Source organism: Carcharodon carcharias, chromosome 2 (assembly GCF_017639515.1).
Source record: "Carcharodon carcharias isolate sCarCar2 chromosome 2, sCarCar2.pri, whole genome shotgun sequence".
NCBI lineage: Eukaryota > Metazoa > Chordata > Chondrichthyes > Lamniformes > Lamnidae > Carcharodon > Carcharodon carcharias.
In genome coordinates, this window is record NC_054468.1 from 6,289,372 (window position 1) to 6,433,550 (window position 144,179).

Consider the following 144,179-nt stretch of genomic DNA (forward strand, 5'->3'; position numbering starts at 1 on the left):
CCAATAATCTCCCAATGACAATTCCACTACTCCATCATCTCCCAGTTACAATACCACGGCCCAACCATCTCCCAGTGACAAAACCACAACTCCATCATCTCCCAGTAACAATACCACTACTCGATCATCTCCCAGTGACAACACCAATACTGCATCATCTCCCTTTGACAATACCACTACTTCATTATCTCCAAGTGACAATACCACTACTCCATCATCTCCCAGTGCCAATACCACTACTCCAACAACTCCCAGTGACAATACCGCTACTCCATCATCTCCCAGAGAAAATCGCTCTACCCAATCATCTCCCAATAACAATACTACTACTCCATAATCTCCCAGTGACAATACCACTATTCCATCATCTCCCAGTGAAAATACCACTACCCAATCATCTCCTAGTGAAAATAACACTACTCCATCATCTCCCAGTGACAATACCATTACCCAATAATCACGCAGTGACAATACCAATAATCCATCATCTCCAAGTGCCAATACCACTACTCAATCATCTCCCATTGACAATACCACTACTCCATCACCTCCCAGTGAAAATACCACTACTCCATCATTTCCAAGTGCCAATACCACTACTCAATAAACTCCCATTGACAATACCACTACTTCATCATCTCCCAGTGACAATAGCACTACCCAATCATCTCCCAGTGACAATACCACTACTCCATCATCTCCCAGTGACAATACCACTATTCCATCATCTCCCAGTGAAAATACCACTACCCAATCATCTCCCAGTGACAATACCACTACTCCACCATCTCCCAGTGACAATACCACTACCCAATAATCTCCCAGTGACAACTGAACTGCTCTATCATCTCCCCGTGACAATTTCACTGCTCCATCATCTCCCAATGGCAATATCACTACTGCATCATTTCCCAGTGACAATACCACTGCTCCATCATTTCCCAGTGACAATACCACTACTCCATCATCTCCCAGTGAAAATACCACTACCCAGTCATCTCTCAGTGACAATAACACTACTCCATCATCTCCTAGTGAAAATAACAAACCCAATCATCTCCCAGTGCCAATACCACTACTCCGTCATCACCCAGTGGCAATACCACTACTCCATCATCTCCCAGTGACAAAAGCACTACCCAATCATCTCCCAGTGACAATACCACTACTCCATCATCTCCCAGTGACAATACCACTACTCCATCATCTCCCAATGACAATACCACTACTGCATCATCTCCCTGTGACAATAACACTACCCAATAATCTCCCAGTGACAATAACACTACTCAATCATCTCCCAGTGACAATACCACTACTCCATCATCTCCCAGTGACAATACCACTACTCGATCAACTTCCAGTGACAATACCACTATCCAATCATCTCCCAGGGAAAACAACTTTACTCAATCATCACCCACTGACAGTACCACAACTCCATCATCTCCCTGTGACAATACCACAACTCCAACATCTCCCAGTGACAATAACATAACCCAATCATCTCCCATTTGCAATACCACTAATCCATCATCTCCCAGTGCCAATACCACTACTCAATTATCTCCCATTGACAATACCACTTCTCCATCATCTCCCAGTGACAATACCACTACTCTATCATCTCCAAGTGACAATAGGACTACCCAATCATCTCCTAGTGACAATACCACTACTGCACCATCTCCCAGTGACAATACCAATACCCAATAATCTCCCAGTGAAAATAAAACTGCACCATCATCTCCCAGTGACAATTTCACTACTTCATCATCTCCCAGTGACAATAGGACTACTCCGTCACCTCCCAGTAACAATACAACTACTCCATCTTCTCCCAGGGACAATACCACTATTCTATCATCCCCCAGTGACAATACCACTACTCCATGATCTCTCAGTGATAATACCAGTACTCAATCATCTCCCAGTGACAATACCACTACTCCATCATCTCCCAGTGCCAATACCGCTACTCAATCATCTCCCAGTGACAATACCAATACTCAATCATCTCCCAGTGACAATACCACTACACCATCATCTCCCAGTGTCAATGCCACTAAACCATTAACTCCCAGTAACAATAGCACTACCCAATCATCTCCCAGTGACAATACCAAAACTGCATCATCTCCCAGTGACAATACCACTACTTCATCATCTACCAGTGACAATACCACTACTCCATCATCTCCCAGTGACAATAGCACTATTCCATCATCTCCCAGTGAAAATACCACTACCCAATCATCTCCTAGTGACAATACCACTACCCAGTAATCTCCCAGTGACAATAGACCTGCTCCATCATCTCCCCGTGACAAATTCCCTGCTCCATCATCTCCCAGTGACAATATCAGTACTGCATCATTTCCCAGTGACAATACCACTACTGCATCATCTCCCAGTGACAATACCACTATTCCATGATTTCCCAGTGTGAATACCACTTCTCCATCATTTCCCAGTGACAATACCAATATTCCTTCATCTCCCAGTGACAATACCCCTAACCAATCATCTCCCAGTGACAATGCCACTACTCCAGCATCTCCCAGTGAAAATACCACTACCCAATCATCTCCCAGTGACAATGCCACTACTCCATCATTTCCCAGTGAGAATAGCACTACTCCATCATCTCTGAGTGACAATAGCTTTACCCAATCATCTCCCAGTGACAATACCACTACTCCATCATCTCCCAGTGACAATACCTCTACCCAATCATCTCCCAGTGACAATACCACTACTGCATCATCTCCCAGTGACAATACCACTACCCAATAATCTCCCAGTGACAATACCACTACTCCATCTCCTCCCAGTTACAATACCACGGCCCAACCATCTCCCAGTGACAATACCACTACTCCATCATCTCCCAGTGACAATACCACTACTCCATCATCTCCCAATGACAATACCACTACTGCATCATCTCCCTGTGACAATACCACTATTTCATCAGCTCCCAGTGACAATACCACTACCCAATAATCTCCCAGTGACAATACCACTACTCCATCATCTCCCAGTGACAATACCACTAACCAATCATCTCCCAGTGACAATACTACTACTCCATCATCTCCCAGTTACAATACCACTGCCCAACCATTTCCCAGTGACAATACCACTACTCCATCATCTCCCAGTGACAATACCACTACTTCATCATCTCCAAGTGACAATATCACTACCCAATCACCTCCCAGTGACAATACCACTACTCCATCATCTCCCAGTGACAATACCACTACTTCATCATCTCCAAGTGACAATATCACTACCCAATCACCTCCCAGTGACAATACCACTACTCCATCATCTCCCAGTGACAATACCACTACTTCATCATCTCCAAGTGACAATATCACTACCCAATCACCTCCCAGTGACAATACCACTACTCCATCATCTCCCAGTGCCAATACCACTACACCAACACCTCCCAGTGACAATACCACTAGTCCGTCAACTCCCAGTGACAATACCACTTCCCAATCATCTCCCAGTGACAATACCATTACTCAATCATCTCCCATTGACAATACCACAACTCCATCATCTCCCAGTGACAATACCAGTACTCCATCATCTCCCAGTGAAAATACCACTACCCAATCATCTCCCAGTGACAATACCAGTACTCCATCATCTCTGAGTGACAATAGCTCTACCCAATCACCTCCCAGTGACAATACCACTTCTCGATCATCTCCCAGTGACAATACCACTACTCCATCATCTCCCATTGACAATACCTCTACCCAATCATCTCCCAGTGAAAATACCACTACTCCATTTTCTCCCAGTGACAATACCACTACCCAATAATCTCCCAGTGACAATACCACTACTCCATCATCTCCCAGTTACAATACCACGGCCCAACGATCTCCCAGTGACAATACCACTACTCCATCATCTCCCAGTGATAATACCACTACTCCATCATCTCCCAATGACAATACCACTACTGCATCATCTCCCTGTGACAATACCACTACTTCATCATCTCCAAGTGACAATACCACTACTCCAACATCTCCCAGTGACAATACAACTACTCCATCATCTCCCAGTGCCAATACCAATACTCCAACAACTCCCAGTGACAATACGACTATTCCATCAGCTCCCAGTGACAATACCACTACCCAATAATCTCCCAGTGACAATACCTCTGCTCCATCATCTCCCAGTGACAATAGCACTACCCAATCATCTCCCAGAGACAATACCACTACTCCATCATCTCCCAGTGACAATACCTCTACCCAATCATCTCCCAGTGACAATACCACTACTCCACCATCTCCCAGTGAGAATACCACTACCCAATAATCTCCCAGAGAGAATAAAACTGCTCCATCATCTCCCAGTGACAATTTCACTACTCCACCATCTCCCTGTGACAATACGACTACTCCGTCACGTCCCAGTGACAATACAACTACTCCATCATCTCCCAGTGACAATACCACTATTCCATCATCTCCCAGTGACAATACCACTACTCCATGATCTCTCAGTGGTAATACCAGTAATCAATCATCTCCCAGTGACAAGACCACTACTCCATCATCTCCCAGTGCCAATACCGCTACTCCATCATCTCCCAGTCACAATACCAGTGCTCAATCATCTCCCAGTGACAATACCACTACACCATCATCTCCCAGTGAAAATGCCACTAATCCATCATTTCCCAGTGACAATAACACTACCCAATCATCTCCCAGTGACAATACCACTACTCCATCATCTCCCAGTGACAATTTCCACTACTTCATCATCTACCAGTGACAATACTTCTACTCCATCATCTCCCAGTGACAATACCACTATTCCATCATCTCCCAGTGAAAATACCACTACCCAATCATCTCCCAGTGACAATACCATTACTCCACCATCTCCCAGTGACAATACCACTACCCAATAATCTCCCAGTGACAATAGAACTGCTCTATCATCTCCCAGTGACAATACCACTACTCCTTCATCTCCCAGTGACAATACCACTATTCCATCATCTCCCAGTGACAATACCACTACTCCATCATCTCCCAGTGACAATACCCCTATTTCATGATCTCCCAGTGTGAGTACCACTACTCCATCATCTCCCAGTGATAATACCAATATTCCATCATCTCCCAATGACAATACCACTACTGCATCATCTCCCTGTGACAATACCACTACTTCATCATCTCCAAGTGACAATACCACTACTCCAACAACTCCCAGTGACAATACCATTATTCCATCAGCTCCCAGTGACAATACCACTACCCAATAATCTCCCAGTGACAATACCACTACTCCATCATCTCCCAGTGACAATACCACTAACCAATCATCTCCCAGTGACAATACCACTACTCCATCATCTCCCAGTTACAATACCACTGCCCAACCATTTCCCAGTGACAATACCACTACTCCATCATCTCTCAGTGACAATACCACTATTCCATCATCTCCCAGTGAAAATACCACTACCCAATCATCTCCCAGTGACAATACCATTACTCCACCATCTCCCAGTGACAATACCACTACCCAATAATCTCCCAGTGACAATAGAACTGCTCTATCATCTCCCAGTGACAATACCACTACTCCTTCATCTCCCAGTGACAATACCACTATTCCATCATCTCCCAGTGACAATACCACTACTGCATCATCTCCCAGTGACAATACCCCTATTTCATGATCTCCCAGTGTGAGTACCACTACTCCATCATCTCCCAGTGATAATACCAATATTCCATCATCTCCCAATGACAATACCACTACTGCATCATCTCCCTGTGACAATACCACTACTTCATCATCTCCAAGTGACAATACCACTACTCCAACAACTCCCAGTGACAATACCATTATTCCATCAGCTCCCAGTGACAATACCACTACCCAATAATCTCCCAGTGACAATACCACTACTCCATCATCTCCCAGTGACAATACCACTAACCAATCATCTCCCAGTGACAATACCACCACTCCATCATCTCCCAGTTACAATACCACTGCCCAACCATTTCCCAGTGACAATACCACTACTCCATCATCTCCCAGTGACAATACCACTACACCAACACCTCCCAGTAACAATACCACTAGTCCATCAACTCCCAGTGACAATACCACTTCCCAATCATCTCCCAGTGACAATACCATTACTCAATCATCTCCCATTGACAATACCACAACTCCATCATCTCCCAGTGACAATACCAGTACTCCATCATCTCCCAGTGAAAATACCACTACCCAATCATCTCCCAGTGACAATACCACTACTCCATCATCTCTGAGTGACAATAGCTCTACCCAATCATCTCCCAGTGACAATACCACTACTCCATCATCTCCCAGTGATAATACCACTACTCCATCATCTCCCATTGACAATACCTGTACCCAATCATCTCCCAGTGACAATACCACTACTCCATTTTCTCCCAGTGACAATACCACTACCCAATAGTCTCCCAGTTACAATACCACGGCCCAACCATCTCCCAGTGACAATACCACTACTCCATCAACTCCCAGTGATAATACCACTACTCCATCATCTCCCAGTGCCAATACCAATACTCCAACAACTCCCAGTGACAATACGACTATTCCATCGGCTCCCAGTGACAATACCACTACCCAATAATCTCCCAGTGACAATACCGCTACTCCATCATCTCCCAGTGACAATACCACTACTCCATGATCTCTCAGTGATAATACCAGTAATCAATCATCTCCCAGTGACAAGACCACTACTCCATCATCTCCCAGTGCCAATACCGGTACTCCATCATCTCCCAGTCACAATAACAATGCTCAATCATCTCCCAGTGACAATACCACTACACCATCATCTCCCAGTGAAATTGCCACTAATCCATCATCTCCCAGTGACAATAGCACTACCCAATCATCTCCCAGTGACAATACCACTACTCCATCATCTCCCAGTGACAATTTCCACTACTTCATCATCTACCAGTGACAATACCACTACTCCATCATCTCCCAGTGACAATACCACTATTCCATCATCTCCCAGTGAAAATACCACTACCCAATCATCTCCCAGTGACAATACCACTTCTCCACCATCTCCCAGTGACAATACCAGTACCCAATAATCTCCCAGTGACAATAGAACTGCTCCATCATCTCCCCGTGACAATTTCACTGCTCTATCATCTCCCAGTGACAATATCACTACTGCATCATTTCCCAGTGACAATACCACTACTGCATCATTTCCCAGTGACAATACCACTACTCCATCATCTCCCAGTGACAATACCACTATTCCATCATCTCCCAGTGACAATACCACTATTCCTTGATCTCCCAGTGTGAGTACCACTACTCCATCATCTCCCAGTGATAATACCAATATTCCATCATCTCCCAGTGACAATACCAATACTCCATCATCGCCCAATGACAATACCACTAGTCCGTCAACTCCCAGTGACAATACCACTTCCCAATCATCTCCCAGTGACAATAACATTACTCAATCATCTCCCATTGACAATACCACAACTCCATCATCTCCCAGTGACAATACCACTACTCCATCATCTCCCAGTGTAAATACCACTAATCCATCAACTCCCAGTGCCAATAACATTACTCAATAATCTCCCAGTGACAATACCACAAGTCCATCATCTCCCAGTGACAATACCATTACTCCAACATCTCCCAGTGACAATACCATTACTCCATCATCTCCCAGTGACAATACCACTACTACATCATCTCCCAGTGACAATACCACTACTCCAACATCTCCCAGTGACAATACCATTACCCACTCATCTCCCAGTGACAATACGACTAATCCATCATCTCCCAGTGCCAGTACCACTGCTCAATCATCTCCCATTGACAATACCACTACTCCATCATCTCCCAGTGACAATACCACTACTCCATCATCTCCCTATGACAATACCACTACTTCATCATCTCCAAGTGACAATATCACTACCCAATCATCTCCCAGTGAAATACCACTACTCCATCATCTCCCAGTGCCAATACCACTACTCTAACACCTCCCAGTGACAATACCACTACTCCATCAACTCCCAGTGACATTACCACTTCCCAATCATCTCCCAGTGACAATACCACTAATCCATCATCTCCCAGTGCCAATAACGCTGCTCAATCAGCTCCCATTGACAATACCACTACGCCATCATCTCCCAGTAACAGTACCACTACTCCATCATCTCCCAGTGCCAATAACACTACTCAATCATCTCCCAGTGACAATACCACTACTCCATCTTCTCCCAGTGACAATAACTCTACCCTATCATCTCCCAGTGACAATACCACTACTCCATCATCTCCCAGTGACAATAGCACTACCCAATCATCTCCCAATGACAATACCCCTACTCCATCATCTCCCAGTGACAATACCACTACTTCATCATCTCCCAGTGACAATACCACTACTCCAAAATCTCCCAGCGACAATACCACTACTCCATCATCTCCCAGTGCCAATACCACTACTCCAACAACTCCCAGTTTCAATACCACTATTCTTTCAACTCCCAGTGACAATACCACTACCCAATCATCTCCCAGTGACAATACCACTACTCCATCATCTCCCAGTGCCAATACCACTACTCCATTAGTTCCCAGTGACAATACCACTACTCCATCAACTCCCAGCGACAATCCCACTACCCAATCATCTCCCAGTGAAAATACCACTACTCAATCATCTCCCATTGACAATACCACAACTCTGTCATCTTCCAGTGACAATACCACAACTCCAACATCTCCCAGTGAAAATAACACTACCCAACCATCTCCCAGTCACAATACCTCTACTCCATCATCTCCCAGTGACAATACCACTACTGCATCATCTCCCAGTGACAATACCACTATTCCATGATCTCCCAGTGTTAGTACCACTACTCCATCATCTCCCAGTGACAATACCAATATTCCATCATCTCCCAGTGACAATACCACTACTCTATCATCTCCCAGTGATAATACCACTACCCAATCATCTCCCAGTGACAATACCACTACTCCATTATCTCCCAGTTACAATACCACTGCCCAACCATCTCCGAGTGACAATACCACCACTCCATCATCTCCCAGGGACAATACCACTACTGCATCATCTCCCTGTGACAATACCACTACTCCATCATCTCCCAGTGACAATAGCACTACCCAATCATCTCCCAATGACAATACCCCTACTCCATCATCTCCCAGTGACAATACCACTACTTCATCATCTCCAAGTGACAATACCACTACTCCAACATCTCCCAGCGACAATACCACTACTCCATCATCTCCCAGTGCCAATACCACTACTCCAACAACTCCCAGTTTCAATACCACTATTCTATCAACTCCCAGTGACAATACCACTACCCAATCATCTCCCAGGGACAATACCACTACTGCATCATCTCCCTGTGACAATACCACTACTTCATCATCTCTAAGTGACAATACCACTACCCAATCATCTCCCAATGACAATAACACTACTCCATCATCTCCCAGTGACAATTCCACTACTCCATCATCTCCCAGTGAAAATACCACTACTCCATCAACTCCCAGTGACAATACCACTACCCAATGATCTCCCATTGAAAATACCACCACTCAATCATCTCCCATTCACAATACCACAACTCCATCATCCTCCAGTGACAATACCACAACTCCAACATCTCCCAGTGATAATACCACTACCCAATCATGTCCCAGTCACAATACCACTACTCCATCATCTCCCAGTGCCAATAACACTAGTCAATCATCTCCCAGTGACAATACCACTACTCCATCAACTCCCAGTGACAATAGCACTACCCAATCATCTCCCATTGACAATACCACTACTCCATCATCTCCCAGTGAAAATACCACTACTCCATCAACTCCCAGTGACAATACCACTACCCAATCATCTCCCAGTGAAAATACCACTACTCAATCATCTCCCATTGACAATACCACAACTCCATCATCTTCCAGTGACAATACCACAACTCCAACATCTCCCAATGATAATACAATTACCCAATCATCTCCCATTGACAATACCACTAATCCATCATCTCCCAGTGACAATACCACTACTCCATCGTCTCCCAGTGACAATACCGCTACTCCATTATCTCCCCTTTTGCACCTTTCACTCAAAGCTTCCTCCATGTTTACCTAAAAACATCTCAACGTAGTTCACCTTCTAATCCATTAAAGTGTTCGGACCAGCTGCCTTTAATCCAATGAAGTCTCCCTGTCACACAATCAGGTACCTATAGATATAGGTAGCACTAATTTACAAGAAATTCCACTAACATCATATCTCCCTGACATAATTCTACCTCTCTCTCACTCCTCACTGTCCCTCTTGCACACTCTCCCTCTCTCACACTCTCCCTCTCTTACATTCTTCACTTCTCTCTCCGAACCATGTTCCAGCTAATTTTTGATTGAGGTGTTTTGCTCATTATCTGCTCTCTCCTGGGAATGTGTTGGGACCTGTCACTGTGCTGAAGGTGATTTGCTGTAAAGTCTGAACAGTGTCACCAGTTTTGTTTGAGAAAAGATTTCTGTAGTGTTGGATTGTAGCCACTAGAGAGTGCCCTGCGTTTTATACCATACGGCTCACCCAGTGACACAGCATCAGTTCCAACATTGAAATCCAGCTGCTGACTTCTGGCTTGTATTCTTCTTCCCTGAATTCGGGTCAAATATTGGACCAAATCACTTCCAAACAAATCGCCGCTTTTTGGATCAAAAATGTGATTATTTCATTATCAGAAAACTTAAAGCTGAAACAGTGAAATAAGTTATAAATGGCCAGAGTTGTCTTAACAAAGTGGAACACAAAGGCTGAGAAGATACAGCTCTTGGTGCAAAGGGAGTTTTTTTGACAAATTGGGAATTGAGGTGCCCTGTTGCAGAATATTGATGGAGTTGTGGGATTTGATTTGTGGGTTTCTATGTGTGGGATATTGCTGGACGCACATTGATTAGTACTTTTCCCACATTACAACAACAAATATACTTTGAAGAACATTTAAATAAAGACTCAGCAAGTCAGGCAGCATCTGTGGGGCAAGAAACTGAGGTAACATTACATGTTCGGAACATTTCAGCAGAACTAAAGAGCAAGTTGTCTTCACTGGGACTGCAGCAGCCAGTTTGTCACAGCTGGTTTCACAAATAGTGATGAGCCTTGGGGTCCCACCCACGCCCTCCCCCCCATTCCACACCACCCCCCCAACACCACAACCACCCCCCCACCCCACAATACCCCCTGCCCCCCCACTCTGCACCCCCCACTCTGGTCCCATCATCACCCCCATCACTCCACACCCCCCCCCCTTCCCCCCCACCCCCCCCACCCACCCCCCCACCCCGTTAACCCTGGTTCCGCCGCCCTGATCCTGCAGCTCTTCTCCGACAGCAACAGGACTCAGAAGCTAGAGATGTGGGGGTTGGAGAGGGGTGAAGGGGATAGGGTGGGTAAACAGAGCTAGGGGGTCACATGGGATGAGGGTTTGGTTAGGGTTTGGGGGTGAGCAGGGCTGTGGGTGATGCACGTGTGGGTAAGCAGCGCCAAATGCTGGTGCCAAGCATTTTGGTGGGGGTGGGGGGGGGGGGGTGGTGTTCTTGGTGTGTTGGGGCTTTCTGGAGGTGTTGGGGGTTTCTGGGGGTGTTGGGGGTTTCTGGGGGTGTTGGGGGTTTCTGGGGAAGTTGGGGGAGTTTCTGCGGGTGTTGATGAGGGGTTGCTGCGGCTGTCGGTGTTGCTGGGCGTGTTGGGAGGATGCTGGGGGTGTTGGGAGGATGCTGGGGGTGTTGGGAGGATACTGGGGGTGTTGGGGGGTCTGCTGGGTCTGCAAGGGGTTTCTCGGGATGTTGGGGGTTGCTGGGGGTGTTGGGGGGTTTTCTGGGGGTGTTGGGGGTTGCTGGGGGTGTTGGGGGGTTTTCTGGGGGTGTTGGGGGTTTCTGGGTGTGTTGGGGGTTTCTGGGGTTGTTGGGGGGTTTTCTGGGTGTGTTGGGGGTTTCTGGGGTTGTTGGGGGTTTCTGGGGGTGTTGGGGGTTTCTGGGGGTGTTGGGGGGGTTTTCTGGAGGTATTGGGGTTTGCTGGGGCTATTGGGGGTGGGGGGTGGATTGGGCAGATCTGGGATGAGGGAGCGTTTTGACACTCCTCCTGACTTAAAGGGCAATGCTGTACTCCTGCTAGGAGCAGCCTTGCATATATCAATGTAAGTACCAGTGTAGGTCGAGGGAAGTCAGTCCAAGATTCCAAAGAGATCGTTCCCAGCAGGATCATCAGCCTAGGCTGTCCCGGAGATTTCTCAGACAAACTCCCAGATTCGGGAGTAACTCAGCTCCTGGGAGCTGCAGTTCAGTTATGAATCTCAATATGAGTAAACCTCAGCCTTCGTTCCATTAGAAACGCAAGTTCCTGGCCATTAACTCCATTTCTCTCTCCATAGATGCTGCCTGACCTGTTGAGTACTTCCAGCACTTTTAGTTTTTATTTCAGATTTCCAGCATCTGCAGTACTTTGCTCTTACTTCAAACTGGTTGTAAATCCATTGGGAAAGTGTGGTGGGTAAAAGGCACTCTAGCAGTATCATTCCCTCTGTAATCCTTCAATCTCGAGAAGTGTCATTCTCGATTCAAGCTTTGATTTTGAAGCCTTGGCCCCTGATTTCTCATTCCTACTCCCTTCCACCCTGGCCTGTTCTCTCGTTTTCCAATTCCATACCCTATCCTTGTTCCATCTCCAATCTCCCCATTTTTCCCCTCTCCCATTCTCCACTGCTGTCACACTCCCGTTTCCTGATGCATGGAGTTTCTCGGTCTGTGTAGGGGGCACTAAACTAATACTATCAAAGCAAGAGAAACATCCACAAAGACCAAAGTAAGAACTCTAATGTGTTTCTACTGAGAGAGGGATCCATTCCTTGGACATAATGCTTACCAAAATAATCTTTCCCCACCTGGACTAACAACAATAACAATGTGGGCGTTGACTGCAAGGATTATCAGAATCTAAATCTCTCTTAAGCCAGGATTGTACAAGATGTAACATGCACAGCACACTGTATTATTGCACCCTAGCTGCCTAGCCCCTGAGTTGTGTGTTGGTTGCAAACTCTCTTTCCTAGTCAACCACTCCACCCCTCTCCCGGGAGAGAATAAAGCTGAACCACACTGTTCCTAAGGTTGGTGTCACATTTGTGACCCTGATGACCCTCCCTTCACGTATCTGTGCCAAGACTAAAACCAGCTATTTCCACTTCCAGAACATCACCAGCTTCAGCCCTGCCCCAGCTCATCTGCTGCTGAAACCCTCATCCGCCCCGGGCAAGATTTTTACGCAGAGGGTAGTGAGTGTCTGGAATTCGCTGCCAGAGGAGGTGGTGGAAGCAGGTACGATAGTGGTGTTTAACAGGCAGCTTGACAAGTACATGAATAGGATGGGAATAGAGGGATACGGACCCTGGAAGTGCAAAATGTTTTAGTTGACGGGCAATATGATCGGCGCGGGCTTGGAGGGCCGAAGGGCCTGTTCCTGTGCTGTACTTTTCTTTGTTCTTTGTTACCACTTCACCTGACTCTGCTGGCCGGTCTCCCAAGACCTACTTCTGAGTAAACCTGATGTCATTCAAAATGTTACTGCCTTTGTCCTACCTCCTCACAAATCCCATTCACCCATTACCCATGTGCTCACTGATTTACTCTGGCTCCTCGTCTGATGTTAAAATTTGCATCCTTGATTTCAAATTCCTCCATGGCCTCTCTCTGCTCCTTGTTCTCGAATTTTCCAGTGGGTTTTCCACTTGGACCAGGTCCTTCTTCACAACATTGGTTTGCAGGTTTACAAGTCGGGAAACTGCCTTGACAGGGCAGCCATGTGAAAGTAACTCACCCGAGTGACAAAGTCCCAGGTCATGGGACATGTTGGTACCAATGAAATAGGTAGAAAGAGGGATGAGGTCTTGCATCAAGAATTCAGGGAGTTAGGCAGTAGACTAAAAAGCAAGACCTCCTGGGTTGTAATCTCTGGGTTACTCCCAGTGCCATGTGCTAGCAAGCTCAGAAATAGGAGAATAGCGCAAATGAATATGTGGCTTAAGTGTTGGTGCAGGAGGGAGGGTTTTAGATTCCTGGATCACTGGGACCGTTTCTGGGGATGGTGCGACCTGTACAAGCAGGACAGTCTACATCTGAACCAGAGCGGGACTAACATCCTTGCCGGCAGGTTTGCTAGTGCTGTTGGGAGGAGTTTAAACTAACTCGGCAGGGGAGGGAACACAGAATGTTAGCAGAATAGGGACATGTCATAACACAGTAAAACAATCAAGTCAGAGGGAGTACAGCTGAATTAAGTTTCAAGGGAGTAAGGCAAGGTTGGATGGTCCCTACTTTAACGCCAGGAGTATTACAGGTAAAACGGATGAGTTAAGGGTGAGGGTTGACGTGTAGAATTGTGATATAGTAGCCATCACTGAGATGTGGTTGAGGGAAGGGCAGGATTGGCAGCTCAACCTTCCAGGATAGAGAATCTTCAGGTGAGACAGGGGAGGAGGTAAAAGAGGAGGAGGCATTGCATTATTAGTTAAGGAGTCAGTTACTGAAGTAAGGAGAGATGATATCTTAGAGGCGGCATCGAATGAAGCTTTGTGGGTAGAGCTTAGGAATAAAAAAGGAGCAATCACATTGTTAGATGTTTATTATAGACCCCCAGATAGTCAGCGGGAGATTGAGGAGCAAATATGTGCACTATTTGCGGAGGTGTGTAAAAACAATAACAATAGGATAATTATATTAGGTGATTTCAACTTTCCTAACATTAATTGGGATAGACATAGTGTTAAGGGCTTGGATGGAGTGCATTTCTTGAAATGTGTACAGGAGAACTTTTTAGGTCAATATGTAGAGGGTCCAACAAGGGACAGTGCATTGCTGGACCTAATTCTGGGGAATGAAGCTGGACAGGTGGCTGAGGTGGTGGTGGGGGAGCATTTTAGTGATAGCGATCACAACATGGCACAGTTTAAGTTTGTTATGGACAAAGAAATCAACAAGTTGCAAAAAAATGTTTCGGGTTGGGGGAGAGTGGATTTTAGTAAAATAAGGCAGGATCTGGCCAACGTAGACTGGGAACAGTTACTTGTAGGAAAACTACAGAGGAGCAGTGGGGGGGCTGTTCAAAAAGGAAATGGGGAGGGTACAGGCTCAACATGTTCCCTCTTGGGTGATAGGAAAGAGTAACAAGCCCAGAGAACCATGGATGACCAGAGATATTCAGGTTACGATGAAAAGGAAAAGAGAGATTTTTAGCAGGTACAAGGGAAGCAAATCAGAGGAAGCATTAGTGGAGTACAGACAGTGCAGGGTGGAGCTTAAGAAAGCAATTAGGAGAGCAAAGTGGGGATATGAGAAAGCTCTGGCTGGTAAAAGTAGGGAAAATCCCAAGATATTCTATAAGTATATCAATAGGAAGAGGATAACCAGGGAAAGAGCGGAGCCCATTAGGGACCAAGGGGGCAATCTATGGGTGGAGCCAGAGGACATCAGTAGAGTGTTGAACGAATACTTCACATCTGTCTTCACCCAAGAGAATGAGGATGAAGGTATCGAACTCGGGGAGAGAGACTGCAACGTTCTTAAGCAAATTGATATAGGGAGTGACAAGGTATTGGAGGAGTTGGCAGGCTTAAAAGTGGACAAATCTCCAGGTCTGGATGATTTGTGTCCCAGACTGCTGAGGGAGGCAAGGGAGGAGATCACAGGGGCTCTGACCCAAATTTCTAATTCCTCTCTGGCAACGGGGGAGGTGCCAGAGGTTTGGAGAACAGCTAATGTGGTTCCGCTATTTAAGTAGGGTTGTAGAGATAAGCCAAGGAACTACAGGCCAGTGAGTCTCACGTCAGTGGTAGGGAAACTATTGGAGAAAATTCTGAAGGAGAAAATCTATCTCCACTTGGAGAGGCAAGGTTTGATCAGGGATAGTTAGCATGGCTTTGGCAGAGGGAGGTCATGCCTAACAAATTTGATTGAATGTGTTGAGGAGGTGACCAGGTGTGTAGATGAGGGGAGTGCAGTTGATGTAGTTTATATGGATTTCAGCAAAGCCTTTGACAAGGTCCCACATGGGAGACTTATAAAGAAGGCAAAGGCACATGGGATACAGGGTAATTTGATCAGGTGGATTCAAAATTGGCTTAGCTGTAGGAGGCAGAAGGTGATGACAGAAGGATGCTTTAGTGACTGGAAGCCAGTGTCCAGTGGCGTACCACAGGGATCTGTGCTGGGTCCCCTATTATTTGTCATTTATATAAACGACATAGATGACTATGTGGGGGGTAGGATTAGTAAGTTTGCGGATGACACAAAGATTGGCTGGGTGGTTAACAGTGAGGTTGAGTGTCTTGGGCTACAGGAAGATATAGACGGGATGGTCAAATGGGCAGATAGTGGCAGATGGAATTTAACCCTGAAAAGTGTGAGGTGATACGCTTCGGAAGCAGTAATTTGACAAGGAAGTATTCAATGAACGGTATGGCACTAGGAAGTTCTGAGGAACAAAGGGACCTTGGCGTGTGTGTCCATAGATCTCTGAAGGCAGAGGTGCATGTTAGTGGGGTGGTGAAAAAGGCATATGGGACACTTGCCTTTATCAATTGAGGCATAGATTACAAAATTGGGAGGTCATGTTGGAGTTGTATAGAACCTTGGTGAGGCCACAGCTGGAGTACTGTGTGCAGTTCTGGTCACCACATTATAGGAAGGATGTGATTGCACTGGAGGGTGTGCAGAGGAGATTCACCAGGATGTTGCCTGGGATGAAACATTTAAGTTATGAAGAGAGGTTGGATAGACTTGGGTTGTTTTCGTTGGAGCAGAGAAGACTGAGGGGTGACCTGATCGAGGTGTACAAGATTATGAGGGGCATGGACAGGGTGGATAGGGAGCAGCTGTTCCTCTTAGTTGAAGGGTCAGTCACGAGGGGACATAAGTTCAAGGTGAGGGGCAGGAGGTTTAGGGGGGATGTGAGGAAAAACTTTTCTCCCCAGAGGGTGGTGACGGTCTGGAATGTGCTGCCTGGGAGGGTGGTGGAGGCGGGTTGCCTCATATCCTTTAAAAAGTACCTGGATGAGCACTTGGCACATCATAACATTCAAGGCCATGGGCCAAGTGCTGGTAAATGGGATTAGGTAGGTAGGTCAGGTGTTTCTCACGTGTCAGTGCAGAATCGATGGGCCGAAGGGCCTCTTCTGCGCTGTGTGATTCTGTGATTCTGTGATTCAACCTTCCACAGAAATTCTGGACAGATCTCCACCATGAAGACGGGTCAGGGAAGACCTGGTAATTTCACCAGATGTGGGCATGAGGAACAGCTCAGAATGTGACCATGGTCACCCAAGTGAGATGGTGGCAAAGTGGTAATATCACCAAGCTAATGAGTCGAAAAGCCCAGCCTAATCCCTTGGGGACATAAGTTCAAATCCCAACAGGACAGCTGGTGGAATTTAAATTCTGTTAATAAAATCTGGAATTTAAAAAAAAATTCATCCGTGGGATATGGGCCTCGCTGGCTGGGCCAACATTTATTGCCCATCCCTAATTGCCCTCAAGAAGGTGGTGGTGAGCTGCCTTCTTGAACTGCTGCTGTCCATGTGGTGTAGGTACACCCACAGTGCTGTTAGGGAGGGAGTTCCAGGATTTTGACCCAGTGACAGTGAAGGAACGGCGATATATTTCCAAGTCAGGATGATACGTGGCTTGGAGGGGAACTTCCAGGTGGTGGTGTTCCCATCTGTCTGCTGCCCTTGTCCTTCTAGATGGTAGTGGTCGTGGGTTTGGAAGGTGCTGTCGAAGGAGCCATGGTGAATTCCTGCAAAGCATCTTGTAGATGGTGCACACTCTTCCCAGTGTGCACCTGTGGTGCAGGGAGTGAGTGTTTGTGGAAGGGATGCCATTCAAGTGGGCTGCTTTGTCCTGGATGGTGTCAACTTTCTTGAGTGTTGTGGGAGCTGCACTCATCCAGGCAAGTGGGGAGTATTCCATCACACCCCTGACTTGTGCCTTGTAGATGGTGGACCGGCTTTGGAGAGTCAGGTGGTGGGTTACTCATCACAGGATTCCCAGCCTCTGACATGCCCTTGTAGTCACAGTATTTATATAGCTAGTCCAGTTCAGTGTCTGGTCAATGGTAACCCCCAGGATGTTGACATTGGGGGATTCAATGATGGTAATGCCATTGAATGTCAAGGGGCGATGGTTGGATTCTCTCTTGTTGGAGATGGTCATTGCCTGACACTTGTGTGGTGTGAATGTTACTTGCCACTTGTCAGCCCAAGCCTGGATATTGTCCAGGTCTTGCTGCATTTGGACATGGACTGATTCAGTATCTGAGGAGTTGCAAATGGTGCTGAACATTGTGGAATCATCAGCGAACATCCCCACTTCTGACAGGGGAAGGTAATTGATGAAGCTGCTGAAGATGGTTGGGCCGAGGACACTACCCTGAGGAACTCCTGCAGTGATGTCCTGGAGCGGAGATGACTGACCTCCAACAACCACAACCATCTTCCTTTGTGCTGGGTATGACACCAACCAGCAGAGTTTTCTCCCTGATTCCAGTTTTGTTCGGGCTCCTTGATGTCACACTCGGTCAAATGCTGCCTTGATGTCAAGGGCAGTCACTCTCACCTCACCTCGGGAGTTCAGCTCTTTTGTCCATGTTTGAACCAAGGCTGTAATGAGGTCAGGAGCTGAGTGGCCCTGGCGGAACCCAAACTGGGCATCAGTGAGCAGGTTATTGCTAAGCAAGTGCCACTTGATAGCACTGTTGATGACCTCTTTCATTACTTTACTGGTCCACTCAGCATTTCTGGCTGAAGATTGTAGCAAATGCTTCAACTTTATCTTTGGCTTTGCTGTGCTGGGCTCCTCTTTCATTGAGGATGGGGATATTTGTGGTGATGGGACATAATACGTCAGATATGATTCCATGAGGATGACTATTGTTGCTTGACTAGCAAGTGAGACAGCTCTGTTGGCATTATCCCCCAGATCTCAGTGAGGAGGACTTTGCAGGGTCAACATGGCTGAGTTTGCCATTGTCATTTCCGTTACCCTTGGACTGAATGGTTTGCTCGGCCCTTTCGGAGGCAGCCACATTGCTGTGGGTCTGGAGTAGGTCAATGCCATTTGATCCATCTGGTTTCATTCCTTTTTTTGAGGCTTCATAGCAGTTTTGTTACAACTAGGTGCCTTGCTTGGCCATTTCAGAGGCAGCCTCGTTCCTGTGGAGCTGGAGTATTGATTTCATTCCAGATTTTTATTGGATTCAAATTCCACCTGCTGGGATTGGAACCCTGGTCTCCAGGGCATTACCGTGGGCCTCCGGATCACTCATCCAGCGACAATACCACTACACCATCACCTCCCCCGGGAGAGGGAAACTAATCTCAGTAATTATCATCAATTATTGTAAAAACCCATTTTGGGGAAGGAAATCTGTTGCCTTACCTGGTCTGGCCTACATGTGACTCCAGACCCACAGCCAGTGTGGTTGCCTCTGAAATGGCCGAGCAAACCATTCAGTCCAAGGGCAATTAGGGACGCACAACAAATGCCAATATTGCCAGCGGTGCCCATATGCAATGAAAGAATAAAAAGGAAAATGGTCAGACCATCACCCACAGACTGATCTCCTGCCCCGAGACATCCATTCCTGGTGGCATCACAACCATTCACACTGTGCCAGCTGAAGCAGCTGAATGGATTGTTAACCTCGGCATCAAACTATAACCGCTTCCTCAAACAAATGAATTCTATTTGGAACCTTCTACAGCCCTCCAAGGTATATGCCATCCTCCAGTTCTGGACTCACGAGCATCTCTGATTTTAATCTCCCCACCACTGGTGGCTATCCCTTCAGATGTCTGGGCCCTACGTTCAGGAATACCCTGCCAACACCTTTCTGCCTCATTCCTCCTTGAAGATGCTCCTTGAAACCTATCTCTTTCACCAAGCACTTAGTCATCTGCCCCACTATCTCACACAGAATCACAGAATCACACAGTGCAGAAGAGGCCCTTCGGCACATCAAGTCTGCACTGACACATGAGAAACACCTTATCTACCTACCTAGTCCCATTTACCAGCGCTTGGCCCATAGCCTTGAATGTTATGATGTGCCAAGTGCTCATCCAGGTACTTTTTAAAGGATGTGAGGCAACCCGCCTCCACCACCCTCCCAGGCAGCACATTCCAGACCGTCACCACCCTCTGGGGAGAAAAGTTTTTCCTCACATCCCCCCCTAAACCTCCTGCCCCTCACCTTGAACCTATGTCCCCTTGTGACTGACCCTTCAACTCAGGGGAGCAGCTGCTCCCTATCCACCCTGTCCATGCCCCTCATAATCTTGTACACCTCGATCAGGTCACCCCTCAGTCTTCTCTGCTCCAACGAAAACAACCCAAGTCTATCCAACCTCTCTTCATAACTTAAATGTTTCATCCCAGGCAACATCCTGGTGAATCTCCTCTGCACCCCCTCCAGTGCAATCACATCCTTCCTATAATGTGGTGACCAGAACTGCACACAGTACTCTAGCTGTGGCCTCACCAAGGTTCTATACAACTCCAACATGACCTCCCTACTTTTGTAATCTATGCCTTGATTGATAAAGGCAAGTGTCCCATATGCCTTTTTCACCATCCCACTAACATGCCCCTCTGCCTTCAGAGATCTATGGACACACATGCCAAGGTCCCTTTGTTCCTCAGAACTTCCTAGTGCCATGCTGTTCATTGAATACTTCCTTGTCAAATTACTCCTTCCAAAGTGTATCACCTCACACTTTTCAGGGTTAAATTCCATCTGCCACTTATCTGCCCATTTGACCATCCCGTCAATATCTTCCTGTAGCCCAAGACACTCAATCTCACTGTTAACCACCCGGCCAACCTTTGTGTCATCTGCAAACTTATTAAACCTACGCCCGACATAGTCATCTATGTCGTTTTTATAAATGACAAATAATAGGGTTCCCAGCACAGATCCCTGTGGTACGCCACTGGACACGGTCTTCCAGTCACTGAAGCATCCTTCTGTCATCACCCTCTGTCTCCTACAACTAAGCCAATTTTGAATCCACCTGTATCCTGTATCCCATGTGCATTTGCCTTATGTGACTCAGTGTCACCTTATGTTTGATAATAGAAACATAGAAACTAGGAACAGGAGTAGGCCATTCAGCCCTTCGAGCCTGCTCTGTCATTCAATATGATCATGGCTGATACTCAATGCCATATTCCCACTCTCTCTGCAGACCCCCTAACACGTTTGGAATCCAGAAATCTACCTATTTCCTTCTGAAATATATTCAGTGACTTGGCCTCCATAGCCTCTGTGGTAGAGAATTCCACAGGTTCACCACCCTCTGAGTGAAGAGGTTTCTCCTCATCTCAGTCCTAGATGGTCTACCCCATATCCTGAGACTGTGACCCCTTGTTCTAGACCTTCCAGCCAGAGGAAATATCATCCCTGCAGCCAGTCTGTCCAGCCCTGTCAGAATTTTATATGTTTCAATGAGATTCCCTCTCATTCTTCTAAACTCCAGTGAATACAGGCCTAGTTAGCCCAATCTCTCCTCATACGACAATCCTGCCATCCCAGGGATCAGTCTGATGAACCTTCGCTGCACTCCCTCTATGGCAAGTGTATCCTTTCTTAGGTAAGGAGACCAAAGCTGCACATAATACTCCAGGTGTGGTCTTGCCAAGGCCCTGTACAGCTGCAGTAAGACATCCTTGCTCCTGTACTCAAGTCCTCTCACAATGAAGGCCAACAAAACATTTGCCTTCTTAACTGCTTGCTGCACCTGCATGCTTGCTTTCAGTGATTGGTGTACAAGGACACCCAGGTCCCTTTGTACATCAACATTTCCTGATCTATCAGCATTTAAATAATACTCTGCCATCCTGTTCTTTCTAGTGAAGTGCAGAGGAGGTGGTGGTGTAGTGGTATAGTCACTAGACTAGTGATCCCAGTGACCTGGGTTTGAATTCCACTGCAGCAGGTGGTGGAATTTGAATTTATAAAGATGTTGAAATATTATGGTGGCCAAAAAAACCATGCAGATTGTTGCAAAACCCACCTGGTTCACTAATGTCTTTTTAGGGTCATTACATATGACTCTATGTGAGCTACATGTGACTCCAGGCCCACAGCATGTGATTGGCTCTGAAAATGCCCCCTGAGCAAGGGCAATTAGGGATGGACAATAAATGTTGGCTGAGGCAGCAGTGAGCAGTCCTCACCCAGTGAATAAAAAGGAGGATAACTTCACATTTATCCACGTTCTACTGCATCTGCCATGTACTGGCCGACTTAATCTTAACATCCTCCTCATCGCTGACATTGCCACCAAGTTATGTGTCATCAGCAAACTTGGAAATATTATAATGCTCCTGTGAAGTGCCTTAGGATGTCTTCCTATGTTAGAGGCATTGATATTGTGTCTCTGTCTTTGAAGGTTTATCATGATTGATTCTTTTTTGTGCTTTATTTGCCTTTGGGCTCATGGAGTCCTGGACAAACATACCTTGGGCAGTGTGTCTCACTCGGGAGGCACTAGGGAGACACTCAAAACCTAGAGTGATTCAGAAACGAGGTGTAGTGCTTTTATTTATTCATTCAGGAGATGTGGACATAGTTGGCAAGGTCAGCATTTATTGCCCAACCTTCATACAACTGAGTGTTTTGCTGGGCCATTTCTTAAGGCAGTCAAGAGTCAACCACATTGCTGTGGGCCTGGAGTCACATGTAGCCCAGACCAGAGTAAGGACAGCAGATTTCCCTCCCTAAAGGACATGAGTGAACCCGATGGGTTTTTGATGACAATTTGGTGATTTTGTCGCCATCATCACTTTTTATTTCATATTTATGCAGTTAACTGGATTTCAATTTCCCTGCTGCTAGGGTTTTGAACTCATGCATTAGGTTATTAGTCTCTGGATAACTCATCCAGTAATTGAACCTCAATGCTACCGTATCCCTCATTCAAAGGGATGTGAGGAAAAAATTGGAGCAATCTGGATCAGTCTCAGGTGACAGCGATGGGACTTCCCGCACCTTTATAACAACATCTTGCATTTATGTAGCACTTTTAATGTAGTAAAATTGCTCCAATGTCTCTTAGACACGTAATCAGAAACTAACTGATGCCAAAACAAAGGAGATTTATTCAGTGCAGTACAGTTAGCAAAGAACATCATGTAAATTGTGCTCAAAAGAACAGTTTTATCAAACTCCCCAAAAATGACCTCTGACAGGTATTTATTCAGTATGTCTTTACAGTGGACACATGAATATCTTAGGGGTTTCTGACTGTGATCTGTCTGCACATTGTAGCATCGACTGTCACCATCAGCAAAGTGATGAAAGTGTCACCCACAGGGATACCAGCGGCACTCACTCAGCAATAACCTGATCACTGACACTCAGTTCGAGCCCAGCTGGGGCCACTCAGTTCCTGACCTCATTACAGCCTTGGGAGTGACATCAAGGCAGCATTTGACCAAAGAATCCGAGAAGCCTCAGCAAAACTGGAGTCAATGGGAATCAGGGGAAAACTCTCCACTATCTGGAGTCACACATAGCACAAAGGAAGATGGTTGTGGTTGTTGGAGGTCAGTCATCTCAGCTCCAGGACATCGCTGCAGGAGTTCCTCAGGGTAGTGTCCTCGGCCCAACCATCTTCAGCTGCTTCATCAATGACCTTCCTTCCATCATAAGGTCAGAAGTGGGGATGTTCACTGATGATTGCACAATGTTCAGCACCATTCGCAGCTCCTCACATTCTCAGGCAGTCAATGTCCAAATGCAACAAGACAGGGACAAAGTCCAGGTTTGGGCTGACAAGTGGCAAGTGACATTCATGCCACACAAGTGCCAGGCAATGACCATCTGCAACAAGAGAGCATCTAACCAAGGCCCCTTGACATTCAATGACATTACCATCACTGATCCCTCACTACCAACATGCTGGGTGTTACCATTGACCAGAAACTGAACTGGATCAGCCATGTAGATACTGTGGCTAAAAAAACAGGTCAAATACTGGAAATTCTGAAGCAAGTAGCTCACCTCCTGACATCATCCAGGACAAAGGAGCCCGCTTGATTGGCACCTCACACCACCATCTTCAACATTCACTCCCTCTATCACCGACACACAGTAGCAGCAGTGTGTACCATCCACAAGATGCACTGCAGGAATTCACCAAGGCTCCTTAGGCAGCACCTTCCAAACCCACAACCACCACCATCTAGAAGGACAAGGGCAGCAGATAGATGGGAACACCACCACCTGGAAGTTCCCCTCCTAACTTGGAAATATATCACCGTTCCTTCACTGTCGTTGGGTCAAAATCCTGGAACTCCCTTCCTAACAGCACCGTGGGTGTACCTACACTACATGGACTGCAGCGGCTCAAGAAAGCAGCTCACCAATTAGGATTGGACAATAAATGCTGGCCACGGCTGAGAGTGAGGCAGAGGCACTGACGAGTTGAACTCCTGAACTTGCCAGGTTGCCCTAAAGCAGAGCAGGGCCGGGACAGGGTGGAATGGTTGCTGTTCTCATAGGAGAAAGATTACTTGCTGGGGGTTAGGGGTTTAGCAAGAAAGGATACCCAATAGGCACTGGCACCAGAAGTCATTGTGTCCAGCTGAAATGTTAGGAGTTGTAAGAGGGCCAATTTAATTGTTTTTGTCTTCAGTAGCTGGTTGTGATCTGAGACAAGTTCCCAGCATGGAACACAGGTCCAGCAAGAGAGCATTCAGCTCATTAGCCTGTTCGGCCTGTTCCTGGATCTCCCTCCCTAACAGCACTGTGGGTGTACCTACACCACATGGACTGCAGCGGTGCAAGGAGGCAGCTCACCACCACCTTCTCAAGGGGCAAGCAGGGATGGGCAATAAATGCTGGGCCCAGCCAGTGACACCCACATCCCATGGACAAATAGAAAGGAAAATTCAGTTAGATCATGGGCCGATCCAATTCTCAACTCCATTTACTTACCTTTGCTCCATAGCTTTGATATCCTTACCCAACAAATGATCTGTCAATCTCAGTCTTGAAAGGTAGAATTGATGCCCCAACATCCATAGCTTTCTGGAAGAGAGTTCCTGACCTTTACTACCCTTAATATGGTGATTTCACTGTTGAATGTTCTAGATCCTATTTAGCTTATGCACCCTTGCTCCAGATTCGCCAGCCATGTTAAATGCCTTCCCTCAGGACCACCTCTCGGCTTTCCAAACCTGGGAATACAAGCCAACTTTCTAAAACGTGTCCCCATAATTTAACCCATCAAGACCTTGTATCATCCTGTGAATCTGTGCTACATCCCCTCCAAATCCAGGATATCCTAACTAGGTGAGGTGGTTTTTATAACTGAACACAGCTGGGGTCTTGTACAAATGAAACATCACTGGCCCGTTTATAAACTCCAGCCCTCTTGAGCTAAAGGATATTCAGCTTTCTGATTCTTTTTTGTACCTGAGTACTAGCTTCTATTGCTGTGGAGATGTAGACACCCATATCCCTTTACTTCTCCTGGTTCCAACTTTAGCGTTCATTTACCTGGATGAAAAGAACACTCCGGCATTCAGGAGCCAGAAGTACAAGGGCATCCAATGAGTGTTGTCACCCTGACTGTCTGCATCCTTTGGATGCTCAACGATTTATTTGGGAAAACAGATTATTTCCCGTCCTCTGAGTCTCCTTTGGTGGGAAATTCCAAATAAGCACCTGTGGGCAGGGGCATGACATTTCCAGCCCCTGCCCAACTTCCAGCCTGTCCCCTTGGCAGAACTCTCCCTGAGCTCAGAGAAGTCTGTGGCCTCATGCAAAGGTGTCAAAGTCCTAAATTTGAGAATGTTTGGCCTTGAGGCTAATTCTGTGCCCTGCCCTTTGACTGCCCCTGGGATCTTCTCAGGAGAACCCCTTTGATCAGACGTAGATGCTGTTTGAAGTCGCTCTCTTTTTCGGTATCAGACTACTCTTCATTCCTAAAACAAACATATGGTGACTCCTAATCATCTACTGCTTTCTATAACCTGTCAGGAAGTCTCCTCCACTCTGGCGGCTGTTGAAATTTAGCATGCTTAAAATTGGCTTGACGTGTCAATCTGTGTGGATGACAGGGATGTTTCCTCTTCATTTCCTCTTCTGCCCTTCACTGGGCTCATCTCCAAAGCATTTCCTTCACCTGTGGCAAGAGAGACTCCAGGTGAGATCATGCCCTGAAACAGGAGCTGAGTCCCTGGTGAACAGAGAACTTTAACCACAGTATCTGCCCCACTACACAAGATGGCAGAGTAGGAAACTCTCCTGGTCGGCTCTGTAACTTTCTTTTAAACTGAACTTGGCCGTCGCCTCTCTGACTGCTGAGTTTGAGATGAGATCAGGGACATTTTCTTAACCCGTAACTCATCTGAAGGTGCTGCTTTCAGCTGGGTAACAGTTCCTTAACACCCAGGTGGTGTGTTACTCTAACCTAGGAGGGTACAAGCAATTCAAAGCTTTAAAAAGTATTCTTGATATAATTTATGCTTCATTCCAGTCCTGACATGTTTAGCTACCTACTCAATCTCTGCTTGGATACTTTAGGATGAGTCACCAGGATACCCTTTATTGACTGACCTTCAGCTTTCTGAAGCTGCAAAATACAACTGTCATTTTTTTGTCGATTCTAAAAGCAGACAAGAGGCAAATAGGCCAAGGGATGGGCTGTGCGGCGAATAGGATCAGGGGTCGAATTCAGATTTGTGAAAATCCATTGACAAATCTCCACACACAACACGCCACCTTCTTCAGTTCTCTGCCCAAAGGCAGATCCAAACCAGGACCACTTTCATGGGTAGAGCAAGGAGACATGCCCCAAGTCCATCCCAGCCAGAATGTGGATCAAACCACATACTGTTGGCACCAATCTGATCCACAGACCAAGTGCCCAGCCAACTGGTCCCTCAGGGCCTCTGAGTTGCTGTGGAACTGAACTTTTACATGTTGTATTCTGGAGCTATGTCTAGTGATGGTAGAGGCTCCAATGTTCTTTCCATCATATGGCCGACCAGGGATGTCTCCCACTCTTACCACCTGCAATTAGCTTGTGTTGGAAGGACTTGTAGGTTGATACTCAACCTGTTTGGTCATGTTACAAATGCACATTCCTTGACCATCAAGTCCTGGGGTAGGACTAGCTCAGAGCTTCTGGCTCAGAGGAAGAAACACTATGCCAACATTACTGGAAGATGAGTTCATAGAGTGTATTTGGGACAATTTCTTAGACCAGTAGTTCTAATGCCAGCCAGGGAGAAGACTATTATAAACCTGGTAACTTACAATGAGACAGGATTAATTCATGAGCTCATGGTAAAGGAGATCTAGGCAACAGTGATCATAACATGTTAGAATTTCACATTCAATTTGAGGGTGAGAAGTGTGGAACTAAGACTAGTGCCTTAAACTTAAACTTAAACGAAGACAATTACATGGGTAGGAGGGCAGAGTTAGCTAAAGTGAATTGGATAAATGGGTTAAAGGTAAGACAGTAGAGAAATAGTGGCAGACGTTTAAGGAGCTATTTTATAACTTTCAGCAAATATATAATCCAATGAGAAAGAAAGTCTTTAGCAGAAGGATGCACCATCCATTGCTAGTCAAGGAGGTTAAGGATAGTACTAGATTGAAAGAAAAAGCATATAATACTGTGAAGATTAGCGGCAGGCCAGAAGGTTGGACATGTTTAACAAATTTGTAAAGAATGAGTCAAAAAGAGGGAGAAATTAGAGTACGAGGGAAAACTAGCTAAAAATATAAAACCAGTAAGTGTTTCTATTAGTATTTAAGAAAGGAAAGGGGTAACTAAAGTGAGTATTGGTCACTTAGAGAGCAAGTCTGGGGAATTACTAATGGATAGTGTCCAAGTCCCAAGCATCTTCAGATGCTTCATCAATGACCTTCCTTCCATCATAAGGTCAGAAGTGGGGATGTTCGCTGATGATCGCACAATGTTCAGCACCATTTGCAACTCCTCAGATACTGAAGCAGTCCATGTCCAATTGCAGCAAGACTTGGACAATATCCAGGCTTGGGCTGACAAGTGGTAAGTAATATTTGCACCACACAAGTGTCAGGCAATGACCATCTCCATCAAGAGAGAATCTAACCATCGCCCCCTGATGTTCAATGGCATTAACATCACTGAATCCTCCACTATCTACATCCTGGGGGTTACCATTGACCAGAAACTGAACTGGACTAGCCATATAAATACTGTGGCTACAAAAGCAGGTCAGAGGCCGGGAAACCTGCAGCGAGTAACTCATCTCCTGTCTCCACAAAGCCTGTCCACCATCTACAAGGCACAAGTCAGGAGTGGGATGGAATAATCTCCACTTGCCTGGATGAGTGCAGCTCCCACAACACTCAAGAAGCTTGACAAAGCAGCCCCTTGATTGGCACCACATCCACAAACATTCACTCCCTTGACCACCCATGCACAGTAACAGCAGTGTGTACCATCTACAAGATGCACTGCAGGAACTCACCAAGGCTCCTTCAACAGTATCTTCCAAACCCACAACTGCTACCACCTTGAAGGACAAGGGCAGCAGATAGATGGGAACACCACCACCTGGAAGTTCCCCTCCAAGTCACTCACCATCCTGACTTGGAAATATATCGTCATTCCTTCACTGTCACTGGGTCAAAATCCTGGAACTCCCTCCCTAACAGCACTGTGGGTGTACTTACACCACATGGACTGCAGCGGTTTAAGAAGGCAGCTCACCACCACCTTCTCAAGGGCAATTAGGGATGGGCAGTGAGTGCTGGCCCAGCCAGCGAAGCCCACATCGAATCAATGAATAAAAAGACACAAGGAAATGGCAGAAGCTTTGGACAGAGATTTTGTGTCTGCCTTCACTGTCGAAGACAAAAACATCCCAAGAATATTTGAAAATCAAGAGGTAAAAGGGAAGAAAGAACTTAAAACAATCACAAACATGAGGGAAGATGTACTGGGTAAATTATTAGAAAACTAAAGATTGACAAGTCCCCAGGGCCTGATGGGCTGCATCTTGGGGTCTTAAAAGAAGTATCTGTGGAGATAGATGCATAGATTGTGGTCTTTCAAAATTCCCTAAATTCTGGAAAGGTCTCATGTGGATTGGAAAAGCACAAATGTAACACCTCTGTTCACAAAAGGAGGGAGACAGAAAGCAAGAAGCTACGGATCAGTTAGGAACATCTGTCATTGGGAAAATGCTAGAATCCATTATTAAAGAGGTAATAGCATAAAATAATCAGGTAGAGTCAACCTGGTTTTGTGAAAGGGAAATCATGTTTGGCTAATTTATTAGAGTTAGGTCACCGCTAGAGTGTTGTGTGCAGTTTTGGAATCCGCATTATAGGAAGGATGTGATTGCACTACAGAGAGTGGAGAGGAGACTTACCAGGATGTTGCCTGGGCTGGAGAGTTTTAGTTATGAGGAGAGATTGGATAGACTGGGGTTATTTTCCCCAGAGCAGAGGAGATTGAGGGGGGACATGATTTAGGTGTATAAAATTATGAGGGGCATAGATAGGGTAGACAGGGATGAACTTTTCCCCTTGGTGGAGGGAACAATAACCTGGGTGCATAGATTTAAGGTAAGGGGCAGGAGGTTTAGAGGGGATGTGAGGAAGAATTTTTTCACCCGAAGGGTGGTGGGAATCTGGAACTCCTGCCTGACAGGGTGGTAGAGGCAGAAACTCTCATAACATTTAAAAAGTATTTGGATGTGCACTTGCGATGCCATGGCATACAAGGCCATGGGCCAAGTGCTGGAAAATGGGATTAGAATAGTTAGAATACTTGTTTGACTGGCACAGACTCAATGGGCTGCAGGGCCTTTTCTGTGCTGTAGACATCTGTGACTCTATGTCTATGAATTCTTTGAGGAAATAACAAGCAAGGTGGCTAAGGGGGAACCTGTAGATGTGATGTACTTGGATTTCCAGACAGCTTTTGATAAGGCGCCACATCAAAGGTTACTACACAAGATAAGAGTTCATGGTGTAGGGGGTAACATTTTAGCATGGATAGAGGATTAGTTAGCTAACTAGAAGCAGAGTAGGATAAATAGGTCATTTTTGGGTTGGTAAAATGTAATAGTGGAGTGCCACAGGGATCAGTGCTGAGACCTCAACTATTTACAGTACACTGTACTCTGGATGCAGCCTAACTAAGGCCCTATATAACTGCAGCAACACTTCCCTGCTTTTATACTCAACTTCCCTTGGATATAGACTTGGATGCAGGGACCGAATGTAGAAGGAAAGTATGTAGTCAAGGGGAGGTGGAAAGTCTGCAAAGGGATGTAGATAGGTTAAGTGAGTGGGCATAAGTTTAACAGATGCAGTATAATGTGAGAAAATATGAACTTGTCCACTTTGGCTGGAAATTTTAAAAAGCAGCGTATTATTTGAATGGAGAGAGACTGCAGAGCTCGACAGTACAGAGGGATCAGGGTGTCCTGGTACATGAATCACAAAAAGTTGGTATGCAAATGTAGCAATTAATTAGGAAGGCAAATGGAATGTTGGCATTTATTGCAAGGGGACATTGAGTATAAAAGCAGGGAAGTGTTGCTGTGGTTATATAGGGCCTTAGTTAGACTGCATCCAGAGTACAGTATACTGTTCTGGTTTCCTTAATTAAGAGAGGATATAATAACATTAGAAGCAATTCAGAGAAAGTTCACTCGACTGATTCCTGCGATGAAGGGGTTATTTTATGAGGAAAGGGTGAACAGGTTGTGTCTGTATCCATTGGAGTTTAGCAGAATGAGAGGTGATCTTATTGAAACATAAAAGATCCTGAGGGGGCCTGACAGGGTGGATGCTGAGAGGGTGTTTGTCCTTGTGGTGGGTTATCTAGAACTAGGGGACACATTTAAAAATTAGAGGTGTGCCTGTGCCATTTGAGACTAAGATGAGGAGAATTTTTTTCCCTCAAGAGGCTGTTAGTCTGTGGAATTCTATTCCCCAAAGAGCAGGGGAGGCTGAGTCATTGAATGTATTCAAGGCTGAGTTAGAAAGATTTTTGGTAGACAAAGGAGTTAAGCGTTAAGAGGGGCAGACAGGAAAGTGGAGTCGGTCCACAATCAGATCCACCATGATCTGATTGAATAGCGGAGCAGGCTCGAAGGGCCGATTGGCCTACTCCTGCTCCTAACTCTTATGTTCTATCCACTGTACAGCATACACAAATCTGTTATTCTGTTTGGGAGGAAAGCTTCATTTTGAATCGTTAGAATCCAGTTTACATTCTAGAAGCTTCCAGCTAGCTTGCTCAATAACTGAGCTCAGTGGTCTAGAAGCAGACAGATGACCATCTACAGGTGAAAAGCAGAATTGGGAAGTCCATATACTACTCAGCAAAGGTCAGGGCTAACAGGTAGAAAATGTCATGCAGCTTGGTGCTTTTTTAAAGAGGAACCAGTGGTTTGATAATGTGGGCTGGGTGGTTTTTTTTTACAGAAACAGCTTTTTATGCATGAGACAACAGAGCTTGGTCTGCAGGTTCAAACAGGTTTAAATGCTTGAGTCACAGAGGAACAGGCAGATAAAACTCTGCGCTTGAGACTGTGGAGTATGTTAACAGGATTTCTATCTCGCAGATTTGAAATTCTGACCCTCCTCCTCCGGCTCTGCCACTTTTGAGAAGCCCCTGAAACTCGAGGTTTGGTGGAATCACAGCTTCAGTTCAAAGTTTTGATTTTCCACTAAAATTCTTTCAGACACTAACCTCCAGCCCAAAGTCCCTCTATATTCACTAGACGGCTGGAACTGCAGGGGAAAAGCGAATTAGTCAGAGCCAAATAGTTCAGTTGTTAGCGCTCTTACCTCTGAATCAGAAGGCTATGGATTCAAGACCCACCATGATGCAAGCCCATAATCGGGGATGACACTGGTGTAGCACTTGTGGGATCTTGCTTTGTGAAAATTGGCAGCTGCACTCCCTATAACAGTGACTACAGTTCAAAGTTATGTAATTGTCTATAGCAGGATGTCCTGAGGTCATGAAAGGCTCTATGCAATTCTTTCTTTCTGTTACTGAAGCCACAGGGATTGGTCACACTTTGGGCTGAGCTAGCAATCGACACAGACTCAATGGGCTGAATGGCTTCCTTCTATACTGTAGCTATCTATGAATGGAGAAGTGGGAAACATTACAACTGGTGCGGGGTGGAGTGGTCAGGAGAGAGGACAGTCAGTCTGAACATTGCAGCCTGAAACAAACCAGAACATCAACTGTTTATCTGAGGCAGGGATTTATATTCAGACTCTCACAGCACAATGACTGACGGAGTTACAGCGTGAAGCAGAAATCATCATTTACATATCTTTTTTTAAAAAGCTAAGAAAAGCCTGGACGTTCATTAGGTCTCTTTATACTCGGAAACTCTGCTCTTACTTGTAGAGTCGGTGCAGTAATTAAATAGCTTTTGTTGTGTTACAGGCCCTAATCCATCTTTAGAAATCTTCTGCAGGTCATTAGTTTTGGTTTAAGCTGATGAAGAGGCATCATCTTTTGAAGGAGATGATAAAGTAAGATGGCAGATGCCTTAATTTTGAAATTCACTGTGTGTTGCAGGGGGAAAATGACAGGGAGATATTTTTATACTAGTTCATTCTGGTTTCTGAGGCTTTAGCAATAATTCTGCTGCCTGCCTCCCTATAGTACGGTTTGAACAGTAAAATATATTCCAGTGAAGAGGGAGAGGTCAAAATACTAGGATGCTACTACTTTAGCTCAGTTGTAGCACTGCCTCACAGTCACATTCAGTCACAGGTCACAGTCGAGACCCACTCCAGAGCCTTAATCCAAACTTCAGTGCAGTGCTGAAGGAGTGCTGCACTGTCAGAGATGTCGGCGGGACAAACTGAGGCCCAGTTTTCCCTCTCAGGTGGATGTAAAATATCCCAAGGCACTATTTGAAGAGTAGGGGACTCCCTCCCAGTGCCACAGCCAACATTTATCCCTCAACCAACATCGCAAAAGAAACGTTTATCTGATTGTTGTTTCTGGCACTTTGCTGTGTACAATTAACTGCCCATCTTTCAACAGTGACTACACTGAGAATGACCTCATTGGCTGTGAAGTATTTAGGGACAATGAAGGGTGCTAGATAAGTGTAAGCATTTCTTAAATTGATTTCAACACAAGAGATTAGGAGGTCTCCTGCCTTCACAGCAACTGATCCAGAGTAAAACATCAGTAGCCAGGACTGGTGTGCATTGTGGAAGGTCATATAGCTTCAGAGTACATAGTGCTGTCTCAGAAGAGCACTCAAACCAATAATGCATAATATTAGCCCATAAGGATTACTGTTTGGTAGGAGAGAGAGAGAGAGGCCTGGTTGATCAAAGAGTTTCTGGAACCTTGCACTTCAAAGAATCAAACACAGGCATTAGTTTAAAATAAACATCCCCTATTTATTGCAAAATCCATAGAATAAGCTCAGTATAAAAACTCAATCCACAAGCAGTGCCTTGGACACATCTACAGCCACACAGATATATAAAAAGTAATGTACAAAACAGGAAACTATTGGTGGCTGAGAAAGATTAGAAAAGCAGAACTACCCACACACAAATACATAAAACATCCCGGTTAGCAACTGGTTCAAACTGACTAGTATAAAACAAAATATAATAACAGTCACTTGAAAACCTGGACTCCAACCAGGTTACACTACATACCTCACCATTGTTGGGAATTCCTTTACAAAATGGAAACTGGAATACAGCAATTAATATTTCAAATTTCAGTCTGATAATTTAAACTGTTTAAAAAGAGCTTGGGTTCTAATTATACATTTCTAAAATTTCAGACAGTGATTATTTAACAAAAATCTGATTGCAAGAGCAGAAGAATATTTAAAGGATGTTGGGCATTGGGGGGACGGGTTGTAAAACACTAGCTAGGGATTGTCAGATACATTGTTGAAACTTGCTTCAACTGGAACAAGAATGTGTTTAATTCCTACTTTCAACACAGTCTAATGTTGTACCCAGTATGGATGGTGGAATTGGGGCATTAGGTGTGAAACCCATTAACTAACCAGGCTGCAGCCCATTCCACATAAACAGCCACCCCACCCTGACTCCCTGTTGAAAAAAATTGTGATATTTGTCCCTGTAAATTGGCGCTTTCTTTGTACAGTGAACGGAAACAACAAACTTAGCTTTTCAGAAATGGCAGAGCACATTGTTGGAGACTGACTTATTCACCACTGGGCCAGATTTTTAAAATTCATTTTTATGGGATGTGGCCATCACTGGCTAGGCCATCATTTATAGCCCCTCCCTAATTGGACTTGTTTACAGGGCATTTAAGAGTCAACCCAATTGCTGTGGGTCTGGAGTCACACGTAGGCCAGACCAGGTAAGGATGGCAGATTTCCTTCTCTGAAGGACATTAGTGAACCCGATGGATTTTTATGGCAATCATTTTGTGATCATCATCAGACCTTTAATTCCCAATTTTTATTGAACTGAAATTTCACCTTGCATACTGGGTGCAACTTTAGACTGTGTTAAAAATAGGAATTAGGGATTTGAACCCAGGTCCCCAGAGCATTACCCTGGGTCTGTGGAATATCGGTCCAGTGATATTTCCACCAAAGCGCTGCATCCCCAACTCACCACTCCTGTGGAAACCCTCTGAGGTTAGCAGGACCTGGAAAAGGAAAGATTCTTAAAGTATATGCAAACAAAGCTTTGTGCTTCTGAAACAGTAGAAGTCACAGCTGGGCTGAAATTCCAGGTGAAGGTCAAACACTCAGCGTCTGCTCTAGTCCCATTGAAACAATTTGGTTAATGACAGGAAATTTGAGCAAGTAGTTGCAGACCATGAACCCATTTGCTGCAAAGTGACAGCAGAATAGATTTGATTTCAGTCAGATAAAGGACAGTTTGATGAGCCTACACACTGACTCTTCTCATTGTAATAAACTCATGAGGGTCAGAACGACAGTGGCCATCCCATTCTCCACAGAGTTCAAAGTGCAACTAAGGCAACAACTCCACTTACACTCCAGGATTTATTCAGAATCAGGCCTCGTTTCAATTCCATTTTGAAATTTAAGGGGCTCGAAAACCAACAGGACTCAGCCTGTCCCAGAATTCAGAGGGAGGATTGGTAAAATATCACTGTCCAACTACTCTGGATATAATATCCGCCAAAATGGTTCAAGTTCTCCCCACTCATGCCCATTACAGATCAAAATCAGCTCTTATATTGGTCTGTAACAAAGAATGAGGCTCAGGCTGGAGAGAATTCATCACTGAATGAAGTGCTACACACATTGGATTGTCCAGGCATGTTCTACTATAAAAGCAATGGTTGTAAATGGAATTGAACAACTGATGGTTGAACTAACAATGGACCGGTTGGTACGTGGGATGAAATAAAACACTAATTTAAACATGTTGGAGTTTGGTGAGGCACCGATATATTACTCTCATGAATATCAATTATTTAACAATAACTGATTGGAACAGGTGGAAGATTTCATGAGGTACTTGCCTACCCCGAGAATACTGCTGATCTTGCTGAAGCCTAAATTGAGTACAACAACTGCATCTTGCAAATATAGATTGGACATTAACAACTCTGGATACACAGTGCCAGTCGAAATGGTTACACATTGGTATATCTAATATATGTACATGAAGAAGGTCAAAACAAGCAACTCAGAGATGAGGCCATTCAGCAGCTCGGGTACGGACTGCTTGTTAACTCTTAACAGGTTTGTAAATTATGTTAGTAAGATATGGTTGAGGATTTCAAAGAGATTGTTGTGGACTATAAGGAGCCAATGGTTAAGGTTGGTTTGAAGAGTTGAGTTCTGCATCTTAACATGACCTCCAAAAGACAGAGATATGGCAAAGTGTTTCATTAATACGGAGCAACTTAACCATGTAGAATGATGCTGACTCTTTTGATGTGTTTTTCTCTTCAATAGAAATCAAAAGGCTTCAATGTGACTTCCCAGGCCCTCCCCCCTTAATTATTCACAGCTTCATTTTCACTATGACTTCAAATCTCCTACCCAGAGCCCAGCAGCAGCTATCAATAAACCCCCACCCACTCACCTCTATCCCACCCTGGGTGACCTATGGTCAGATAGATACCCCATCAGGAGGACTGTGTGTGTGAGCCTAGTGAGTCTTACCTCAGTAATCTGGCCTATTTAATTGAGCTCTTTACTGTATTTGAGTGAAAAGGTTGCATGCTACCCTGGTACAATACCCGATTTACCCTCAGAAGTAAGTATTGCATATACACAAGCCCCCGAGCAATCCTTCCTTCTGAAAAAGTTATTTGATATTTTATATGTTACAGGAAAGATATTCTAAAATGTGTGCTCTAAATAAAGAAACTGGCACTTGGTGTGCTTATGATTACCTGAAATTAAAATGACACAGCGAGTAAATGTAAGATAGTAAAACTTTAATGGAGCAAAAGCCCTTTCATTTCCGAACAGTCTTCCTAGGAACTGTCATTAAGGGTAATACTCGGCATCCCTTACTTAAAGAGATAAGCATCCAGTGACTAGTTCAAATGGGATCTTCTCAACAGCTCAGTTGGTCTCACACGTAGTTCTTTGCAGCAGATGAAGCGGATTGTGACCGGGGGTAGGTCTGTCCTGGGTAGGACCCCCGGCTCCCCTTGGTACAGGAGCAGCAGAGGAAGGCTCCACCGAGTATGGAGAGAGCAGCAGCAGCCCATCCGATAAACAGAGCCTGGCCAAACTCAAACCTGCAAGGAAAGGGAGACTGGTCAGTAAGAGATTGACAGAGAAGATCCCCTTCTCATTTTCCTTATTGATTCTCGATCAATAATTGTCTTTATTTTGGGGCCCGTTTTAATTTTTCAGTTTATTTTAAAGGTGCTTTTAATAACCCCGAACTTCAGAATGTTTGCTGGGGCTGTAAATTAGTTTTATAGGCGCTGCCTAAAACCTTGAACCTTATTCAGTCATATCATCCAAGCTGTGAGGTATGATAGCACTTGTGTTATTCAGCAATTTCCGTCAGTGCATTTGATCATCATTCACTTCAGATGGTCTAAGTTCTAACAGCTCGCACCAGGATAGAGGGCCCTTTAAAATCTTGCAGGAGTCCAAGAGGAACTCAGACACAGAGCAGAAGACTAGGGTAGAGAGGGGTGAAAGTGAATGAATGGGTGATAAGGATGAACAGTAGGAGAAATGTAGAAGGGTAACGGCTTTGAGAAGGAAATTTCAGGATGCAGGAGAACTGGAGGCTCTGCAGCCAATAATGGAGTTGAGTTTACATCAGAGTTAATGGGTACATGACTTTGGTCAGGGATCAGGAGTGGTGGGCTGAAGATATTATAACCCAAAAGATCATCAATTGCAAAGAAAGTGAGTTACATGAAAACAGGTAAACAAAAAGAGGTGCCAAAGAACCCCAACATTCTTGGGTGAGGTTCTAGAACAGTAAATGAGACCATCAGTTTTTTTAATTCATTCACAGGATGGTGTCACTGGCTGGACCAGCATTTATTGCCCATCCCTAATTGCCCCTTGACAAGGTGGTGGTGAGCTGCCTTCTTGAACTACTGCAGTCCATGTGGTGTAGGTACACCCACAGTGCTGTTAGGGAGGGAGTTCCAGGATTTTGACCCAGCGACAGTGAAGGAACGATGATATATTTCCAAGTTAGGATGGTGAGTGACTTGGAGGGGAACTTGCAGGTGGTGGTGCTCCCATCTATCTGCTGCCCTTGTCCTTCTGGATGCTAGTGGTCATGGGTTTGGAAGGTGCTGTCTAAGGAGTCTTGGTGAGTTCCTGCAGTGCATCTTGTAGATGGTACACACTGCTGCTACTGGGCCTCGGTGGTGGAGGAAGTGAATGTTTGTGGATGTGGTGCCAATCAAGTGGGCTGCTTTGTCCTGGATGGTGTTGAGCTTCTTGAGTGTTGATGGAGCTGCACTCATCCAGGCAAGTGGGGAGTATTCCATCCCACTCCTGACTTGTGCCTTGTAGATGGTGGACAGGCTCTGGGGAGTCAGGAGGTGAGTTATAGGTCACCCAATTCCTTGGACCAAGCACTTCATTTCCACACACAAATTCACAATCTTATCATGACCGTCTCCTTCACTTAATCCCTTAGAGCATCCGTTGCTTTTTCTCAAACCCACAAGCCCACACCTTTCATAGTATTCACCACACGCACAAACAACCCACATCTTTGTATTGTTCAACATACACTACCGCCCACTCACTAACCCCGGCATGTTCCAATTCATTGGACCATTTGCTTAAAGGGTTCATTTTTTTTTAGGTGCCCTGAGGAGTTGGGAAACATCTGTCCATGGACCACATGTTCAAGTGCATTTAAATGAAGTTAATTGGAAAGTCAGCCTGTGGTGACAGGGCTGGTTACGCATCTAAAGTTAGAATGTTACTGCTTTAAATTAAACATTTCAATTATTTACCTTCTAAATTAATGACTTGGAGAAAGGAACAGGCTGTATTGTAACCATATTTACTGGCAGAACCAAGGCAGGTAGGAAAGCAAATTGAGAGGAGGATACAAAGGGCCTTTGTTTAAACAGGCATCACTGACAAGACCAGCACTTGCTGCCCATCCTTAACTGCTGTTGAACTGAATGGCTCGTTAGGCCATTTCAGAGGGCAGTTAAGAGTCACATGTAGGCCAGACCAGGTAAGGACAGCAGATTTCCTTCCTTAAAGGGCATTAGTGAACCAGGTGGGTTTTTATGACAATGGTTTCACCATTACTGAGACTAGCTTTTCATTCCAAATTTTATTAATTGAATTTAAATTACACCACCTGCTGTGGTAGGATTTCAACCCGTGCCCCCAAAGGAATTAGCCTGGGTCTAGGTCTCTACATTACTAATCTGGTACCATTACCACTACACCATCATCTTCCCACCAACTATAAAGGGATATAGACAGGTTAAGGGATTGGACAAAATCTGGCAGGTGGAGTATAATACGGGAAAATATGAGGTTGTTCACGTTAGGGGAAGAATAGAAAAGCTGAATATTATTTAAAGAGGGAGAGACTGCAGAATGCTGCTGTGCAGGAACATCTGGATGTCCTCCCCTCATACCTGAGTCACAAAATGTTAGCATGCAGGTCAGCAAAAGGCAAATGGAGTGTTGATATTTATTGCAATGGGGATGGAGTATCAAAGTAGGGAAGTCTTGCTCCAACTTTATGGGGCATTGGTGAGATCACATCTGACGTATTGTTTACAGTTTTGGTCTCCTTGCTTAAAGAGAGATATTTAGCAGTTCAGAGAAGGTTCCCTATGCGGGTTCCTGGGATGGAGAAGTTATCTTATAAGGAAAGATTGAACAGGCTGGTCCTATACTCTTGGAGTTTAGCAGAATGAGAGGTGATCTTATTGAAACATATAAGATCCTGAGGGGGCCTGACAGGGTGGATGCTGAGAGGGTGTTTCCCCTCATGGGAGAATCTCCAACTAGGGGACGCAGTTTAAAGATAAAGGGTTTCCCATTTAAGAAGGAGATGAGGAGGAATTTCTTCCCTGAGTGTTGGTAATCTTTGGAACTCTCTTTCCCAGTGAGCAAAGTGGTGGAGATTTCTGATCTACAAGGGAATCAAAGGTTATCAGGAGGTGCGAGTTGGGGTGTGGTGTAATGGGGTGGGCAGGAAGACAGAGTTAAGGCCACAATCAGATTGGGTGTGATCTTATTGAATGATGGAGTAGTCTCGAGGGGCAAAATGGCCTACTCTTGCTCCTAAGTCTTATATTCATCCCCAATGTGTGAACAATGACAAACCCAGGAATCCCTTTTTAATGTTCGATTCGGAAAAGATTGCTGGGAATGGTTCCAGGGACAAGGAACTTCAGTTACGTGGATAGATTGAAGAAGCTGGGCTGTTCTCCTTGGGGAACATGAGGTTGAGAAAAAATTTGTTAGATTCAAAATCATGGGGGGTTCTGGGCAGAGTAGATAGGGAGAAACTGTTCTCATTGGAGAAAGGATCAAGAACCAGAGGGACACAGATTTAAGATAATTGACAAAAGAAGCAATGGAGGCACAAGGAGAAACTTTTTCACACAGCCAGCGAGTGGTTAGGATCTGGAATGTCCTGCCTGAGAGTGAAAAGCAGGGAGCGGCACCCAGTGAGCAGCACTTGCAGAGTCAGCACAAACACTATGGGCTGAATGGCCTCCTTTAGTACTGTAACCAGTCTATGATTCTGTGATATTTAGAGATTAGAGGGTGGGGGAAGGGGAAAGAAAGAAGAGGCTAGCACAAATTGTTTAAACATGAAAAACAATAACAGAATATGTGATTCAGATATCATTAAAACTTGCAAAGTAATATATTGAGATTTATTAAAATGAACTGTACGCAGCTAATTTTGGCTCTCACACTGCTCTTCTCCCACACGTTTTTGCGAACACAAACACACACACAAAAACAACGCATTCACTTCTTCAAAGAACCTTTCCCAGCCTTGTTCTGTCTTGCACAGACCATTAACTTGCGAGCCTGGGCGAGTCCAACAGAAAACCGCCTGCTTAGTTTTCACACAAACACTCAAAAGTCTCAGTACAAACTGAGGGGGAAAGTTTACATTATACTGAGACACCGAATTTAAACCGCATCTGCTGTGGTTTAAGTGACACAGCTGAATAGATGTTAGCACATATTTCAATACTTTATCTCCTGTTTTAAATCAGTGTCAATACCTCACAACCACTTGACTGGAGAGAACAAGTCTCCCGATTCCCAGAGCAACAAATCTTCCATTTGCTAAACTGCATAAATCAGCAATTTTTTTTGTTGATATGCAGGATAGGCACTAGATAAGTGTATCCAGGTCAAGTTTAGTTCCACATTCCTCTGAAGAGGAGTACTCCCAAGTGAAAAGCAAACAGCATTTTATTAACAAATCAGGTCCAACCCCAAAACCCACTGAAAACAGTCAGCAAGGCAAAATGCTGAAATAAAGACACTCAGCAGGACAAGCAGCCCCTGTGGAGAGAGGAACAGAGTTAATGTGCTGGATTATATGTGTCCCCACTGGGAATGTATTTGTGTGGGGCGGGGGGGTGGGGGTGGAGGGGTAGATGAAATACGACGGATTCCCACCAACCCCACCAACTACCCCTCCACCCCCGAGCTCACCCCCCTAACACAGTCAGTGGGCAGCTGCTGAAATAGGCAGCGCGACCACCATATTAAAATATATAATCAAGGGTCAGTTGAGCTTGTTAACTTGCTAAATAACCCCGATAATACACTGCCCATGCTATAATATGGTTGGGGAGGGCTGTTCGGTGTGAGGGCTGGCCAATTTCTTTTTAAAGTTTTTAAGTGGATGGGAGGGAAGGAGAGTTACCACCTTCAGGGGTGGGAGGGAAGGAGAGTTACCACCTTCAGGGGTGGGAGGGAGGGAGGGTTACCACCTTCAGGGGTGGGAGGGAGGGAGGGTTACCACCTTCAGGGGTGGGAGGGAGGGAGGGTTACCACCTTCAGGGGTGGGAGGGAGGGAGGGTTACCACCTTCAGGGGTGGGAGGGAAGGAGAGTTACCACCTTCAGGGGTGGGAGGGAGGGAAGGTTACCACCTTCAGGGGTGGGAGGGCGGGAGGGTTACCACCTTCAGGGGTGGGAGGGAAGGAGGGTTACCACCTTCAGGGGTGGGAGGGAGGGAGGGTTACCACCTTCAGGGGTGGGAGGGAGGGAGGGTTACCACCTTCAGGGGTGGGAGGGAAGGAGGGTTACCACCTTCAGGGGTGGGAGGGAGGGAGGGTTACCACCTTCAGGGGTGGGAGGGAGGGAGGGTTACCACCTTCAGGGGTGGGAGGGAGGGAGGGTTACCACCTTCAGGGGTGGGAGGGAAGGAGAGTTACCACCTTCAGGGGTGGGAGGGAGGGAGGGTTACCACCTTCAGGGGTGGGAGGGAAGGAGAGTTACCACCTTCAGGGGTGGGAGGGAGGGAGGGTTACCACCTTCAGGGGTTGGAGGGAGGGAGGGTTACCACCTTCAGGGGTGGGAGGGAGGGAGGGTACCACCTTCAGGGGTGGGAGGGAGGGAGGGTTACCACCTTCAGGGGTGGGAGGGAGGGAGGGTTACCACCTTCAGGGGTGGGAGGGAGGGAGGGTTACCACCTTCAGGGGTGGGAGGGAAGGAGAGTTACCACCTTCAGGGGTGGGAGGGAGGGAGGGTTACCACCTTCAGGGGTTGGAGGGAGGGAGGGTTACCACCTTCAGGGGTGGGAGGGAGGGAGGGTTACCACCTTCAGGGGTGGGGTTTGTCAGTTGCTCATCAGGGGTCGCCCCCCCCAATATAGCACCCACCCTTTCTTCCTACCCACCTGCTCGAACATCTGCCACCCTGAAACCCCCACCACCTCCCCAAGCTGCCCAGAATCCTCCCCACCCAGTACCCCAGATGTAGCTTGTCCCAGGATCCATCGCTCTTCTTCTGGAGCTGCTTGTAGCCCTGGCAGTGCCCACTTGTGCGCTCTTGGCATTAGAAATTGCATTGGCTGGCAGCTCTCAGGGGGAGGGCCTTCCTCCCCAGTGAGGGGCGAAAGTTGCACTGGCAGACAGTGTAGCCCACTGGCAGCGGGCAATGGGTGTGGGGCGGGCTGGCATGGCGTGGCTCAGCTCCACGCTGACTTTGCTTTCGGGGGTGGTGGGGGGTTTGCCAATCATCCACCAAAACATGTAGCCCAGTGTTTCAGGTCTGTTCTGAGGAAAGGAATGAAATGTTATCTCAGTTTCCCTGCCAGACCTGCTGAGTATTTCCAGCATTATCTGTTAACATGAGACATTGTGGGTTGTACCAGTGTTTATGGGACACGGAATGTTTGAATCTCCCCACAGACCTGGAAGTGAGACTTCAGAATGGGGAGTCTCCCAACCCTGAACGGGTAGGAACGTTTTTGTGGCAGGAAAGGGAAAGAGGAAGTGATCTGTATTTGTGCTAAAAGATAAAAAACAAAGACACGTGATGGAACCACCATGGTGGATCAAAGCATTCTGGCGCGGGGTGAAATTGATCTATGCCAGATGTGCAAAACCAGCTGACTGGTGACATTGTTCAACAATCACCCTAATTTATTGACTTGAACAGAAATCAATTCACTCCAGATTCACTAATCAACTCTTTTTCTCTTACTCCTGTAGACCTCTCCTTATGCACCCCTGATCAAAACTAAAGTATTTAAATAAAAATCAGACACATTATTGAAACTAAAATTAGACATTGTATTGGAGAGGTGGAGAGGGAGGGTAGATTGGGGAGCGGCTATGTCTACATTTCATATTACACCATCAATTTGGGGGTGAGGTGGTAGCATAGTAGTATTGTCACTGCAACCAGGGTAATGCTCTGGGTTCATAATCCCACCATAGCAGATGGTGAAATGTGAATCCAATAAAAATCTGGAATTAAAGGACTGATGGTAACCATGAAACCATAGCTGATTGTGGTAAAAACCCATCTGGTTCACGAATGCCCTTTAGGGAAGGGAATCTGCTGTCCTTACCTGGTCTGGCCTACATGTGACTCCAGACCCACAGCAATGTGGTTGACCCTTAAATGTCGTCTGAACAATGGGGGATGGGCAATAAATGTCGGCCTAGCCAGTGATGCCCACATCCCATGAATGAATAAAAAAAGCTAGTGGTGAATACTTTTATGTAAACAGCTTGAAGGGGAGGTTTTGAAACCAATGTGTGATCTGCACATTCCTCCTCTGACCCGTCACGAGACAGATAGGTAGAACACAATGTACCTCACTCAGGAGGTCAGAGTATCCATACCCAGAACATAGCACCAAGTAACAGTCCCAGCAACAGGTATGCCCATCTTTTGCTCAGATCAGATATTAATGCGCAGGCTGATGAACATCTGCGACCAGTTTGAACTGGCCTCAGGAGCCAAAGTAAATCACAACATGTGCGAGGCCAAGTTCTTTGGGAGCTGGGCTGAACGATCCTTTGTCCCCTTCACTATCAAGTGAGGCCACCTGAAGGGGATGTGGTTTGAGAGAGTCTGAATTTGTGCCAAAAACTGGAAGGAGTTTTTAGCCATGGTGAAAGAGAAACTGAGCATGTGGGAGTGACATGCCCTCTCCACTGCAGATAAGGACCTGGTCAGCAGCTGCGAGGTACTCTTGGTGTTGTGCTACGTGGTGTGGGTCTGGTCCATACTGCACACTCGCACTGGTGGGTGCACAAGAGTCATTCTTCCACCTTATCTGGAGATCGAAAATGGAGTGTCCATGTTACATAATATACAAACTTCCAGATAAAGGGGGATAAACATACCGTCATCCTCATGGCCGCCTATGTGAGCGGCTGCATCAAACTCCACTGAGCTCTGGCAGAGAAACTGAGTCTGCAAACACCAAGTGTCACAATGTACTGAGGTTCTACCATCCCCAGTGTTACAAAGGATGGGTCTAGCCGCACTGTCCTGGGCTGCTACTCTCAGTACCAAATGTCCCTCATGGAAAAGTTTGCGCAGAAACCGCCTCCAACAACATGGCCTGCATGTAATGCCAATTCTGTCATTTGGCAGAACGTCTCATCACCAGGACTTTTAATCAAGCACCAAGACATGGCTTGGCTGATGGTCAGACCCTTCATGCAGACCCAAAGTGTCATCCCCACCACATACTGTGCTCAAAGTGGCTGCAGTGGGGAAGAGACCATTGTCCACCTCCTGCCTGAATGTGCCTTTGCAAAGCAGGCCTAGAAAAAGATGCAATAGTTTTATCGAGGTTCATCCTGAGCAATTCAGTGACACAGGACTCGGTGCTCTATAGGCTGTACCCAGGAAGACACCAAGAGAAATATCCACTGCTGCTGAAGGTGAAAGACGCTCTTTGGCCTGCCTGAAACTTGCAGGTCTTCCCATGCAAAGAGCTGTTAACGGCTTAGAGTTGCAGACTGACAAACTCCAAGGCCCAGCGCTTTGTACTGAGGGACACAGTATAGCTTGGGGCAGCTGCCACAAAGGCTTAATGGGAAAGGCCACTATCTAAGACGCCCCACCATAGTATACCGAGAGACAAGAGAACATGTAAAGCCCTTCAGGCTGTATACATCCGAGAATGTCTGACATGAAATGTAAATGTACATTGCGAAGACAATCTGTAATGGCTAGTGCAGTCAGGCACCTCACGTACTGTACCAACAAAACTGATCTGTTTCACACTTCATGGAATGTCAGACTTGAACTATGATTATAATACACTGTTACAAATTTTATGAATAAAGTATACTTTTGGAAGAAAAAATTAGCAGGCATGCTGCCAAATTACATTCCTATTAACAGGCACAGTGCCAGGTTATATCCCAATCAATTTGCCATGCTCTAAAGAACATTCCAGTTAAATCTTGTGCCTTCAAAACTTCAGCCCCAAACTCAACACATTACCTATCTCCCAACTTTCATGTAATTTGTCAAAACTGAACTGGACTAGCCATATAGAGCAGGTCAGAGGCTAGGAGTCCTGTGAGAGTAACTCAGCTCCTGACTCCCCAAAACCTGTCCACCATCTACAAGGCACAAGTCAGGAGTATGATGGAATAGTCCCCACTGGCCTGGACAAGTGCAGCTCCAACAATACTCGAGAAGCTTGACACCATCCAGGACAAAGCTGCTCTGCTTGATTGGCACCCCATCCACAAACATTCACTCTCTCCACCATTGACGCACAGTAGCAGCAGTGTGTACCATCTACAAGATGTTCTGCAGTAACTCACCAAGGCTCCTTAGACAGCACCTTCCAAACCCATGACCACTACCACCTAGAAGGACAAGGACAGCAGATAGATGGGAACACCAGCACCTGGAAGTTCCCCTCCAAGACACTCACCATCCTGACTTGGAAATATATCGCCATTCCTTCAGTGTCACTGGGTCAAAATCCTGGAACTCCCTCCCTAACAGTGGGTGTACCTACACCACATTGACTGCAGCGGTTCAAGAAGGCAGCTCACCACCACTTTCTCAAGGGCAATTAGGGATGGGTAATAAATGCTGGCCCAGCCAGCAAAGCCCACATCCCATGAACAAGTAAATATAAGGTGAAAGCTGTTAGTTCAGGTATCTAATATACACACTGGTTAACAATCTGTGCTTCTTATGGATGGTTAGCTTTTGGGGGAACAGGTCAGTGTTTTGCTAGTTGTGGTTACAATGCCAAATCTCAAGATTGTGACAGAACCTGACACTAATTTTCTTTCCAAAAATGTACGTTACACATAAAAATTTGCAAAATTACATTCTGTAACATTTCAAATTGGACGTCACCCAAACTGCAATCCAGTTCAAATTCTTTCCATACAGCATGTGGCGCTCTGAAGTGCCTCAATACATTTGTAATTATATGTGATATTTACAATATATCTTCCATGACAAAGATTCCAGCTGAGGGGTTGTACAGTTTCCAGTTCCTCAGTGCAATGCGGTGGGAGAACTTCAGGGAATGGCCTTTCTCCATCGCACCTCTGAAACTGACTTTCAGATGGCCACAACTGAACTTGCTGCTGATTGCTTGTTCGAGTAGGTTCTGGTCCTTGGACAGCACTCAATTCTCACAGGTCCATTCTGAACTGAGTCTGACCTTCCCTTTTGAAGGGGAGAATGGAGGTAAGGAGGGAGAGAAGGGAAAAGGACGCAGAAGGAAAACGACAAAGAAATGCAAGTACCCATACATTTGCAAAGAAACCATTTATTCTGATTCATCTCCCTCCTCTCACCCACAATCCTCAATGGATTTTTGTAGTTTGTATGTGAGGCTACAATTTAAAGTTGTTTTAACCATTGATATTTGATCATCCAACACATATCTGCTCAAAAAACCAAGAGAAAATCCCAGTTTTCTCCTGTTCTTCTTGAGGAGTTAATCCTTTGCTAGTGCACATTTCCACCAAGGATGATTCAGTTGTGAGAGCCTGAGGCTTCACAGGGAACCCAGTGCTGTCCTCACTCACTGGATGGTGATTAGGAATGAGAGTTCTTGCTGATGTGCTTGTCCCATAGCCAGAAAGAGAGAAAATCCCTGGCATTACTGCCTACACTTCACTGTAAACCAGCCAGCGCAGGGACTGAAGCTTGTTCCTGCTGCTATCTGTTTCCTACAATTTCTCATCTCATTGAGCTGAGGGAAACCATTGGAGAAAATCCTGAAGGAGAGAATCTATCTCCACTTGGAGAGGCAAGGTTTGATCAGGGATAGTTAGCATGGCTTTGTCAGAGGGAGGTCATGCCTAACAAATTTGATTGAATTTTTTGAGGAGGTGACCATGTGTGTAGATGAGGGTAGTGCAGTTGATGTAGTTTATATGGATTTCAGCAAAACCTTTAACAAGGTTCCACATGGGAGACTTATAAAGAAGGCAAATGCACATGGAATACAGGGTAATTTGATAAGGTGGATTCAAAATTGGCTTAGTTGTAGGAGGTAGAGGGTGATGACAGAAGGATGCTTTATTGACTGGAAGCCAGTGTCCAGTGGCGTACCACAGGGATCTGTGCTGGGTCCCCTAATATTCATCATTTATATAAATGACATAGATGACTATGTGGGGAGTAGGATTAGTAAGTTTGCGGATGAAACAAAGATTGGTCGGGTGGTTAACAGTGATGTTGAGTGTCTTGGGCTACAGGAAGATATAGACGGGATGGTCAATTGGTCAGATAAGTGGCAGATGGAATTTAACCCTGAAAATTGTGAGGTGATACACTTTGAAAGGAGTAATTTGGCAAGGAAGTATTCAATGAACGGCATGACACTAGTAAGTTCTGAGGAACAAAGGGGCCTTGGCGTGTGTGTCCATAGATCTCTGAAGGTGGAGGGGCATGTTAGTGGGGTGGTGAAAAAGGCATATGGGACACTTGCCTTTATCAAATGAGGCATAGATTACAAAAGTAGGGAGATCATGTTGAAGTTGTATAGAACGTTAGTGAGGCCACAGCTGGAGTACTGTGTGCAGTTCTGGTCGTCACATTATAGGAAGGATGTGATTGCACTGGAGGGGGTGCAGAGGAGATTCACCAGGGTGTTGCCTGGAATGAAACGTTTAAGTTATGAAGAGAGGTTGGATAGACTTGGGTTGTTTTCATTGGAGCAGGGAAGACTGAGGGGTGACCTGATCGAGGTGTACAAGATTATGAGGGGCATGGACAGGGTGGATAGGGAGCAGCTGTTCCCCTTAGTTGAAGTCATGAGAGGACATAAGTTCAAGGTGAGGGGCAGGAGGTTTAGGGGGGATTGAGGAAAAACTTTTTTTTGTTGTTGCAGACTCGATGGGCCGAAGGTGATCTTTTTGGTGGTGTTGATTGATGGAACTCCCCTACTCTTCAAATGATATGGGATCTTCTATATCCACCTGAGAGAGCATTTAGTTTATCATCTTATCCAAAAGACAACATCCCCAACAGTGCTGCACTCCCTCAGTACTGCATCGAAGTGGCAGCCTAGAATTTGTTCTCAACTCTCTGACTTGAATCCGCAACTTTCTGACTCAGAGGCAAGACTATTACCTACTGAGCCTCAGCTGACACCCGAATGAATGAATTCATGGTGATTCAGTTGGATGCACCTAAAATGGAAGGTTCCAGGTTTAGTTGAACTTTCTCATAATCTGTCGAAGGTTCTGTCGAAGGGTCATGAGGACTCGAAACGTCAACTCTTTTCTTCTCCGCCGATGCTGCCAGACCTGCTGAGTTTTTCCAGGTAATTCTGTTTTTGTTTTGGATTTCCAGCATCCGCAGTTTTTTTGTTTTTATCTCATAATCTTTGTGGGAGCTTGCTGTGCACAGATTGGCTGCTGTGTTTCTCTACATTACAGTGACGACACATCAAAATGCCTTAACTGGTAATAAAGTGCTTTGGGATATTCTGAAGTTGTGAGAGACATTATATAATTGGGAGCACTGTCTTACTGCATTTGCACCCAGGTACAAATCCTACCTGCTGTTGGTTGGTGTGAAGGGGTTATAGAATTCCTTGGCAATGTTGTTTCCATACCAGGCTGTGGCAACCAGCGCAGCAAGTCCTGAGAGAGAGATCAGGGGGGAATGTTAGCACTCACTCATCCTCTGTTAAAAGAACATGTGTCAGAGTTGTCATGCCCAGTACAGATACACGTTCCTCATTTTCAAATCGTGGATTTCAGTCAACGTGGACTTTTTGAAATTAACTTTGAAAAATAGTCGAAGATGGCCACCGAGGGTCAAGAAACCATTTGTGATTTTCAGACAAAAGGATTAGCTCCTGTCTGAAAATACTTCTAGAAAGTGTTTAAAATGTGAATGACCATGGGGGGGGAATGCCCTCCTTTGAACAGACATTCACAATGTGAAACCAATTGTGAATTTGCGCCTCCCAGTGACTAGGTATCGACACAAAATTCAAGTACAGGTTTCATGTCTCCAAGGTCTGAATTTTGCGCTTGGTGTGTGGGCTCACACTCGACGTGAATGAACGTAATAATACGCTCAATGACATCGGGCGATACCATAAGTGTGAGCATCTGCCGATAATTGAAAGGCCTATTAAGGCCATTAACAAGCTCATTAACTTGATATTGACACTGCCCCATCCAACCTTACAGCTAGCGGGCAGGCAAAAAGGCCAAGCGGCCTTGACATGTTTTAGGAATCTTCATCCACAAGCTAAAGCTAATACACATTAAATAAAAATATTACTTCAAAATTAAAAGCATGTCCCATCTCATGTGACACAGTCACATGAGGAGACATGTTTCATTACATTTTTTATAGTCTTTATTAATGTTTTTAAAAAGTGTTTCGATCTCCATGAAGCTGCTGCAGACCCTCAGGGAGGTTGAAGCGCTCTTCTGTGCGCGTGTGTAAACTGCTTACCAGCCTCACTCTCCCTCCTCACCCCACCCGCACAGGTAGTGCTCAGTGCTGCTGCTCACCATCCAACGCAGGACTGGCCTTAATTGCCGCCCCCACCACACCCCCCCCCCCCCCCAACCCCCCAACCCGTGTGAAATTGCGGTGCAGTGTGGAGCCAATCGCGGGTGGTGGTCAGCTTCCTGACCACTGCCCACTCCCTCCAAGCCTGCCCATCGAGGAGAAAAGGTTCCAATTTAACAAAGAGCTGTGTAGAAGACGGCTCCTCACATGTGGGTATGAATAGCCCATCTATTCCCCCATTGTGTAGCAATGGCTTCGGATTTCCAAAGCATCCTGGGTGGACAATAGCATATTGATCATGTGACCAAATTCCTACAGGTAACGAAGCTTTATTACCTCAAGGACCAGGAGAAATAGACATGTACATGAATTCAAAGAGGCTCAATTCTAGACTGTTAGCTTTGACTTCTTTTGCTCAACAAAAAGAACATGGGTTTGTTCAATAAAGCTGATTACTAACTCCCAACCGCTCATCATCATCAGAAAATACTATGGAAATATCACAAATGCAACAAAAAATAGCATTTATATAGCACCTTTAACATAGTAAAACATCCCACAAGAGTGTTAGCAAACCAAATGTGACAACAAGCCAAGTCACTACATTAGTAATTCAGAGGACTTGGTTAATGCTTCAGGGATATGGGTTCAAATCCCACTCTGGCAGCTGGTGGAATTTAAATGTAATTAATAAATCTGGAATATAAAGCTAGGCTCAGCAATGGTGACCATGAAACTATCATCGATTGTTGTAAAAGCCCATCTGGTTTACTAATGTCCTTTAGAGAAGGAAATCTGCCATCTTTACTCGGTCTGGCCTACATGTGACTCCAAACCCACAGCGATGTGGGTGACTCTTAACCATTCTCTGAAAGGGTAACCAGGGAAGGGCAGCAAATGCTGGCCTTGCCAACGACACCCACATTCCCTAAAAAAACCTGAGCTATTAGGATGGGTAACCAATAGCTTGGTCAACAGGGATGTTTAATGGAGCGCAGAGAGAGAGAATGACTTTCAAGGAAAATAGGTGAAGAGCGAACAAAATTCGGTGTGAGTTCGGAGCTAGGCAGCTTGAGCTCACTTTTATGCGGAGTGGAAGATGTGAGGGCAGCGAGGAGCAGGAGGGCATTGGAATGGTAAGGTTCCAAGCTAAGGGGCATGGATGAGGGTTTCAGCAGCAGATGAGCTAGAGATGGTGATGCTATGGAGCTGGAAGTGGGTTATATATTCTTTTAATTCTTTCATGGGATTTGGGCATCAGTGGCTAGGCCAATATTTTTATTGCCCGTCCCTAATTGTCCATGAGAAGGACATCCTGGGATGGTAGGATTGTCGTATGAGGAGAGATTGGGCCGACTAGGCCTGTATTTGCCGGGGTTTAGAAGAATGAGAGGGGATCTCATTGAAACGTTTAAAATTCTGACCGGGCTGGGCAGACTGGATGCAGGGAAGATGTTTCCTCTGGCTGGAGGGTCTAGAACAAGGGGTCACAGTCTCAGGATACAGGGTTGACCATTTAGGACTGAGATGAGGAGAAATCTCTTCACTCAGAGGGTGGTGATCCTGTGGAATTCTCTACCACAGAGGCTGTGGAGGTCAAATCACTGAATCTATTTAAGAGGGAAATAAATTTCTAGATTCTAAAGGCATCAAGGGGTTTGGGGAGAGGGTGGGAGTATGGTCTTGAGGTAGAGGATCAGCCATGATCATATTAAATGGTGGAGCTGGCTCGAAGGGCTGAATGGCCTACTCCTGCTCCTATTTGCTATATTTCTATGTTCCTATGTACAAATGAGGCAAATGTATTCCCTCCCCTCCCCCATTTAAACAGTCAGTTGTGCTCTTGTGACCGTGGATGATCTAAGTGAACCAAATCCTCTCCCTCCTCGTTTGTACCTGAGATCAGGAACATCACTCCCCCAACAGTGGCCACTTTGCCCTTCTTCGCTTTATCGTCCCCAAAACATGTTGTGCATTTCATTCCTGCTGAAGCAATCAGGATCGCCAAAGTTCCCAGCAGGATGCTAATGATCATTAGTGCTCGAGTGGCCTGAAGTGTACCTGAAGGAGACAAAGACACGGGAATGAATACCTAGTAACGAGATGCAAATGATTTGCAGGGACATCAGTATGAGTTCCATCATTAACACAGTCCCTAAGGCAAACGGTCCTAAAGCATTGAGAATGTTCATTGCTGATTAGATCTTCACACTTGGTCACCCACTTCTCCCAGAAGCAGATCTTCTCCCAGAATTCTTTCTCCCCGTACCACGTAGAAATCTAGAATATTCCACTTCACCACATTTTGACAGGAGTGATTTAAAATTACAATGTGGAAAATTCAACTGTACAAGCACAATGCTAGATCAATCAAACTCCATCACAGACTCCTGCTGCCTCCAAACTGAGTGTTTTTTGATTAGGTTAGAAGGGGGAGAGGCGGAGGACAGTGCAGTTCTTGTCTATATGAGCTTTCAAAAGGTGTTTGATAAAGTCCCACAGATTATGCTTGTTAGCAAAAAAGGGGCAGTGGCAGCATCGAAACAAAACTAGCACAGAGATAGAAGACAGAGTTGTGAATGGCTGTTATTTAAACTGGGAGGAGATTAGCAGTGCATTTCCCGGGGGTTCACTGCAAGGACCGATGCTCTTTTTAATGTACATTAATAGATTGGACCTGGAGGTCCAGGGCATAATTTCAAAACTTGTGTGTGACATGAAATTTGGAAGAATGGTGAAAAGCGAGGGCGACAGTGATAGACGAGAGGGCTGGGGGAATGGGCCAACACACAGCAGATAAAGTTCAACAAAGTGATACAATTTTGCAGGAAGAATGAAGGGAATAATACACATCTAAATGATACAGTTTTAAAGTGTGTGCAAGATGAGAGAGACCTGGAGATGCTTGTGCACAAATCTGGAAAATGCTGCGCTCACCAAACTTTGGCAGCTGATCTCTCAAGAGGGAACAAAAAGGACAGTCTCCAAATCACAGATAGATAATCTTCCACCAAATATAAAGGGCTATTAAATCAAGGTATCAATAAAGTGCATGAGTAAAATCATTTAAAATGTTGTAAACCCACAATTCGTTAGATAGTTTCTGCAAATATTTCAGGTGGGACTTGACCCAAACAATGGCAATATATATTCTCTCTTTCAGCCGCTGGTCTGCTGTGTGCATTTCTAGAATGACTGCTTTCATTTTAAAGGCTATGAGGGTTGCCCACAATTCTACTGAACTTAAAGGCAAGGAAGGAAGTTTACTGAGACATTAGGTTAAATCCTGTAAGCAAGTCCTGTTGGCCTGAGAAGTGGCTTCGTAGCCACAGCATCAGTTGCTGAAGGCTGCCTTGCCAGAAGCATTTTCACAATGACATACATCATCCACACATCCAGAAACATAGAAAATAGGAGCAGGAGTAGGTCATTCAGTCCTTCAAGCCTGCTCCGCCATTCAATATGATCATGGCTGATCCTCTATCTCAACATCAGAGACTAGGAATCCTGCTACAAGTAACTCACCTCCTGACTCCCCAAAGCCTGTCGACCACCTACAAGGCACAAGTCAGGAGTGTGGTGGAATACTCCCCACTTGCCTGGGTGAGTGCAGCTCCAACAACACTCAAGAAGCCTGACACCATTCAGGACAAAGCAGCCCATTTGATTGGCACCCCATCCACAAACATTCACTCCCTCCAGCACTGATGCACAGTAGCAGCAGTGTGTACCATCTACAAGATGCACTGCAGGAACTCACCAAGGACCCTTCGACAGCACCTTCCAAACCTACAGCTACTACCATCTAGAAGGACAAGGGCAGCAGATACATGGGAACACCACCGCCTGGAAGTTCCGCTCCAAGTCACTCACCATCCTGGCTTGGAAATATATCGCCGTTCCTTCACTGTCACTGGGTCAAAATCCTGGAACTCCCTCCCTAACAGCACTGTGGATGTACCTACACCACATAGACTGCAGCAGCTCAAGAAGGCAGCTCACCACCACCTTCTCAAGGGCAACTAGGGATGGGCAATAAATGCTGACCCAGCCAGCGAAGCCCACATCCCGTGAATGAATTTTTAAAAAACGCCGTACTCCCACTCTCTCCCCAATACCTCTTGATACCCTTAGAGTCCAGAAATCTATCTATTTCCTTCTGAAATATATTCAGTGACTTGGCCTCCACAGCCTCCTGTGGTAGAGAATTCCACAGGTTCACCACCCTCTGAGTGAAGAAGTTTCTCCTCATCTCAGTCCTAAGTGGTCTACCCCATATCCTGAGATTGTGACCCCTTGTTCTAGACCCGCTGTCAGAACACACAGTGCCAGCTGGCGCTCATGGGGAGCGCACTTGCCTCGAGTCAGAAGGTTGAGGGTTTGAGTTCCACTCCAGATACTTGAGCAGATAATCCAGATGGTCATTCCTGTCCTGGGCTTCCTCTGCGCTGTGCTATTGGAAATGCTGCTTTTTGGATCAGACATTAAACAGGAGTCCCAACTCCCCCTCAGGTGTATCTAAGAGGTCCCAGGGCAGTATTTGAAAAGGAGCAGAGGAGGTTTCCCTGGAGTTCTGGTGACATTTATCCTTCAACCAAAAGTCATTTAAACATATTTGCTGGGCATTATCGCATTGCTACCTGTGGGATCTTGCTGTGCATAAATTGGCTGCCGTGTTTCTGAATGCTCCAACAGTGACTACACTTCAGAAGTACTTTACTGGGGGTAAGGTGTTCTTTGATGTCTTGAGGTTATGAAAGTTGTTATTTAAATACAAGCCTTGCCTTCTTATGCGAACTCAAAATTACAGGAAAGCACAAGGAGAAGATTTTTGCTACACTCAGAACAGCTATTCAGACTTGAATTTCAATGTTTAATTTTAAACATTTTTTTAAGTAAAACCCAAAGAACAAAATTCCACAAACAAAATCAGCAAGGTGTGAGTCACTTGGCTGATGAAGCCTTTCTTGTTCCATTCCCTGCACTAAACAAACAAGAAATATATGCTGATGAACCAAATCCAAAGCTATCATAAGGAAAGCAAAGGATGACTGAGAATCAGCACTAACCTAGTAACACATCAACCAGAAAATAAAGCTTCCAGAATTATTTCAAATGTATAATATTCTCTCCAGTGTCAAGATATCTTCTCCACATCAACCATTTCCACTTCTACCCAAGTGTGAAAACAGCTTGGATTTATATAGTGCCTTCAGTGTAGGGAAACATTGGTTATAATGTTCCAGAATATGGATTCTAGAACCATTCCCATGGGTGGAAAGGTAGAATTCTTTTTTAAAAATTAATTCACAGCATAGACCAGCATTTATTGCCCATCCCTAGTTGCCCTTGAGAAGGTGGTGGTGAGCTGCCTTCTTGAACTACTGCAGTCCATGTGGTGTAGGTACACCCACAGTGCTGTTAGGAAGGGAGTTCCAGGATTTTGACCCAGTGACAGTGAAGGAACAGTGATATATTTCCAAGTCAGGATGGTGAGTGACTTGGAGGGGAACTTCCAGGTGATGGTGTTCCCATCTATCTGCTGCCCTTGTCCTTCTAGATGGTAGTGGTCGTGGGTTTGGGAGTTGTTTTGGAAGGTGATGTCAACCCCAATATTTAAGGAAGGCGGAAGAAACCAAACCGGGAATTACAGGTCAATTTGCCTGACATCAGGAATACAGAAAGTACCAGAATTTTATTTTCATGGGTGTAGTAACAGAGCACTTAGAAAATCACAATATGATTAAAAGAGTTGATGAGAATTTAAAAAAGGGAAATAGTATTTAATAAATCTGAGTTTCTTGAGGGTGTAACTAGTAAGGTTGACAAGGGGAACCAGTGAATGTGTATTTTGATTTTCAAAAAGCATTTGTTAAGGCGCCAAATGTGAGTTTATTACATAAAATTAAGACTCATGGGATTGGGGGTAATATATTAGCATGGATATAAGATTGGTTAACAGACAGAAAACAGGGGAGAAATAAATGGGACTTTTTCAGATTGGCAGGGTTTAATTAATGCAAGAATCAGGTCTATATCAGTAACTTAGTTGAGGGGGGCCTGTATAATGTATTTATGTTTGTTGATGATGCAAAGTTAGGTGGGAAAATAAGCTGTGAGGAGGACACAAAGAGGCAGCAAAGTTTTATACACAGGTTCATTGAGTGGGCAATAACAAGGCAGATGGAGTATCTTATGGGGAAGTGTGATATTACCCATTTGGAAGGGAAATTAGAAAAGCAGAATACTTTCTAAATTTCCCAAGAGATTGGGAAATGTTAGTATTCAGAGGGACATGGTGGTCCTTGCAGACAAAACATAAAGTTAACTTGCAGATACAGCAAGCAATTAGGAAAGCAAATGGCATGTTAGCCATTATTGCAAAGAGATTGGAATATATGAATAAATAGGTCTTACTATAGTTATATAGAGGCTTGGTGAGATCACACCCAGAGTACTGTGCACTGTTTAGGTCTTCTTAACCAAGGAAAGACACACTTACTCAAGAGTGCAGCAAAGATTCAAGGGGTCGGTTCCTGTGATGAGGGGGAATGAGGAGAGATTGAATAGACTAGGCCATCCATCCCTAGACTTTAGGAGAATTAAAGGTGATTTTATTAAAACATATAGAATTCTTAAGGAGCTTGACAAGATAGATGGAGGAGAATGTTTCCCCTGGTCCAGAACTAGGGGTGACAGTCTCAGAATTAGGGGCGGCCGACTGAGATGAGGAGAAATGTCTTCACTTCAAGTGGTGTGAATCTTTGGAATCTTTAACCGCAGAGAGTTGTGGATGTTTAATCATTAAGTATATGCAAGACAGAAATCAATAGATTTTGGGGTATAAGACCATTTGGTCCATGGAGTCTGCTCCGGCATTCAATGAGATCACGGCTGACCTGGTAATCCTCAACTCCAATTTCCTACCTTTTCCTCATAACCTTTGATTCCCTTCCTGATTAAAAATCTATCTCAGCCTTAAATATACTTAACAACCCAGCCTCTACAGCCCTCTAGGTTGGCCCAGTTCTCCTTTCCGACACCATCCTGTCTTTCATGGTGCACTCTTTCCAGGACTGCAACATTGTATATATCTCTCATCCTGTTCCTGTGGACATGCCCTTTATACTGCAGCCATCGTAATTCTAGTTCCCAGTCCAACAGAAACAAAAAGATATGTTCCTCACAGTATCATTACCCAAATAGCTGCTCTGTTATGCTGCCATATCCTTTTGCTTTGTTAGCCTACGTATCCCCTCTGCAGCACCACCCCCCATCCCCCCATCCCTATTTAGTTTAAAGCCCTCTCTACAGCCCTAATTAGTTATTTTGCCAGGACACTGGTCCCAGTATGGTTCAACTGAAGCCAATCCCACTGGAACAGCTCCCTTCTACCCCAGTACTGGTGCCAGTGCCCCATGAACTGAAACCCATTCCTCCCACACCAATCTTCCCACACCAGTACCAAAGAAGTTAAGGGATATGGGGATAATGCAAGAGAGTGGAGTTGAGGCAGATCAGCCATGATCTTATTGAATGTTGGAGCAGGCTCGAAGGACTGAAAGACCTACTCCTGCTCCTATTATGTTCTTATTCCAAGCAACTTCAAAGAAACATTGATACTGAACCAAAGGAAATGCCATTATGAGTTGTGACTAAAAGCTTGGTCAAGTTTTAATGAGACTTTTAAAGGATGAGAGGAGGAGAGGTTTAGGGAGGAAATTCCAGAGCTTATGACCTAGAAGCAAAGCACTAATGGTGGAGCAAAGAGAGTGGGAGATGTGCCAGAAGCAAGTGCAAAACACTGTGGATGCTGGAAACCTGAAATAAAAACAGAAAATGCCAGAACATTTCATCAAGCAGCTTCTGCGCTTTGAGAAGCAATGTTAACATTTCAGCTTGATGACACTTCATCGGAAATATTGAGTGTTCCCAACATTTTATTTCATGCAAGAGGAACATGGAACTCATGTGGAGCTGGAGGAGGCTACAAAGATAGGGAAGGATGAGAAGTATGTTAAAGTTAATTAGATATCATGTTATAAACTTAACACAGAATGGGGTAGATTCCAAGGTCACCTGGTGCTGCTTTACCTTCAGGAGGTTGTCTGAATGGAAAGTCCTGTTGATGTATTCAGGAATGAGGAGGGAAGTGGACATGTGCACAAATTATCAATAACGTAAAACCATATTGAAACATATGCTTTGGGGACAGATATCTCAACAATGACTAGAATCTCGAGCTACTAGTCGGTTCCTGGAGTCCAGAATCTCCTCTCTGTTGCACATCGTTGTTCAAGAATTAGGAGGTGCTGCTTGCCAGCAACATAATCACTGTGCAGCATCACACAAGTTGTGCCAGCCAAGCACACACTAGACCTTAATCAGTAATGATGAAGAATGTTCTGTTCTAACCTGCCTTGCAGATCTGGTCATCATTTATACAAACAAACGAGAGATGAATCGTGCAGTAATAACTAATCCAATATAGGACTGTCTTCCTGCTTCATGCCTGGGAGCTGGTAGCACAGTACAAACAACAAAATATAAGGGCGATGATAGGACAAGCATCACCTTAAAAAAAGGTGCTACAGTGAACCAACGTCTTTGTATCTATAAAGAGAAAGGACACTGTGCCTCGCACAACCTTTGGACATCCCACAGAGTTTTATAATGAAGGAATAACCTTTTTCTCCTTAAATGTAGTCACATTTGTAGGCAGTGCAGTGGCCAATTTGCACGCAGTAAGATCCCTTAACTGGTTATCAATTTATCTCGTTTAGGTGTTGGTTAAAGAACTCAATGTTCTTCTTGAACTGGTGTCATGTGATCATACACATCCACCGGAGAGACCACTTGGGCCTTCGTTCAACATCTCACCTGAAATTATTGAAATAAACACGTTGGATCATTTCTGATTGAACTGTTGGACTTTGAACCATATTCAAAATAGAATCACCGCTGCAGTCCAGTGAATGACTCTACGGACAACTGTTCAATTTAATTCAGATCCAAACACTGAACTGAAGTGAAGACGCAAACTATTGAATTGGTAAAAGGCCTTCAACATAAACAGCTTTAAAAGGAAGCCAAAATTCTCTTCACCATGGCACTTTGGTGCTTACCATAATTAAACAATAGTTGGAAGTGAGAATTAGTTTATCAGTCCCTTCACAGAATTCAGTTCTTTACTTGCCACTCTACCTCTGTGTATTTTTTTCAGTTGTATTTCATTGGCTGTAAAGTGCTTTGGGCCTCTGAGGTTATAAAAGCTTTTCATAATGTAGGTTTATTCTGTCTTTCAGTTTCAGCTCAGTCATCACACTCCCTGATCACAGTTTGAGCCTCACTTGAGCTCATAATTTTGGTTCACACTCCAGCTGAAGGAGCACTGTCCGTGGGCCAGTACCGAGGGAGGTCAGTACTGCCCGTGGGTCAGTACCGAGGGAGGTCAGCACAGGTCAGTACCGAGGGAGGTCAGCGCTGCCCGTGGGTCAGTACCGAGGGAGGTCAGCACAGGTCAGTACCGAGGGAGGTCAGCGCTGCCCGTGGGTCAGTACTGAGGGAGGTCAGCACTGCCCGTGGGTCAGTACCGAGGGTGGTCAGCACTGCCCGTGGGTCAGTACCGAGGGAGGTCAGCGCTGCCCGTGAGTCAGTACCGAGGGTGGTCAGCACTGCCCGTGGGTCAGTACCGAGGGAGGTCAGCGCTGCCCGTGAGTCAGTACCGAGGGAGGTCAGCGCTGCCCGTGAGTCAGTACCGAGGGAGGTCAGCGCTGCCCGTGGGTCAGTACCAAGCAAGCGCTGCACTTTTGGAAGGGCAGTACTGAGGGAGGTCAGCACTGTTGGAGGTGCCGTCTTTCAGATGAGATGTGAAACTGAGGCCCAGTCAGCCCCTCGGGTGGGTGGAAAAGATTTCATGACACTTTTCAATGAAGAACAGTGGAATTCTCCTTGGCATCCTGGCCAACGATGATCCCTTATCCAGCACCATTAAAACAGATAATCTAGTCATTTATCACATTGCTATTTGTGGGCGTTTGCTGAGTAGGAATTGCTGCTGCGTTTGCCTCCATTACAGTGGCTCCAGTTCAAAAATGCGTCACTGGCTGCACATCACAAACTCTGCTCCCTTGCCTCTAAATTTATTCTTCTTACTGGTCATCGCTCAGCTGCAGGGCCATCTCCCTCTGCTGCAGGCTGCATCTCATCCCCATCAGAAAGACTGCCGATTTCCACCTCCACAACACACCGCTCCAACCTTATCAGAAATGTCACAGCCGCTGAATCCCACCATCATCTCTAATGGCGGGAATATATCCTCCTTCCCAAAGCACCGCTGCATAAACCTACCCCACACAAAAAAAATTGTACTCAGATTTACACTGGATCTATAGCACCTAAATAGGCCATTCAGCCCACCTGGTGTTTCAATCCCACACAAATCTCCTCTCACTCTAATTCCTTCTTCCGACCTTTCCATCTCTCTGCTCCCTTCTCCCTTGACTATATGTCAAGTCTCCCCTCAAATGCTTCAAGCAGTGAGCTCCACATTCTCACCACGATGGGAGAAACAAATTTCTCCCAAATTCTAAATTTGATTTGTTCCTGTTGATCCGCAGTGGCCTCCTCCCCTCTACTTTCCGATCCCCAGCCACCACAAAGCCCTCGAAGGCCTCGCTCTACCATTCCTCTACAAAACCTCCCCCCCACCCCTCCAAATTCCTCATCCCAAATCTAGCTCCTCTTGCAGTCCCCCTGTTCCTTTTGTCCCACCACCGGGGCTTAGATCTCCATCCACCTTGATCCTAGTCTCAGGAATTTGTTCCTTGAACCATGAGCCTCTCTGTTAAAGAAGAGCCCAGGCAAAAGTTACCTCTTTCAGCAAACTTCCTTTCCTCATCTGATGATCTGTGTGTTGAACATACTGTAGAAAGACTACTTGTTGCTGGATTGATGGGCAGAAACAAGCTTGAAATTTATAGAGCAACTCGCATAAACTCAGAACATCCCAAGGTGTTTCATGGTCAATTACTTTTGAAGTGTACTCTCTGTTGTATTATAGGAGATGTGTCAGCCAAATTGCTGCATGTGGGATCTTACGGTGAACAATGAGACATTAATCAGATTGTCTATTTCAGTGACGTTGGCCGGGATTATCCAAACCACGTGTCACGGGGCCAGAAATTCCCCAGCTAAGTCGATGGACCTTTGGCCGTTGACGGAGGGTTGAATATTGGCCGGGGGATTGGGAAGTACTCCCCCGCTCAAATAATGTCAAGACGTCTTTTACATCTGAGAGACGCACATCTCGCCTGAGGAACGTCACCCCCGACACTGCACAAAAAGCTTCACCTGGATTTTGTGGTCAAGTATCAGGTCCGAATCCATGCTGCCCTGACGCAGGTTGCAGCGCTGACCACTGGCCCGAGGCTGACAGGTGACACCTCACACATTGACTCAGGGGGGAATTTGGTGCCATTGAACTTGTCAGACTCGAGGACCCGTCAGTACAATTCTAGTGATTAACTCTACCAGACAGTCTGCAGGAGAACACACCTACAATACAAATGATCATGGAAACCAAACAGGCAACAACACGCAGAGGATCTGCAGCCTGGGAGGGGTCCGCTTAAAGATTCAAAGCAGCGGAACAGTACAGCACTCATGTTGAGAACACTCCTGTGATGATACATTCAGAGCAGCCAATGGAATTGTCAGAAACACTTGATGGGTAAAGGTACCTCCCAGACCTGGTTGTGAACAATATTCAGTAGAGATGTGGATAGCAATCAGTTTGGCAAATGCAGACGAAATGACTCTTTAAAAAAACATGCGTCTACATAATGCATTCACCACACCCTAAAATGCGCTATAGTTAATAAAGTTCTCTGGAAGTGTAGTTACTGTTGTAGGAAATGTGGCAGCTCATTTACATTCAGCAGGTTCCAACTAACAGTGTAGAGGTGAGGACCAGATAATCTCTTTGTGATGTTGATCAAGGGATAAATCTTGGCCAAGGCATTGGGGAGATGGTTTTTTTTAAAAATAAACCTGAGAGTGCGGATGGAGTCAATGTCTCATCCAAACAGTGGCACCCCCTCCAGTGCAGCACTCCTTTAGCACCGACCCACTGACAGTGCAGCACTCCCTCAATACTGACCCTCCGTCAGGGAAGCACTCCCTCAGTACTGACCCTCCGACAGTGCAGCACTCCCTCAGTACTGACCCTCTGACAGTGCAGCACTCCCTCAGTACTGACCCTCCGACAGGGCAGCACTCCCTCAGTACTGACCCTCCGACAGTGCAGCACTCCCTCAGTACTGACTCTCTGACAGTGCAGCACTCCCTCAGTACTGACCCTGTGACAGTGTAGCACTCCTTCATTGCTGACCCCACGACCTTGCAGCACTCCCTCAGTACTGACCCTCTGACAGTGCGGCACTCCCTCACTACTGACCCTCCGACAGTGCGGCACTTCCTCAGTACTGACCCTCCGACAGTGCGGCACTCCCTCACTACTGACCCTCCGACAGTGCAGCACTCCCTCACTACTGACCCTCCGACAGTGCAGCACTCCTTTAGTACTGACCCTCCGACAGGGCAGCACTCCCTCAGTACTGACCCTCCGACAGTGCAGCACTCCCTCAGTACTGACCCTCTGACAGTGCGGCACTCCCTCAGTAGTGACCCTCCGACAGTGCGGCACTCCCTCACTACTGACCCTCCGACAGTGCGGCACTTCCTCAGTACTGACCCTCCGACAGTGCGGCACTCCCTCACTACTGACCCTCCGACAGTGCGGCACTCCCTCACTACTGACCCTCCGACAGTGCAGCACTCCCTCACTACTGACCCTCCGACAGTGCAGCACTCCCTCAGTACTGACCCTCTGACAGTGCAGCACTCCCTCAGTACTGACCCTCTGACAGTGCAGCACTCCCTCAGTACTGACCCTCTGACAGTGCAGCACTCCCTCAGTACTGACCCTCTGACAGTGCAGCACTCCCTCAGTACTGACCCTGCGACAGGGCAGCACTCCCTCAGTACTGACCCTCCGACAGTGCAGCACTCCCTCAGTACTGACCCTCTGACAGTGCGGCACTCCCTCAGTAGTGACCCTCCAACAGTGCGGCACTCCCTCACTACTGACCCTCCGACAGTGCAGCACTCCCTCACTACTGACCCTCCGACAGTGCAGCACTCCTTTAGTACTGACCCTCTGACAGTGCAGCACTCCCTCAGTACTGATCCTCCGACAGTGCGGCACTCCCTCAGTACTGACCCTCTGACAGTGCAGCACTCCCTCAGTACTGACCCTCTGACAGTGCAGCACTCCCTCAGTACTGACCCTCTGACAGTGCAGCACTCCCTCAGTACTGACCTTCCAACAGTGCAATGCTCCTGTAGTCCTACACAGGACTGTCAATCTACGTTTTCTTCACAAGTCACTGGAAAGGGATTTCGATACATGACCTTCTGTGTGGGAGGCTAGTGTTGCCCACTGAGCCATGACTGACAGCAATGTCTATGTTTTTATCTGTGGTGACCTCTGAAGATCTCCCTCAAGAATCTTATCAGGGACCTCTCTACATTGATGATGCCTCCTGTCAACCAATCACTGCCAACAGACGGTGTATTTACACCCATACGCCTGAGGTACACATTCTGTGCACCCTGAATTGCCCCAATAAACCTGGAGAGCCTCAGGCTCCCCTTCTTGTTCAGTGTCCAGATAACAGGTCTCAGCAAGGTCAACAGGTAAGGAGCCAATGTTCAGTCTGAGGAGGAAACTAGGTGAAAGTACACCATCCCCTCCTCTTCCGATGATTCCTCTCCCCTCCACCTTCTCCACCCACACTCCCCCCCACCCTCCCCCATTACAGAAGAGCAACTGTCAGCTTGGTTAATTGTCAACCCCCAAGTTAATATCTGCCACGCTCAGTGTTCAGGTTCTTTACTGAGGAAGTTGCAGGTAGCTCAGGAACCACACCCCAGCCAGAGGCAGCAGGGAGTACAGGGGGTGGGTGTGGAGGCAGGAGGAGTGGATCAAAGTAAGACTTTTGCAAATTATAGCCCAGAGTGCAGTGTTGTACATAAAGAGTAGGTGCAACTCGAACTTCAAATGTCCCACTGTTTATTGGCAGTTATGTTGAAAATGGCTCCCAGACTATGGCCCAAACAACAACTGTTCATTAGACACAAACCGCTCAAGTCATATGACCCCATCATTACTGAAACTACCCAAATGACACAGAGATGTAACTGTGCTGTCAACTCGAGCAGATGTCCCCATGCTCCATGTTCCAGGAATCTTCTGTTAGTTAACTCTAATTTACAAAACGAGCAGCTCAAAACTACTGATCATTGCACCACATCAATTAAAGCGTCTTGGCCACTAACAATTGAGGAGTCAAGTGCAGTATTGATGCCGATATAAACGGAATATCCAGCTGACTGCCCCTCCCCATATTCTAAAGATCAGCCAGAGAGTTTTGGGTAGCTGTGACCATCGAGATAGCTCATGGGAAGAAAGACTTGCATTTCTATACAGCCTGTCATGACTTCAATGTCCCAAAGCACTTTACAGCCAATGGAGTAACTCTGAAGTGTCCTAATGCATGAAACCTCGCAGGCAATTTGCACACAGCAGGTCACACAAACAGCAATGCAATAATGAGATCATCCTTCTTCATGATATTGGTTGAGGTGTTGGCCAGGACATCAAAGAGAACTCCTCTATTCAGCTTCTAATAGTGCCGTATCTGCCAAGAGGGCAGACAGGACCTAGATTTAACATCTCATCTCAAAGACAGCACCCTAACAGTGCAGCATTCCCTCAGAACTGCACTGGAGTGTCAGCCTGGAAAATGTGCTGAAATCTCTTGAATAGTCTCCAGTCATGAAGTGTGTGAGCAGTTGGGGGTTCAATTTTAACCCAGCCCACAATAGAAAGTAAAGTCATGGGGGCGGGATGAGTGATTTAAACAGATAACTGATCCAATCATTTCCCTGTGAGTGGACTGGACTAAATTGGTTTCTGTGGAGTTATAATGAGTAACGTGCCAGCAGAGTTCCAGGTTTATTCCCGAATGTGTGGAGTTAGCTGCTCTTAGCTGAGTGTGGAGATACCACTCATGATCACTGCCCAATCACCTTTACTGGTAACGTGAACTGGCTTAGACATTGAACAAGGATGGCCAGGTGTTTGACTACTGGACCCTCCGCATCTTAATAGAGTCATAGAGTTACACAGCACAGAAACAGGCCCTTCGGCCCATCGTGTCCGTGCCGGCCATCAAGCCCCTATCTATTCTAATCCCATTTTCTAGCACTTGGCCAAAGCCCTGTGTGCTGAAGTGTTTCAGGTGCTCATCTAAATACTTCTTACATGTTGTGAGGGTTCCTGCCTCTATCACCCCCTCAGGCAGCGAGTTCCAGATTCCAACCACCCTCTGAGGGAAGCAATTTTTCCTCAAACCCCCTCTAAACCTCCTGCCCCTTACCTTAAATCTATGCCCCCTGGTTATTGACACCTCCGCTAAGGGGAAAGGTTTTTTCTTATCTACCCTATCTGTGTCCCTCATAATTTTGTTTACCTCCCCCCTCGGCCTTCTCTGCTCTAAAACAACCCCAGCCTATCCAGTCTCTCTTCATAGCTGAAACGCTCCAGCCCAGGCAGCATCCTGGTGAATCTCCTCTGCACCCTCTCCAGTGTATTCACATCCTTCCTATAGTGCGGTGACCAGAACTGTACACAGTACTCCAGCTGTGGCCTCACCAGCATTTTATACAGCTCCAGCATAATCTCCCTGCTCTTATATTCTATGCCTTGACTAATAAAAGCAAGTATTCCATATGCCTTCTGAACCACCTTATCTACCTGTGCTGCTGCCTTCAGGGATCTTTGGACATGTCCACCAAGGTCCCTCTGACCCTCTGTATTTGCTAGGGTCCTACCATTCATTGTGTATTTCCGTGTTGTATTAATCCTCCCAAAATGCATCACCTCACAATTCTCAGGATTACAATCCATATGCCACTGCTCTGCCCATCTGACCAGCCTGTCTACATCATCCGAATGTTCAGATTGATAGAGGGGCTGCCGAGGTCATGGATTCAGGGCACTGTCTCTGAGGGAGGACAGAAGATCAAGTAGATAGCAGACAGGTCAACATTTCAGGTTGGCTGGAATGTTACTGCATCATATAACAACAGCTTGCATTTATCTAGCACATTTAATGCAATAAACATTCCAAGGGGCCTCAGATGAGCCTTCTCAGACAACTTCAACACCACACCACTTAGGGAGATGTTAAGATGGATAACCCAACATTTGGTCAAAGACTTAATGGAAAATCTTTAAAAAGAGAGAGAGGGAGGAGTGGAAAGATTCTAATTGGAAACCCAGAGATCTGGACACAGGCAGCTGCCAATAGTGGGATGCACAAGAGACCAGAATTTTAACAGAGAATTCTCAGAGGCTGAAGGAGGTTTGACAGAGAGGTAGAGGTGAGACCACGTTGGGATGTTAACAGTGGAGGGAGGGAGGGCCCAGTTTGGCCCTGTTTTTCCCTATAATCATCAGTAAGAGTAGGAGCAGAGGACACGGCTATACTTGAAGTGGGTCAAATTCAAAACTAATCAGCCAAAACAAAAAGTGTGTGGTTAATCCATGGTACAGGTTCCCTAGGGAGATGGTAGAAACAGTACTGATTCATTCAAATGAAAATTAGATAGATTTATTTCATAAGGTAACATTTTGGTTGAGTATATGCTTATGGTAAGTCTAGTGCTTGTGGGAGGGACAAGTGACTTTGGACCCATAGTTCCCTAAGTTTTCCACCACTGGTGGTTTTCCTCACTTCACATCTGTGTCCATCATAGACTCATTGATGCAGGTTAATGACTGGTCAACTGGTGATTGGTCAATAACTCCATGATCATTGTATCATATGACTTACCAGGATGGTAGAAGATGAATTAGACGAACCTTCATCTTTTCTCGTCTAGAAATTCCTACATTCTTAACAGCTTATACAATTGGCCTGATTTCTTTGGACAGTGGAATATCTGTGGTCAAAGGGGGAAAATGGGGGAAACATTTCCTCACTTCATTAATTGGAATTGTTCGCAGAAGCTGAGAAATTGTGCTACTCATTCAAACATCAACCCAAAGTGAAGATTGGGGTTCATTGTGATGCCCCAATGGTTGAATGGCCTGCCAGCACCTCAGTCGAAATGTACACAAAGAACAGCCACTTGAGGTAGCAGAGGATAGGATAGAACCACAGGAGAGGAGGAGAGATAATTGCGGTGAAAGGGTGCAAAGATTCAAAAGACTATGATAGAGTGGACCATAACAATAACTGAAGGCTGATTGAGGACAGTCTCATTATGAAATTATTTGTTCAAAATCTGAAGCCTTACGGTAGTTCATGAATTTAACAGTGAATGTTTCATCATGTGGGTTAGTAACAGAATATGGACTTTGGTTCCATCCCATCAACTTACAGCATCATGTCTCTCATTACATATGTGTGTAAACATGGTGATGTGGAGCTGATGTGTGAGGCTGGATTGGGCTGGGTTGGGTTGGGCTGGGCTGAGCTGGGCTGGGCTGGGCTGAGCTGAGCTGAGCTGGGCTGGGTTGGGCTGGGCTGAGCTGAGCTGAGTTGGGCTGGGCTGAGCTGGGCTGAGCTGGGCTGGGTTGGGTTGGGCTGGGTTGGGCTGGGTTGGGCTGGGTTGGGTTGGGCTGGGTTGGGTTGGGCTGGGTTGGGTTGGGCTGAGCTGGGTTGGGTTGGGCTGGGTTGGGTTGGGCTGGGCTGGGCTGGGTTGGGTTGGGTTGGGTTGGGTTGGGCTGGGCTGGGTTGGGTTGGGTTGGGTTAGGCTGGGTTGGGCTGGGTTGGGTTGGGCTGGGTTGGGCTGGGCTGGGTTGGGCTGGGTTGGGCTGGGTTGGGCTGGGCTGGGCTGGGCTGGGTTGGGCTGGGCTGGGTTGGGCTGGGTTGGGCTGGATTGGGTTGGGTTGGGTTGGGTTGGGTTGGGCTGGGCTGGGCTGGGCTGGGTTGGGCTGGGCTGGGTTGGGTTGGGTTGAGCTGAGCTGAGCTGGGCTGGGCTGGGTTGGGTTGGGTTGGGTTGGGTTGGGTTGGGTTGGGTTGGGTTGGGCTGAGCTGAGCTGAGCTGAGCTGGGCTGGGCTGGGTTGTCAGAGGCTCGACATTCACAGAAGGAGGAGCCAAGGTAAATTCTAATGTCAGCACTGCCAGAGTTCACACCTCAATAGAGATGAGCATACTTAGTAAGAACAGCCCTCAAATGTCTGATCAATATTTATGACCTTCACTGGGGCACACACCCATTTCACTCAGTATCATAAACAAACTGAGGCTGTGTCTCGAAATACAGCCACAAACCCCACCTCACCCACACTATCACCAACCCCCCCACCCCACCCCACCTCACCCACACCATCACCAACCCACCCCACCTCACCCACACCATCACCAACCCCCCCACCCCACCCCACCTCACCCACACCATCACCAACCCCCCCACCCCACCCCACCTCACCCACACCATCACCAACCCACCCCACCTCACCCACACCATCACCAACCCCCCCACCCCACCCCACCTCACCCACACCATCACCAACCCCCCCACCCCACCCCACCTCACCCACACCATCACCACCCCACTCACACCATCACCAACCCACCCACCTCACCCCACCTCACCCACACCATCACCCACCTCACCCCACTTCACCCACACCATCACCAACCCCCCCACCTCACCCCACCTCACCCACACCATCACCAACCCACCCCACCTCACCCACACCATCACCAACCCACCTTACCTCACCCACACCATCACCAACCCCCCCACCTCACCCCACCTCACCCACACCATCACCAACCCCCCCACCTCACCCCACCTCACCCACACCATCACCACCCCACCCACACCATCACCAACCCACCTTACCTCACCCACACCATCACTAACCCACCCGCACCATCACCAACCCACTCACACCATCACAACCCACCCTACCTCACCCACACCATCACTAACCCACCCGCACCATCACCAACCCACTCACACCATCACAAACACACCGCACCTCACCTCACCCACACTGTCACCAACCCCCCCCCACACCATCACAAACCACCCCACACCATCACAACCCACCCCACCTCACCCACACCATCACCAACTCACCCCACCTCACCCACACCATCACCAACCCACTCACACCATCACCAACTCACCCCACCTCACCTCACCTATGCAGTCACCAACTCACCCCACCTCACCCACACCATCACCAACCCCCCCCACACCATCACCAAACCCCCCATACCATCACCAACCCATCCCACCTCACCCACACCATCACCAACCTACCCACACCATCACCAAACTCCCCATACCATCACCAACCCACCCCACCTCACCCACACCATCACCAACCCACCCACACCATCACCAACCCACCCACACCATCAAAACCCACTGCACCTCGACAATAACAACTTGCATTGATTTAGCGCCTTTAACATGGTAAAACGTTACAGGATGCAGCATAGGAGGTTTACCTTGAACAAAACCTGACACTGAGTCACATTAGGAGATGTTAGGACAGGTGACCAGAAGCTTGGACAAAGAGCTAGATTTTAAGAAGCACTTTAAGAGGAAAGAAAGGTGGAGAGGAAGACAGCGAATTCCAGAGCTTAGGACATTGGCAGCTAAAAGCAGGGCCGCCAATGGTGGAGGGATTAAGATCGGGGATGCTCAAGAGGCCAGAATTGGAGGGTGGGATCACCCTCCTCAATTTGCAACGGGTGGGAGAGGAAAATATCGGGAAATCGCAAAACTTGGTTTCACATCATCGTAAAACCAGCTGGTGATTGCTTGCTCCATGCATCAATAGCGGGTCACATTTCCTGCTGCTACACATCGGGAACCTAATTTCAATACCTTAGCACCTCCTTATAAGCTCTGCTGGTCAGAATCTCCCCAGCACCATGTTGGCAAGTTTCACAACTCAACATAAACAAGGTGCACCTGGCGAGCAGCACTTCACTCGGGGCTTCGAGATTTGTTTACCGACCTCGCTTCGTTCAGCACTCACAGTCACCAGCGCCAGGCTTCACACACAGCACCACATCACTGTTAGGGGGGCTCATGGTCTCTACCAACCAGATCAGCCATATGTGGGGGGCTTTACAACGGCTGTGGGGCTGGACTTGCTTAGGGAAGGGGGAAAGTGGCTTCAGGCAAGGGAAGAGGCTGCAGGGTGAGACAGGGACAGAGTCAGGCAATGTTACAGATGTGGAACTGGGCAGTTAGTGTTAGTGGCGGTGTGATTAATAGTTCACACTGGGTTCAAAGGAATAATCCTGGTTGTGAAGAGTCTGGCTGAGCCCCAACTGTGACCAGCGAGAGGGGAGAAATCAGTGGCGAGGGAATGGACTCTGCAGATGTCAGACAATCAGTCTTATGATTTAGAGGCAGTGGAGGAGTCGAGAGAGATGGTGGGGAGGTAGAGCTGGGTGTTGTCAGTGTACTTGTGAAAACTGACACTGTTTTCCGATGATTCGGCCCAAAAACAGGATGCAGATGAGAAATAGGAAGGGGTCAGGTGTCAAGGGGAGATACCAGGGATGAAGGTGAATGAATGGGGAGAGAAGTCATTGCAGGTGATTCTCTGGCTACCACTAGATCAATAAGAATGGAACCAGGTGAGAGCAGTGTCAGCCACCTCACAGGAAGGAGGGGGAGGATCCAGTTGTCGTGATCCACGTAGGTACCAATGACATAGGTAGAGTGAGGAAAGAGATTCTGCTGAGATATTATGAGCAGCTAGGGGCAGCTAGGGGCTACATATTATGAGCAGCTAGGGGCTACATTCAAAAGCAGAACCTCAAGGGCAACATTCTCTAGATTATTACTTGAGCCATGAGCAAATTGGCATAGAATTAATAAGATGAGGGAGATGAATGTCTGGCTCAAATATTAGTGTGGGAGAAATGGGTGTCAACTTTTGGGGCACTGGCACCAGTACTGGGGAAAGTGGGATCTGTACCGTTGGGACAATCTACACCTGACCAAATTGTATAACTAGGGCGGCAAAGAGAGCTTTAAACTAACTAGTGGGGGGAAGGAATTCACCAGACAATTAGACAGCAGTTTCCAAACCCTTGACCACTGCCTTGAAAGACAAGGGCAGCGGATAGATGGGAACACCAGCACCTGGAAGTTCCTCTCCAAGTCACTCACCATCCTGACTTGGAAATATATCGCCGTTCCTTCACTGTCACTGGGTCAAAATCCCAGAACTCCCTCCCTAACAGCACTGTGGGTGTACCTACAACACATGGACTGCAGCGGTTCAAGAAGGCAGCTCACCACCACCTTCTCAAGGGCAACTAGGGATGGGCAATAAATGCTGGCCCAGCCAGTGACACCCACATCCCGTGAATGAATAAAAAAGGGGATCATGCGAGAGGAGGTATAGTAAAGTAAAGGGAAACAACAAAGTAATAGAGCAGGACAGCAACTTGGGTAATGAGCAGCAGAGTGTGACAGGGAGCGACAGAATATACAATCGTAAGAGTGAACCAGACTGGAGGTTGCAAAAATGATTTTTAAAAAAGAGTTTAAGGCCCTGTATCTGCATGCATACAGCTTTTGTAACAAAAAAGAATGAATTGTTAGCACAGAGAGAGATAAATATGTACGACTTGATAGAACTCACAGAGATGTGGCTGAACGGTGACCAAGGCTGGGACCTGAATGTTGACATATTGGAACAACAGGAAGCTAGGGGAAGGTAGTGGAGTAACTCTGTTAATTAAATATGACATTAGTTCAGTACTGAGACATTGAGTTGTGATAAGAAATAGTAAAGGGAAGAGGTCACTCCTGGGACTGGTTTTTAGGCCCCTTAACTCTTGTTATGCTATAGGACAGAGTATGCGGGAAGAAATAAATGGGGTGGAGAAGAAAGGTACAATCATCCTGGGTGACTTTAACCTACATGTATATTGGGAAAATCACATTGACAATGGTAGCCTGGAAAATGAGTTCATAGAATGTTTTCCGGACAATTTCTTAGTGTGGTACATCCTAGAGGCAACCAGGGGGCAAGCTATTCTAGACTGGGTAAAATGCAACGGGACAGGATTAATCAATAACCTCATGGTGAAGGAGACTCTAGGTGACAGTGATCACATCATGTTCAGTTTGAAAGGGAGAAGAGTGGGTCCAAGACTAGTGTTTTAAACCTAAATAAAGGTAACTATGAGAGTATGAAGGCAGAACTATCTAAAGCGACTGGGAAACTAGGTTAAAAGGTAGGACAGTAGAGATGCAGTGGGAGACTTTCAAGGAGATATTGAATAACTCTCAAAAAAGTGAGAAAGAAAGAAGAATGAAAAGGACACATCATCTGTAGCTAGATAAGGAAGTTAAGGATTTTATCAAATTGAAAGACATACTGTACAAATCTGCAAAGATTATTGGTGGATCAGACAATTGGACAGACTTTCAGAACCAGCAAAGAATGACTAAAAATAATAAAGAGGGAGAAAGCAGAGAATGAGAGAAAGCAAACAAGAAAGATAAAAACAGGTCAGAAGAGTTTCCACAAGTATTTAAATAGGAAAAGAGTAACTAAAGCTAGCGTTGATCCTGTGGAGAGTGAGTCTACGGAATTAACAATGGAAAACAAGGAAATGGCAGAGGCATCGAACAGGTATTTTGTGTCTGTCTTCACTGTAGAAGATTTAGAAAACTTCTCAAAGATACTTGAAAGTCAGGATGTGAACAGGAGGGAATTTAAAACAATCACTGTTACCAGGGAAAAGCTGCTGAGAAAACTATTAGACCTAAAGGCTGACAACTCCCCAGGACCAGATGGCCAGCATCCTAGGATCTTAAAAGAAGTGGCAGCATTGATAGTACCTGCACTGGGTACAATCTTCCAAAATTCCTTAGATTCTGGAAGGGTTCCAGCGGATTGGAAAATAGCTGATGTAACACCTTTCTTCAAGAAAGGAGGGAGGCAGAAAGCAGGAAACTATGGGACAATCAGCCTAAAATCGGACATGGGGAATTTGCTAGAATCCATTAATAAAGAAGGTAATAGCAGGATACTTAGAAAATCACAATGTGACCCGACAGAGCCAACATGGCTTTATGATCTAGTTTTTTGACGAAGTAACATTTAAGCTGGATAAAGGAAAACTGGTAGAAGTTTGAGGGGGAGGCTCAGGCGTAGTGGTATTGTCACTGGGCTGGTAATCCAGAGAGCCAGCGTAATGCTGTGGGGGGAGCATCCCAGGTTCAAATCCCACCATGATAGAGGTAAAATTTGAATTCAATAAAAATCTAGAATTAAAAGCCTAATGATGACCATGGAACCATTGCCAAAAAGACCCATCTAGTTCGCTAATGTCCTTGAACAGAAGGACATCTGCCATTCTTACCTGGTCTGGCCTACCTGTGACTCTAGACCAATAGCAATGTGGCTGACTCTTAAATGCCCTCTGAAATGATCTAGTTGTATCAAACTACCGAAAAGCCTAAAGGAATGAAACCAGACAAACTTCCTGGCATCAACCTAAGCACTGGGAACAACAACAGCAAACTCAGCCCTGTCAACCCTGCAAAGTCCTCCTTACTAACTAACTGGTAGGACAGACCCAGCAGAGGTGGGGGCACAGTGGTATACAGTCATGAGGGAGTTTCCCTGGGAATCCTTAACATCAACTCTGGACCCCATGAAGTCTCAGGGCATCAGGTCAAACATGGGCAAGGGAACCTCCTGATGATTACTACGTACCGCCCTCCCTCAGCTGATGAATCAGTGCTCCTCCATGTTGAACACCACTTGGAGGAAGCACTGAGGGTGACAAGGGCACAGAATGTACTCTGGGTGGGGGACTTCAATGTTCATCACCAAGAGTGGCTCGGTAGCACCACTACTGACCGAGCTGGCTGAGTCCTAAAGGAAATAGCTGCTAGACTGGGTCTGCAGCAGGTGGTGAGGGAACCAACAAGAGGGAAAAACATACTTGACCTCATCCTCACCAACCTGCCTGCTGCAGATGCATCTGTCCATGACAGGATCAGTAGGAGTGACCACTGCACAGTCATTGTGGAGACGAAGTCCACTCTTCACATTGAGGATACCCTCCATCGTGTTGTGTGGCACTACCATCGTGCTAAATAGAATAGATTTTGAACAGATATATGGACTCAAGTCTGGATATTTGTGAGGAGCTGTGGGACATCAGCAGCAGCAGAATTGTACTCAACCACAACCTGTAACCTCATGGCCCAGCATATCCCCCACTCTACCATTACCACCAAGCTAGAGGATCAACCCTGGTTCAGTGAAGAGTGCAGGAGGACATGTCAGGCATACCTAAAAATGAGGTGTCAACTTGGCAAAGCTACAAAACAGGACTACTTGAGTACCAAATAGCATAAGCAGCAAGATATAGATAGAGCAAAGCGATCCTACAACCAATGGATCAGATCTAAGCTCTGCAGTCCTGCCAGATCCAGTCGTGAATGGTGGTCGACAATTAAACATCTCACTGGACGAGGAAGCTCCACAAATATCTTCATCCTCAATGATGGAGGAGCCCAGCACATCAGTGCAAAAGATAAGACTTAAGTATTTGCAATAATCTTCAGCCAGAAGTGCCAAGTGGATGATCCATCTCGGCCTCCTCCGGAGGTCCCCAGCATCACAGATGACAGTTTCAATAAATTGGATTCACTCCAGGTGATACCAAGAAACAGCTGAAGGTACTGGATACTGCAAAGGTTATAGGCCCTGATAATATTCTGGCAATAGTATTGAAGACTTGTGCTCCAGAACTTGCCGCGCCCCTAGCCAAGCTGTTCCAGTACAGCTACAACACTCGCATCTACCCAGCTATGTGGAAAATTGCCCAGGTTTGTCCTGTACACAAAAAGCAGGACAAATCCAACCCAGCCAATTATAGACCCAACAGTCTACTCTCGATCATCAGTAAAGTAATGGAAGGGATCATCAACAATGCTATCAAGCGGCACTTGCTCAGCAATAACCTGCTCACTGATGCCCAGTTTGGGTTCTGCCAGAGCCACTCAGCTCCTGACCTCATTACAGTCTTGGTTCAAACATGGACAAAAGAGCTGAACTCCTGAGGTGAGGTGAGAGTGACTGCCCTTGACATCAAGGCAGCATTTGACCGAGTGTGGCATCAAGGAGCCCTAGCGAAACTGGAGTCAATGGGAATCAGGGGGAAAACTCCCCACTGGCTGGAGTCATACCTAGCACAAAGGAAGATGGTTGTGATTGTTGGAGATCAGTCATTTCAGCTCGACTCAGGGCACAGAGTAACTGAAGCCAAAATTGGAAAAATGACATCACAGGAAAGCTGTGACCTGATTGGTTGGTAGGAAATCTGCACCAAAATTAAAAAAAAACTCTGCAAAGCTAATTAATAAATTAATTATCTAAGTCGAGATGGCTGGGCAGGCGATGTGCTGTAGCTGTATGAAGTGGGAGCTGGCAGATCCCATTGCGAGCCGCAGTGACCACATCTGCAGCAAGTGTTGGTTGCTGGAGGAACTCCGGCTCAGAATTGATGAGCTGGAGTCCGAGCTCCAGATGCTGGGCACATTCGGGAGGGGAAGAGTTACCTGGACGCTTTGTTTCAGGAGGCAGTCACACCCGGTAGATTAAGCACCTCAAATTCAGTCAGTGGTCAGGGTCAGCAGGGTGTGACTGCAAGTGAGGCATGTAGAGGGATCCTGTGTTCAGGAACAGAGGAGCCTCAGCTCTTGACCTTGTCCAACAGGTACGAGGTACTTGTTCCCTGTGTGGATGAGGAAGAGGGCTCTAGGGAGGATGAGCCAGCTGACCACGACACCATGGCACAGGAGGCCATTCAAGAGCGGGGAGCAAAAAGACAAGTGGTAGTTGTAGGGGATGCTATAATTAGGGGAATTGATAGCATCCTTTGTAAGCAGGATCAAGAGTCCCGCAGGGTATGTTGCCTGTCCGGTGCCAGGGTGAGGGACATCTCTGACTGGCTTGAAAGGATATTGAAGAGGGAGGGGGAGGATCCAGTTGTTGTGGTCCCTGTCGGGACAAATAACACAGGTAAGACTAGGAAAGAGGACCTGTTTGGGGATTATCAGGAACTAGGAACTCAATTAAAGAACAGGTCCTTAAGGGTTATAATCTCCGGATTACTACCCGAGCCACGTGCAAATTAGTATAGGGACGCGAGAATAAGGGAAGTAAACAGGTGGCAAAAGGAGTGGTGCTGGAAAGGGGGGTTCCAGTTCTTGGGGCAGTGGCATCAGTATTCGAACAGGAGGGATCTGTACTGTTGGAACGGTCTCCACCTGAACCGATCTGGGACCAATGTTCTAGTGAAAAGGGTAAATAGCGTGGACAACAGGAGTTCAAACTAGAGAGTGTTGGGGGGTGGGGGAAGGGAAGGGTATAACTCCAAGAAGTATGACTAATGGGAAACAAAACAGCAGGTTAGCGTATGGGGGGTGAATTCAACTTCATGGAAAATTATGAAAAAATGAAAAGCTGGAGAGCCCACGAGAGGCTATTAAAGTCTACAGAACACAAAATAGGACAGAGTGTTTGGAAAGGGCTAGGAATCTAACTGCAAGCGCATCAGATAAAGGTACGACAATGAGAAAGGGGACAGGAAATACAGGACTGAAGCTGTTGTATCTGAATACACGCAGTATACGAAATAAGGTAAATGAGCTTGTGGCGCAGATTGAAATTGGCAGGTATGATGTGGTGGGCATCACGGAGACATGGCTGCAAGGGGATCAGGACTGGGAGCTAAATATCCAAGGATATACACCCTATCGAAAAGATAGGCAGGTTGGCAGACTGAGTGGGGTTGCTTTGTTAGTAAGAAATCAAATTAAATCCAATGCAAGAAATGATGTAGGGTCAGATGATGTAGAATCTGTGTGGGTAGAGTTGAGGAACCGCAAAGGTAAATAAATCCATAATGGGAGTTATGTACAGGCCTCCGAACAGTAGCCAGGATGTGGGGCACAAGATACACCAGGAGATAGAAAAGTTGTGTAAGAAAGACAAGGTTACAGTGATCACGGGGGATTTCAATATGCAGGTAGACTGGGAAAATCAGGTTGGTAGTGGATCCCAAGAAAAGGAATTTGTGGAATGTCTACGAGATGGCTTTTTGGAGTAGCTTGTGGTGGAGCCACTAGGGAACAGGCAATTCTAGATTTAGTGATGTGTAATGAGGCAGATTTGATAAGGGAGCTTAAGGTGAAGGAACCCTTAGGAGGAAGTGACCATAATATGATAGAATTTACCCTGCAATTTGAGAGGAAAAAGCTGGAATCAGATGTAACGGTATTACAGTTGAATAAAGGCAACTACAGAGGCATGAGGGAGGAGTTGGCCAGAATTGACTGGGAGATGAGCCTAGCAGGAAAGACAGTGGAACAGCAATGGCAGGAGTTTCTGGGAGTAATTTGGGAGACACAGCAAAAATTCACCCCTAGGAAGAAGAAGCATACTAAAGGGAGGACGAGGCAACCATGGCTGACAAGGGGAGTCAGGGACAGCATAAAAGCTAAAGAGAAAGCATACAATGCGGCGAAGAGCAGTGGGAAACGAGGGAATTGGGAAGCTTACAAAGACCAACAGAGGACAACTAAAAAAAAAATAAGGAGGGAGAAGATTAAATATGACGGTAAACTAGCCAGTAATATAAAAGAAGATTGCAAGAATTTTTTTAGATATATAAAGGGTAAGAGAGAGGCAAAAGTGGACATTGGGCCACTGGAAAATGACGCTGGAGAAGTAGTAGTGGGGAACAAAGAAAAGGCAGAGGAACTGAATAGGTACTTTGCGTCAGTCTTCACAGTGGAAAACACGAGTAACATCCCCATAGTTCAAGAGAGTCAGGGGGCAGAGGTGAGTATGATGACCATTACCAAGGAGAAGGTGCTAGGAAAACTGAAAGGTCTGAAGGTGGATAAATCACCTGGACCAGATGGATTACACTCCAGAGTTCTGAAGGAGATAGCTGAAGGGATAGTGGAGGCATTAGTGGTGATCTTTCAGGAATCACTCGAGTCAGGGAAGGTCCCAGAGGACTGGAAAATCGCTAATGTAACCCCCCTGTTTAAGAAGGGAGTGAGGCAAAAGGCGGGAAATTACAGGGCGATTAGCCTGACCTCGATCGTTGGTAAGATTTTAGAGTCCGTTATTAAGGATGAGATTTCAGAATACCTGGAAGTGCATGGTAAAGTAGGGCAAAGTCAGCATGGTTTCATCAATGGGAGCTCATGCCTGACAATTCTGTTAGAATTCTTTGAGGAGGTAACGAGTAGGTTAGACAAAGGAGAGCTAATGGATGTTATCTACTTGGACTTCCAGAAGGCCTTTGACAAGGTGCCGCACAGGAGGCTGCTCAGTAAGATAAGAGCCCATGTGTTAGAGGCAAGGTACTAGCATGGATAGAAGATTGGCTGTCTGGCAGGAGGCAGAGAGTGGGGATAAGGGGGTCCTTCTCAGGATGGTGGCCAGTGACTAGTGGAGTTCCGCAGGGGTCAGTGTTGGGACAACAACTTTTCACTTTATACATTAATGATCTAGATGAAGGAACTGAGGGCATCCTGGCTAAGTTTGTAGATGATACAAAGATAGTTGGAGGGACAGGTAGTATTGAGGAGGCGGGGAGGCTGCAGAAGGATTTGGATAGGTTAGGAGAATGGGCAAAGAAGTGGCAGATGGAATACAATGTGGGGAAGTGTGAGGTCATGCACTTTGGTAGGACGAATAGAGGCATAGACTATTTTCTAAATGGGGAGAGAATTCAGAAATCTAGAGTGCAAAGGGACTTGGGAGTCCTAGTCCAGGATTCTCTTAAGGTTAACTTGCAGGTTGGTAGTTAGGAAGGCAAATGCAATGTTGGCATTTATTTCGAGAGGACTAGAATATAAAAGCAGAGATGTGCTGCTAAGGCTTTATAAGGCTCTGGTCAGACCACATTTAGAATATTGTGAGCAATTTTGTGCTCCTTATCTCAGGAAGGATGTTCTGGCCCTGGAGAGGGTCCAGAGGAGGTTCACGAGAATAATCCCAGGAACGAAAGGCTTAACATATGAGGAACGTTTGAGGACTCTGAGTCTGTACTCGATGGAGTTTAGAAGGATGAGGGGGGAACCTGATTGAAACTTACAGAATACTGAAAGGCCTGGATAGAGTGGACGTTGGGAAGATGTTTCCATTAGTAGGAGAGACTAGAACCCGAGGGCACAGCCTCAGAGTAAAGGGAAGACCTTTTAGAACAGAGATGAGGAGAAACTTCTTTAGCCAGAGAGTGGTGAATCTATGGAATTCATTGCCATAGAAGGCTGTGGAGGCCAGGTCATTGAGTGTATTTAAGACGGAGATAGATAGGTTCTTGACTGGTAAGGGGATCAAAGGTTACAGGGAGAAGGCGGGAGAATGGGGTTGAGAAAATTATCAGCCATGATTGAATGGCAGAGCAGACTCGATGGGCCGAATGGCCTAATTTCTGCTCCTATGTCTTATGGTCTTATAGGACATCACTGCAGGAGTTCCTCAGGGTAGTGTCTAATTCCAACCATTTTCAGATGCTTCATCAATGATCCTTCTTCCATCATAAGATCAGAAGTGGTGGTGTTCGCTGATGATTGCACAATGTTCAGCACCATTTGTGACTGCTCCAACACTGAAGCTGTCCATGTCCAAATGCAGCAAGACTTGGACAATATCCAGGCTTGGGCTGACAAGTGGCAAGTAACATTCACACCACACAAGTGCCAGGCAATGACCATGTCCAACAAAAGAGAACCTATGCATTGCCCCTTGACATTTAATGACTTTACCATTGCTGAATCCTCCACGATCAACATTCTGGGGGTTGTGATTGACCAGAAACTGAACTGGACTAGCCATATAAATACTGTGGCTACAACAGCAGGTCAGAAGCTGGGAATCCTGCAACAAGTAACCTGCTAACCTCCTTACTCCCCACAGCCTGTCCACCATCTACAAGGCACAAGTCAAGAGTGGGATGGAATACTCCCCACTTGCGTGGGTGAGTGCAGCTCCTACAACACTCAAGAAGCTCGACACCATCCAGGACAAAGCAGCCCACTTGAGTGGCACCACATCCAAAAACATTCACTCCCTCCACCACCGATGCCCAGTAGCAGCAGTGTGTACCATCTACAAGATGCACTGCAGCAACTCACCAAATCGCCTTCGACAGCACCTTTCAAACCCATGACTGCTACCATCAAGAAGGACAAGAGCAGGAGACACATGGTACAACCACCACCTGGAAGATCCCGTCCATGCCACTCACCATCGTGACTCAGAAAATATACCCATGCCGCTGGGTCAAAATCCTGGAACTCCCTCCCTAACAGCACAGTGGGTGTACCTACACCACATGGACTGCAGCGGTTCAAGAAGGCAGCTCACCACCACCTTCTCAAGGGCAATTAGGGATGGGCAATAAATGCTGGGCCCAGCCAGAGATGCTCACATCCCATGGATGATTAAAAAAGTGGTATGCTTGGATTTCTAAAAGGATTGGCTAACAAATAGAAGACAGAGTTGGGATATGGGGGGCATTTTCAGGATGGCAACCTGTAACTAGTGGAGTGCCACAGGGATCAGAACTGGTGCCTCAATTATTTACAATATGCATTAGTGACTTGGATGAGGGAAGTGAATGTACTATCACCAAGTTTGTAGATGACACAAAAATAGGTGGGAAGACAAGTGGTGAGGATGATACAAAGAGTCCACGGTGGGATATAGACAGGTTCAGTGAGTGGGCAAAAACCTGGCAGATGGAACATAATGTGGGAAAATGTGAGGTTATGCACTTTGGCAGGAAGAATAGAGGAGCTGAATATTATAGAGTCATGGAGTCAGGGAGGTCTACAGCACAGAAAAAGGCCCTTTGGCCCATCAAGTCTGCGCCGGTCAAACAAGTACCTAACTTCTAATCCCGTATTCCAGCACTAGGCCCATAACCTTGTACGCCATGGCATTGCAAATGCGCATCCAAATACTTAAATGTTATGAGAGTTTCTGCCTCTACCACCCTTTCAGGCAGTGAGTTCCAGATTCCCACCACCCTCTGGTGAAAACTTTCTTCCTCACATCCCCTCTAAACCTCCTGCCCCTTACCTTAAATCTATTCCCCATGGTTATTGACCCCTCCACCAAGGGAAAAGTTCCTTCCTGTCTACCCTATCTATGCCCCTCATAATTTTATACACCTCAATCATGTCCCCTCTCAATCTCCTCTGCTCCAGGGAAAATAACCCCAGTCTATCCAATCTCTCCTCATAACTAAAACTCTCCAGCCCAGGCAACATCCTGGTAAATCTCCTCTGCTCTCTCTCTAGTGCAATCACATCCTTCCTATAATGTGGATTCCAGAACTGCACACAATACTCTAGCTGTGACCTAACCAGCGTTTTATACAGTTCCAGCGTAACCTCCCTGCTCTTATATTCTATGCCTTGGCTAATAAAGGCAAGTATCCCATATGCCTTCTTAACCACCTTATCTATCTGTCCCGCTACATTAAGGGACCGGTGGACATGTACCCCATTATTATTATTTGAATGGAGAAAGACTGCAGAAAGCTGCAGCACAGAGGGATTTGGGAGTCCTAGTGCATGAATCCCAAAAAGCTAACATACAAGTTCAGCAGGTAATCAGGAAGGCAAATGGAATGTTGGCCTTTATTTCAAAGGGAATGGAGTATAAAAATAGGGAAGTCTTGCTAAAACTATACAAGGTACTAGTTAATCCACATCTAGAATACTATGTACAGTTTTGGTCCCCTTATCTAAGGAAAGATATACTGGCATTGGAGGCAGTCCAGAGAAGGTTCACTTGGTTGATCCCGGGTATGGAGGGATTTTCTTATGAGGAGAGGTTGAGTAGGCTGGGCTTGTACTCATTGGAATTAAGAAGAATGAGAAGCGACCTTATTGAAACATATAAGATTCTTAGGGAGCTTGACAGGGTAGATGCTGAGAGGTTGTTTCCCCTTGTGGGAGAATCTAGGACCAGAGGGCACAATCTCAGAGTAAGGGGGCACCCACTTAAGACAGAGATGAGGAGGAATTTCTTCTCTCATTGAGTAGTGAACCTGTGGAATTCTTTACCACAGAGGGCTGTAGATGCTGGGTCATTAAGTATATTCAAGTCTGAGAGAGGCAGATTTTTAATCAGTAAGGGAACCAAGGGTTATGGGGAAAGGCAGGAAAGTGGAATTGAGAATTATCAGATCAGCCATGATCTCATTGAATGGTGGAGCAGACTTGATGGGCTGAATGGCCTACTTCTGCTCCTGCATCTTATGGTCTTATGAAGAGACCAAATGTATGGTGGCTAAATTTGCTTATGACACCAAAAAAGTGAGTTGTTAAGAGAGGGGAGGGAGTCTGCATAGGGAAATAGACAGGTTAAGTGAGTGGGCAAAAATTTGGCAGATGGTGTATGACTAAGACCTTCCGAAAGAAAAAAATATCTCCTTATCACTGTCTTAAAAGGGAGACCTCCTATTCTTAAACGGTGCCTCCTAGTTCTCGGCTCCCACTCACGAGGAAACACCCTTCCAGCACACACCCTATCAAGTCTCCTCAGGACTTCATTTCAATAAGATCACCTCTCATTCTTCGAAACTCCAATGGGTATAAGTCCAACGTGTCCAACCTTTCCTTATAAGATAAACCCCTCATCCCAGGAATGAGTCAAGTGAACCTTCTCTACTGCTTCTAAAGCAATGTTAATGTGGGAAAATATGAACTTGTCTACTTCGGCAGGAAGAATAGAAAAGCAGAATATTATTTAAATGGAGAGAGATTGATGAACATGGTGTCAGAGGGACCTGGGGGTCCTGGTACATGAAAGACAAAAAGTTAGTCTGCAGGAGCAGCAGGTGATCAGGAAGGTAAATGGAATGATGGTGTTTATTACAAGGGGAAAGGAATATAAAAGTTGGGAAGTTTTACTGCAGCTGTACAGGGCCTTGGTGAGAGCACATCTGGAATACTGTGTACAGTTTGGTCTCCTTATTTGAAAAAGGATATCATTGCTTTGGAAGCAATAGAGAAGGTTCACTTGACTCATTCCTGGGATGAGGGATTTATCTTATAAGGAAAGGTTGGACACTTTGGACTTATACCCATTGGAGTTTCGAAGAATGAGAGGTGATCTTATTGAAATCAAGTTCTGAGGAGAGTTGATAGGGCGTGTGCTGGGAGGGTGTTTCCTCTTGTGGGGAAGACAAGAACTAGGGGGCACAGTTCAAGAATAGGAGGTCTCCCTTTTAAGACAGTGATAAGGAGATATTTTTTCATTCAGAGGGTCTTAGTCTTTGACATTCTCTTCCCCAGAAAGCAGTGGAGGCTGGGCCAACCAATTTATTCAAGACTGAGTTAGATTTTTATTAGGCAAGGGGTTCAAGAGTTAGGGGGGGTTGGGGGTTGGAGCGGAGGGGTGAGGAGAGGAAAGGGGAGTTGAGACCACAACCAGATCAGCCATGATCTTATTGAATGGCAGAACAGACTCAAAGGGCCAAAGGGCCTATTCCTGCCTCTAAATCCCATGTCCCTATAATGTGTTACTGAAACAGGCTGAACAAACCGCTCCTGACTGGGTTCACTGCGGGGTAGAAGGGGTTGGAATAACTTGTTGATTGTGAGTGAAGGTTGGAGATAGAAGAGAAGCATCTGTTACTGTCAGTTCCAAGCAGCCTTCCTATCCAGACAAACTGAAGAGGAGAACTTGGGGCAGTTACACTGCAGAACACCGAGTAACTGCCGAACAAAGCAGCAGCAGCCCATAGAGTGGATACTGTACCTGTCCATTACCCAAACACTTAAACCTGATCTGTTAGCTCCCAGACACAGAAGGAGGAGAGAGAGGCCGTCATTTGGATTTAAAGCAGAAAGAGATCGACCTAAACACAAGTTCTGTTGCCCTGCAGTAACTCAGTCCACACAAGCTAGACATTGGCTGGGCCATTTTGCCAGTCAGAAGAGTGAGATTATCCATCAGCCTGTGGGAGTGAGAAGGAGCCAAACATTCTTGGATGAGGGGGACATGGTGTCCTGGAGAGACTCTACCTCACACACTCCCTGCTCCCCAGCCCCATGTTCACTTACTGTCCAATTTCAGCATCGAGTCGTAGACTTTGCACTGGACCTGCCCGGTGCTCTGGGACACACAAGAGATCCAGAGCCCCTCATAAATTGACTGAGCTGTCACAATGTTCTCCCCAGCGTAAGAGGAAGTCTTCCATTGCGGCAGAGCTGTACTTGTAATAATCCCAATCCATCCAAGGAAAGCTAGAGCGAAACCCATTAACTGGAGTCCAGAATTAGCCATTTCGCGTTCTTAGCTGAAGCTGTGGAGAAAAAAAATCAGCCTGAACACCAGGTCAAAAATCCATTGAGCTCACTCAGATACTGAACACAGTCCTCCAGCCCCTCAATCAGATACTGAACACAATCCCCCAACCCCTCACTCAGATACTGAACACAATCCCCCAACCCCTCACTCAGATACAGAACACAATCCCCCAGCCACTCACTCAGATACTGAACACAATCCCAAAACCCCTCACTCAGATACTGAACAGAATCCCCCAACCCCTCACTCTGATACTGAACACAATCCCCCAGCCCCTCACTCAGATACTGAACACAATCCCCCAACCGCTCACTCAGATACTGAACACAATCCCCCAACCCCTCACTCAGATACTGAACGCAATCCCCCAGCCTCCCACTCAGATACTGAACACAATCCCCCAACCCCTCACTCAGATACTGAACACAATCCCCCAACCCCTCACTCAGATACTGAACACAATCCACCAATCCCTCACTCAAATACTGAACACAATACCCCAGCCCCTCAATCAGATACTGAACAAAATCCCCCAACCCCTCACTCAGATACTGAACACAATCCCCCAACCCCTCACTCAGATACTGAACACAATCCCCCAGCCCCTCACTCAGATACTGAACACAATCCCCCAGCCACTCACTCAGATACTGAACACAATCCCAAAACCCCTCACTCAGATACTGAACAGAATCCCCCAACCCCTCACTCTGATACTGAACACAATCCCCCAGCCCCTCACTCAGATACTGAACACAATCCCCCAACCGCTCACTCAGATACTGAACACAATCCGCCAACCCCTCACTCAGATACTGAACGCAATCCCCCAGCCTCCCACTCAGATACTGAACACAATCCCCCAACCCCTCACTCAGATACTGAACACAATCCCCCAACCCCTCACTCAGATACTGAACACAATCCACCAATCCCTCACTCAGATACTGAACACAATCCACCAATCCCTCACTCGAATACTGAACACAATACCCCAGCCCCTCAATCAGATACTGAACACAATCCCCCAACCCCTCACTCAGATACTGAACAAAATCCCCCAACCCCTCATTCAGATACTGAACACAATCCCCCAGCCCCTCACTCAGATACTGAACACAATCCCCCAGCCCCTCACTCAGATACTGAACACAATCCCCCAACCCCTCACTCAGATACTGAACACAATCCCCCAGCCCCTCACTCAGATACTGAACACAATCCCCCAGCCCCTCACTCAGATACTGAACACAATCCCCCAACCCCTCAGTCAGATACTGAACACAATCCCCCAACCCCTCACTCAGATACTGAACACAATCCCCCAACCCCTCACTCAAATACTGAACACAATCCCCAAACAACTCACTCAGATACTGAACACAATCCCCCAACCCCTCACTCAGATACTGAACACAATCCCCCAACCCCTCACTCAAATACTGAACACAATCCCCCAACCCCTCACTCAGATACTGAACACAATCCCCCAACCCCTCACTCAGATACTGAACACAATCCCCAACCACTCACTCAGATACTGAACACAATCCCCTAGACCCTCACGCAGATACTGAACACAAACCCCCAACACCTCACTCAGATACTGAACACAATGCCCCAACCTCTCACTCAGATACTGAACACAATCCCCCAACCCCTCACTCAGATACTGAACACAATCCCCCAGCCCCTCACTCAGATACTGAACACAATCCCCCAACCCCTCACTCAGATACTGAACACAATCCCCCAACCCCTCACTCAGATACTGAACACAATCCCCCAACCCCTCACTCAGATACTGAACACAATCCCCCAACCCCTCACTCAGATACTGAACACAATCCCCCAACCCCTCACTCAGATACTGAACACAATCCCCCAACCCCTCACTCAGATACTGAACACAATCCCCCAACCCCTCACTCAGATACTGAACACAATCCCCCAAACCCTCACTCAGATACTGAACACAATCCCCCAACCCCTCACTCAGATACAGAACACAATCCCCCAGACCCTCACTCAGATACTGAACACAATCCCCCAACCCCTCACTCAGATACTGAACACAATCCCCCAACCATCACTCAGATACTGAACACAATCCCCCAACACCTCACTCAGATACTGAACACAATCCCCCAACCCCTCACTCAGATACTGAACACAATCCCCCAGACCCTCACTCAGATACTGAACACAATCCCCCAACCCCTCACTCAGATACTGAACACAATCCCCCAACCAATCACTCAGATACTGAACACAATCCCCCAACACCTCATTCAGATACTGAACACAATCCCCCAACCCCTCACTCAGATACTGAACACAATCGCCCAACCCCTCAATCAGATACTGAACACAATCCCCCAACCGCTCACTCAGATACTGAACACAATCCCCCAACCCCTCACTCAGATACTGAACGCAATCCCCCAGCCTCCCACTCAGATACTGAACACAATCCCCCAACCCCTCACTCAGATACTGAACACAATCCCCCAACCCCTCACTCAGATACTGAACACAATCCACCAATCCCTCACTCAGATACTGAACACAATCCACCAATCCCTCACTCAAATACTGAACACAATACCCCAGCCCCTCAATCAGATACTGAACACAATCCCCCAACCCCTCAATCAGATACTGAACAAAATCCCCCAACCCCTCATTCAGATACTGAACACAATCCCCCAGCCCCTCACTCAGATACTGAACACAATCCCCCAGCCCCTCACTCAGATACTGAACACAATCCCCCAACCCCTCACTCAGATACTGAACACAATCCCCCAGCCCCTCACTCAGATACTGAACACAATCCCCCAGCCCCTCACTCAGATACTGAACACAATCCCCCAACCCCTCACTCAGATACTGAACACAATCCCCCAACCCCTCACTCAGATACTGAACACAATCCCCCAACCCCTCACTCAAATACTGAACACAATCCCCAAACCCCTCACTCAGATACTGAACACAATCCCCCAACCCCTCACTCAGATACTGAACACAATCCCCCAACCCCTCACTCAAATACTGAACACAATCCCCCAACCCCTCACTCAGATACTGAACACAATCCCCCAACCACTCACTCAGATACTGAACACAATCCCCTAGACCCTCACGCAGATACTGAACACAAACCCCCAACACCTCACTCAGATACTGAACACAATGCCCCAACCTCTCACTCAGATACTGAACACAATCCCCCAACCCCTCACTCAAAAACTGAACACAATCCCCCAACCCCTCACTCAGATACTGAACACAATCCCCCAACCCCACACTCAAATACAGAACACAATCCCCCAGCCCCTCACTCAGATACTGAACACAATCCCCCAACCCCTCACTCAGATACTGAACACAATCCCCCAACCCCTCACTCAGATACTGAACACAATCCCCCAACCCCTCACTCAGATACTGAACACAATCCCCCAACCCCTCACTCAGATACTGAACACAATCCCCCAGGCCCTCACTCAGATACTGAACACAATCCCCCAACCCCTCAGTCAGATACTGAACACAATCCCCCAACCCCTCAGTCAGATACTGAACACAATCCCCCAACCCCTCACTCAGATACTGAACACAATCCCGCAACCCCTCACTCAGATACTGAACACAATCCCCCAACCCCTCACTCAGATACTGAACACAATCCCCCAAACCCTCACTCAGATACTGAACACAATCCCCCAACCCCTCACTCAGATACTGAACACAATCCCCCAGACCCTCACTCAGATACTGAACACAATCCGCCAGACCCTCACTCAGATACTGAACACAATCCCCCAACCCCTCACTCAGATACTGAACACAATCCCCCAACCAATCACTCAGATACTGAACACAATCCCCCAACACCTCATTCAGATACTGAACACAATCCCCCAACCCCTCACTCAGATACTGAACACAATCGCCCAACCCCTCAATCAGATACTGAACACAATCCCCCAACCCCTCACTCAGATACTGAACACAATCCCCCAGCCCCTCACTCAGATACTGAACACAATCCTCCAGCCCCTCACTCAGATACTGAACACAATCCTCCAGCCCCTCACTCAGATACTGAACACAATCCCCCAACACCTCACACAGATACTGAAAACAATCCCCCAACCCCTCACTCAGATACTGAACACAATCCCCCAACCCCTCACTCAAATACTGAACACAATTCCCAAACCCCTCACTCAGATACTGAACACAATCGCCCAACCCCTCACTCAGATACTGAACACAATCCCCCAACCCCTCACTCAGATACTGAACACAATCCCCCAACCCCTCACTCAAATACTGAACACAATCCCCCAACCCCTCACTCAGATACTGAACACAATCCCCCAACCCCTCAGTCAAATACTGAACACAATCCCCCAGCCCCTCACTCAGATACTGAACACAATCCCCCAACCCCTCACTCAGATACTGAACACAATCCCCCAACCCCTCACTCAGATACAGAACACAATCCCCAAACCCCTCACTCAAATACTGAACACAATCCCCCAACCCGTCACTCAGATACTGAACACAATCCCCCAACCCCTCACTCAGATACTGAACACAATCCCCCAACCCCTCACTCAGATACTGAACACAATCCCCCAGCCCCTCACTCAGATACTGAACACAATCCCCCAGCCCCTCACTCAGATACTGAACACAATCCCCCAACCCCTCACTCAGATACTGAACACAATCCCCCAACCCCTCACTCAGATACTGAACACAATCCCCCAACCCCTCACTCAGATACTGAACACAATCCCCCAACCCCTCACTCAGATACTGAACACAATCCCCCAACCCCTTGAGCAAATACTGAACACAATCCCCCAACCCCTCACTCAGATACTGAACACAATTCCCCAGCCCCTCACTCAGATACTGAACACAATCCCCCAGCCCCTCACTCAGATACTGAACACAATCCCCTAGCCCCTCACTCAGATACTGAACACAATCCCCCAGCCCCTCACTCAGATACTGAACACAATCCCCTAGCCCCTCACTCAAATACTGAACACAATCCCCCAGCCCCTCACTCAGATACTGAACACAATCCCCCAACCCCTCACTCAGATACTGAACACAATCCCCCAACCCCTCACTCAGATACTGAACACAATCCCCCAACCCCTCACTCAGATACTGAACACAATCCCCCAGCCCCTCACTCAGATACTGAACACAATCCCCCAGCCCCACACTCAGATACTGAACACAATCCCCCAACCCCTCACTCAGATACTGAACACAATACCCCAGCCCATCACTCAGATACTGAACACAATCCCCCAACCCCTCACTCAGATACTGAACACAATCCCCCAACCCCTCACTCAGATACTGAACACAATCCCCCAACCCATCACTCAGAAACTGAACACAATCCCCCAACCCCTCACTCAAATACTGAACACAATCCCCAAACCCCTCAGTCAGATACTGAACACAATCCCCCAACCCCTCACTCAGATACTGAACACAATCGCCCAACCCCTCACTCAAATACTGAACAAAATCCCCCAACCCCTCACTCAGATACTGAACACAATCCCCCAACCCCTCACTCAATACTGAACACAATCCCCTAGACCTCTCACTCAATACTGAACACAATCCGCCCAACCCCTCACTCAAATACTGAACACAATCCCCCAAAACCTCACTCAGATACTGAACATAATCCCCCAACCCCTCACTCAGATACTGAACACAATCCCCCAACCCCTCACTCAGATAATGAACACAATCCCCCAACTCCTCACTCAGATACTGAACACAATTCCCCAACCCCTCACTCAGATACTGAACACAATCCCCCAACCCCTCACTCAGATACTGAACACAATCCCCCAACCCTCACTCAGATACTGAACACAATCCCCCAACCCCTCACTCAGATACTGAACACAATCCCCCAACCCCTCACTCAGATACTGAACACAATCCCCCAACCCCTCACTCAGATACTGAACACAATCCCCCAACCCCTCACTCAGATACTGAACACAATCCCCCAACCCCTCACTCAGATACTGAACACAATCCCCCAACCCCTCACTCAGATACTGAACACAATCCCCCAACCCCTCACTCAGATACTGAACACAATCCCCCAACCCCTCACTCAGATACTGAACACAATCCCCCAACCCCTCACTCAGATACTGAACACAATCCCCCAACCCCTCACTCAGATACTGAACACAATCCCCCAACCCCTCACTCAGATACTGAACACAATCCCCCAACCCCTCACTCAGATACTGAACACAATCCCCCAACCCCTCACTCAGATACTGAACACAATCCCCCAACCCCTCACTCAGATACTGAACACAATCCCCCAACCCCTCACTCAGATACTGAACACAATCCCCCAACCCCTCACTCAGATACTGAACACAATCCCCCAACCCCTCACTCAGATACTGAACACAATCCCCAACCCCTCACTCAGATACTGAACACAATCCCCCAACCCCTCACTCAGATACTGAACACAATCCCCCAACCCCTCACTCAGATACTGAACACAATCCCCCAACCCCTCACTCAGATACTGAACACAATCCCCCAACCCCTCACTCAGATACTGAACACAATCCCCCAACCCCTCACTCAGATACTGAACACAATCCCCCAACCCCTCACTCAGATACTGAACACAATCCCCCAACCCCTCACTCAGATACTGAACACAATCCCCAACCCCTCACTCAGATACTGAACACAATCCCCCAACCCCTCACTCAGATACTGAACACAATCCCCCAACCCCTCACTCAGATACTGAACACAATCCCCCAACCCCTCACTCAGATACTGAACACAATCCCCCAACCCCTCACTCAAATACTGAACACAATCCCCCAACCCCTCACTCAAATACTGAACACAATCCCCCAACCCCTCACTCAGATACTGAACACAATCCCCCAAACCCCTCACTCAGATACTGAACACAATCCCCCAACCCCTCACTCAGATACTGAACACAATCCCCCAACCCCTCACTCAGATACTGAACACAATCCCCCAACCCTCACTCAGATACTGAACACAATCCCCAACCCCTCACTCAAATACTGAACACAACCCCCAACCCCTCACTCAGATACTGAACACAATCCCCCAACACCTCACTCAGATACTGAACACAATCCCCCAACCCCTCACTCAGATACTGAACACAATCCCCCAGCCCCTCACTCAGATACTGAACACAATCCCCCAACCCCTCACTCAGATACTGAACACAATCCCCCAACCCCTCACTCAGATACTGAACACAATCCCCCAACCCCTCACTCAGATACTGAACACAATCCCCCAACCCCTCACTCAGATACTGAACACAATCCCCCAACCCCTCACTCAAATACTGAACACAATCCCCCAACCCCTCACTCAGATACTGAACACAATCCCCCAACCCCTCACTCAGATACTGAACACAATCCCCCAACCCCTCACTCAGATACTGAACACAATCCCCCAAGCCCCTCACTCAGATACTGAACACAATCCCCCAACCCCTCACTCAGATACTGAACACAATCCCCAAGCCCCTCACTCAAATACTGAACACAATCCCCCAGCCCCTCACTCAGATACTGAACACAATCCCCCAACCCCTCACTCAGATACTGAACACAATCCCCCAACCCCTCACTCAGATACTGAACACAATCCCCCAACCCCTCACTCAGATACTGAACACAATCCCCCAGCCCCTCACTCAGATACTGAACACAATCCCCCAGCCCCTCACTCAGATACTGAACACAATCCCCCAACCCCTCACTCAGATACTGAACACAATCCCCCACCCCCTCACTCAGATACTGAACACAATCCCCCAACCCCTCACTCAGATACTGAACACAATCCCCCAACCCCTCACTCAGATACTGAACACAATCCCCCAACCCATCACTCAGATACTGAACACAATCCCCCAACCCCTCACTCAAATACTGAACACAATCCCCAAACCCCTCAGTCAGATACTGAACACAATCCCCCAACCCCTCACTCAGATACTGAACACAATCGCCCAACCCCTCACTCAAATACTGAACAAAATCCCCCAACCCCTCACTCAGATACTGAACACAATCCCCCAACCCCTCACTCAAATACTGAACACAATCCCCTAGACTCTCACACAAATACTGAACACAATCCGCCAACCCCTCACTCAAATACTGAACACAATCCCCCAACACCTCACTCAGATACTGAACACAATCCCCCAACCCCTCACTCAGATACTGAACACAATCCCCCAACCCCTCACTCAGATAATGAACACAATCCCCCAACTCCTCACTCAGATACTGAACACAATTCCCCAACCCCTCACTCAAATACTGAACACAATCCCCCAACCCCTCACTCAGATACTGAACACAATCCCCCAACACCTCACTCAGATACTGAACACAATGACCCAACTTCTCACTCAGATACTGAACACAATCCCCCAACCCCTCACTCAGATACTGAACACAATCCCCCAACCCCTCACTCAGATACTGAACACAATCCCCCAACCCCTCACTCAGATACTGAACACAATCCCCCAGACCCTCACTCAGATACTGAACACAATCCCCCAGCCCCTCACTCAGATACTGAACACAATGGCCCAACCCCTCACTCAGATACTGAACCCAAACCCCCAACCCCTCACTCAGATACTGAACACAATCCCCCAACCCCTCACTCAGATACTGAACACAATCCCCCAACCCCTCACTCAGATACTGAACACAATCCCCCAACCCCTCACTCAGATACTGAACACAATCCCCCAGCCCCTCACTCAGATACTGAACACAATCCCCCAGCCCCTCACTCAGATACTGAACACAATCCCCCAACCCCTCACTCAGATACTGACACAATCCCCCAACCCCTCACTCAAATACTGAACACAATCCCCAACCCCTCACTCAGATACTGAACACAATCCCCCAACCCCTCACTCAGATACTGAACACAATCCCCCAACCCCTCACTCAGATACTGAACACAATCCCCCAACCCTCACTCAAATACTGAACACAATCCCCCAACCCCTCACTCAGATACTGAACACAATCCCCCAGCCCCTCACTCAGATACTGAACACAATCGCCCAACCCCTCACTCAGATACTGAACACAATCCCCCAACCCCTCACTCAGATACTGAACACAATCCCCCAACCCCTCACTCAGATACTGAACACAATTCCCCAACCCCTCACTCAGATACTGAACACAATCCCCCAACCCCTCACTCAGATACTGAACACAATCCCCCAACCCCTCACTCAGATACTGAACACAATCCCCCAACCCCTCACTCAGATACTGAACACAATCCCCCAACCCCTCACTCAGATACTGAACACAATCCCCCAACCCCTCACTCAGATACTGAACACAATCCCCAGACCCTCACTCAGATACTGAACACACAATCCCCCAGCCCTCACTCAGATACTGAACACAATCCCCAACCCTCACTCAGATACTGAACACAATCCCCCAGCCCCTCACTCAGATACTGAACACAATCCCCCAACCCCTCACTCAGATACTGAACACAATCCCCCAACCCCTCACTCAGATACTGAACACAATCCCCCAACCCTCACTCAGATACTGAACACAATCCCCCAAGCCCCTCACATCAGATACTGAACACAATCCCCCAGCCCCTCACTCAGATACTGAACACAATCCCCCAGACCCCTCACTCAGATACTGAACACAATCCCCCAACCCCTCACTCAGATACTGAACACAATCCCCCAACCCCTCACTCAGATACTGAACACAATCCCCAGCCCCTCACTCAGATACTGAACACAATCCCCCAGACCCCTCACTCAGATACTGAACACAATCCCCCAACCCCTCACTCAGATACTGAACACAATCCCCCACCCCTCACTCAGATACTGAACACAATCCCCCAACCCCTCACTCAGATACTGAACACAATCCCCCAACCCCTCACTCAGATACTGAACACAATCCCCCAACCCCTCACTCAGATACTGAACACAATCCCCCAGCCCCTCACTCAGATACTGAACACAATCCCCAACCCCTCACTCAGATACTGAACACAATCCCCCAACCCCTCACTCAGATACTGAACACAATCCCCCAACCCCTCACTCAGATACTGAACACAATCCCCCAACCCCTCACTCAGATACTGAACACAATCCCCCAACCCCTCACTCAGATACTGAACACAATCCCCCAACCCCTCACTCAAGATACTGAACACAATCCCCCAACCCCTCACTCAGATACTGAACACAATCCCCCAACCCCTCACTCAGATACTGAACACAATCCCCCAACCCCTCACTCAGATACTGAACACAATCCCCCAACCCCTCACTCAGATACTGAACACAATCCCCCAACCCCTCACTCAGATACTGAACACAATCCCCCAACCCCTCACTCAGATACTGAACACAATCCCCCAACCCCTCACTCAGATACTGAACACAATCCCCCAACCCCTCACTCAGATACTGAACACAATCCCCAACCCCTCACTCAGATACTGAACACAATCCCCCAACCCCTCACTCAGATACTGAACACAATCCCCCAACCCCTCACTCAGATACTGAACACAATCCCCCAACCCCTCACTCAGATACTGAACACAATCCCCCAACCCCTCACTCAGATACTGAACACAATCCCCCAACCCCTCACTCAGATACTGAACACAATCCCCCAACCCCTCACTCAGATACTGAACACAATCCCCCAACCCCTCACTCAAATACTGAACACAATCCCCCAACCCCTCACTCAGATACTGAACACAATCCCCCAACCCCTCACTCAGATACTGAACACAATCCCCCAACCCCTCACTCAGATACTGAACACAATCCCCCAACCCCTCACTCAGATACTGAACACAATCCCCCAACCCCTCACTCAGATACTGAACACAATCCCCAACCCCTCACTCAGATACTGAACACAATCCCCAACCCCTCACTCAGATACTGAACACAATCCCCCAACCCCTCACTCAGATACTGAACACAATCCCCCAACCCCTCACTCAGATACTGAACACAATCCCCCAACCCCTCACTCAGATACTGAACACAATCCCCCAACCCCTCACTCAGATACTGAACACAATCCCCCAACCCCTCACTCAGATACTGAACACAATCCCCCAACCCCTCACTCAGATACTGAACACAATCCCCCAACCCCTCACTCAGATACTGAACACAATCCCCCAACCCCTCACTCAGATACTGAACACAATCCCCCAACCCCTCACTCAGATACTGAACACAATCCCCAACCCCTCACTCAGATACTGAACACAATCCCCAACCCCTCACTCAGATACTGAACACAATCCCCCAAGCCCCTCACTCAGATACTGAACACAATCCCCCAACCCCTCACTCAGATACTGAACACAATCCCCCAACCCTCACTCAGATACTGAACACAATCCCCCAACCCCTCACTCAGATACTGAACACAATCCCCCAACCCCTCACTCAGATACTGAACACAATCCCCCAACCCCTCACTCAGATACTGAACACAATCCCCCAACCCCTCACTCAGATACTGAACACAATCCCCCAACCCCTCACTCAGATACTGAACACAATCCCCCAACCCCTCACTCAGATACTGAACACAATCCCCCAACCCCTCACTCAGATACTGAACACAATCCCCCAACCCCTCACTCAGATACTGAACACAATCCCCCAACCCCTCACTCAGATACTGAACACAATCCCCCAACCCCTCACTCAGATACTGAACACAATCCCCCAGCCCCTCACTCAGATACTGAACACAATCCCCCAACCCCTCACTCAGATACTGAACACAATCCCCAACCCCTCACTCAGATACTGAACACAATCCCCCAACCCCTCACTCAGATACTGAACACAATCCCCCAACCCCTCACTCAGATACTGAACACAATCCCCCAACCCCTCACTCAGATACTGAACACAATCCCCCAACCCCTCACTCAGATACTGAACACAATCCCCCAGCCCCTCACTCAGATACTGAACACAATCCCCCAACCCCTCACTCAGATACTGAACACAATCCCCAACCCCTCACTCAGATACTGAACACAATCCCCCAACCCCTCACTCAGATACTGAACACAATCCCCCAACCCCTCACTCAGATACTGAACACAATCCCCCAACCCCTCACTCAGATACTGAACACAATCCCCCAACCCCTCACTCAATACTGAACACAATCCCCCAACCCCTCACTCAGATACTGAACACAATCCCCCAACCCCTCACTCAGATACTGAACACAATCCCCCAACCCCTCACTCAGATACTGAACACAATCCCCCAACCCCTCACTCAGATACTGAACACAATCCCCCAACCCCTCACTCAGATACTGAACACAATCCCCCAAACCCTCACTCAGATACTGAACACAATCCCCCAACCCCTCACTCAGATACTGAACACAATCCCCCAACCCCTCACTCAGATACTGAACACAATCCCCCAGCCCCTCACTCAGATACTGAACACAATCCCCCAACCCCTCACTCAGATACTAAACACAATCCCCCAACCCCTCACTCAGATACTGAACACAATCCCCCAACCCGTCACTCAGATACTGAACACAATCCCCCAACCCCTCACTCAGATACTGAACACAATCCCCCAACCCCTCACTCAGATACTGAACACAATCCCCCAACCCCTCACTCAGATACTGAACACAATCCCCCAACCCCTCACTCAGATACTGAACACAATCCCCCAACCCCTCACTCAGATACTGAACACAATCCCCCAACCCCTCACTCAGATACTGAACACAATCCCCCAACCCCTCACTCAGATACTGAACACAATCCCCCAACCCCTCACTCAGATACTGAACACAATCCCCCAGCCCCTCACTCCAGATACTGAACACAATCCCCCAACCCTCACTCAGATACTGAACACAATCCCCAACCCCTCACTCAGATACTGAACACAATCCCCAGACCCTCACTCATATACTGAACACAATCCCCCACCCCTCAATCAAGATACTGACACAATCCCCCATACCCCTCACTCAGATACTGAACACAATCCCCCAGACCCTCACTCAGATACTGAAACACAAATCCCCAACCCCTCACTCAGATACTGAACACAATCCCCCAACCCCTCAGCTCATATACTGAACACAATCCCCAAGCCCTCACTCAGAAACTGAACACAATCCCCCAACCCCTCACTCAAGATACTGAACACAATCCCCCAACCCCTCACTCAGATACTGACACAATCCCCCAACCCCTCACTCAGATACTGAACACAATCCCCAACCCCTCCACTCAGATACTGAACACAATCCCCCAACCCCTCACTCAGATACTGAACACAATCCCCCAACCCCTCACTCAGATACTGAACACAATCCCCCAACCCCTCACTCAGATACTGAACACAATCCCCCAGCCCCTCACTCAGATACTGAACACAATCCCCCAACCCCTCACTCAGATACTGAACACAATCCCCCAACCCCTCACTCAGATACTGAACACAATCCCCCAACCCCTCACTCAGATACTGAACACAATCCCCCAACCCCTCACTCAGATACTGAACACAATCCCCCAACCCCTCACTCAGATACTGAACACAATCCCCCAACCCCTCACTCAGATACTGAACACAATCCCCCAACCCCTCACTCAGATACTGAACACAATCCCCCAACCCCTCACTCAGATACTGAACACAATCCCCCAACCCCTCACTCAGATACTGAACACAATCCCCAACCCCTCACTCAGATACTGAACACAATCCCCCAGCCCCTCACTCAGATACTGAACACAATCCTCCAGCCCCTCACTCAGATACTGAACACAATCCCCCAACCCCTCACTCAGATACTGAAAACAATCCCCCAACCCCTCACTCAGATACTGAACACAATCCCCCAACCCCTCACTCAGATACTGAACACAATCCCCCAACCCCTCACTCAGATACTGAACACAATCCCCCAACCCCTCACTCAGATACTGAACACAATCCCCCAACCCCTCACTCAGATACTGAACACAATCCCCCAACCCCTCACTCAGATACTGAACACAATCCCCCAACCCCTCACTCAGATACTGAACACAATCCCCCAACCCCTCACTCAGATACTGAACACAATCCCCCAACCCCTCACTCAGATACTGAACACAATCCCCCAACCCCTCACTCAGATACTGAACACAATCCCCCAACCCCTCACTCAGATACTGAACACAATCCCCCAACCCCTCACTCAGATACTGAACACAATCCCCCAACCCCTCACTCAGATACTGAACACAATCCCCCAACCCCTCACTCAGATACTGAACACAATCCCCCAACCCCTCACTCAGATACTGAACACAATCCCCCAACCCCTCACTCAGATACTGAACACAATCCCCCAACCCCTCACTCAGATACTGAACACAATCCCCCAACCCCTCACTCAGATACTGAACACAATCCCCCAACCCCTCACTCAGATACTGAACACAATCCCCAACCCCTCACTCAGATACTGAACACAATCCCCCAACCCCTCACTCAGATACTGAACACAATCCCCCAACCCCTCACTCAGATACTGAACACAATCCCCCAACCCCTCACTCAGATACTGAACACAATCCCCCAACCCCTCACTCAGATACTGAACACAATCCCCCAACCCCTCACTCAGATACTGAACACAATCCCCCAACCCTCACTCAGATACTGAACACAATCCCCCAACCCCTCACTCAGATACTGAACACAATCCCCCAACCCCTCACTCAGATACTGAACACAATCCCCCAACCCCTCACTCAGATACTGAACACAATCCCCCAACCCCTCACTCAGATACTGAACACAATCCCCCAACCCCTCACTCAGATACTGAACACAATCCCCCAACCCCTCACTCAGATACTGAACACAATCCCCCAACCCCTCACTCAGATACTGAACACAATCCCCCAACCCCTCACTCAGATACTGAACACAATCCCCCAACCCCTCACTCAGATACTGAACACAATCCCCCAACCCCTCACTCAGATACTGAACACAATCCCCCAACCCCTCACTCAGATACTGAACACAATCCCCCAACCCCTCACTCAGATACTGAACACAATCCCCCAAGCCCCTCACTCAGATACTGAACACAATCCCCCAACCCCTCACTCAGATACTGAACACAATCCCCCAACCCCTCACTCAGATACTGAACACAATCCCCCAACCCCTCACTCAGATACTGAACACAATCCCCCAACCCCTCACTCAGATACTGAACACAATCCCCCAACCCCTCACTCAGATACTGAACACAATCCCCCAACCCCTCACTCAGATACTGAACACAATCCCCCAACCCCTCACTTCAGATACTGAACACAATCCCCCAACCCCTCACTCAGATACTGAACACAATCCCCCAACCCCTCACTCAAATACTGAACACAATCCCCCAACCCCTCACTCAGATACTGAACACAATCCCCCAACCCCTCACTCAAATACTGAACACAATCCCCCAACCCCTCACTCAGATACTGAACACAATCCCCAACCCCTCACTCAAATACTGAACACAATCCCCCAACCCCTCACTCAGATACTGAACACAATCCCCCACCCCTCACTCAGATACTGAACACAATCCCCAACCCCCACTCAGATACTGAACACAATCCCCCAACCCCTCACTCAGATACTGAACACAATCCCCCTAACCCCTCACTCAGATACTGAACACAATCCCCCAACCCCTCACTCAGATACTGAACACAATCCCCCAACCCCTCACTCAGATACTGAACACAATCCCCCAACCCCTCACTCAGATACTGAACACAATCCCCCAACCCCTCACTCAGATACTGAACACAATCCCCCCAACCCCTCACTCAGATACTGAACACAATCCCCAACCCCTCACTCAGATACTGAACACAATCCCCCAACCCCTCACTCAGATACTGAACACAATCCCCCAACCCCTCACTCAGATACTGAACACAATCCCCCAACCCCTCACTCAGATACTGAACACAATCCCCCAACCCCTCACTCAGATACTGAACACAATCCCCCAACCCCTCACTCAGATACTGAATCACAATCCCCCAACCCCTCACTCAGATACTGAACACAATCCCCAGACCCCTCACTCAGATACTGAACACAATCCCCCAACCCCTCACTCAGATACTGAACACAATCCCCAAACCCCTCACTCAGATACTGAACACAATCCCCCAACCCCTCACTCAGATACTGAACACAATCCCCCAACCCCTCACTCAGAATACTGAACACAATCCCCCAACCCCTCACTCAGATACTGAACACAATCCCCCAACCCCTCACTCAGATACTGAACACAATCCCCCAACCCCTCACTCAGATACTGAACACAATCCCCCAACCCCTCCTCAGATACTGAACACAATCCCCCAACCCCTCACTCAGATACTGAACACAATCCCCCAACCCCTCACTCAGATACTGAACACAATCCCCAACCCCTCACTCAGATACTGAACACAATCCCCCAACCCCTCACTCAGATACTGAACACAATCCCCCAACCCCTCACTCAGATACTGAACACAATCCCCCAACCCCTCACTCAGATACTGAACACAATCCCCCAACCCCTCACTCAGATACTGAACACAATCCTCCAGCCCCTCACTCAGATACTGAACACAATCCCCCAACCCCTCACTCAAATACTGAACACAATCCTCCAGCCCCTCACTCAGATACTGAACACAATCCCCCAACCCCTCACTCAGATACTGAACACAATCCCCCAACCCCTCACTCAGATACTGAACACAATCCACCAACCCCTCACTCAAATACTGAACACAATCCCCCAACCCCTCACTCAGATACTGAACACAATCCCCCAACCCCTCACTCAAATACTGAAAACAATCCCCCAACCCCTCATCAGATACTGAACACAATCCCCCACCCCCTCACTCAGATACTGAACACAATCCCCCAACCCCTCACTCAGATACTGAACACAATCCCCCAACCCCTCACTCAGATACTGAACACAATCCCCCAACCCCTCACTCAGATACTGAACACAATGCCCCAGACCCCTCACTCAGATACTGAACACAATCCCCCAACCCCTCACTCAGATACTGAACACAATCCCCCAACCCCTCACTCAGATACTGAACACAATCCCCCAACCCCTCAGCTCAGATACTGAACACATCCCCCAACCCCTCACTCAGATACTGAACACAATCCCCAACCCCTCACTCAGATACTGAACACAATCCCCCAACCCCTCACTCAGATACTGAACACAATCCCCCAACCCCTCACTCAGATACTGAACACAATCCCCCAACCCCTCACTCAAATACGGAACACAATCCCCCAACCCCTCACTCAGATACTGAACACAATCCCCCAACCCCTCACTCAGATACTGAACACAATCCCCCAACCCCTCAGTCAAATACTGAATACAATCCTCCAGCCCCTCATTCAGATACTGAACACAATCCCCCAACCCCTCACTCAAATACTGAACACAATCCCCCAACCCCTCACTCAGATACTGAACACAATCCCCCAACCCCTCACTCAGATACTGAAAACAATCCCCCAACCCCTTAGTCAAATACTGAACACAATGCCCCAGCCCCTCACTCAGATACTGAACACAATCCCCCAACCCCTCACTCAGATACTAAACACAATCCCCCAACCCCTCACTCAGATACTGAACACAATCCCCCAACCCCTCACTCAGATACTGAACACAATCCCCAAGCCCCTCACTCAGATACTGAACACAATCCCCCAACCCCTCACTCAGATACTGAACACAATCCCCAACCCCTCACTCAGATACTGAACACAATCCCCCAACCCCTCACTCAGATACTGAACACAATCCCCCAACCCCTCACTCAGATACTGAACACAATCCCCCAACCCCTCACTCAGATACTGAACACAATCCCCCAACCCCTCACTCAGATACTGAACACAATCCCCCAACCCCTCACTCAGATACTGAACACAATCCCCCAACCCCTCACTCAGATACTGAACACAATCCCCCAACCCCTCACTCAGATACTGAACACAATCCCCCAACCCCTCACTCAGATACTGAACACAATCCCCCAACCCCTCACTCAGATACTGAACACAATCCCCCAACCCCTCACTCAGATACTGAACACAATCCCCCAACCCCTCACTCAGATACTGAACACAATCCCCCAACCCCTCACTCAGATACTGAACACAATCCCCCAACCCCTCACTCAGATACTGAACACAATCCCCCAACCCCTCACTCAGATACTGAACACAATCCCCCAACCCCTCACTCAGATACTGAACACAATCCCCCAACCCCTCACTCAGATACTGAACACAATCCCCCAACCCCTCACTCAGATACTGAACACAATCCCCCAACCCTCACTCAGATACTGAACACAATCCCCAGACCCCTCACTCAGATACTGAACACAATCCCCCAGCCCCTCACTCAGATACTGAACACAATCCCCAACCCCTCACTCAGATACTGAACACAATCCCCCAACCCCTCACTCAGATACTGAACACAATCCCCAACCCCTCACTCAGATACTGAACACAATCCCCCAGCCCCTCACTCAGATACTGAACACAATGGCCCAACGCCTCACTCAGATACTGTACCCAAACCCCCAACCCCTCACTCAGATACTGAACACAATCCCCCAGCCCCTCACTCAGATACTGAACATAATCCTCCAGCCCCTCACTCAGATACTGAACACAATCCACCAACCCCTCACTCAAAAACTGAACACAATCCCCTAGACTCTCACTCAGATACTGAACACAATCCCCCAGCCCCTCACTCAAATACTGAACTCAATACACCAGCCCCTCACTCAGATACTGAACACAATCCCCCAACCCCTCACTCAGATACTGAACACAATCCCCCAACCCCTCACTCAGATACTGAACACAATCCCCCAACCCCTCACTCAGATACTGAACACAATCCCCCAACCCCTCATTCAGATACTGAACACAATCCCCCAACCCCTCACTCAAATACTGAACACAATCCCCCAACCCCTCACTCAGATACTGAACACAATCCCCCAACCCCTCACTCAGATACTGAACACAATCCCCCAACCCCTCACTCAGATACTGAACACAATCCCCCAACCCCTCACTCAAATACTGAACACAATCCCCCAACCCCTAACTCAAATACTGAACACAATCCCCTAGCCCCTCACTCAAATACTGAACACAATGCCCCAGCTGCTCACTCAGATACTGAACACAATCCCCCAACCCCTCACTCAGATACTGAACACAATCCCCCAACCCCTCACTCAGATACGGAACACAAACCCCCAACCCCTCACTCAGATACTGAACACAATCCCCCAACCCCTCACTCAGATACTGAACACAATCCCCCAACCCCTCACTCAGATATTGAACACAATCCCCCAGCCCCTCACTCAAATACTGAACACAATCCGCCAACCCCTCACTCAAATGCTGAACACAATCCCCCAACCCCTCACTCAGATACTGAACACAATCCCCCAACCCCTCACTCAAATATTGAACACAATCCACCAACCCCTCACTCAGATACTGAACACAATCCCCCAGCCCCTCACTCAGATACTGAACACAATCCCCCAGCCCCTCACTCAGATACTGAACACAATCCCTCAACCCATCACTCAGATACTGAACACAATCCCCCAACCCCTCACTCAGATACTGAACACAATCCCCCAACCCCTCACTCAGATACTGAACACAATCCCCCAACCCCTCACTCAGATACTGAACACAATCCCCCAACCCCTCACTCAGATACTGAACACAATCCCCCAGCCCCTCACTCAGATACTGAACACAATCCCCCAGCCCCTCACTCAGATACTGAACACAATCCCCCAACCCCTCACTCAGATACTGAACACAATCCCCCAACCCCTCACTCAGAAACTGAACACAATCCCCCAACCCCTCACTCAGATACTGAACACAATCCCCCAGACCCCTCACTCAGATACTGAACACAATCCCCCAGCCCCTCACTCAGATACTGAACACAATCCCCCAACCCCTCACTCAAATACTGAACACAATCCCCTAGCCCTCACTCAGATACTGAACACAATCCCCCCAACCCCTCACTCAGATACTGAACACAATCCCCCAACCCCCTCACTCAGATACTGAACACAATCCCCCAACCCCTCACTCAGATACTGAACACAATCCCCCAACCCCTCACTCAGATACTGAACACAATCCCCCAACCCCTCACTCAGATACTGAACACAATCCCCCAACCCCTCACTCAGATACTGAACACAATCCCCCAACCCCTCACTCACATACTGAACATAATCCCCCAACCCCTCACTCAGATACTGAACACAATCCCCCAACCCCTCACTCAGATACTGAACACAATACCCAGCCCCTCACTCAGATACTGAACACAATCCCCCAGCCCCACACTCAGAAACTGAACACAATCCCCCAACCCCTCACTGAGATACTGAACACAATCCCCCAACCCCTCACTCAGATACTGAACACAATCCCCCAACCCCTCACTCAGATACTGAACACAATCCCCCAACCCCTCACTCAGATACTGAACACAATCCCCCAACCCCTCACTCAGATACTGAACACAATCCGCCCAACCCCTCACTCAGATACTGAACACAATCCCCCAACCCCTCACTCAGATACTGAACACAATCCCCCAACCCCTCACTCAGATACTGAACACAATCCCCCAACCCCTCACTCAGATACTGAACACAATCCCCAACCCCTCACTCAGATACTGAACACAATCCCCCAACCCCTCACTCAGATACTGAACACAATCCCCCAACCCCTCACTCAGATACTGAACACAATCCCCCAACCCCTCACTCAGATACTGAACACAATCCCCCAACCCCTCACTCAGATACTGAACACAATCCCCCAACCCCTCACTCAGATACTGAACACAATCCCCCAACCCCTCACTCAGATACTGAACACAATCCCCCAACCCCTCACTCAGATACTGAACACAATCCCCCAACCCCTCACTCAGATACTGAACACAATCCCCCAACCCCTCACTCAGATACTGAACACAATCCCCCAACCCCTCACTCAAATACTGAACACAATCCCCCAACCCCTCACTCAGATACTGAACACAATCCCCAACCCCTCACTCAGATACTGAACACAATGCCCCCAGCTGCCTCACTCAGATACTGAACACAATCCCCCAACCCCTCACTCAGATACTGAACACAATCCCCCAACCCCTCACTCAGATACTGAACACAATCCCCCAACCCCTCACTCAGATACTGAACACAATCCCCCAACCCCTCACTCAGATACTGAACACAATCCCCCAACCCCTCACCTCAGATACTGAACACAATCCCCCAGCCCCTCACTCAGAATACTGAACACAATCCCGCCAACCCCTCACTCAAATGCTGAACACAATCCCCCAACCCCTCACTCAGATACTGAACACAATCCCCCAACCCCTCACTCAAATATTGAACACAATCACCAACCCCTCACTCAGATACTGAACACAATCCCCCAGCCCCTCACTCAGATACTGAACACAATCCCCCAGCCCCTCACTCAGATACTGAACACAATCCCTCAACCCATCACTCAGATACTGAACACAATCCCCTCAACCCCTCACTCAGATACTGAACACAATCCCCCAACCCCTCACTCAGATACTGAACACAATCCCCCAACCCCTCACTCAGATACTGAACACAATCCCCCAACCCCTCACTCAGATACTGAACACAATCCCCCAACCCCTCACTCAATACTGAACACAATCCCCCATCCCCTCACTCAGATACTGAACACAATCCCCCAACCCCTCCACTCAGATACTGAACACAATCCCCCAGCCCCTCACTCAGATACTGAACACAATCCCCCAACCCCTCACTCAGATACTGAACACAATCCCCCAACCCCTCACTCAGATACTGAACACAATCCCCCTAGCCCCTCACTCAGATACTGAACACAATCCCCCCAAGCCCCTCACTCAATACTGAACACAATCCCCCAACCCCTCACTCAGATACTGAACACAATCCCCCAACCCCTCACTCAGATACTGAACACAATCCCCCAACCCCTCACTCAGATACTGAACACAATCCCCCAACCCCTCACTCAGATACTGAACACAATCCCCCAACCCCTCACTCAGATACTGAACACAATCCCCCAACCCCTCACTCAGATACTGAACACAATCCCCCAACCCCTCACTCAGATACTGAACACAATCCCCCAACCCCTCACTCAGATACTGAACACAATCCCCCAACCCCCTCACTCAAATACTGAACACAATCCCCCAACCCCTCACTCAGATACTGAACACAATCCCCCAAGCCCCTCACTCAGATACTGAACACAATCCCCCAACCCCTCACTCAGATACTGAACACAATCCCCCAACCCCTCACTCAGATACTGAACACAATCCCCAACCCCTCACTCAGATACTGAACACAATCCCCAACCCCTCACTCAGATACTGAACACAATCCCCCAACCCCTCACTCAGATACTGAACACAATCCCCCAACCCCTCACTCAGATACTGAACACAATCCCCCAAGCCCCTCACTCAGATACTGAACACAATCCCCAACCCCTCACTCAGATACTGAACACAATCCCCCAACCCCTCACTCAGATACTGAACACAATCCCCCAACCCCTCACTCAGATACTGAACACAATCCCCCAACCCCTCACTCAGATACTGAACACAATCCCCCAACCCCTCACTCAGATACTGAACACAATCCCCAACCCCTCACTCAGATACTGAACACAATCCCCCAACCCCTCACTCAAATACTGAACACAATCCCCCAACCCCTCACTCAGATACTGAACACAATCCCCCAACCCCTCACTCAGATACTGAACACAATCCCCCAACCCCTCACTCAGATACTGAACACAATCCCCCACCCCCTCACTCAGATACTGAACACAATCCCCAACCCCCTCACTCAGATACTGAACACAATCCCCCAACCCCTCACTCAGATACTGAACACAATCCCCCAACCCCTCACTCAAATACTGAACACAATCCCCCAACCCCTCACTCAGATACTGAACACAATCCCCCAACCCCTCACTCAGAATACTGAACACAATCCCCCAACCCCTCACTCAGATACTGAACACAATCCCCCAACCCCTCACTCAGATACTGAACACAATCCCCCAACCCCTCACTCAGAATACTGAACACAATCCCCCAACCCCTCACTCAGATACTGAACACAATCCCCCAACCCCTCACTCAGAATACTGAACACAATCCCCCAACCCCTCACTCAGATACTGAACACAATCCCCCAACCCCTCACTCAGATACTGAACACAATCCCCCAACCCTCACTCAGATACTGAACACAATCCCCCAACCCCTCACTCAGATACTGAACACAATCCCCACTCCTCACTCAGATACTGAACACAATCCCCCAACCCCTCACTCAGATACTGAACACAATCCCCCAACCCCTCACTCAGATACTGAACACAATCCCCCAACCCCTCACTCAGATACTGAACACAATCCCCCAACCCCTCACTCAGATACTGAACACAATCCCCCAACCCCTCACTCAGATACTGAACACAATCCCCCAACCCCTCACTCAAATACTGAACACAATCCGCCAACCCCTCACTCAAATGCTGAACACAATCCCCCAACCCCTCACTCAGATACTGAACACAATCCCCCAACCCCTCACTCAAATATTGAACACAATCCACCAACCCCTCACTCAGATACTGAACACAATCCCCCAGCCCCTCACTCAGATACTGAACACAATCCCCCAACCCCTCACTCAGATACTGAACACAATCCCTCAACCCATCACTCAGATACTGAACACAATCCCCCAACCCCTCACTCAGATACTGAACACAATCCCCCAACCCCTCACTCAGATACTGAACACAATCCCCCAACCCCTCACTCATATACTGAACACAATCCCCCAGCCCCTCACTCAGGTACTGAACACAATCCCTCAGCCCCTCACTCAGATACTGAACACAATCCCCCAACCCCTCACTCAGATACTGAACACAATCCCCCAACCCCTCACTCAGAAACTGAACACAATCCCCCAGCCCCTCACTCAGATACTGAACACAATCCCCCAACCCCTCATTCAGATACTGAACACAATCCCCCAGCACGTCACTCAGATACTGAACACAATTCCCCAACCCCTCACAAAAATACTGAACACAATCCCCCAACCCCTCACTCAAATACTGAACACAATCCCCCAACCCCTCACTCAGATACTGAACACAATCCCCCAAACCCCTCACTCAAATACTGAACACAATCCCCCAACCCCTCACTCAAATACTGAACACAATCCCCCAACCCCTCACTCAGGTACTGAACAAAATCCCCCAAGCCCTCACTCAGATACTGAACACAATCCCCCAACCCCTCACGCAAATACTGAACACAATCCCCCAACCCCTCACTCAAATACTGAACACAATTCCCCAACCCCTCACTCAAATACTGAACACAATTCCCCAACCCCTCACTCAGATACTGAACAAAATCCCCCAAGCCCTCACTCAGATACTGAACACAATCCCCCAACCCCTCACGCAAATAGTGAACACAATCCCCCAACCCCTCACTCAAATACTGAACACAATTCCCCAACCCCTCACTCAGATACTGAACACAATCCCACAACCCCTCACTCAGATACTGAACACAATCCCCCAACCCCTCACTGAGATACTGAACACAATCCCCCAACCCCTCACTCAAATACTGAACACAATCCCCCAACCCCTCACTCAGATACTGAACACAATCCCCCAACCCCTCAGTCAAATACTGAACACAATCCCCCAGCCCCTCACTCATATACTGAACACAATCCCCCAACCTCTCACTCAGATACTGAACACAATCCCCCAACCCCTCACTCAGATACTGAACACAATCCCCCAACACCTCACTCAAATACTGAACACAATCCCCCAACACCTCACTCAAATACTGAACACAATCCCCCAACCCCTCACTCAGATACTGAACACAATCCCCCAACCCCTCACTCAGATACTGAACACAATCCCCCAACCCCTCACTCAGATACTGAACACAATTCCCCAACCCCTCACTCAGATACTGAACACAATCCCACAACCCCTCACTCAGATACTGAACACAATCCCCCAACCCCTCACTCAGATACTGAACACAATCCCCCAACCCCTCACTCACATACTGAACACAATCCCCCAACCCCTCACTCAGATACTGAACACAATCCCCCAACCCCTCACTCAGATACTGAACACAATCCCCCAAGCCCCTCACTCAGATACTGAACACAATCCCCCAACCCTCTCACTCAGATACTGAACACAATCCCCCAACCCCTCACTCAGATACTGAACACAATCCCCCAACACCTCACTCAAATACTGAACACAATCCCCCAACACCTCACTCAAATACTGAACACAATCCCCCAACCCCTCACTCAGATACTGAACACAATCCCCCAACCCCTCACTCAGATACTGAACACAATCCCGCAGCCCCTCACTCAGATACTGAACACAATCCCGCAGCCCCTCACTCAGATACTGAACACAATCCCCCAGCCCCTCACTCAGATACTGAACACAATCCCCCAACCCCTCATTCAGATACTGAACACAATCCCCCAACCCCTCACTCAGATACTGAACACAATCCCCCAACCCCTCACTCAGATACTGAACACAATCCCACAACCCCTCACTCAGATACTGAACACAATCCCCCAACCCCTCACTCAGATACTGAACACAATCCCCCAACCCCTCACTCAAATACTGAACACAATCCCCCATCCCCTCACTCAGATACTGAACACAATCCCCCAACCCCTCAGTCAAATACTGAACACAATCCCCCAACCCCTCATTCAGATACTGAACACAATTCCCCAACCCCTCACTCAGATACTGAACACAATCCCCCAACCCCTCACTCAGATACTGAACACAATCCCCCAACCCCTCACTCAGATACTGAACACAATCCCCCAGCCCCTCACTCAGATACTGAACACAATCCTCCAGCCCCTCACTCAGATACTGAACACAATCCACCAACCCCTCACTCAAAAACTGAACACAATCCCCTAGACTCTCACTCAGATACTGAACACAATCCCCCAGCCCCTCACTCAAATACTGAACTCAATACACCAGCCCCTCACTCAGATACTGAACACAATCCCCCAACCCCTCACTCAGATACTGAACACAATCCCCCAACCCCTCACTCAGATACTGAACACAATCCCCCAACCCCTCACTCAGATACTGAACACAATCCCCCAACCCCTCACTCAGATACTGAACACAATCCCCAAACCCCTCACTCAAATACTGAACACAATCCCCCAACCCCTCACTCAGATACTGAACACAATCCCCCAACCCCTCACTCAGATACTGAACACAATCCCCCAACCCCTCACTCAGATACTGAACACAATCCCCCAACCCCTCACTCAAATACTGAACACAATCCCCCAACCCCTAACTCAAATACTGAACACAATCCCCTAGCCCCTCACTCAAATACTGAACACAATGCCCCAGCTGCTCACTCAGATACTGAACACAATCCCCCAACCCCTCACTCAGATACTGAACACAATCCCCCAACCCCTCACTCAGATACTGAACACAATCCCCCAACCCCTCACTCAGATACTGAACACAATCCCCCAACCCCTCACTCAGATACTGAACACAATCCCCCAACCCCTCACTCAGATACTGAACACAATCCCCCAACCCCTCACTCAGATACTGAACACAATCCCCCAACCCCTCACTCAGATATTGAACACAATCCCCCAGCCCCTCACTCAAATACTGAACACAATCCGCCAACCCCTCACTCAAATACTGAACACAATCCCCCAACCCCTCACTCAGATACTGAACACAATCCCCCAACCCCTCACTCAAATATTGAACACAATCCACCAACCCCTCACTCAGATACTGAACACAATCCCCCAGCCCCTCACTCAGATACTGAACACAATCCCCCAGCCCCTCACTCAGATACTGAACACAATCCCTCAACCCATCACTCAGATACTGAACACAATCCCCCAACCCCTCACTCAGATACTGAACACAATCCCCCAACCCCTCACTCAGATACTGAACACAATCCCCCAACCCCTCACTCATATACTGAACACAATCCCCCAGCCCCTCACTCAGGTACTGAACACAATCCCTCAGCCCCTCACTCAGATACTGAACACAATCCCCCAACCCCTCGCTCAGATACTGAACACAATCCCCCAACCCCTCACTCAGAAACTGAACACAATCCCCCAGCCCCTCACTCAGATACTGAACACAATCCCCCAACCCCTCATTCAGATACTGAACACAATCCCCCAGCACCTCACTCAGATACTGAACACAATTCCCCAACCCCTCACTCAAATACTGAACACAATCCCCCAACCCCTCACTCAAATACTGAACACAATCCCCCAACCCCTCACTCAGATACTGAACACAATCCCCCAAACCCCTCACTCAAATACTGAACACAATCCCCCAACCCCTCACTCAAATACTGAACACAATCCCCCAACCCCTCACTCAGGTACTGAACAAAATCCCCCAAGCCCTCACTCAGATACTGAACACAATCCCCCAACCCCTCACGCAAATACTGAACACAATCCCCCAACCCCTCAGTCAAATACTGAACACAATTCCCCAACCCCTCACTCAAATACTGAACACAATTCCCCAACCCCTCACTCAGATACTGAACAAAATCCCCCATTCCCTCACTCAGATACTGAACACAATCCCCCAACCCCTCACGCAAATAGTGAACACAATCCCCCAACCCCTCACTCAAATACTGAACACAATTCCCCAACCCCTCACTCAGATACTGAACACAATCCCCCAACCCCTCACTCAGATACTGAACACAATCCCCCAACCCGTCACTCAGATACTGAACACAATCCCCCAACCCCTCACTCAGATACTGAACACAATCCCCCAACCCCTCACTCAGATACTGAACACAATCCCCCAACCCCTCACTCAGATACTGAACACAATCCCCCAACCCCTCACTCAGATACTGAACACAATCCCCCAACCCCTCACTCAGATACTGAACACAATCCCCCAACCCCTCACTCAGATACTGAACACAATCCGCAAACCCCTCACTCAGATACTGAACACAATCCCACAACCCCTCACTCAGATACTGAACACAATCCCCCAACCCGTCACTCAGATACTGAACACAATCCCCCAACCCCTCACTCAGATACTGAACCCAATCCCCCAACCCCTCACTCAGATACTGAACACAATCCCCCAGCCCCTCACTCAGATACAGGTGGGATTGTACCTGTCTCTGGCCGGATTTGAAGTGTTAAACGTTCCGAACGGGGAGCTGCTGCCGCTGATTTCTGGAGATGTACCTGTGTCGGTGAGGCGCACCTTTGGTGTGAATGAGGCGGATTCTGGCTCTGTTGCGCTTCCAGCGGTTCAGAGCAGCTGTAACCCTCTCACTCTGGGTTTCAGATCCACTCCCAGTCCGCGGGCGGGTTCTCAAGAAAACTCCACTTCACAGGAACCTCAACCAATAATAAAGCTGCAGCTAAAGCCACGGTGTGTGGCGGGTTTGTAACACCCCGATTACGTGAAACTTTTTTTTAAAAAAAATGCTGTGAACTCGAATGGAGCTTTTCTGGTTGTAAACGTGTGTTTCGAAGCTACTGGTGCAAGTAAGTGCTCATGTTACATAGACATGCCCTGGTGCTATCAGACCATCAACGCAGGAATAATTATTCACACACACACACACACACACAAGAATTAAGAGCAGGAGTAGGCCGTTCGGCCCCTCCAGCCTGTTCTACCACTGAATATGATCACAGCTGATCTGATTGATTAACACCACTTTCTTGCCTCACTCCCCATAACCGCGGACTTCCTTGTCAGCCACACACACACACACACACACACACACACATGTATATGTATTCTATTTACTGAAAAAAAAGTGGAGATGGTGGCATAGTCACTGCCTGGTAACCCAGAGTAATGCTCTGGGGATCTGGGTTCAAATACAAGTCTGGAATTAGAAGTCTAACGTTGACTGTGAAACCATTGTCGATTGTCATAAAAACCCACCTGGTTCACTAAAGCCCCTTTAGGGAAAGAAATCTGCCTTTCTTACCTGGTCCACAGCCATGTGGCTGATTCTTAAATGCCCCCTGAGCAATTAGGGATGGGCAACAAATGCCAACCTAGTCAGCAACACCACATCCAATCAATGAGTAAACTTTGAAAAGAGTGTAATTGTTGCGAATTAAAGTTGTTTTCAGTCCTCTTTCTCACTCCTCCCCAAACCTGAATGTGCCAATAGTCCAAATGGCCGTTGATGGTTTGGTTTGTGTGTGGGTGGCAACTGCAATAATCAGAATCATTCTGACCCACAAAACATGCAGTCCTGAATTACATTGAAATAGTTGGAATAAGAGGGGGAAGACCGGCTGCTTCACTCTGCTCCACCGTTCAGTAGCTTCATTTACCCACCTTCTCCTGTCATCCAACAACAACCACCTGCATCTCCCCCCTTCTAGATCCAGAGACACTGAGCCCCATTTCAGTACTCCACCCCTCCCCCCCACCCACCAACCCCCAACCCTGCCCTTTGCTCTATTTGGGATTAACCAGCCGGGGATCACTGTCTCCTCACTGCTCTGAGCAGTAGGTGGAACCAATGAATTTCTTACTTCACATTCAGACTTAAAATTCTAATGAGGCTCATTTGTTAAACAAAACAACAGAAGGTCCTGAATGTATGCATTTGAGAGGAATGCAAATTGGCTCATTTGTAATCCAAAACAAAAACAGAAACAGAAATAGCCGGAAAAACTCAGCAGGTCTGGCAGCATCTGTGGAGAAGAGCAAAGTTAACATTTCGACTCCTCATGACCCTTCAACAGAACTAAGTAAAAATAGGAAAGGGGTGAAATATAAGCTGGTTTAAGGTTGGGGGGAGGGGGGGGTGTTGTTGTTGGGATAAGAAGCCAGTAATAGGTGGAGATAGGTTAATTCTTGGGATCTGAGTAATACTGGCAAGGCCGATATTTATTAGTCATCCTCAGTTGCTCAATTTTGATACAATAGGTTAGTTTAGAGGGCAGTTAAAAACCATCCACATTCATATGGGAAAGGAGTGACGTTTTTTATTCTTTCACAGGATGTGGATGTTGCTGGTTAGACCAGCATTTACTGCCCATCCCTATTTGCCCTTGAGAAGGTGGTGGTGAGCTGCCTTCTTGAACGGCTGCAGTCCATGTGATGTTAGGCAGGGAGTTCCAGGATTTTGACACATGTGTCTGTTGTCCTGTTCCTTCCAGGTGGTAAAGTCATGTGTTTAGAATGTCAGCCAAGCAGGATAAGGGCAGCCAGGTGTTTCCCTTGTAGATCACTCTTCTTTTGTCTTTCCCAACCTAGGATGTCATTGCACCCTGGACTGAGAAACAAACTAAGCATAGACTGAAGAAGTGACCAGGGGTCGGTTCCCTTCACCCATTTGGCCCAGAATCACATCTGGCAAGCAATTTAGCCATTGAGTCTCTCAGTCAGCCAGATGTAGTTTCTTACTGATGTGTTGGGATACACTTTTACAGCCTTAGCCAGTGGTACCGTCACAGGGACTGAAAGTGGCAGGTTAAAGATCATGATAACTCCCCAGGAAAATCAACTGATTTGTTATTGCGAGTTTCAGGTAAGATTCCTGTAAGGGCTGATGAATAAAGATATTGTGAAAGGAATACAAACAATAGGAGGTCAAGACTGTCAATCAAATCATTAACATCAAAATCCTGCATATAATAAAATATTATTGTATTAGTCAGATCCCCATTGTTTGACTCTTCCATTGATGTTTAACATTTATAGACAACTGTTGTCACGTCCTGCCCTAATCTTTTGTCAGAGATGATTGTCAGTGTTAGATAATGGAATACCACAACAACAAGGGTTAGATCCAGAGTAAAGCGCCTTCTACACTGTCCCCATCAAACAGTCCAAGGACAGGTACAGCTCATGGTTAGATAGAGAGTAAAGCTACTTCTACACTGTCTCCATCAAACGCTCTCAGGACAGGTACAGCACGGGGTTAGATACAGAGTAAAGCTACTTCTACACTGTCCCCATCAAACACTCCCAGGATTGGTACAGCACAGGGTTAGATACAGAGTAAAGGTCCCTCTACACTGTCCCCATCAAACACTCCCATGACAGGTACAGCATGGGGTTAGATACAGAGTAAAGCTCCCTCTACACTGTCCCCATCAAACACTCCCAGGACAGGTACAGCACGGGGTTAGATACAGAGTAAAGTACCTTCTACACTGTCGCCATCAAACACTCCCAGGACAGGTACAGCATGGGGTTAGATATAGAGTAAAGCTCCCTCTACTCTGTCCCCATCAAACACTCACAGGACAGGTACAGCACGGGGTTAGATACAGAGTAAAGCTCCCTCTACACTGTCCCCATCAAACACTCCCAGGACAGGTACAGCACAGGGTTAGATACAGAGTATATCTCGCTCTACTCTGTCCCCATCAAACACTCCTAGGATGAGTAGCACGGGTTTAGATATATAGTAAAGTTCCTTCTACACTGTCCCCATCAAACACTCCCAGGACAGGTACAGTACGGGGTTAGATACAGAGTAAAGCTACTTCTACACTGTCCCCATCAAAGACTCCCAGGACAGGACAGCATGGGGTTAGATACAGAGTAAAGCTACTTCTACACTGTCCCCATCAAACACTCCCAGGACAGGTACAGCATGGGGTTAGATACAGAGTAAAGATCCCTCTACACTGTCCCCATCAAACACTCTCAGGCCAGGTACAGCATGGAGTTAGATACAGAGTAAAGCTCCCTCTACACTGTCCCCATCAAAAACTCCCAGGACAGGTACAGCACGGGGTTAGATACAGAGTAAAGCTCCCTCTACACTGTCCCCATCAAACACTCGCAGGACAGGTACAGCACGGGGTTGGATACAGACTAAAGTTTCTTCTACACTGTCCCCATTAAACACTCCCAGGACAGGTACAACACGCGGTTAGTTACAGAGTAAAGCTACTTCTACACTGTCCCCATCAAACGCTCCCAGGACAGGTACAGCACGGGGTTAGATACAGACTAAAGCTACTTCTACACTGTCCCCATCAAACACTCCCAGGACAGGTACAACACAGGTTTAGATATAGCGTAAAGCTCCCTCTACACTGTCCCCATCAAACACTCCCAGGACAGGTACAGCACGGGGTTAGATACACAGTATATCTCCCTCTACAATATCCCCATCAAACACTCCCAGGCCAGGTACAGCATGGAGTTATATACAGAGTAAAGCTACTTCTACACTGTCCCCATCAAACGCTCTCAGGACAGGTACAGCACGAGGTTAGATGCAGAGTAAAGCTACTTCTACACTGTACCCATCAAACGCTCTCAGGACAGGTACAGCACAGGGTTAAATACAGAGTAAAGTTACTTCTACACTGTCCCCATCAAACACTCTCAGGACAGGTACAGCACGGGGTTAGATACTGAGTAAAGCTAATTCTACACTGTCCCCATCAAAAACTCTGGGGACAGGTACAGCATGGAGTTAGATACAGAGTAAAGCTCCCTCTACACTGTCCCCATCAAACACTCCCAGGACAGGTACAGCACAGGGTTAGATACAGAGTAAAGCTACTTCTACACTGTCCCCATCAAACACTCCCAGGACAGGTACAGCACGGGGTTAGATACAGAGTAAAGCTACTTCTACACTCTCCCCATCAAACACTCCCAGGACAGGTACAGCATGGGGTTAGATACACAGTATATCTCCCTCTACAATATCCCCATCAAACACTCCCAGGCCAGGTACAGCATTGAGTTATATACAGAGTAAAGCTACTTCTACACTGTCCCCATTAAACACTCTCAGGACAGGTACAGCACGAGGTTAGATACAGAGTAAAGCTACTTCTACACTGTCGCCATCAAACGCTCTCAGGACAGGTACAGCACAGGGTTAAATACAGAGTAAAGCTACTTCTACACTGTCCCCATCAAACACTCTCAGGACAGGTACAGCACAGGGTTAGATACTGAGTATAGTTCCTTCTACACTGTCCCCATCAAACACTCCCAGGACAGGTACAGCATGGGGTTAGATACAGAGTAAATCTCCTTCTACACTGTCCCTTCAAACACTCCCGGGACAGGTGCAGCACGGGATTAGATACAGAGTAAAGCTCCCTCTACACTGTCCCCATCAAACACTCCCAGGACAGGTACAGCACGGGGTTAGATACAATGTAAAGATCCCTCAACACTGTCCCCATCAAACACTCCCAGGACAGGTACAGCACAGGGTAAAATACAGAGTAAAGCTACTTCTACACTGTCCCCATCAAACACTCCCAGGACAGGTACAGCACGGGGTTAGATACAGAGTAAATCTCCTTCTACACTGTCCCTTCAAACACTCCCAGGACAGGTACAGCACGGGGTTAGATACAGAGTAAAGCTCCCTCTACACTGACCCCATCAAACACTCCCAGGACAGGTACAGCACGGGGTTAGATACAGAGTAAAGCTACTTCTACACGGTCCCCATCAAACACTCCCAGGACAGGTACAACACGGGGTTAGATAAAAAGTGAAGCTCCCTCTACTCTGTCCCCATCAAACACTCACAGGACAGGTACAGCGCAGGGTTAGATACAGAGTATATCTCCCTCTACTCTGTCCCCATCAAACACTCCTAGGATGAGTACAGCACGGGTTTAGATATATAGTAAAGTTCCTTCTACACTGTCCCCATCAAACACTCCCAGGACAGGTACAGCACGGGGTTAGATACAGAGTAAAGCTACTTCTACACTGTCCCCATCAAAGACTCCCAGGACAGGACAGCATGGGGTTAGATACAGAGTAAAGCTACTTCTATACTGTCCCCATCAAACACTCCCAGGACAGGTACAGCACGGGGTTAGATACAGAGTAAAGCTACTTCTACACTGTCCCCATCAAACACTCCCGGGACAGGTACAGCATGGGGTTGGATACAGAGTAAAGTTCCTTCTACACTGTCCCCATCAAACACTCCCGGGACAGGTACAGCATGGAGTTAGATACAGAGTAAAGCTCAATCTACACTGTCCCCATCAAACTCTCCCAGGACAGGTACAGCACGGGGTTAGATACAGAGTAAAGCTATTTCTACACTGTCCCCATCAAACACTCCCAGGACATGTACAGCACAGGGTTAGATACAGACTAAAGCTACTTCTACACTGTCCCCATCAAACACTCCCAGGGCAGGTACAGCATGGGGTTAGATACAGAGTAAAGCTACTTCTACACTGTCCCCATCAAACACTCCCAGGACAGGTACAGCACGGGGTTAGATACAGTGTAAAGCTCCCTCTGCACTGTCCCCATCAAACACTCCCAGGACAGGTACAGCACGGGGTTAGATACACAGTATATCTCCCTCTACAATATCCCCATCAAACACTCCAAGGCCAGGTACAGCATGGAGTTATATACAGAGTAAAGCTACTTCTACACTGTCCCCATCAAACGCTCTCAGGACAGGTACAGCACAGGGTTAAATACAGAGTAAAGCTACTTCTACACTGTCCCCATCAAACACTCTCAGGACAGGTACAGCACGGGGTTAGATACAGAGTAAAGTACCTTCTACACTGTCCCTTCAAACACTCCCAGGACAGGTGCAGCACGGGCTTAGATACAGAGTAAAGCTCCCTCTAAAATGTCCCCATCAAACACTCCCAGGACAGGTACAGCACGGGCTTAGAAACAGAGTAAAGCTCCCTCTACACTGTCCCCATCAAACACTCCCAGGACAGGTACAGCACGGGGTTAGATACAGAGTAAAGCTCCCTCTACACAGTCCCGATCAAACACTCCCAGGACAGGTACAGCGCAGGGTTAGATACAGAGTATATCTCCCTCTACTCTGTCCCCATCAAACACTCCTAGGATGAGTACAGCACGGGTTTAGATATATAGTAAAGTTCCTTCTACACTGTCCCCATCAAAGACTCCCAGGACAGGACAGCATGGGGTTAGATACAGAGTAAAGCTACTACTACACTGTCCCCATCAAAAACTCCCAGGACAGGACAGCATGGGGTTAGATACAGAGTAAAGCTACTTCTACACTGTCCCCATCAAACACTCCCAGGAGAGGCACAGCACGGGGTTAGATACAGAGTAAAGCTACTTCTACACTATCCCCATCAAACACTCCCAGGACAGGTACAGCATGGAGTTAGATACAGAGTAAAGCTCAATCTACACTGTCCCCATCAAACTCTCCCAGGACAGGTACAGCATGAGGTTAGATACAGAGTAAATCTACTTCTACACTGTCCCCATCAAACACTCCCAGGACAGGTACAGCACGGGGTTAGATACACAGTATATCTCCCTCTACAATATCCCCATCAAACACTCCCAGGCCAGGTACAGCATGGAGTTATATACAGAGTAAAGCTACTTCTACACTGTCCCCATCAAACGCTCTCAGGACAGGTACAGCACGAGGTTAGATGCAGAGTAAAGCTACTTCTACACTGTCCCCATCAAACACTCCCAGGACAGGTACAGCACGGGGTTAGATGCAGAGTAAAGCTACTTCTACACTGTACCCATCAAACACTCCCAGGACAGGTACAGCACAGGGTTAAATACAGAGTAAAGCTCCCTCTACACTGTCCCCATCAAACACTCCCGGGACAGGTACAGCATGGGGTTGGATACAGAGTAAAGTTCCTTCTACACTGTCCCCATCAAACACTCCCGGGACAGGTACAGCATGGAGTTAGATACAGAGTAAAGCTCAATCTACACTGTCCCCATCAAACTCTCCCAGGACAGGTACAGCACGGGGTTAGATACAGAGTAAATCTCCCTCTACACTGTCCCCATCAAACACTCCCAGGACAGGTACAGCACGGGGTTAGATACAGAGTAAAGCTCCCTCTACACTGTCCCCATCAAACACTCCCAGGACATGTACAGCACAGGGTTAGATACAGAGTAAAGCTACTTCTACACTGTCCCCATCAAACACTCCCAGGGCAGGTACAGCATGGGGTTAGATACAGAGTAAAGCTCCCTCTACACTGTCCCCATCAAACACTCCCAGGACAGGTACAGCACGGGGTTAGATACACAGTATATCTCCCTCTACAATATCCCCATCAAACACTCCCAGGCCAGGTACAGCATGGAGTTATATACAGAGTAAAGCTGCCTCTACACTGTCCCCATCAAACGCTCTCAGGACAGGTACAGCACGAGGTTAGATACAAAGTAAAGCTACTTCTACACTGTCCCCATCAAACGCTCTCAGGACAGGTACAGCACAGGGTTAAATACAGAGTAAAGCTACTTCTACACTGTCCCCATCAAACACTCTCAGGACAGGTACAGCACAGGGTTAAATACAGAGTAAAGCTACTTCTACACTGTCCCCATCAAACGATCTCAGGACAGGTACAGCATGAGGTTAGATACAGAGTAAAGCTACTTCTACACTGTCTCCATCAAACGCTCTCAGGACAGGTACAGCACAGGGTTAAATACAGAGTAAAGCTACTTCTACACTGTCCCCATCAAACGATCTCAGGACAGGTACAGCACGGGGTTAGATACAGAGTAAAGCTACTTCTACACTGTCCCCATCAAACACTCCCAGGACAGGTACAGCATGGGGTTAGATACAGAGTAAATCTCCTTCTACACTGTCCCTTCAAACACTCCCAGGACAGGTGCAGCACGGGCTTAGATACAGAATAAAGCTCCCTCTACACCGTCCCCATCAAACACTCCCAGGACAGGTACAGCACGGGGTTAGATACAGAGTAAAGCTCTCTCTACACCATCCCCATCAAACACTCCCAGGACAGGTACAGCACGGGGTTAGATACAGAGTAAAGCTACTTCTACACTGTCTCCATCAAACGCTCTCAGGACAGGTACAGCACGGGGTTAGATACAGAGTAAAGCTACTTCTACACTGTCTCCATCAAACGCTCTCAGGACAGGTACAGCACGGGGTTAGATACAGAGTAAATCTCCCTCTACACTGTCCCCATCAAACACTCCCAGGACAGGTACAGCATGGGGTTAGATACAGAGTAAATCTCCTTCTACACTGTCCCCATCAAACACTCCCAGGACAGGTACAGCACAGGGCTAGATACAGAGTAAAGCTCCCTCTACACTGTCCCCATCAAACACTCCCAGGACAGGTACAGCACGGGGTTAGATACAGAGTAAATCTCCCTCTACACTGTCCCCATCAAACACTCCCAGGACAGGTGCAGCACGGGGTTAGATACAGAGTAAAGCTACTTCTACACTGTCCCCATCAAACACTCCCAGGGCAGGTACAACACAGGTTTAGATACAGCGTAAAGCTCCCTCTACACTGTCCCCATCAAACACTCCCAGGACAGGTACAGCACGGGGTTAGATACACAGTATATCTCCCTCTACAATATCCCCATCAAACACTCCCAGGACAGGTACAGCACGGGGTTAGATACAGAGTAAAGCTACTTCTACACTGTCTCCATCAAACGCTCTCAGGACAGGTACAGCACAGGGTTAAATACAGAGTAAAGCTACTTCTACACTGTCCCCATCAAACACTCCCAGGACAGGTACAGCATGGGGTTAGATACAGAGTAAATCTCCTTCTACACTGTCCCTTCAAACACTCCCAGGACAGGTACAGCACGGGCTTAGATAAAGAGTAAAGCTCCCTCTACACTGTCCCCATCAAACACTCCCAGGACAGGTACAGCACAGGGTTAGATACAGAGTAAAGCTACTTCTACACTGTCTCCATCAAACGCTCTCAGGACAGGTACAGCACGGGGTTAGATACAGAGTAAAGCTACTTCTACACTGTCCCCATCAAACACTCCCAGGACAGGTACAGCACGGGGTTAGATACAGAGTATATCTCCCTCTACTCTGTCCCCATCAAACACTCCTAGGACAGGTACAGCACGGGTTTAGATACAGAGTAAAGTCTCCCTCTATACTGTGCCCATCAAACACTCCCAGGACAGGTACAGTACGGGCTTAGATGCAGAATAAAGCTCCCTCTACACCATCCCCATCAAACACTCCCAGGACAGGTACAGCATAGGGTTAGATACAGAGTAAAGCTACTTCTACACTGTCCCCATCAAACGCTCTCAGGACAGGCACAGCACGGGGTTAGATACAGAGTAAAGCTACTTCTACACTGTCCCCATCAAACACTCCCAGGACAGGTACAGCACTGGAGTTAGATACAGAGTATATCTCCCTCTACTCTGTCCCCATCAAACACTCCTAGGACTGAGTACAGCACGGGGTTAGATATATAGTAAAGTCTCCTCTACACTGTCCCCATCAAACACTCCCAGGACAGGTACAGTACGGGGTTATATACAGAGTAAAGCTACTACTACACTGTCCCCATCAAACGCTCTCAGGACAGGTACAGCACGAGGTTAGATGCAGAGTAAAGCTACTTCTACACTGTACCCATCAAACGCTCTCAGGACAGGTACAGCACAGGGTTAAATACAGAGTAAAGCTACTTCTACACTGTCCCCATCAAACACTCTCAGGACAGGTACAGCATGGGGTTAGATACAGAGTAAAGCTCCCTCGACATTGTCCCCATCAAACACTCCCAGGACAGGTACAGCACGGGGTTAGATACACAGTATATCTCCCTCTACAATATCCCCATCAAACACTCCCAGGCCAGGTACAGCATGGAGTTATATACAGAGTAAAGCTACTTCTACACTGTCCCCATCAAACGCTCTCAGGACAGGTACAGCACGAGGTTAGATGCAGAGTAAAGCTACTTCTACACTGTACCCATCAAACGCTCTCAGGACAGGTACAGCACAGGGTTAAATACAGAGTAAAGCTACTTCTACACTGTCCCCATCAAACACTCTCAGGACAGGTACAGCATGGGGTTAGATACAGAGTAAAGCTCCCTCGACATTGTCCCCATCAAACACTCCCAGGATAGGCACAGCACGGGGTTAGATACAGAGTAAAGCTAATTCTACACTGTCCCCATCAAAAACTCCGGGGACAGGTACAGCATGGAGTTAGATACAGAGTAAAGCTCCCTCTACACCATCCCCATCAAACACTCCCAGGACAGGTACAGCACAGGGTTAGATACAGAGTAAAGCTACTTCTACACACTCCCCATCAAACACTCCCAGGACAGGTACAGCACGGGGTTAGATACAGAGTAAACCCTCTACACTGTCCCCATCAAACACTCCCAGGACAGGTACAGCACGGGGTTAGATACACAGTATATCTCCCTCTACAATATCCCCATCAAACACTCCCAGGCCAGGTACAGCATTGAATTATATACAGCGTAAAGCTACTTCTACACTGTCCCCATTAAACACTCTCAGGACAGGTACAGCACGAGGTTAGATACAGAGTAAAGCTACTTCTACACTGTCCCCATCAAACGCTCTCAGGACAGGTACAGCACAGGGTTAAATACAGAGTAAAGCTACTTCTACACTGTCCCCATCAAACACTCCCAGGACAGGTGCAGCACGGGCTTAGATAAAGAGTAATGCTCCCTCTACACTGTCCCCATCAAACACTCCCAGGACAGGTACAGCATAGGGTTAGATACAGAGTAAAGCTACTTCTACACTGTCGCCATCAAACACTCCCAGGACAGGTACAGCACGGGGTTAGATACAGAGTAAAGCTCCCTCTACACTGTCCCCATCAAACACTCCCAGGACAGGTACAGCATAGGGTTAGATACAGAGTAAAGCTACTTCTACACTGTCTCCATCAAACACTCCCAGGACAGGTACAGCACGGGGTTAGATACAGAGTAAAGCTCCCTCTACACTGTCCCCATCAAACACTCCCAGGACAGGTACAGCATAGGGTTAGATACAGAATAAAGCTACTTCTACACTGTCTCCATCAAACGCTCTCAGGACAGGTACAGCACGGGGTTAGATACAGAGTATATCTCCCTCTACTCTCCCCATCAAACACTCCTAGGATGAGCACAGCACGGGTTTAGATATATAGTAAAGTTCCTTCTACACTGTCCCCATCAAACACTCCCAGGACAGGTACAGTATGGGGTTAGATACAGAGTAAAGCTACTTCTACACTGTCCCCATCAAAGACTCCCAGGACAGGTACAGCACGGGGTTAGATACACAGTATATCTCCCGCTACAATATCCCCATCAAACACTCCCAGGCCAGGTACAGCACGGGGTTAGATACACAGTATATCTCCCTCTACAATATCCCCATCAAACACTCCCAGGCCAGGTACAGCATTGAATTATATACAGCGTAAAGCTACTTCTACACTGTCCCCATTAAACACTCTCAGGACAGGTACAGCACGAGGTTAGATACAGAGTAAAGCTACTTCTACACTGTCCCCATCAAACGCTCTCAGGACAGGTACAGCACAGGGTTAAATACAGAGTAAAGCTACTTCTACACTGTCCCCATCAAACACTCCCAGGACAGGTGCAGCACGGGCTTAGATAAAGAGTAATGCTTCCTCTACACTGTCCCCATCAAACACTCCCAGGACAGGTTCAGCACAGGGTTAGATACAGAGTAAAGCTCCCTCTACACTGTCCCCATCAAACACTCCCAGGACAGGTACAGCATGGGGTTAGATACAGAGTAAAGCTACTTCTATACTGTCCCCATCAAACACTCCCAGGACAGGTACAGCGCGGGGTTAGATAAAGAGTAAAGCTCCCTCTACACTGTCCCCATCAAACACTCCCAGGACAGGTACAGCATAGGGTTAGATACAGAGTAAAGCTACTTCTACACTGTCTCCATCAAACGCTCTCAGGACAGGTACAACACGGGGTTAGATACAGAGTAAAGCTACTTCTACACTGTCCCCATCAAACACTCCCAGGACAGGTACAGCACGGGGTTAGATACAGAGTATATCTCCCTCTACTCTGTCCCCATCAAACACTCCTAGGATGAGTACAGCACGGGTTTAGATATATAGTAAAGTTCCTTCTACACTGTCCCCATCAAACACTCCCAGGACAGGTACAGTACGGGGTTAGATACAGAGTAAAGCTACTACTACACTGTCCCCATCAATGACTCCCAGGACAGGACAGCATGGGGTTAGATACAGAGTAAAGCTACTTCTACACTGTCCCCATCAAACACTCCCAGGATAGGCACAGCACGGGGTTAGATACAGAGTAAAGCTACTTCTACACTATCCCCATCAAACACTCCCAGGACAGGTACAGCATGGAGTTAGATACAGAGTAAAGCTCAATCTACACTGTCCCCATCAAACTCTCCCAGGACAGGTACAGCACGGGGTTAGATACACAGTATATCTCCCTCTACAATATCCCCATCAAACACTCCCAGGCCAGGTACAGCATGGAGTTATATACAGAGTAAAGCTACTTCTACACTGTCCCCATCAAACGCTCTCAGGACAGGTACAGCACGAGGTTAGATGCAGAGTAAAGCTACTTCTACACTGTACCCATCAAACGCTCTCAGGACAGGTACAGCACAGGGTTAAATACAGAGTAAAGCTACTTCTACACTGTCCCCATCAAACACTCTCAGGACAGGTACAGCATGGGGTTAGATACAGAGTAAAGCTCCCTCGACATTGTCCCCATCAAACACTCCCAGGATAGGCACAGCACGGGGTTAGATACAGAGTAAATCTCCCTCTACACTGTCCCCATCAAAAACTCCGGGGACAGGTACAGCATGGAGTTAGATACAGAGTAAAGCTCCCTCTACACTGTCCCCATCAAACACTCCCAGGACAGGTACAGCACAGGGTTAGATACAGAGTAAAGCTCACTCTACACTGTCCCCATCAAACACTCCCAGGACAGGTACAGCATGGGGTTAGATACAGAGTAAATCTCCCTCTACACTGTCCCCATCAAACACTCCCAGGACAGGTACAGCACGGGGTTAGTTACAGAGTAAAGCTTCCTCTACACTGTCCCCATCAAACACTCCCAGGACAGGTACAGCACGGGGTTAGATACAGAGTAAAGCTCCCTCTACACTGTCCCCATCAAACACTCCCAGGACAGGTACAGCACGGGGTTAGATACAGAGTAAAGCTTCCTCTACACTGTCCCCATCAAACACTCCCAGGACAGGTACAGCACGGGGTTAGATACACAGTATATCTCCCTCTACAATATCCCCATCAAACACTCCCAGGCCAGGTACAGCATTGAATTATATACAGCGTAAAGCTACTTCTACACTGTCCCCATTAAACACTCTCAGGACAGGTACAGCACGAGGTTAAATACAGAGTAAAGCTACTTCTACACTGTCCCCATCAAACACTCCCAGGACAGGTGCAGCACAGGGTTAAATACAGAGTAAAGCTACTTCTACACTGTCCCCATCAAACACTCCCAGGACAGGTGCAGCACGGGCTTAGATAAAGAGTAATGCTCCCTCTACACTGTCCCCATCAAACGCTCCCAGGACAGGTACAGCATAGGGTTAGATACAGAGTAAAGCTACTTCTACACTGTCCCCATCAAACACTCCCAGGACAGGTACAGCACGGGGTTAGATACAGAGTAAAGCTACTTCTACACTGTCCCCATCAAACACTCCCATGACAGGTACAGCATGGGGTTAGATACAGAGTAAAGTACCTTCTACACTGTCGCCATCAAACACTCCCAGGACAGGTACAGCACGGGGTTAGATACAGAGTAAAGCTCCCTCTACACTGTCCCCATCAAACACTCCCAGGACAGGTACAGCATAGGGTTAGATACAGAATAAAGCTACTTCTACACTGTCTCCATCAAACGCTCTCAGGACAGGTACAGCACGGGGTTAGATACAGAGTATATCTCCCTCTACTCTGTCCCCATCAAACACTCCTAGGATGAGCACAGCACGGGTTTAGATATATAGTAAAGTTCCTTCTACACTGTCCCCATCAAACACTCCCAGGACAGGTACAGTACGGGGTTAGATACAGAGTAAAGCTACTTCTACACTGTCCCCATCAAAGACTCCCAGGACAGGTACAGCACGGGGTTAGATACACAGTATATCTCCCTCTACAATGTCCCCATCAAACACTCCCAGGCCAGGTACAGCACGGGGTTAGATACACAGTATATCTCCCTCTACAATATCCCCATCAAACACTCCCAGGCCAGGTACAGCATTGAATTATATACAGCGTAAAGCTACTTCTACACTGTCCCCATTAAACACTCTCAGGACAGGTACAGCACGAGGTTAGATACAGAGTAAAGCTACTTCTACACTGTCCCCATCAAACGCTCTCAGGACAGGTACAGCACAGGGTTAAATACAGAGTAAAGCTACTTCTACACTGTCCCCATCAAACACTCCCAGGACAGGTGCAGCACGGGCTTAGATAAAGAGTAATGCTTCCTCTACACTGTCCCCATCAAACACTCCCAGGACAGGTTCAGCACAGGGTTAGATACAGAGTAAAGCTCCCTCTACACTGTCCCCATCAAACACTCCCAGGACAGGTACAGCATGGGGTTAGATACAGAGTAAAGCTACTTCTATACTGTCCCCATCAAACACTCCCAAGACAGGTACAGCGCGGGGTTAGATACAGAGTATATCTCCCTCTACAATATCCCCATCAAACACTCCCAGGACAGGTACAGCACGGGGTTAGATACAGAGTAAAGCTCAATCTACACTGTCCCCATCAAACTCTCCCAGGACAGGTACAGCACGGGGTTAGATACACAGTATATCTCCCTCTACAATATCCCCATCAAACACTCCCAGGCCAGGTACAGCATGGAGTTATATACAGAGTAAAGCTACTTCTACACTGTACCCATCAAACGCTCTCAGGACAGGTACAGCACAGGGTTAAATACAGAGTAAAGCTACTTCTACACTGTCCCCATCAAACACTCTCAGGGCAGGTACAGCACGGGGTTAGATACAGAGTAAAGCTCCCTCTACACTGTCCCCATCAAACACTCCCAGGACAGGTACAGCACGGGGTTAGATACACAGTATATCTCCCTCTACAATATCCCCATCAAACACTCCCAGGCCAGGTACAGCATTGAATTATATACAGCGTAAAGCTACTTCTACACTGTCCCCATTAAACACTCTCAGGACAGGTACAGCACGAGGTTAGATACAGAGTAAAGCTACTTCTACACTGTCCCCATCAAACGCTCTCAGGACAGGTACAGCACAGGGTTAAATACAGAGTAAAGCTACTTCTACACTGTCCCCATCAAACACTCCCAGGACAGGTGCAGCACGGGCTTAGATAAAGAGTAATGCTCCCTCTACACTGTCCCCATCAAACACTCCCAGGACAGGTTCAGCACAGGGTTAGATACAGAGTAAAGCTCCCTCTACACTGTCCCCATCAAACACTCCCAGGACACGTACAGCATAGGGTTAGATACAGAGTAAAGCTACTTCTACACTGTCTCCATCAAACACTCCCAGGACAGGTACAGCACGGGGTTAGATACAGAGTAAAGCTACATCTACACTGTCCCCATCAAACACTCCCATGACAGGTACAGCATGGGGTTAGATACAGAGTAAAGTACCTTCTACACTGTCGCCATCAAACACTCCCAGGACAGGTACAGCACGGGGTTAGATACAGAGTAAAGCTCTCTCTACACTGTCCCCATCAAACACTCCCAGGACAGGTACAGCATAGGGTTAGATACAGAGTAAAGCTACTTCTACACTGTCTCCATCAAACGCTCTGAGGACAGGTACAGCACGGGGTTAGATACAGAGTATATCTCCCTCTACTCTGTCCCCATCAAACACTCCTAGGATGAGTACAGCACGGGTTTAGATATATAGTAAAGTTCCTTCTACACTGTCCCCATCAAACACTCCCAGGACAGGTACAGTACGGGGTTAGATACAGAGTAAAGCTACTTCTACACTGTCCCCATCAAAGACTCCCAGGACAGGACAGCATGGGGTTAGATACAGAGTAAAGCTACTTCTATACTGTCCCCATCAAACACTCCCAAGACAGGTACAGCGCGGGGTTAGATAGAGAGTATATCTCCCTCTACAATATCCCCATCAAACACTCCCAGGACAGGTACAGCACGGGGTTAGATACAGAGTATATCTCCCTCTACACTGTCCCCATCAAACACTCCCAGGACAGGTACAGCACGATGTTAGATACAGAGTAAAGCTACTTCTACACTGTCCCCATCAAACACTCCCAGGACAGGTACAGCACGGGGTTAGATACAGAGTAAAGCTACTTCTACACTGTCTCCATCAAACGCTCTCAGGACAGGTACAGCACAGGGTTAAATACAGAGTAAAGCTACTTCTACACTGTCCCCATCAAACACTCCCAGGACAGGTACAGCACAGGGCTAGATACAGAGTAAAGCTCCCTCTACACTGTCCCCATCAAACACTCCCAGGACAGGTACAGCACAGGGTTAGATACAGAGTAAAGCTACTTCTACACTCTCCCCATCAAACACTCCCAGGACAGGTACAGCACGGGGTTAAATACAGAGTAAAGCTCCCTCTACACTGTCCCCATCAAACACTCCCAGGGCAGGTACAGCACAGGGTTAGATACAGAGTAAAACTCCCTCTACACTGTCCCCATCAAACACTCCCAGGACAGGTACAGAATAGGGTTAGATACAGAGTAAAGCTACTTCTATACTGTCTCCATCAAACGCTCTCAGGACAGGTACAGCACGGGTTTAGATATATAGTAAAGATCCTTCTACACTGTCCCCATCAAACACTCCCAGGACAGGTACAGTACGGGGTTAGATACAGAGTAAAGCTACTTCTACACTGTCCCCATCAAAGACTCCCAGGACAGGACAGCATGGGGTTAGATACAGAGTAAAGCTACTTCTATACTGTCCCCATCAAACACTCCCAGGACAGGTACAGCATGGGGTTAGATACAGAGTAATGCTCCCTCTACACTGTCCCCATCAAACACTCCCAGGACAGGACAGCATGGGGTTAGATACAGAGTAAAGCTACTTCTACACTTTCCCCATCAAAGACTCCCAGGACAGGTACAGCATGGGGTTAGATACAGAGTAAAGCTACTTCTACACTGTCCCGATCAAACACTCCCAAGACAGGTACAGCACGGGGTTAGATACAGAGTAAAGCTGCCTCTACACTGTCCCCATCAAACACTCCCAGGACAGGTACAGCATGGAGTTAGATACAGAGTAAAGCTATTTCTACACTGTCCCCGTCAAACACTCCCAGGACAGGTACAACACAGGCTTAGATACAGAGTAAAGCTACTTCTACACTGTCCCCATCAAACACTCCCGGGACAGGTACAACACGGGGTTAGATACAGAGTAAAGCTCCCTCTACACTGTCCCCAACATACAATCCCAGGACAGGTACAGCACGGGGTTAGATACAGAGTAAATCTCCCTCTACACTGTCCCCATCAAACACTCCCAGGACAGGTACAGCACAGGGTTAGATACAGAGTAAAGCTACTTCTACACTGTCTCCATCAAACACTCTGAGGCCAGGTACAGCATGAGGTTAGATACAGAGTAAATCTACTTCTACACTGTCCCCATCAAACACTCTCAGGACAGGTACAGCACGGGGTTAGATACGGACTAAAGCTACTTCTACACTGTCCCCATCAAACACTCCCAGGACAGGTACAGCACGGGGTTAGATACACAGTATATCTCCCTCTACAATATCCCCATCAAACACTCCCAGGCCAGGTACAGCATGGAGTTATATACAGAGTAAAGCTACTTCTACACTGTCCCCATCAAACGCTCTCAGGACAGGTACAGCACGAGGTTAGATGCAGAGTAAAGCTACTTCTACACTGTACCCATCAAACGCTCTCAGGACAGGTACAGCACAGGGTTAAATACAGAGTAAAGCTACTTCTACACTGTCCCCATCAAACACTCTCAGGACAGGTACAGCACGGGGTTAGATACTGAGTATAGTTCCTTCTACACTGTCCCCATCAAACACTCCCAGGACAGGTACAGCATGGGGTTAGATACAGAGTAAATCTCCTTCTACACTGTCCCTTCAAACACTCCCAGGACAGGTACAGCACGGGGTTAGATACAGAGTAAAGCTCCCTCTACACTGTCCCCATCAAACATTCCCAGGACAGGTACAGCATGGGGTTAGATACAGAGTAAAACTACTTCTACACTGTCCCCATCAAACACTCCCAGGACAGGTACAGCACGGGGTTAGATACAGAGTAAAGCTCCCTCTACACTGTCTCCATCAAACACTCCCAGGACAGGTACAGCACGGGGTTAGATACAGAGTAAAACTACTTCTACACTGTCCCCATCAAACACTCCCAGGACAGGTACAGCACGGGGTTAGATACAGAGTATAGTTCCTTCTACACTGTCCCCATCAAACACTCCCAGGACAGGTACAGCATGGGGTTAGATACAGAGTAAATCTCCTTCTACACTTTCCCTTCAAACACTCCCGGGACAGGTGCAGCACGGGGTTAGATACAGAGTAAATCTCCTTCTACACTGTCCCCATCAAACACTCCCAGGACAGGTACAGCACAGGGTTAGATACAGAGTAAAGCCCCCTCTACACTGTCCCCATCAAACACTCCCAGGACAGGTACAGCACAGGGTTAGATACAGAGTAAAGCTCCCTCTACACTGTCCCCATCAAACACTCGCAGGACAGGTACAGCACGGGGTTAGATACAGAGTATATCTCCCTCTACAATATCCCCATCAAACACTCCCAGGCCAGGTACAGCATGGAGTTATATACAGAGTAAAGCTACTTCTACACTGTCCCCATCAAACGATCTCAGGACAGGTACAGCATGAGGTTAGATACAGAGTAAAGCTACTTCTACACTGTCTCCATCAAACGCTCTCAGGACAGGTACAGCACGGGGTTAGATACAGAGTAAAGCTACTTCTACACTGTCCCCATCATACACTCCCAGGACAGGTACAGCACGGGGTTAGATACAGAGTAAAGCTACTTCTACACTGTCCCCATCAAACACTCCCAGGACAGGTACAGCACGGGGTTAGATACAGAGTATATCTCCCTCTACAAAATCCCCATCAAACACTCCCAGGCCAGGTACAGCATGGAGTTATATACAGAGTAAAGCTACTTCTACACTGTCCCCATCAAACGATCTCAGGACAGGTACAGCATGAGGTTAGATACAGAGTAAAGCTACTTCTACACTGTCCCCATCAAACACTCCCAGGACAGGTACAGCATGGGGTTAGATACAGAGTAAATCTCCTTCTACACTGTCCCTTCAAACACTCCCAGGACAGGTGCAGCACGGGCTTAGATACAGAGTAAAGCTCCCTCTACACTGTCCCCATCAAACACTCCCAGGACAGGTACAGCACGGGGTTAGATACAGAGTAAAGCTCCCTCTACACCGTCCCCATCAAACACTCCCAGGACAGGTACAGCACGGGGTTGGATACAGACTAAAGTTTCTTCTACACTGTCCCCATCAAACACTCCCAGGACAGGTACAGCACGGGGTTAGATACAGAGTAAAGCTCCCTCTACACCGTCCCCATCAAACACTCCCAGGACAGGTACAGCACGGGGTTGGATACAGACTAAAGTTTCTTCTACACTGTCCCCATCAAACACTCCCAGGACAGGTGCAGCACGGGGTTAGATACAGAGTAAAGCTACTTCTACACTGTCTCCATCAAACACTCCCAGGACAGGAACAGCATGGGGTTAGATAGAGAGTATATCTCCCTCTACAATATCCCCATCAAACACTCCCAGGCCAGGTACAGCATGGAGTTATATACAGAGTAAAGCTACTTCTACACTGTCCCCATCAAACGATCTCAGGACAGGTACAGCACGGGGTTAGATACAGAGTAAAGTTACTTCTACACTGTACCCATCAAACACTCCCAGGACAGGTACAGCATGAGGTTATATACAGAGTAAAGCTACTTCTACACTGTCCCCATCAAACGCTCTCAGGACAGGTACAGCACGGGGTTAGATACAGAGTAAAGCTACTTCTACACTGTCCCCATCAAACACTCCCAGGGCAGGTACAGCACGGGGTTAGATACAGAGTATATCTCCCTCTACACTGTCCCCATCAAACACTCCCAGGACAGGTACAGCACGATGTTAGATACAGAGTAATGCTACTTCTACACTGTCCCCATCAAACACTCCCAGGACAGGTACAGCACGGGGTTAGATACAGAGTAAAGCTACTTCTACACTGTCTCCATCAAACGCTCTCAGGACAGGTACAGCACAGGGTTAAATACAGAGTAAAGCTACTTCTACACTGTCCCCATCAAACACTCCCAGGACAGGTACAGCACGGGGTTAAATACAGAGTAAAGCTCCCTCTACACTGTCCCCATCAAACACTCCCAGGGCAGGTACAGCACAGGGTTAGATACAGAGTAAAACTCCCTCTACACTGTCCCCATCAAACACTCCCAGGACAGGTACAGCATAGGGTTAGATACAGAGTAAAGCTACTTCTACACTGTCTCCATCAAACGCTCTCAGGACAGGTACAGCACGGGGTTAGATACAGAGTAAAGCTACTTCTACACTGTCCCCATCAAACACTCCCATGACAGGTACAGCATGGGGTTAGATACAGAGTAAAGTACCTTCTACACTGTCGCCATCAAACACTCCCAGGACAGGTACAGCACAGGGTTAGATATAGAGTAAAGCTCCCTCTACTCTGTCCCCATCAAACACTCACAGGACAGGTACAGCGCAGGGTTAGATACAGAGTATATCTCCCTCTACTCTGTCCCCATCAAACACTCCGAGGATGAGTACAGCACGGGTTTAGATATATAGTAAAGTTCCTTCTACACTGTCCCCATCAAACACTCCCAGGACAGGTACAGTACGGGGTTAGATACAGAGTAAAGCTACTTCTACACTGTCCCCATCAAAGACTCCCAGGACAGGACAGCATGGGGTTAGATACAGAGTAAAGCTACTTCTATACTGTCCCCATCAAACACTCCCAGGACAGGTACAGCACAGGGTTAGATACAGAGTAAAGCTCCCTCTACACTGTCCCCATCAAACACTCCCAGGACAGGTACAGCACAGGGTTAGATACAGAGTAAAGCTACTTCTACACTGTCTCCATCAAACACTCTCAGGCCAGGTACAGCATGAGGTTAGATACAGAGTAAATCTACTTCTACACTGTCCCCATCAAACACTCTCAGGACAGGTACAGCACGGGGTTAGATACAGACTAAAGCTACTTCTACACTGTCCCCATCAAACACTCCCAGGACAGGTACAGCACGGGGTTAGATACACAGTATATCTCCCTCTACAATATCCCCATCAAACACTCCCAGGCCAGGTACAGCATGGAGTTATATACAGAGTAAAGCTACTTCTACACTGTCCCCATCAAACGCTCTCAGGACAGGTACAGCACGAGGTTAGATGCAGAGTAAAGCTACTTCTACACTGTACCCATCAAACGCTCTCAGGACAGGTACAGCACAGGGTTAAATACAGAGTAAAGCTACTTCTACACTGTCCCCATCAAACACTCTCAGGACAGGTACAGCACGGGGTTAGATACAGAGTAAAGCTAATTCTACACTGTCCCCATCAAAAACTCTGGGGACAGGTACAGCATGGAGTTAGATACAGAGTATAGTTCCTTCTACACTGTCCCCATCAAACACTCCCAGGACAGGTACAGCATGGGGTTAGATACAGAGTAAATCTCCTTCTACACTGTCCCTTCAAACACTCCCGGGACAGGTGCAGCACGGGGTTAGATACAGAGTAAAGGACCCTCTACACTGTCCCCATCAAACACTCCCAGGACAGGTACAGCACGGGGTTAGATACAGAGTAAAGCTCCCTCTACACTGTCCCCATCAAACACTCCCAGTACAGGTACAGCACGGGGTTAGATACAGAGTATATCTCCCTCTACAATATCCCCATCAAACACTCCCAGGCCAGGTACAGCATGGAGTTATATACAGAGTAAAGCTACTTCTACACTGTCCCCATCAAACGATCTCAGGACAGGTACAGCATGAGGTTAGATACAGAGTAAAGCTACTTCTACACTGTCTCCATCAAACGCTCTCAGGACAGGTACAGCACAGGGTTAAATACAGAGTAAAGCTACTTCTACACTGTCCCCATCAAACACTCCCAGGATAGGTACAGCATGGGGTTAGATACAGAGTAAATCTCCTTCTACACTGTCCCTTCAAACACTCCCAGGACAGGTGCAGCACGGGCTTAGATACAGAGTAAAGCTCCCTCTACAATGTCCCCATCAAACACTCCCAGGACAGGTACAGCACGGGGTTAGATACAGAGTAAACCTACTTCTACACTGTCTCCATCAAACGCTCTCAGGACAGGTACAGCATGGGGTTAGATACAGAGTAAAGCTACTTCTACACTGTCCCCATCAAACACTCCCAGGACAGGTACAGCACGGGGTTTGATACAGAGTAAACCTACTTCTACACTGTCCCCATCAAACACTCCCATGTCAGGTACAGCATGGGGTTAGATACAGAGTATATCTCCCTCTACTCTGTCCCCATCAAACACTCCTAGGATGAGTACAGCACGGGTTTAGATATATAGTAAAGTTCCTTCTACACTGTCCCCATCAAACACTCCCAGGACAGGTACAGCATGGTGTTAGGTACAGAGTAAAGCTACTTCTATACTGTCCCCATCAAACACTCCCAGGACAGGTACAGCACAGGGTTAGATACAGATTAAAGCTACTTCTACACTGTCCCCATCAAAGACTCCCAGGACCGGACAGCATGGGGTTAGATACAGAGTAAAGCTACTTCTACACTGTCCCCATCAAAGACTCCCAGGACAGGACAGCATGGGGTTAGATACAGAGTAAAGCTACTTCTATACTGTCCCCATCAAACACTCCCAGGACAGGTACAGCACAGGGTTAGATACAGAGTAAACTCCCTCTACACTGTCCCCATCAAACACTCCCAGGACAGGTACAACACGGGGTTAGATACAGAGTAAAGCTCCCTCTACACTGTCCCCATCAAACACTCCCAGGACTGGTACAGCACAGGGTTAGATACAGAGTAAAGGTCCCTCTACACTGTCCCCATCAAACACTCCCAGGACAGGTACAGCATGGGGTTGGATACAGAGTAAAGTTCCTTCTACACTCTCCCCATCAAACACTCCCGGGACAGGTACAGCATGGGGTTGGATACAGAGTAAAGTTCCTTCTACACTGTCCCCATCAAACACTCCCAGGACAGGTACAGCACGGGGTTAGATACAGAGTAAATCTCCCTCTACGCTGTCCACATCAAACACTCCCAGGACAGGTACAACATAGGGTTAGATACAGAGTAAATCTCCCTCTACACTGTCCCCATCAAACACTCCCAGGGCAGGTACAGCACGGGGTTAGATACAGAGTAAAGCTCCCTCTACACTGTCCCCATCAAACGCTCCCAGGACAGGTACAGCACGGGGTTAGATACAGAGTAAAGCTCCCTCTACACTGTCCCCATCAAACACTCCCAGGACAGGTACAGCACGGGGTTAGATACAGAGTAAAGCTACTTCTACACTGTCCCCATCAAACACTCCCAGGACAGGTACAACACGCGGTTAGGTACAGAGTAAAGCTACTTCTACACTGTCCCCATCAAACACTCCCAGGACAGGTACAACACAGGTTTAGATATAGCGTAAAGCTCCCTCTACACTGTCCCCATCAAACACTCCCAGGACAGGTACAGCACGGGGTTAGATACACAGTATATCTCCCTCTACAATATCCCCATCAAACACTCCCAGGCCAGGTCCAGCATGGATTTATATACAGAGTAAAGCTACTTCTACACTGTCCCCATCAAACGTTCTCAGGACAGGTACAGCACGAGGTTAGATACAAAGTAAAGCTACTTCTACACTGTCCCCATCAAACGCTCTCAGGACAGGTACGGCACAGGGTTAAATACAGAGTAAAGCTACTTCTACACTGTCCCCATCAAACCCTCTCAGGACAGGTACAGCACAGGGTTAGATACTGAGTATAGTTCCTTCTACACTGTCCCCATCAAACACTCCCAGGACAGGTACAGCATGGGGTTAGATACAGAGTAAATCTCCTTCTACACTGTCCCTTCAAACACTCCCAGGACAGGTGCAGCATGGGGTTAGATACAGAGTAAAGCTCCCTCTACACTGTCCCCATCAAACACTCCCAGGACAGGTACAGCACAGGGTTAGATACAGAGTAATGCTCCCTCTACACTGTCCCCATAAAACACTCCCAGGACAGGTTCAGCACAGGGTTAGATACAGAGTAAAGCTCCCTCTACACTGTCCCCATAAAACACTCCCAGGACAGGTACAGCACAGGGTTAGATACAGACTAAAACTCCCTCTACACTCTCCCCATCAAACACTCGCAGGACAGGTTCAGCACGGGGTTAGATACAGAGTAAAGCTGCTTCTACACTGTCCCCATCAAACACTCCCAGGGCAGGTACAACACAGGTTTAGATACAGAATAAATCTCCCTCTACATTGTCCCATCAGAAAAGGTTTTCAAACAATAATATTGTGAGAGGATAAGTTATGAAAGAATATTTTTTGGTTAAATCAAGGGATATTAACTGAGAAAAGTCTCAAGATCTTAACAGAACTGTTTCCACACAAAGGAACGCTTTACCGCAAAGGCTACTGGATCCCCTTCTGTTCAACCGTTTAAAAGAATGTTGAATAAGGGTTTAGAGCAGAAGAATATAAGAACATAAATAACAGGAGAAAGGGTGTTAGGTTAATTCCAGTTGAACAGCTAACCTGTAACTTGTTTATCTCTTCGTCATATCTGTGATTCAGCACTCTCAGGACAGGAGAGGAAAGCGGAACATAATTAATTAATTCCTCTGTATTTGTGATTTTGGGATTTTTCACCAAAGTCTTTGGGAGAGGTGCCAAGCTGTGGTCAGGGAGTAACTCTGCTCCGAGATGTTCCTGGCTGTCACTGACTGTAAAGAATGAGATCACCAAGCTGCAAACCTCACAGGACATTCTGGCGATCAGTGATGGAACATGGGGGTGGAAAATAAGATCTGGGAAGGTGATTTGTTTGACAAACTTGGCAAACACGCAGCTGTGGAGAACATGGAGTGCACGTGATTCATGGAAGCAGTAGGAAGAGAAATACCTCCCAGCTCATGCATCTAATGGCACAATCTGGCTCTATTAAGTGAGATTGTTTGAGAGTTTTGATCTGTGACTTGTTCAAGTAAAAAACAACAACTTAAATTAATATAGCACCTTTAATGTAATAAAAAGACCCAAGGCAATTCACTGAAGTGGCCGATAGCAAAATTAGGCACTGAGCAACATAAAGGTATATTAGTGCAGCTGGTCCAAAACTTGGCCCAAGCGACAAGTTTTAAGGAGCCTCTTGAAGGAGTCAAGGGGTAGAGAGGCTGAGAGATTTATAAGGTCAGAAGAAATAGGAATAGGTTCAAGCCAACTGGCGCATCAACCCTGCTCTATCATGTGCAGTAAGATCACGGCTAAGCTCACAGTGGCCTTAACTCCACTCTCCTGCCTGTTTCCCATAATTCTTGATTCCCTTGTCAGGTAGGTAGTGTTGCAGTGGCAACATCAGTGACGTGGTAACCCACAAGCCCACGCTAATGCTCTGGGGATACAGGTTCAAATCCCACCACAACAGCTGGTGGAATCTAAATTCAATGAATAACTCTGGACTAAAAAGCGAGGCTCAGTTGTGGTGCCCGTGAATCGATTGCTGTAAAAATGCATCTGGTTCATTAATGCCTTTTGGGGAAGGAAATCTGTTGTCCTTACCTGGTCTGGACCACATGTGACTTCGATCCCACAGCAACATGTGACCTAGCAAGCCAGTCAGTTGTATCAAACAGCTAGGGAGTCTTAAAGGAATGAAACCAGGCGGACCACCCAACATCAAGCTTGGCACGGAAACAACAACAGCAAACCCAGCCCTGTCGACCCTGTAAAGTCTTCCTTGTCTCAAAATTGGGCAACAGCCTGACATAGTCATCCTCACGGAATCGTACCTTACAGATAATGTCCCAGACACCACCATCACCACCCCTGGGCAAATCCTGTCCCACCGGCAGGACAGACCCAGCAGAGGTGGGGACACAGTGGTATACAGTCGGGAGAGAGTTGCCCTGAGAGTCCACAACATCGACTCCGGACCCCATGAAGTCTCAGGGCATCAGGTCAAACAGGGGCAAGGAAACCTCCTGCTGATTACCATGTACCGCACCCCTCAGCTGATGAATCAGTGCTCCTCCATGTTGAACACCACTTGGAGGAAGCACTGAAGGTGACAAGGGCGCAGAATGTAATCTGGGTGGGGACTTCAATGCCCATCACTAAGAGTGGCTCGGTAGCACCAATACTGACCAAGCTGGCCAAGTCCTAAAGGACATAGCTGCTAGACTGGGTCTGCAGCAGGTGGTGAGGGAACCAACAAGAGGGAAAAACATACTTGACCTCATCCTCACCAACCTGCCTGCTGCAGATGCATCTGTCCATGACAGTGTCGGTGGGAGTGACAACCGCACAGTCATTGTGGAGACGAAGTCCACTCTTCACGTTGAGGATACCCTCCATCATGTTGTGTGGCACTACCACCGTGCTAAATAGAATAGATTTTGAACAGATATATGGACTCAAATCTGGATATTTGCGAGGAGCTGTGGGACATCAGCAGCAGCAGAATTGTACTCAACCACAACCTGTAACCTCATAGCCCAGCATATCCCCCACTCTACCATTACCACCAAGCTAGAGGATCAACCCTGGTTCAATGAAGAGTGCAGGAGGACATGCCAGGAGCAGCACCAGGCATACCTAAAAATGAGGTGTCAACCTGGTGGAGCTATAACACAGGACCACTTGCATGCCAAACAGCAGGAGTAGCAAGTGATAGGCAGAGCTAAGCGATCCCACAACCAATGGATCAGATCTAAGCCCTGAAGCCCTGCCGCATTCAGTCATGATTGATAGTGGACAATTAAACTACTAACTGGAGGAGGACGCTCAGCAAATATTCCCCAAATCAGGATTACACTGCATGTGTGTGAATGGACAGAGTATAGTTAATAAAGCTGCGAGTTACAGACATAGATTGCCTTGTGGGATTATGATGTTGTGGTGATAACAGGGACCTGGTTTAAGGAAGGGCAGATCTGGGTGCTAAATATTCCTGGTTACAAGGTGTTCAGAAAAGATAGGAAAGGGAAAACAGCAGGAGGGGTGGAGTTTTTGGTTAAGGAGAATATTGCAGTGCTGGAGAAAGAGGATGTGTCAGAGGATTCAAGGACAGAATCGATTTGGCTAGAGCTAAGGAATAAGAAGGGTGAAATTACACTGTTCAGTGTAGTATACAGACCACTAGCTGGTGGGAAGGATATAGAGGAACAAATCTGCAAGGAAATTACAGAGAGGTGTAAACATCATAGAGTAGTTATAATGGGGGACTTTAATTACCCGTATATAGACTGGGATAATGGTAGTGTAAGGGGCAGTGAGGGACAAGCTTTCCTAGATTGTGTTCAGGAGAATTTCCTACAACAATGTGTGTCCAGTCCAACAAGAAAGGAGGCGCTGCTAGACCTGGTTCTTGGGAATGAGGTGGGCCTAGTAGATCAAGTGACAGTGGGGGAGCATTTAGGAGACAGTGATCATTGGATCATAAGGTTTATGATGACGGTGGAAAAGGATATTGGTCAACCCAGAGTAAGAATAATCAACTGGCAGAGAGTGGATTTCAATAGAGCAAGAACGGGCCTGGGCTGGATAGACTGGAACTAAAGGTTAACAGGACAAACAGTAGCTAAACAATGGGCTACCTTCAAAGAGGAGATGGTTTGGGCACAGTCAAGATATGTTCCCTCAAAAGGAAAGGGCAGGACAAACAAATCCAGAGCTCCCTGGATGACAAAGGAGATGGAAATTAAGTTAGAGAAGAAAAAGTGTGCTTACTACATGTGTCAGGTAGCAAATACAATCGAGAACCAAGCTGAATATAGAAGGTTCAGAAGGGATATGAGAAAGCAAATACGGGAAGCAAAGAGGGATTATGAGAAAAGACTGGCAGCTAACATAAAAGGAAATCCCAAAGTATTCTATAAGCACATCAGTAGTAAAAGGGTGGTAAAAGGAATGGGGCTGATTAGGGACCATAAAGGGGATTTACACATAGAGGCAAGAGGCATGGCTGAGGTGTTAAGTGAATATTTTGCATCTGTCTTTACCTATGAGGTAGATGCTGCTCAGGCCTTGTTGACAGAGGAGGGAATTCAGTCACTAGAAGGGTTTAAAGCTGATAAGGAAGAGGTATTGGATAAGCTGTCGGTACTTAAAGCTGGTAAGGCACTGGGTCCGGATGAGATACATCCAAGAATATTGAAGGAAGTGACAGTGGAAATTACAGAGGCACTGGCAATAATCTTTCAATGTTCCCTGGATTCGGGGGAGGTGCCAGAGGACTGGAGAATTGTAAACATTACGCCCTAGTTCAAAAAAGATAATGTAAAGACCTGCCCTGCAATTACAGACCAGTCAGTTTAACTTCGGTGGTGGGGAAACTTCTAGAAACAGTTATTTGGGATATAATTAACAGTCACATGGAAAGATTTGGATTGATTTGGAAGAATCAGCATGGATTTGTTACAGGAAAATCCTGTCTAACTAATTTGCTGGAGTTTTTTAAGAAGTAACAGAAATGGGTGATGAGGGCAAGGCTGTTGAGGTGGTGTATAAAGACTTCCAAAAGGCGTTTGATACAGTGACACACAACAGGGTTGTGAGGAAAGTTATAGATCATGGAATAAAAGGGGCAGCAGGAATGTGGATACAAAATTGGCCGAGGGTTAGGAAACAAAGAGTAATGGTTAATGGGTATTTTTCAGGCTGGAGGAAGGTTTATAGTGAAGTTCCCCAGGGGTCAGTATTGGGACTCTTGCTTTTCCTGATATATATAAATGATCCAGATCTTGGTGTGCAGGGGACAATTTCAAAGTTTGCAGATGACACACAATTTGGGAAGATTGTTTCCTGTGAGGAGAACAGTGTAGAACTTCAAAAGGACATTGACACATTGGTGGAGTGGGCAGATGATGGTCAATGTGGAGAAGTGTGAGGTGATGCGCTTTGGTACAAAGAACATGGAGAGATAGTATAAAATAAATTAAACTATTCTAAAGGTTGTGCAGGAGCAGAGAGACCTTGATGTATATGTCAATAAAGGTGGCAGGACAGGTAGAGAGAACTGTTTCCAAATCATACAGTATTCTAGGCTTCATTAATAGGGGCATAGAGTACAAGAACAGGGAGGTTATGCTGAATTTATATAAGACACTGGTTAGACCTCAGCTGGAGTATTGTGTACAGTTCTGGGTGCCGCACTATAGGAAGGATGTGAATGCATTGGAGAGAGTGCAGAAGAGGTTTACGAGAATGGTTCCAGGGATGAGACACTTCAGTTATGAGGAAAGATTGGAGAAGTTGGGACTGTTTTCCTTGGAGAGGAGAAGGCTAAGAGGAGATTTGACAGGAGTTTTCAAAGTCATGAGGGGCCTGGACAGAGTAGAGAGGGAGAAACTGTTCCCGCTCATAAAAGGATCGAGAACGAGAGGGCACAGACTTAAAATGCTTTGCAAAAGAAGCAAATGTGAAGTGAGAAAAAACTTTTTCACACAGCGAGTGGTTAGGGTCTGGAATGCACTGTCTGGAAGTGTGGTGGAGGCAGGTTCAACTGAGGCATTCAAGAGGGCAATGGATAATTATTTAAATAGCAACAATGTGCAGGGTTACAGAGAAAAGGCAGGGCA

General features: G+C 47.3%; 1 protein-coding gene across 2 annotated transcripts; it reads right to left on the minus strand.

The window, feature by feature from the left end:
* Positions 1-33,637: 33,637 nt before the first annotated feature.
* LOC121272150 (claudin-1-like) lies at positions 33,638-113,642 on the minus strand. 2 transcript variants are annotated; one of them, XM_041178668.1, is made up of 5 exons: positions 113,515-113,642; positions 84,432-84,673; positions 52,076-52,240; positions 49,206-49,290; positions 33,638-36,989 (listed from the first exon to the last, which is right to left on the minus strand). In XM_041178668.1, exons 2-5 carry the CDS (start codon positions 84,652-84,654, stop codon positions 36,821-36,823), a joined length of 642 nt encoding a protein of 213 aa, XP_041034602.1. In that variant the 5' UTR covers positions 84,655-84,673; positions 113,515-113,642; the 3' UTR covers positions 33,638-36,820. The 2 variants fall into 2 exon arrangements, with proteins under 2 accessions (XP_041034602.1, XP_041034592.1); XM_041178658.1 differs by having other exon boundaries at positions 113,442-113,630.
* Positions 113,643-144,179: the final 30,537 nt, after the last annotated feature.

Excerpts from the sequence above, each read along its gene's own strand:
- LOC121272150 (XM_041178668.1), bottom strand. The coding sequence starts at position 84,654 with ATGGCTAATTCTGGACTCCAGTTAATGGGTTTCGCTCTAGCTTTCCTT. Across the intron at positions 49,291-52,075 it reads AGTGATGTTCCTGATCTCAG|GACTTGCTGCGCTGGTTGCC; the intron begins GTACAAACGAGG and ends TCTCTCTCTCAG. Across the intron at positions 36,990-49,205 it reads TTCACACCAACCAACAGCAG|GTTTGAGTTTGGCCAGGCTC; the intron begins GTAGGATTTGTA and ends CTTTCCTTGCAG.